The following is a 134,768-nucleotide window of genomic DNA, read 5'->3' as shown; positions in this document are numbered from 1 at the left end:
ATCTATTGAGCGGTTTATGTGAATGTGGATGAAAACACTAAAATGCAAACCCTCTTTGCATTTTGCTTTGATTCTGTCACAGAATGAGCAGTGTTGAAGTAGAAAATGAAAAAGCATTTTGGAGAATTGATTTTTAAATGTAGTTTTGAGTCATTTCATGCAGTTACATTATACAAATGACAAAGCATTTCTGTTAATCCATTTTAATTGTCAAATTAGACATTTCTAATTTAATTTTGCTACACATTTACCAGAGAACTTTATGAAAATGAAATGTCAAATACCATTTTCATTATGGTTTGAATTAAGTGACAGAATGAGCGATGTTGAAGAAGAAAATGAAAAAGCATTTCTGGTATTGACTTTTATTTGTAACTATGAGACAGGAATGCTTCCATAAAAACCTGCCAAATTGGATTTGTGTGAGAAACTTGGACGACCTCAGCACACTAACTTAGGGTGGGGCCACAGGTACTCCCCCCAAACACTGAGGGTCATTTTAGCAGTTCTCCACCTGCCTTGGCCCTGTCAGAATCTGACACTTCCACCCCTTCATGCCCTCCTTCATCTGCCCTCTCTGTTTACTCCCAGCGGCTCTTTCCTCTGATCTGGCCGTCGTCGTCAGAGCTCCAGGATGGCTGTGGCACGCCTGCAGCTGAGCCACCATGTCTCATGAACACTGGCCTGTGTTAGCATATTTTCATGGCTGCATAGAAGGGCTGGGATGAGAGTTCAACAAAACAGTGAATGCCTGAGCTTTCTGGCTGAATGCTCACCAATTGAAAGCGGTGGCTGTCTGCTCTCCCTTCCTCCCACCCTCTGTCAGGTTGAAAGGACCCACCTCAAAGGGCTTCTCCCATAATTTAGGCTTGTTTTTATCCTGAAGAAAAGAAATTGCTGTTGGGGGAAAAGAAATGTCTTTCTCTCCTGGGTGTGGAATTGGGTTTTGTTTAGTGTTTCAAATGCACACACCCATGAAGCTGAATGGTGACTGGAAGAGTTTTATACCAGTGACAGAGATGTGGTTTCAAGGCAACTTAGGAAAACCAAATTGAGTCTGAATGTTTGAGTCTTTGCTCCTGAGTTGGTTTGACTGTTTCTTAAATCTTAATTGTATTGGCTCTGCTAGTTCCATTAAAGATGACTGATAAAGTGCTAGAGGTTTTTCTGGGGTCTACGCTTACCTGTTACTCTGTACCTATCTGCATTGGAGGGCGGTTGTTCTCCTCGCCAAACGTCTTCCTGTTCAGCTCTAACATTCTTTGGAAACAACCTTTGGCACAGAGCGGATTCTTTTCTTCCCTCCTACAGTAGGTGGCAGGATTTACGCTTATGGCACAGGTGTGTTGAAAAATGCAGGGTGTTTTGAATTCCACTCTGTGTTGTAAAGCAGAATTTTGCTGGCATCTTGGACTGTGTTGTACACAGAGACATTTTGAGGGTGTTATTTAATGGGCGTCATAACTTTAGACGATTGCGCCTCGGCATGTTTAGTGAACAGAGCAGATCCAGACTGTGCCCTGTTCATCTGAAACCTTCATTTAAATGTTTTTAACTTGTCCTGTCCAACAGCTGAGCAGAGCTGAAGGCCTCTTGTGTTGGACAGATTTTACTGTTTATGAATCTTAAGATAAGATAAGACTTTTATTTATCCCACGATGGGGAAATTCTTTTGTCTGAAGCAGCAAGACAGAGTATATTTGTATAAACCCCTTTTGTCTTTGAGGCTAAGCTTTATTTATAATAATTATATTTATATGTTTTTCCTAGTTGGACCGGACGGAAAAGGAAAGGATGGGGAGAGAGAAAGTGGGATGTTAGAGATGATTATAGGGGGTTAAGATGGGGGAGATTGAGGGGGCGGGGGGGGCAGTCGATAATACAGAGTCGGAACATAAGAGTGTCATCAGTAAATTGCATAACTTGGTTCTCACATATACACACCAACAACAGTTTGGCTTGACTTGCCACTTTTAGGCATGTGGGGGAGTTTGACCCAATCAAAGTAAAGCGTGCTCTGCAGCCGGCCTTGTGTCCGAGCACACAACCGTGCCACACATGCAAAGCAGCAACACCCTGCAGACTGAAGGCAAACGTACTCCGGTACGGTACAGAAAGCCTGATACTCCTGTGGCTGTGAGGGTTTTTGTGTGTCACAACACATTTCCTCGTGTGTTTCTTTGAGTTTGTGTTTTTGTGTGTTTTTCTTTGTGTGACCCTGTTTGTGTTTGGGTGTGTTTGGTTTGTACTCCCACACTCAGGACTTTTCAGACAAAAGCGCAGTATCGTCTGAAGACTTGGGTAAAGGTGAGGAAGGCTGGGTGAAGCCAGGCTGGGCTGTGGACGGTTCTGACTTATCTCGTTTCCAGGACGTTAACCTTTTTTGGCGCGATGATGGGTTGGAAAAATCCTGCATTGCGTGATTTAGGTGTCTCCTGAAAACTGAACAGCGCTCTGGATTCCTCCCTGAAAGAGGCCAGAATGATAAAAGACTGTGGAGGAATGCTGGAACCTCACTGCCCCCCCTCCCCCCTCCCTGGTGTCTTTTTAAAGAAATGTGACTCCTCCTCCTCCTCTGTGGAGGAGAAAGCCATCTGAAGTTACCGCTCAGGCTTTGCCTTCCTTTAAAAGGAGTGTGTGTGTAGGAGAGCCCTTTGACTGATGTGTTGCTTTCTTTGCGTTAACACACATGTGAAACCACTGCTTTGTTGTCATGCAGATTGAATGCGTAACGCTATTCATCTACACACTGTTCATCCATATGCTCAGGGTTGTGTGAGTGGAATGGGAGCATGGAGGTGTTTTTGGTGGAATTCATCCAACTGAACTGAGTTGTTTAGTTTAAAAAAAAAATGGCGCCGCCGCACTAGTGGTAGTATTCTGCAATCACTCTAAACTGTCTTTATGAAAGATTTTCTCGCAACCTTTTTCTGTTTTTTTTGCAAAAAAGAATCAGCTGTCAGAAAGGGTTTTACTGTTGTATCTCCCTGCTGGTTGTGAGAACACATTTCTGTCTGTTGTGAGGTGTAACCCTGACGACGGGAAATTTGTTTGCTTTTGGGAACAGCAGATCTCAAAATCTCAGTAATGCCTGGAAATGTAGTGGGCTCAGCTTTATCACCTGTAAAGCACAAGTTCACGTTTGACAGAACAATGACTTCAGAAATGAAACGCATGAATAAAGGACAGTAGTTTCTGTGAAGCACCACATCCTCAACGTGTCCATGAATCTTGTGGTACCCTGGGCAATTCAAAATCAATATCTCCACGATCCTCAGAGGATGGAAAAAATGCATTCTCCCTCTTGACGATGGGAGGAACTGGAATTCCTGTTAAAATGTTTGAATTGTTGACTCACATTTTCCAGAGTAGAAGTCACACCAGTGTTTAAGGTGCAGGAGCCAAAAACCGCACAATAAAGAAGAAAAAAAACATATAGAAGTCGCTCCAGAGTATAAGTCAGGAGAAAAGTGCGACGCTTCTGAATGAATCCACCAGGCCGCCGTAATGCTCCGTAATGCTGCGTTCACACCAAACGCCATTCAGGCGTCAAACTGGCATCCACTGCCTCTGCAGACGCAGGTCAAATCTGATGCTCCAGGCTAATCAAGAAATGTGTTTATAAACTAGATACTTCTCTCAAGTGTGGGAGGAGCTACCGTCAAGGTTTTAGCCTCATGGCTACATGGAGGCATTGACTGTTCATCTCATATCTAACACATGGGTTACAGCTCAGGTTTCTTTGTTTGAAAAGCTCTACAAAAGCATCGGTAATCACAACATCATTCAGTCTTTTTTTAACTGCAATCTTTACCATCAATATGCTGGAGCTGTGTCTGAATTACGACGCTTTCAGCGGTATTTCCATGTCTCTGTAACTCACTTACACTCATAAGTGAGTTACATACTCACTTTCAGGCCCTCAAGGCCTGAAATTGCCCACCCCTGGTCTAAAGGGCTAAAGGGCAACCAGTTGTTGGTGGGAAAATAAATAAAATAAAACTAATATATGAGCCAATATTCATTTTGAAAAACATCAAATATAAGTCGCACCCCTGGCCAAAGTATGAAAAAAATGTGAACTTTACTCAAGAAATATGGTATTGGAATTTTTATACATCATTTCATCATTTTCATTTCAGCTAGATATAAGTAGCCAACAGAAATTCTATCAAGGAGCATCTGAGAATAGAGGAAACATCAGTCCAGATAATTCCAGCCAGACTGATGAAATGGACTGAAGGTTTTGTCGTGAACTACTATATTGAAAAAGTAGTGGAGAGCAAACCAGTCTGCAGGAAGTGCTTGGTGTCTGAGAAGAATGAAAACAAACAAACCCAAAAACATTGAAACAACCATAATAAGACAAAAAAGAAACGTCTATCAGTAGAAAAATCGGAAAATACGGAGGAGAACATGTAAACACAAACCAATACAAAATACTAATACATTTCTTATCATTTTTATGCTGATGATATTCTGCTTTATGTGTCTTTTAAACCGCAGGATGTTTTTAAAATCCAGATCTTACGCAGGTGTCTGGATTCAGTCAAGAGTTGGATGAATGATAATTTTCTCCAACTAAATGAAGCCAAAACTGAGGTTCTAGTCTGTGGTCCTGACAGTTTCCTCCCCCAGATATTCCAGTGGTTCAGTCCTCTTGCTTCCTCTATCAAGCTCTCTGTCAGGAACCTCGGGGTGACTCTATACCCGGTTTTATCCCTTGACTCTCATGATGGGTCACTCTTTTGCTCTTGTTTTTATCATCTTAAAAACATTGCCAAACTAAGTCCTAAGAAGAAGCAACAAATGAAAACTTGTGTGGCGTTCTGAGATGGAGATGCTCATCCCCGCTTTTATGTCATCTCGTCTTGATTACTGCTACTCCATCTTCACATGCTTGAGCAAAAAATCTCTAGAACGGCTCCAGGTTGTCCAGAACGCTGCTGCAAGGCTTTTAACCAATTCATCCAAGTTTTCACACGTCACCCCGTTCCAGTTGCACTGGCTCCCCATCCGCTACCGAGTGCATTTTAAAATCCTGGTTTTAACATCCAGAGCTCTTAATAACCAGGCACCGGTCTACATAAAAGACTTTGTGCAGCCGTCCACTCCCAGCAGGTCCCTGAGGTCATGTGACCAGGGTCTGCTGGTTGTTCAGAGAACCTGGTTAAAGACTAAAGGTGACAGAGTCTTTGCAGCAGTGGCTCCATCCCTCTGGAACTCCCTTCCTCTCAGCCTCAGATCTGCAGACTCAGTGTTTTCTTTTAAAAAGCAGCTAAAAACATCTTTTTAAAATAGCTTTTTCATAATTCTCCCTGTATTCTGTGTTTCACTGTGTTTTACCGTGTTCTTCCGTGTTTTACTGTGAAGCACTTTGTGATTTTCTACGTTGAAAGGTGCTATACAAATAAAGTTTATTATTATTATTATTAATAAAATCACTGGTACATCTGTTGTAAGCCAAGATAGATAGAAGTTAGCTACTGTAACAGCGACATGTGCATCCATGGGTTAGAAAGAGCAGACAAAGGAAAAGGCTTCAATGAGGAAAACCCCCCAGTTCATCCTCAAAACTGACCCCAGCCTGTTATCAACGGCTTGCGTGGCTTACATTGGGTTTCTGATTCTCCACTGTGGGAGCGTTCACGGCTGCCAGTGGAAACAGCTGACCGCCATCCGTGGGGGGAGTTGTGAGGATTCTGGCAGATTCCCCTTTATGTTGGATCATTGTGACGCTGTGCAGAGATTAGGAGCTGAAACTGTATTCATGTATTGGATGTGTTGTAGCCTTTAGGCTTCTGCTGATGCGGTGTGATGTGGTCTGCCATTCGCTTCTGTTGGCAATAGATTTTGTAGTGTTGGAGCATGCCAGTTTGCATGAAACTTTTTTTTTTATATTTCAGGTTTGCTTTGTAAACCTCCCAAATCCGGACATATTGCAGTTTATCAGGTGCCTTAGTGAGCAGAAATACGAAGCAGATGTTGGTGTTTTCTTTCATGAGTGTGGAGTTTTTGCTGAATTCCTGATCGCTGCTGGGTTTTGGGCCCTGCATGTGTCTCTGTGGGATCCTTCTGTTTTCTTGGCTGTTCATCCCAGCCGGCATGCTTCATTATGTCTTATCTGAGAATATCCATTTGTGAGCGTATGTGAACTGTCCTGGGACGGTTTGACTCCTCCCTGCGTGTCTGATGAGACCTTTGTTGCTTTTCTGTTGGCTTTCTTTCTGTCTTTTTGTCTCTCCCCCACTCCATGTCCATCATTAAATGAAGCATGCTCACCCTCTAAATGGAAACAGACGGGGCAAAAGAAAAATCACGCTCCTGTGCTCAATACTTCTTGAAAAAGCTGGCAAGGAGAAAGACTGGGTGCAGGAGGAGGAACGGGGAGAGAAGGGGAGTCTCTCTGTCCTTCTTTCACTCTGATAGCCATGTCCAATTTTGTCCCAGTGATAAATGAGTGGATTTTTTTGTTGAAGGGTCAGGAAACTCTGACTGCAGGCTGATCAAAGTGAACGCTTTATATTTTGCCAAGCTCCACCTCACTCTTTGAAAAGATATTCAAATGGATAAACATGACCTACTGTCACAATGTATTTGAAATGGAAATCTCTTTTTGATTGTGAGCGCATCTCGGAAACGTAGAGCATGTCATGTGGGAGTCTGGGATACATGGCCTGACCATTACATTCCCATACAAACACAACAAGAGCTGGATTGACACCGCCAGCTGTAAGTCAGACTTGTAAGTGAGAGATGGACTCCCCCAGGATTGCTCTGCTTTGAACTTTGATGGACAGGTTTCTGAGTGCAGCCAAACAGAGGGAGGGTTTGGATTGGTCCACTTCAGAATCCCATCTCTTCGTTCTCGTTCTTACAGGACCTAGTCGCTTTAGAGTCCTTGGTTCTTCCAGCTCCCCCTGGAGCAGTTTGAGGCAACTGTGGTTAAACCAGCAGCTCGGATCAGTCTGCTAGACCCCCTGGATTCCTCGGAGAACTGTTTGGACTTGTGGTGGCTCCAAGACTTATTCTAAGGAATTGGAAAAGTCCCCACAAGCCTCAATAAGAGGATTGGAATAAAGTCATGACAGAGACTTTTGAAAGTCTCATTGTTAAAATAAACAATGTCCAGATTAAAACAGGCCAAATATGGAGACGTTTTGTGTCATTTTTTACAACACATGACATGATTAGGTGGAAAAAGGTGAAATGATAAATGAAAGGGTGAAATGAGTGTCATCGGCAGGTGGACGGCTTTTAGCGTCCTCAGTGTGTTCACTAGGGGAAAGAGTGGTGTTTGAGACTGACCAAGAGCACAGCAGCAGCACTGATGAAGACTATAGCTGCTGTGGTTAAGACGGCCTGGAAATGAAGCTATGGATGGATGGTTCCATTGATGTATGGGTGGAAGGCTGGAAGATTGGGTGAGTGAATGGATAGACTGATATTATTTTAGTGGTTCAATTTGTTCCCCCTCTCGCTCCGTATTTAGTGAAACAATAAGAACAAATGGAAATCTAACTGTGCTGCAAAGTTTAGGAGATTAAGAACAACGTGTTTTCTTTCCCTTGGCATTCATCCCTTCTCATGTTATGTCTTTCCCTGGTTTCTTCGCGTTTGCCCGCTTTAGCTGTTGTTGCTGGCAAAAGTAAGCTGCTGTTAAAAAAGCAAAGCCTTCAGCAGTGGGCCGGTTTGCTGTCGAACCTCCAGCTGTCCACACGGTTCCTGCACATTACCCCTCTATTCTGTCCTCATCACATGAAAGCAAACCAATGCTGCCATCTATCTTAGCCAGTTGTGCACAGGCTGCATTCATGAGCAGGGGGAACCTCTGATGCCTTTGGTGTGTCGTGTTATCATCGCGTGGATCTGATCGATTTTCTTGTTTTATGGTGGTCGGGTCTAAAGTTCACCACGTTGTTTTCTGTGCTCTCGCTGATGATGTCTGCGTGTGCAGAAGTCCCTCTGGGATGGCAGCAAGCCACGCACAACCCTGCGCTCTCGTGCCCATTACTGTTGTGTGTCTAAAAGTAAGTACACCTATTTTAGTCAATGCTAGTCCAGTATTAGTTCCAGCAATAAGGGGGAGGACAAGCCAGAGGCAGCTTTCTCAATTATAGGTCTCAGTTTCGGTTTTGGAGACGTGCACACTCACATGCACACACGCTAGAACTGACACTGTTATGATCCATAGACATGCAGGGCATTTAGTTAGTCTAGTTTTGTACATTTATTTTAAGTTCATAAAACTTTTTTGTGGTTAGCGTTTTTGCCTCACAGCAAGGAGGTCCTGGTTCAAATCCTGGCTAGGACCTTTCTGTGTGGAGTTTGCACGTTCTCCCCGTGCATGCGTGGGTTTCCTCCAGGCACTCTGGCTTCCCCACCATCCATAAACATGCTTCATAGGTTGATTGACTACTCCAATTTGTCCGTAGGTGTCACCTTGAGTGTGTGTGATTGTATGGCCCTGTGACAAGCTGGTGACCTGCCCAGGACAAAACCGCGCCTTCGCCCCATTAGGTTAGGCTCTGGCCGCCCCATGACCCCAAAAGGGATGCAGCCAGTTAAGTGGATGGATAGATGGATTTTTTTTCTACCTAAAATCCTAAGGAAGGAAAAATCCCTTCCATAAATAAAAGAAGCAACAAATGAAAATTCAAAGCTGTCATGTCAGTCATCTTTATTATATAGAATTATATAGCATCATGACTTGTAGGTGGAAACATTGCTATCCTTTATATCCCATAGTCTTGATGATTATGGCCTATAGAACATGACAACCTAAAGTTTAGTGTCTAAAAAATGTGAACATTACTCTAGACAAATCAAACAGCATTATTTTTCAGCACATACGTCAGGCACTGTGGTCATTTCTGTTCAGCCTATCAGCTGAGGGCAACCTGGAGGGTTCTATGGTTTGTTAGTAGATGTCTGCATTGACCTTAGACTTCAGAAAACACAGTGAGCCAACACCAGGAGATGACACCAAACCAAACCAAACCAAACCATCACTGACTGGGAAAACTTCACTTGTGGGTTAGGTACCTTTCCACTCTACCTTTCTGGAAGCCTGATGTCCAAATGCCATTTTATCTGGAGAAAAGACTTGGAAACCACATCATCAACAGGTTGTTTCCTTTTCTCCTTAGCATTTCTGACATTTCTGAAGCTGTTTGTAGATCAGGAGTGGCTTGACATGAGGAACGTGACATCTGTAGTCCGTGACCTCTGTACGTGTGGCTCTTGACCCCCTGACTCCAGTATCTGTCACCATTTCTTGAATGAACAACAATCCTCCCAAAGCTGGAGGTATCCCTGTTGCTGTTGCACCTTTTTCTCCCACATTTTTTCCTTTCACTCAGCTTTCGTTCAGAGTACCTGGATGCAGCTTTCTGTGAGCTGCCAGCTAGTTTAACCACATTGTTTCCTCCTCTACCTCCTTGACAAAATGAAATGAACCATGATTCCAAATGTTTCAATGGGGTGATAAGCAGATGTAAGATACGTACAGTTTGGTAAAAATTAGATTTTGCTTTGAGCCGCTTTCTGTGGATTTATTTCCACACACACATAATGTTCTCCTGTTCAGTTTTTCTCCTCTTGTATCCTGGAAGAATAGCTCAGCTGGTCTGGGCTGGCATTGAAACATTGAAGTATTTGCATGTTAAAAATGGATAAAGTTTGGTTTGATATAAACCTGAATGAACTCCGCCCCAACTCCCCAAGTACTTAGTGTTCTTCATGAATCAACGAAATGTCTTTAATGCAACTCCAAAGCTGCAAGTCAGGATTGATCTGAGATGTTCAGTTGTTGAAACCAAATAACATGCTTCCTTATTTCATTCTCAAGTGTCCATTTTTGGTTTTTCTTCTTTGCTCAACAGTCTGGTTTATCAATGATGTGATGATATCACTAAAATCTGCCCACAAAAGCTCTAAAAGGTTGGTTACTTCATGCTGTCTCCATGTCCTCCTGTTTGTCTCAGGTGATCAATGTGGATGGCACGGGCAGAAAGACTCTGCTGGAGGACAAGCTGCCTCATATCTTTGGTTTCACTCTCCTGGGTGATTACATCTATTGGACTGACTGGCAGAGACGAAGCATTGAGAGGGTTCACAAAGTGACAGCTGTGAGAGAAATCATCATTGACCAGCTGCCAGACCTAATGGGGCTGAAGGCGACCAAAGTGACAGAAACCCACGGTAACGCTTATTTTTATACAGATAAATGTGAAAAAGTATTCAACAGGGAAAAGTAACGACCCGTGTCCAGGTACAAACGGCTGTGCGGTGGAAAACGGCGGCTGCAGCCACCTGTGTTTCTGGCGGCGGCGGGCAGTTAGCTGTGCCTGTCCAATGGGGATGGAGCTCCTCCCAGACCTTCAGACCTGCGTGGTACCGGAGGCCTTCTTGCTGTTCACCAACAGGTACCTACCAAACAAAATACTCCTCCACTCTTCTGAACATGCATTGAGTGTTGAGGATAACCGGCGTTTGGGTTCTTTCAAACAGCTCTCCTAAAGTCACAACACAGAAAAATGATCCTTCCTTCAGTTTCTCTCAGAAATGTATATGAACCGTCAATGCCAACAATTGTTAACCACCGCAGAGTTTAGGAGTTTCTGTTGCTGTCGGCCCGCAGCAAAACCAAACACCTGTTAACCCTTGAACACCAAAAAAAACTTTTGTTTGAAACATTTTGTTATTTGGTCTTTATTTTATTCTTTCATCTACCGTAACTTTTCAACCTTTTACACAATGAACGCTATTCCAACAGATTCTGATGGGGAGAAAAGCGGCTTAGTGCTGATGTGCCTCAGGGCAAACCAGCTGGATCAAAAAGTGTTGCAAAGCTTCTTTTCTCCGCATCGCATTCTGCTGGAACTACTTTAATTTTAGTTGAAGAGTTTGGATAATTCCAAGAGTTGGAGGCAAAACTCTGGAGTAAAGTGCTAAGCATGGCAGTGGAAGGTGATAATGTGGGCTTTATCTGCAGGAACTGTGGTAACAAACGTGTATTAATCCTCATTTGTCTATAAATCCCATTTTAAGCAGAAGGTAATAGACAAACACGAAAGGATCTTTGTTTCATCAGGACTTCAGACGTCAGCAGAGAAGACAAACAGGTTTTGGCCTCTTACAGATACACATATGTTTTTAGGAACACATTTGAGGTGAAGCTACAGCAATCCAGATGGATGTTTTTGTTTGAATGAAACCTTCAGATAGCATAAAGGATAGCAGACATAGCCTGCATGAACGTGTGGAGCTTCCATCCGTGTGGCTGTTGGAAGTGTTCAGGAAACAGATGGAATTGTGCAGCAGCTCCTTTTCCATTGCGGCAGCTGTTTTACCTTATCAGTTCATTAATGTTCATCAACACAGAGGCTTTATCCCATAGGAGGGCTCTTCTCTGTCTCATTTCTAGGCCTTGTTTCATAAAGACCACCAGTTACATCAGCTGAGACCTACAACTGATTTAACATCCCTATACAATACATATTTCTGACATTTTTTGTCTTTTCTATCCTCAATTATAAACTTCATCAAAAAAGAAAGTTTAAAGTTTAGCCATAAACACAGACATGATGTCTGTCCACTGAACTGACGCTGGGAGATGGTTCCTCAAAAGAGAAGCCCTTTGCTTCATTTTTGTTTTTTAATGTCACAAAAGACTATATTCACTTGACTGTCAGACCAGCAGGGATTGTAAGATGCTTTTGTTGTCCATTTTTGTCTTAGGGACAGCATCAGGAGCATTTCTTTGGGAACAAACAGCAATGATGTGGCCATTCCTCTGACAGGAATCAAGGAGGCCTCCGCTCTTGATTTCGATGTCTCTGAAAAGAGAATATATTGGACAGACATACAGGCCAAGGTGGGTCAGGCGAGTAAATGACTGATGGTGGTGATGAGCAGAAAGGTTTCCAAGATTATCTTCTGTCTCTCTCTGTCAGACGATCAGCAGGGCGTACATGAACGGCAGCTCTGTTGAACACGTCATTGAGTTTGGACTTGACTACCCAGAAGGCATGGCAGTTGACTGGATGGGTCATAACATCTACTGGGCAGACACTGGCACTAATCGCATCGAGGTGGCCCGCCTGGACGGCCAGTACCGGCAGGTTCTGGTCTGTAAAGATCTGGATAATCCACGGTCACTGGACAACCCACGCTCCCTGGCACTGGACCCAGCTAACGGGTGGGTCCTGAAGCTTTGTCCTCTGATTTTTTTCCTTCATGTTATAGTTATGCTAACTTTTCCACTCTCTCACTGTTGCTGCAACACAGAAATGTCCTCAACATTCTAATGTCCTCAACACTGACTGCATAGAACATACAATGCTTAATCTGGATGTTGTCTTTCATGTTATCCTGCCAACATTAGTTATCAACCAACAGCTGTAGCTTCTTTATCCTGACATCATTCATACCTAATAATCCAGGCGTGCCGAGCTCAAACACAGCGCTGCATTTTAAAACAATTGAACTAGTTAAAGTTGGACGGAATCAATGTTTAAGAACTTTGGCTTGGCGTTGTGTCGTGATTTCATCCTGAAATGACCAAAGCTAGCCAAGCAATAGACATCATGAGTCATGAAATGAAGCCAGAGCTTTCCTTTGTACTTTCAGATAAAAACTCCCACTAGACAGTAACAGGCATGAAAAACTGAAGAGTTTGTGTCAGAAAGAAAGAAAAAGGTCCACATGAAGTTTGTTATAAAGCTGAGTTTGTCTCTGGGAAACGTGCATTGAAGCTCAGATCTCTGCTCTGCTGGAAGCTCCCTTATCTGATCGACTTGGTGTCTCATTTTAGAAACAAGTTCTTCGCTGTGAGGCTCTGAGCTCAGGAGATCTTCAGCGCATTGGTCAGCTCTAGTAGTAATCAGATATTATTATGCAGGCCTCCAGTTTGACATGATATAATGACTCAAATCTACAGATTTATTGGTGTCATTTTGTGTGTGTGTGTGTGTGCTGAGAATTGAAGTTGTTGGAGTTGGGTGACCTGCACTCATCTGCTGATATGTTTGTGGTCACTTCATCATTTCTGAGTATTTATAAAAACGGTTTGATATGAATGAGCCTTGGAGGAACAAAGATGTGTTCTCCTCATCAGGTGACAGAACGGATTGATGATTGACAGCAGATGAGTGTGGAGGGGTTAAGCTGCAGTGTACAGTTACCATGCACCCAGATAATGCATAACAGATGTCCATGCACTCAAGCTGGGAAATGATGGACATGTGTAAAGTCCTTGTAGACTTTCTGCTCTGAAGCAGCTTTTTCTTCCTGCAGGTTCATGTACTGGACCGAGTGGGGGGGTCTTCCTCGCATAGCTAGAGCCTACATGGATGGCAGCATCATCACAACGTTGGTGGAAAAAGTGGGGCGTGCTAACGGGCTGACCATTGACTACGTTGACCATCGACTCTACTGGACCGACCTGGACACATACATGATCGAGAGCTCCAACATGCTGGGTTAGTTGTCAGTGATGGTGTTTCTACACCCACCTCACATCCACAGAGCACAGAGTGTGTGGGATGTTCCCTGAAAGTCCACTTTGGTACTGATGGCGGCTGCAGCGTAGCTTGGCTCGGCTGGTAAAGGCTCGTCTGTGTGTCTGCAGGCCTTCAGCGGGAGATCGTGGTGGACGACCTTCCCCACCCGTTCGGGCTGACTCAGTACAAGGATTTCATCTACTGGACGGACTTCAATTTGCGCACCATTGAGCGTGCAGACAAACGGGGGGGGCTGAACCGTACAGTGATTCTAAAGGTTTGGAACAGTGTGAGGAAGTGTGAGGAAGCCACGGCGGATGTCAGTGTTCATCACAGCAGTCTCTGCCTCCTCAGGGTCAGCTGGAGCTGATGATGGACATCCTGGTCTTCCACTCTTCCCGTCAGGACGGCACCAATGAGTGTTCCCTCAACAATGGCGACTGTGCCCACCTGTGCCTGGCCACGCCCACCGGTGCGCAGTGCCGCTGCACCTCCCACTACACTCTGAACCCTGACGGCCGGAACTGCAGCTGTGAGTAACGATTCTGTCAGAAGCAGGGTTGGAAGGACAGCTTCCATTTGAACGTTGTTGTCCTCCTTTTCACACAACTGGACGGCTGTTTGCAGCTTCACTGCTTCTCCATGTTGGATCAGATGAGTTCATTGTCTGATGAACTGAACAGCATTGATCTGCTGGGAGGGATGGCTGGAAAACGAGCTCAGTGGTGGGATTGTAGAGAAGAGCTGGACAGCAATGTGATCAGATTCCTGTCAAAAGCTAACATCACCTTTACTGCAGAGGAATTTATTTACAAGTACAAAAAAGGGAAGATGAATCATCTGGAAGGATGTTAAAACATTGTCAAGCATGTAGCGGTAAGGATGAGGCCCGATCTGAGGTGGAGCGTCTCCTGCCTGTGGACGGGTTTCCCCCTCAGCATCATCAGGTGTGCTGAGGGGGAACATGAAAAATAGGAAGAACTTAAACCACAAACTCTAGGTCTCCTGTCTTACAGATGTGTGTGCTTGTTCTCTTTAGGGGTGTAACAATTTATTTTACAATTTGATTCATATCATAATTTGTGGCCGAAAATACCATTCCTATTCGATTTTGGTTAGTTTTGAGTGATCAGATTCAATCTGATCCTCTAAAGTGGATCCAGATCATCTTCATCCAAACTTCCAGCAGTGAGACTCAGACAGAAATTCCTGCTACTGAACAGTGAAGTTTTCCAGATTCTTGGATTTCTTCCAGATCATCAAGTATAAATGAAATCTGTGTCCAAACAAGCAAGTAAACTAGAATGAATGTCAAATCCATTCACACGTTAGTTTCCTAAAGTTCACCACTGTTGTTTTTCCACATCCAAAGAATCCAGAGGGAACATTCTTAGAACATTCTAGACACTGGATGGTCACATGACTATATTCAAAGTCTGTCCACACATTGGACTGGAATGATGGTTGATCTGTTCTTGATGATGTCATCATGAGTGTTGTCTGCTGTGATGCACTCAGTTCTTTTAACGTTATATTAAATAAACCTGCCACGTCCCAATCAGAATACTATTTTCCATGATCTATATAATTGATGTATGTAATTTTGAAATGTTTTTCCAACGGTTTAAATCAGTTTGATTAACAACTTTCCTCAGACAAATCTACCTGGTTGGATTGTAGGAATAAAAATCAATTCATCGATTGCGTTAAATAATCGTTACACCCCCAGTGTATACCTTTGTATTCCCCAGCATGCATTGCATGAAGTTACGCTGACCGTAACTCCTGTTGTCTGCAGCTCCGTCCAGTTTCCTGCTGTTCACTCAGAAGAACAGCATCAGCAGGATGGTTCTGGGAGAGCAGAGTCCTGACATCATACTGCCCATTCACGTGGTGAAGGCCCGAGCAGTTCATTACGACCCGGTGGACCGACTTATCTACTGGCTTGACGGACGGCAGAACATACGGAGGGCCAGAGACGACGGAGCCATGGTAACCACGTCACAACCGGAGCTTGACATAACCATTTCATGCAACAGCTGCAGTTTTCTGACTGTGGAATGAATAGTAATTCGGTTTTATGATGAACAGGCCTAAAGCAGTCACCAAGCAGCTGTTTGATGGCAGCTTGGTCACGTCAAACCGAAACTGAACTCAGCAAAGATAGGAAAAAAGTGAGATGACACACAACGCATGCGAATTTCTTTTTGGCCATGCCAGTGGCAGTCATATCACGCTAAGTCGCGCTCAAAGTAGTCAGCAAAATCAAAGATAAGACAAAAGCGAGATTTGACACAACGCACGCAAAAAAATGTGTTTTTTTTTTTTTTTTTATACACTGTATTTTATCCCACGAAGGGAAACTCTTTCTCCGCATTTGACCCATCCCCTTGGGGAGCGGTGAGCTGCAGCCGAAACCGCGCTCGGGAGGCAGTAGCGTTAAGGGTCTTGCCTAAGGACCCTCACTGGGTGATGTTAACTGCTCGCCATTGATATGGTAATTGCCCCCAGTACCATTGCTCATTCCCCTCCGGGAATCGAACCCTGGTTTCCTGCATGGTAGCTTCCCACCTTACCAACCGAGCTACCCAGCCGCGTTTTTGCAAACGCAAAAAACGTTTTTGAAAACAAAAAAACGTTTTTGAAAGCAAAAAAGCAATTTTTGAGCAAAAAACTTAGAAAGTTTTGTGTTCAACTTAGAAAGTTTTGTGTACAACGTGGTGGCAGAAATATCACTCCATAATTATGGAGTTACCTGATTTAGCTCCACCCATTTTCTTAATCAGCTATATCCCTTTTGGAGTCACGGGGATGCTGGAGCCTGTCCCGGTAACTGTTGCACAAAGGCGGGGTCCACCCTGGACAGGTCCCCAGTTTATTTGCAGGTCCAAGCAATCACTCCCACACACTCCTACATGCACAGCAAGGTACAGGGCCTGGAGGGCCGGCCTCCTGCTGGTGTTCCAGAGAACCTGTCCCATCTGCAGTTGATTACCTGGATCAGGTGTGTTTAGCCAATAAGGAGCTTCAATGGCAGGTTGGTTGGAAACATGTCGGACACCGGCCCTCCAGGCCTGGATTTGGGCTTTAGAGTCACCAATAAACCTATGAAGCATGTTTGTGGACTGTGGCAGGAAGCCGGAGTGCCTGGAGAAAACCCACACATGCATGGTGAGAACATGCTAACTCCACACAGAACGGTCCAAGCCGGAATGGAACCAGGACAACCGGATTTAGCTGTAAATGCTAATTACATCTATATTTTTAATTCCCAATCTATTGATCATCACAAAGCTGTAACACTACTTCAGAGTCTCTCCTGGCCTTTAATATCTGACACCCAAAAATTGTCACTTTCCCAAAATATTATTCAAAAAGATTATGAAAGGAACTATCTTGCTGGGAAATTAGTGCTGGTTAGCAGTAAATGAAAGGGAGCCATGACCCCCCAAAGGCCCTGGAGGGTTCCACTGACTGGAAGATGAAACTCGGGAGGCAGGTTTGTGGCGGACCGCTCCCCTGCCGGGCCCTGACCCTCACACACCAACTGGAAATACTGTAAAAGAAAAAAACCTGAAAACCTCAAGGGGGTATTGACAGTAAATGTCAAACCAGCAGAAACAAGGGTCCAAGTGGAAGGAATCCTTCAGGATCCATGGGGAGGAGCCTAGATCCAGATTCAGAGACTGACGGACACCGAGAAGAAACTCCTCCTCCCAGACTGTTGGGCTGTACTGCCACCCAGTGTTCACAATAGGCGCTGCGTTTCAAACCATCGGCTGCTTTGGAGCATTCAGGCTTTAGACATCAGACCCTCCTCATCCAACACAGTGGTTACCCCCCTCCCCCCCAGCACCAACAGGAGTTTAACCTTCCCTTACTTCTGTTGGATGTTTTCAGAAATTCCTACTGTCATGTCTGCCAGCTTTTCACTCCTTGTAAACTAGTGAAGTTGAACAGAAATGCTGAACAGTTTACATGTTTTTCTCCATTGCTTTGGCTCATTTCTAGAAACAGATATTAAATTCTCAAAGCTCTTTGAGTCCAAACAGCTTGGATCAGCAGCAAAATGTTGTCTCTCCCAAAACAGGTAATTCCTGTTGCCAAAGCAAATCCCTGTCTCCTTCAAATAGACAGAGCCACCAAGATGACACTTTCCTCTCAATGACTTTGGCTTTTCTTTTATCAGAATGGACAATCTCCAACTCTTTGGTTGGTGATTCTTTAAAATGGCCCGTCTCCTGCAGATTGAACCCAGCCTCATCCACAAACACCAGGGCGTGGGGGTTTCAGCTACCTTATTGGTCTAGATGTAGTTTCACTTGACATTCAATGACAGCAAATACAGAAATGCAGCTAATGTTAAGTGACATTAGAGTTATTACAGTAATGTTTTCTTATTCACCGTTTAGTGTTTATGACGCTTTTTGAAAATTGAGTAAACGGTTTTTCTTGGTATGACTAAAACAGGTTTTGGAAGGTGAAACTATCTGAGGAATGACAGTCATTGGATAGGTGATTCATTCATTGAAAGAACTGTTCAGACTGTTAGATTTGAATTATTAGCAGACAGAGATTACTGTATTAACCATTAACTAGTAAGATGGGTGATACTCAGTCATGTGAGAAAGTTTGGGAACTCAAACTAATCTGGTTTGCCTAATTGTGGAGCCCAAAGTCTTGAACCAATTCTAATGCAAAAAGAGTCTTCAGGACTTCATCCTAGCTTGGTGTCATTGCTGTCCCCAGTCTTCAGTGATGGCAACCAGCACAGCTCAGCCAGTGGAGAACCAGCTTCACGACCTGAGCCTGGACCCCTACAGCCGCCATGTTTACTGGACCTGTGAGAACACCAACACCATCAACGTTCAGAGGATGGACGGCCACACAGTCGGTGTGGTGGTTAAAGACAACACAGACAAGCCAAGGGCCATTGTGGTCAACGCTGAGAGGGGGTGAGCTCTGTCGTTCTCACAACACGTCCTTCACTAGCCCACTGAGCCCACTCAAGACAGGAACATCTGGGTATTGTCTGTGTTTCTGCAGATACATGTACTTCACCACAGTGCAGGAGCGCTCCGCCAAGATCGAAGGAGCGAGTCTGGACGGGACCGAACGGGAGTCTCTGTTCACCACAGGTCTGATCCGACCTGTCGCTCTGGCACTAGACAACAAGCTGGGAAAACTGTTCTGGATCGATGCTGACCTCAAACGCATTGAGAGCAGTGACCTGACAGGTGAGAGCCACAGCTACTTCTTCATCTGCTCCTGATTCACAAGGATTTAAATAGATAAATACTCAGAAATGTCATATTAAGCTTAATTTTCTTCACATGACCATCATCAGAAAAATGCTACAAGAACATGTTAAAAACACCAAAACCAGCATTTTCATTTGAGTGCTACTTTAAGGGAAATTTGATCCCCATTACCTTTTTTTATACAGTGCGTTTCAAATTATTATGCAAATTGTACTTAAGTGTCAAAAAGATCAAATTCTTTGTTTCTCAACCAAACTGATGGATGATATTGTGCCTCTGGGCTCTTTGGATCACTGACATCCATCTCAGACACCTGTGGTCATTAGTTTTCCAGGTGAGTTCAATTAAAGGAAAAACTACTAAAGAAGGACGTTCCACATTATTAAGCAGACCAACATTTTCAAGCGGCATGGCAAGAAAAAGCATCTCTGCTGCTGAAAAGCATGAAATAGTTAAATACTTTGGACAATGTATGAAAACCTCAGATATTTCAGGAAAACTTGAGGTGATCATCGTAGCATGAAGAGAGCTGTGGCTGATTCAGAGACACGGGTTGGTGCAGATAAAGGCAGAATGAGGAAGGTTTCTGCCAGACAAATGCTTCAGATTAAGAGAGCAGCTGCTGAAAGAGCATTACAGAGCAGCAAGCACATGTTTGAAGCTGCTGGTGTCTCTGGAGTCCCACCAACATCAAGGTGTAGGATCCTCCTGAGGCCACATTGGGTTCTAAAATTTGATAGGAGGGTCGGTCCAGGAGCAGAGACGTGGAGTGAGAATGATATAACATGGAATTTAGATGAAAACATTTGAATTGAAAATTATATTCTAATTTAGTTAAAACTTTTGTTCCCATTTTAGATCTCTTTTTTATTGTGAAGCCCTTTGGTACCTTCAATGAGTTGTAAAGTTCTATATGAATAAAGTTTCATTCATTCATGATCCTTTTAATCAAATCACATTATTTATTAAATAAAGCAATGACCAAATAACACTATGATTTTCAAAGACAAAAATTCAGGAAAAATATACTGATACATTTAAAAAAAACCAAATAATGGATGCTCTCCCGTCATAGTCCTCGTAAAGACTTTGAGGGCTGCAGCTCATCACTCATCTAACAGTTTGCGCAGCTGCGCTGTGTCCTGCACGTCTGTTTCTCATCCAGTAAAAAGCACATTTCTACGTCTTCTGCTGCAGCTACGCACATATCTGTGTTACCTTTTCACCAGTACAGAGTTCCCTCGTTTATTGCAGGAGTTACGTTCCAAAAAATAACCGTGATCGGTGAAATCCACGGAGAAAGATTACACACGTTTATGGCAGTAAAACTCCTCACTGACTAAATACACTTTTCTCACACAGACATGAACATTTTCACACGTTTCTCTTATTTAAATTACCAAAGTTCATAGAAATTAGGTCCTGGATCTTAGAATGAAGATCTGATCGATCACAGATTTCTGTAGATCTGAAGAGCTCAGCGTTCCGCTATACAGAAGACAAGGTCTCCAGCCAATCAGAAACAGAACAGGGTGCACTGTTTAAAAAAAACAACTACTCTACGTTTGGATTTTGTCCATGATAGGTCGAGTTCCAGATTGTCCTTTGTAACAACATTTGTTATTTCACAACATGGCAGACTACGGTAACGAGAAAGCTTACCTCACCTGTGCGCTCTACAGGTGTTCCCACGCTCACATGCCATCCAGCTGGTGCAGACGTCTGAAGCCCAGAACATGCTGTCTCACTGTTCGTCTCTTTTCCCTGGTAGGAGCCAACCGTGTGGTCTTGCAGGACTCTAACATTCTGCAGCCGATGGGCCTGACGGTTCTGGGAGAACATCTGTACTGGATCGACCGGCAGCAGCAGATGATTGAACGGGTGGATAAACTGACAGGAGACAGACGGACGCGGGTTCAGGGCCGCATATCCTTCCTGACATCCATCCATGCTGTGGAGGAGATGGACCCCCGGGAGTTTGGTACAGGCCTTCAGGTCTCTGCAGCATCACGGACTGACAAGACTCTGAGTTCTCATGTGTTTTTACACCTTGTCTCCAGAGTTACACCCTTGTTCCCGGAACAACGGGGGCTGCTCTCACATCTGCATTGCAAAAGGTGATGGGACCCCCCGCTGCTCCTGCCCAATCCACCTGGTTCTGGCTTCAGACCTGCTGCGCTGTGGAGGTGAGCACCCTCATCTTTGGTGAAACCGTCTCATCACAGATGAGTCTTCCTCATAACAGTGAATGATTGACACCAACTATCTCCCCTAGAGCCCCCCACCTGCTCCCCAGAGCAGTTCACCTGCTCCACGGGGGACATCGACTGCATCCCTCTGGCGTGGCGCTGTGACGGCTTCCCCGAGTGTGAGGATGGCAGTGATGAAGACAACTGCCCCGTCTGCTCAGTGTCCCACTTCCAGTGTGATGAAGGCAGCTGCATCGACGCTCACAAACGCTGCGACGGAGAGCCGGACTGCGCCGACAAGTCGGACGAGCACGACTGTGAAGGTGAGCGGTCGCCTTCTGTCCACAGACAGCATGAAGCTCTGCAGAAGGGAGGAGGGTAGAGGTTGGTGCAGACGCTCTCAGTCTCCTGCTGGGTCATCCGCCAAAGCCTCTCAGTCTCCACCAGAGTGTGAGTGCCGTCTGCTCTGCAGCACCGCGTGGGCATCGGGGGCGGGACTTCTGCTGCAGCATGTCCAACATGGAGCAGGCCTCAGGGAACAGCTTGTTGTCTTCCAGTAAGCTGAAAGAGGGAAGTCTAGGCTTCACTGCTCAGACTGTTGCTCTCTCATCCTCATCCCAGACAAGCAAACGTTCATGTATGGGGGGAAAAAAACAACTGCTGTCTGCTGCTAAGCATGATCAATTTCTACCAGATAATTACTATTTGTTTAAGAAAGCAACAACAATATTAAGGATATTTTTATTAACCCTCATTTTTGATACTATTTTACCTCTTGGGAGCAAAAAGGACAGAGCAGAGATCAAAGTCTCACTCAAATCTTCTTTTGATCTATTTTCAAAGCCTTCCCACTAGATGATTTTACAGTTTTTAGCCCACATCAAAAAAACCTGTGACAATTTTTAGGACCTAGTTTCTGCAGAGCGGCAGTAGTTCGTCAGAAATTCACCTCTGAGTTGTGGGCGGGACCGTTGGCGTCCTTGACTTCCCGTCATCTACATGTTTACATTCTCTCCTGGTAGCTTACAGCCCCTCCCCTCCTCCAACCACCTCCCAGAAATGCTCTGCTGAGTCGTTCTAGTATTTCTCTTTATGAGATGCTAAAGCTAGCGGTAGCTCCCCTAGCGGTGTCACGATCACCGCATCACGCATGTTTGTTTGTTTTTTAAAGTTCTTTTCTTTTTTAAGTTCTGCATATGGTGCGTGATTGGAACTATAATAAACACATTAAACACATTCATCTTTGCTGATAATTTACTTTTCTTCTTCGGGAGTCAGACAAAATCCCAGGAAACAGGGATTTTAAAAAATCAGTGATGTCTGAAAAAGTACAAAACTAAGAAATGGTTCCTTTAATATGAATTAGTCTTAAACACTCATCATCATATTCATACAACAATCATTTCAAAACATTGATCATTATTTTTTGAGACATGAATCACATCTGATCAACAATGTTCAGTGGCTTGAAGATGGTAAAGCTACAGTCATCCAACCGTCTCATATGACTAATTATCACCTATTTATAGTTCTTAATAGTTAACTATTTTTCTAGTTGATAGCTGTACTATCTTTCAAGCTACTTAACAGAAGTGCTAAAATGATGAAAGAAGGTTAATGAAATCAAAACAGAGAGCAACCTGGATCTGTTCATTTTTGTGTGTTACTAAAGTATCAGAACCGGACTTTACATCCATCAGCAGACGCTCAAAATCAAATGACTTTGGGGCCAAAAAAGCCTGATTGGGACATCTCTACTCATTAGATTCCCCCTCTAATGATGAGACTCCTCCTCCTTTGGATGAGAGCCCGCCCCCTGACGAGACTCCTCCTTCTCCTCCTTTTAAGACCCCCTCCTCTACATAAGACCTGTTCTGTCCAAGCTCCTCCCTCTGACGTGTCTCTTCCTCTTTTGCAGTCATCTGCTCCCCTGGTGAGTTTCGATGTGGCGATAACCAGTGCATCACTAAGAAGCAGCGTTGTGACGGATACTCGGACTGTCCCGACGGCCTGGACGAGCTCGCCTGTGGTGAGGAGGATGAAGCGTGCAAAGATATCTGAGAGGATGGGGTGTTCCTCCTCTGACTCTGTGTTATCCTTCTCTTCCACGTACAGATCATGCCCCCCCTCCTTCAAGCTTCAACCATGACCCTAAGCCCATCATCCCCGTCATTGCAATTATGCTGCTCGTGTTTGTGATTGGGGGGGTTTATTTTGCCTGCCAGCGTGTGGAGTGGCGTTGCTATAAGGGTCCCAACGGGACTTTCCCTCGTGATTACATCGGCGGGACCCCTCATGTTCCCCTCAACTTCATTGCCCCCAGCAGCTCCCAACACGGCACTTTTCAAGGTGAGCTGAGGCGGCGAGATGCAGGTGTGATTGGGGGTCGCTGCCATGTGAGTGACACCTGGGGGTTTGCAGGTATCTCATGTGGGAAGTCCATAATGAGTTCGGTCAGCCTGATGGGCAGCAGCAGCAGCGGGGCCCCTCTGTACGACCGGAACCATGTGACCGGAGCGTCCTCCAGCAGCTCCTCCTCCACCAAAGGAGCCTACTACCCTCAGGTCTGACCTGCCGCAAACGGCCTCAACATAAGTCACCCCCCCTCCTCTCAGGTTACACAACCTGCTGATTTGTCCCGCAGATTCTGAACCCGCCTCCCTCTCCAGCCACTGACCGGTCCCTCTACAACACTGAGATCTACTCGTCCAACAGCCCATCCACCACCAGATCATACAGGTATCCGTGTCCCTCTGTCATTATCTAGTTGGCGTGTTCCCACCGGCGCGGTGTCTATGTTTATGCATGTTTATGGGCTTCTGCAGTTAAAACCCTCGCTGTCACGCATAGCTATGCATGTTTTTACAACTGTTTTTGAGCTCTGTGTAAAATGGTCATTGGACGTGGGTTAAAAGTTAAACCAGGTCAAGCTTTGACCAGTCAGGGACTTGGATTTGGTATTGGATGGCGTCCCCTTCAATTCACACAAGTGCCAACTGTGTAAAAACTGATCATGAAGGAGAAATGAACAATGGTGGTTTGTGCGCGTCCAGAATTCTATGAAACCAAACCTTTGATAAAAGGGATTCACCAGATCTCCCAGCCTCCTCCAGCTGTAGGTGGCAGACATGAGCTAGTAACCAGTAGAATGAGAAGAAGAAGCCCCTCCCTGCTTGTTCAGTGTGTGACCTAACATTAGAGCTGCAGCTTCGATGGCGAAGCTGAGCTTTTCACAACCTGAACTGCAGGAGATCCAGATGAGACCAGGATGAAGGTTTGCAGTGCTGTGAATGGAGGATTCCATCTTTTGTAGCCATGCAGACACTCTAAGCACCTTATTCAGGTTCATGGAGGCAGGATCCTCTGCAGACCCTGATGGATTTCTGAAGATTCTGGACACAGCTTCAGGCCTCAAATGTGCTCTATTCTGGTGATGTGTTTAGTTTTTGTCCCACCAAATATTGAAGCATGCGTGATGCCATAAATCTTTAAACGTGACATTCTAAGCTTAGAATGGTGTGATTAGAATTTGGCTGAGACAGTTTTTCTGGTAGAAACATCTATTCACCCGTTTAGAGAAACGAATCCATTAAGTGAGAACTCCTGATTGTGTTTATCTGTGCAAGTCCTCATGTGACTTCACACACACACACACACACACACACACACACACACCTACAGACACATACACACCTACAGACACACAAACTTACAGACACACACACACCTATACACAAACATCTACAGACACACACACACACACCTACAGACACACACCCTTACAGACACACACACCCACACACACACACACACACTTACACAAACACACAAACCAACAGACACACACACAGACACACACCTACAGACACATACACACACGCACACTTACAAATACACACACAAACCTACAGACACACACACACACCTACAAACACACAAACCTACAGACACACACACACACCTACACACACACACCTACAGACACACACATAAACCTACAGACACACACACACACAAACCAACAGACAGACACACACACACACCTACAGACACACACACACACCTACACACACACACCTACAGACACACACATAAACCTACAGACACAAACCTACAGACACACACACACACGTCTGCAGGTTGATACCACTTGACTTGTAGTAGAATTGAACGTGTCACCTTTTTTGCAGACCATATCACGCCATCCGTGGTGCTGCCCCGCCCACCACGCCCTGCAGCACGGACGTCTGTGACAGCGATTACACCCCCCACCACCTGGCAGCAGGACCGCCGCCCTCAGCGGGCCGCTGGAAGGCATCGGCCCACAGCGGCAAACACAACAAGTACTACATGGACCTGAACTCGGATTCGGACCCGTATCCCCCACCCCCCACGCCCCGCTCCCAGTACATGTCTGCAGAGGAAAGCTGCCCGCCCTCCCCCTCCACCGAACGCTCCTACTTCCACCTATGCCCCCCGCCCCCGTCCCCCTGTACCGACTCCTCATGACCCCTCTACAATCGGGGAACTCTCTGAGGAATAGAGGGAAGAGGCCCCTCCCCCCATCCATTTGACCACTTGTGCAAACGTGCAGCTTCACCTCGCCGCTTCATTCAACTGCTCTGGTTCTGGCCCCGCCTCCCATCATTCCAGGTGTTCTTAAGGTCTTGAGAGACGGAGTCCACCAAGGACAAGTGTCCACCAGTTCCTGCAGGACGTCCAGCCTCCACTGCTTTCTTCACGCCTCCACATTTTATTGGAAGCTATGAGAGACCCCCACCCCCACCCCAGACCTCAGCCCCGCCCCCAGACCTCACAGAAGTGGGGATCTGCTGATCGATTGGCTGTTGGACTAGGATGGAGAAAGAGCTCTATGCTTAGCAGCTCACTACCTGCAGCCTACAGGACCTCAGAGGGTGAAGCTCCTCCCCCTCCTCCTCCTCCGTCCTGTTTACCTAAACTACATTTGCTGCTACTCTGGGTTGCATAGACTGTGGTTCTGACTCCGCCTCCTCAAGCCCTGCTTGTGCTGTTGGGGGCAGATGGGGGCAGCTCTGACAGGGGGAGCAGAGCCGTGACCCATCATGGAAGCCCGTTACCCAAAAAGCCCCCCCCCCCATGAAAACGCACACAGACGTTCTTACGCTTGTGGTGGATGTGATGCTGGAAGAAACGTGACGGAGCCCCTGGTCCTGACGTTATGAAAGCCATAAAGACTGACTCACCTGTGAACATCACTGCCCTGGTCTGAAGAACCGCCCCCAAAGAGAAGGACGCACTTCCTCACCGCCGAGCCCCTGCTGTGTTTGTGGGTCAGGCGCTCAGCCTCGCACCTCTGGAGCGTCCAGCCCCACCAGAGGACTTCTGCAGCTTCAGTGGTTGAAAGGAAATCCACTCCTGTGTCTTCATTCCAACGGGATGATGGTTGGCTTTCAGGACACGCGTTGGTCCAACCCTGAGGGTTGAAGAGTCTGCCTGTCAGACAGATATGTGGTCCGTCTTCACGTCTAAACCTGCAGGGCTGGACGTTTGTACCACAGCACGGAGGCTGTGAGGGATTCTGAGCCTGCACATCACTGCCACCCTCTGGCTTTAAAAGAGCAGTGGAGATTTGAACATTTACTGAGACTTGATTTCCACTGATGCCTGTTTGAACCCTCTGAAAGTCTTCCTCCATGTTTGGTGGTCCTCAGCTGAAGCCCACATGAACCGCTGCACCACTGAAAGCCTGTTTGCTGTCTCAACTTTCTTAAAGTGACAGATTTTGTATCAAAAGCATTTTTATATAATAAAGGTTTTATTTTAAGGAAGGTTGAGTTACTTTTCATTTGTCAGGTAATGAACTCCAAAAGAAAAAACAACTAAAGGTTGGTGACGATGTAAGTATGGAATGTAATTCATAGTCTTGATCCTAATTCTGCTGTCCTATAAATCCACTCTGAGCTAAAGGGACATTTTTATGGTCAAAACGTGTTTTTCCATCTCAGATTCTGAGAGTTGATCCACTTCAAGCTGAGTTTGGTCTGTAAAGTTCATACAAACACAGACAGAATGAAAAAAAAAACATTCAGGAAATCGCACGGAATCATTTTTAAAGAGGATTTTGTACAGCGGTGCAGAAAGAAAGTATTTGGTCAACGACAAAGTTCACCTCGATGCTTTGACACATGCAGATATGCTCCAGTGTGACTTTTTCCCACGTTTGTGTGCATTCTTTCTGTTAGCAGATGAAGTTGAAGCTCAGACGGCCGTTTGATGGCGTCCCAGCAGGGTGACACCTAAATGTGAGCACGACAGCACACACCAGATCTTTCAGTCATTTGAAAATATGTCTGGGTTTCAGTTTGTACAGTTACTGACAACCTCCTCCAGGAGGCGCTGCAGGACCAGACAGGTGGGTGAGGTATCTTGGGGAAAAAGGGATCCTGATCAAAGAATTAAAGGGTTTCAGGTGTCACTATAGTGGCGAGGACCCCCCCCCCCCCACACACACACACACACACACGAGCAGGCGTTTGAGTCCAGCAGGACGTGGATGAGCTGCAGCCCATCCGTTCTTCCTGTAGCATCCCGGCCTGATGGTTTTTTAAGGATAAAGACTGTCCTAAAATCTCAATGCACAGATTTCCCTGAGCTGCAGAAACTAAATCCTATCACTTAGTGATTGTTGCATTTGATGGTAAACACGATGACTCATCCAGTGAAAACTCACTCTGGCAAAGTGACATGAAGTTACATTTAGCACATGAATCCGATTTTTTACATGAACAGATCTGATCATTGAGCCAGAACTTGTTTTACAGTCAGTCCATTATCTGAATATAAATCTGACAAACATACTTGGTAAAATGGAACTTTAGCAGAGTTTTCACTAGGCTGCACGGTGGTGCAGTGGTTAGCGCTCTCAGCTAGAGGTTCAAATCCCTGCTGGGTTTGTTCTGTGTGGACTTTGCAGGTTCTCCTCATGCATGAGTGGGTTTTCTTCCAGCGCTCTGGTTTCCTCCCACAGTCCAGAACATGCTCCGTAGGTCCTTGGATGTGAGTGTGTGGCCTTGAAGCAGACTGGTGACCTGTTGAAGGTGAACCCTGCCTTCCCCTAACAGTAGCTGACCCCTGACTGCAGGAAGGATTCAGCGGGCTCTGAAGATGGATGGATTCTCTGGGTTTTCTGTTGTAATATCTTTAGAAAAGGTGTTACTTCCTTTTTGAGTCATGGCAGCTGTCTAAAAGCAGAAATTCTCAGTTCAGTTTTCAGGTGTGAGGAGCTCGTCCTGCCTTTGGATGTAAAATGAAGGATCATTGCTTTTAATCCACACGTTCTGGGCGGAGCCTACAGGTTATTGTGATGCTGTAGGACCAGGCTTGGTGGCAGAAACTGCAACAACTAATGTAAGGCGGATGAAGCCATGAAGAGGAATAGCAGAGCTGATGACCTGACAAGGATGAGCAGCTGATAGAGTGAGGGCAGTTGTGAAGACAGCTGTGGATCATGATGAACCTGAAAATGTCTGTCTGACAAAGGGACACGTTCTGGCGGCTGGGTACCTGCTACCACGCAAGAAACCAGGGTTCGATTCCTGGAGGGGAATGAGCAATGGTACTGGGGCAATTACCATATCACTGGCGAGCTATTAACATCCCCCATGTTAAGACCCTGAACGCTACTGCCTCCCGAGCGCGGTTCGGTTCAAATGCGGAGAACAAGCTGTTGGTAGATCCTCTCACCCCCGCCCCAATACCACAACCACCCCCCACCAATGAACCATGTGTTGTTTGTGAAAAAGACACTCCTGTCTACCTCTTAACCCATGAGAAACGATTACAAACGTCATGGCTGTGCCTGAGCGTGTTTCTGGACTGTGGGAGGAAACAGACACATGCATGAGGAGAACATTCAAACTCCACACAGACAGAACACAGCCGGGATTCAAACCTGTGAGGCGAGGGTGCTAACCACTGCACCATGCAATCCCTTACTGCAACCATCATGCATTTATTAATATAAAATGTCCGACAAACCTTTGTTGAGTTACTGTGCTTGAGTCAGCATGGGATCGGGCCTGGCCAAGCCTGTTGCTCCGCCTTCAAATGTAGGTAAAGGTGCTTCAGATCCAGAGTGTGAAAGGATATCAAGCCTGCTCCTCCACATTCACCATCCTGCCATCTGGAGCTGCTGCTTAGCTGACTCAGGTGTTCATTGAGAATGTGGAAACACTTGAGGCAGCCAATCAGCGATGCAGGTCAGGTGGGAAAGGCTTCTGCCCGACCCTGATCCTCCTCAAAGACCTGAAGGTTCCAGGGTTCTCAGGAAACACAATGCACTCTACAATCGAGGTAAATAAGACTGTTCCTCTCAACATTCACATGAGCACCACACTGACCTCCACCTCAAACCTCAGCTGGGTTCATCTCCACCCGGTGTTTGACATGACAGAGTAGCATAGAATAGTGTGGAGCGGCCAACACCTTCATACTGGCATTAGCAGCTAGCTTTCAGCTTCATTTCTACTCTCCCCTCTGAGCTGCAGCATTTTACATCCGTTCAAAAGCACAAAAAACAGTTTGTTTTCACACACTAACTTTATTGATTTGTGTAACGCCTTTCATTTTGGTTAAAAACACAAAGCGCTTAACATAAAAGCAGATAAAATAATCATAAAAAATGAAAATGATGTAAAACAGAAAACACAGGACAATCACACACCGATGGGACCCCTCCCTCAGCAGATTCCTCCCTCCACCCACCCAGTTCCCCCAGTAGAACCCTGAACAAAAACAAAGCATGCAGCATAAAGAAAAGGTCCGGCTTGGTTCTTGAACGGTTTAATAGGGATCCATTCATTCCAAGGCCCAGCCGGACCACAGGGGTCATTACCACAGCGCAGCCTAGGGCCCACTCCATGGCTATTAGACCACAGAGCGGGACCCCAGCCGGCCCAATGAGAATGGGCACCGCAGCAACAGCACCCCCTACAGACGGAGATGGTAGTGCCCCAGAACAATGGATCCCCAAGAGGAAACACTGGATTATGAGACATCAGAATAAAACCATATTAGTAATTAAAAAAATACGCAAAAAGATTAAAACATAACCTTAGATATCATAAGTACAATAACAATAAAAAAAGTAGAATATTAAAAACATACAGATAATAATGATAGTCCATCCATCCATCCATCCATCCATCCATCCATCCATCCATCCATCCATCTTCCTCCGCTTATCCGTGTCGCAGCAGACTGAGCAGAGATGCCCAGACTTCCCTCGCCCCAGCCACTTCCTCCAGCTTATCTGGGGGACCCCAAGGCGTTCCCAGGCCAACCGACAGACATAGTCTCTTCAACGTGTCCGGGGCCTCCGCCCAGTGGGACATGCCCGGAATACCTCCCCAGGGAGGCGTCCGGGAGGCATCCAGACTAGATGCCCGACGCACCTCAACTGGGTCCTCAGGATGTGGAGGAGAAGCGGTTCTACTCCGAGCTCTCCACGGGTGACCGAGCTTCTCCCCCTATCTCTAAGGGAGCGCCCAGCCACCTAATGGAGGAAGCTCATTTCAGCTGCTTGTATTCTGGACCTCGTTCTTTGGGTCATGACCCAGAGCTCATGACCATAGGTGAGTGTTGGAACGAAGATTGACCGGTAAATTGAGACAGCTATCTGTTGTTGTGGATTGGAGAAAAAGGCAGAGATGTTTACAGCACGTGGACTCTCACAGCTGATGAAAGAAAGGTACTGAGAACTTACTTTAATAGATTTGAAGAATCCGTCACGCCCATAGCAAACCCAATCTTTGCACGCTATAAATTCCATGAGAAGATACAGGGAGAATGTGAAAGTTTTGATCAGTTTTTAACGGATTTGAGGCTCCTGGTCAAAGACTGTAATTATCAAAACAGTGATGAGATGATCACAGACAGAATTGTGATTGCAACCAACTCACCACGAGTTGAGGAAAAACTACTGTGTCAAGGCCCCAACCTGACTCTAGAAAAAGCAATCGACATCGTAATTTCGCATGAGCTGTCTCAGAAATAACTAAAAGCAATGGCAGGTGCCAAAACATTTCCTCCCAGTCTGCTCATGCAATAAACCAAAAATCACATACGCCATGCTCGTCCCACCACAGATTCAAAAGTCATAATAGCAACGTGGCGGCTCCAAACAAAGAATGTGGAGCATGTGGAAGACAATACAGCCGCATTGAGGACTGTCCAGCAAAGGGACGCCAGTGCAACAATTGTAAGAAGTTTAACCACTTCGCTTTGATGTGCAGAACGCAAAGACAGCCTAAAAACACTAAATACAAGCCCAGAAAGGTGCATACTGTCATGGATGATGAGCAGCAACCAGAAGTGTTTGTCGATTCTGTTTCTGCATGTTCCAAAGACACAGACAAAGAACAGGCCTACGCTGAAATAGAGCTAGGAAAACAGAGGCACAGATTGAGCTTTAGAGTGGACACTGGTGCTCAGGCTAACAACATATCAGCCAAGATATTTCACCAGATGTTCGAGAGTGTCGCTCTACGCCCAGCAGACAGCAAGCTCACTGCATTTGGTGGGCTTTCACTGAAAACAAAAGGAGTCTGCAGGCTGATATGCAGACACAAAGAAAAGATCATTCCTCTGCATCGTGCCGCTGAGTTCTGCAATAGTTGAATGAGTTCTGAGTTCTGCAATAGTTTAGTTTGAAAGCGACTTTTTTGGTAAAGTAGAGAGCTGGGCATTACGAAAAACTAAACGACAGAAAATAAAAGCATCAGCACCTCTGTGCTGGCAAGAGAGAGGAACGGGCGGACTCTGGGAATGTTTTTAAGATGATAAAATTCTGTTTTCACAACGTTTCTGATGTGAGGCATAAAGCTCAGCTCAGAGTCAAAAAGAACGCCCAGATCTCTCACACATTGAGAAGATTTAAAATTCCTAAGTTTGGGTAAAATCATCTCTCTCTTGTCTTCAGGACCATTGAACAGAACTTCAGTTTTGTCCTGGTTGAGCTGTAAGAAGTTTTCTGCCATCCACAACTTTATATCTGGTGTTAAGGGGAGGCGTCTGCCAGTTAGAGGTAAATCCCTGAAGTCCAGGTCTGTCATGTGACTGACAGGCAGCAGCAGAAGATGGGCAGATGAACCCACCACGGGTTCACAACTTGACCTCACCTGAACCAGACGCTGTGTAACCCTTGTTCTATCCTAGGCACTTTAACGTTGGGAGTTGGGTCATCTAGACCCACTAGACAGTGCTCTGAACCTTTTTTCTTCAATGATTTGTGATCTTCACTGGTGTCCATGGATTACATGAAATCTTTCCACCTTCATCCACCTTTGTCATGGTAGGGAGAACACGTCAATGTAAGGGTGAGGTCATCTAAGATAACACAAGGGTTAAGCATTTACAGTTTTCTTTGTTCTGCTTGGAACGATATTTTAAAAATCTGAGTTTTATCTAAGTTGATTTAGGCTGTAATTCTGTTGGTTAAATTCAAATCCAGTGCAGCATCATTTTTCTATGAAAAAAACAGAAAAACATCAGAGACAACAGGAACGCCACTTTAATGCATTCACTCTCCAAAACGTTTCCGCTTTTCTCAGGTACATGCCTCTTATAAAACGGGGGTGTGTGTGTCTGTGTGTGTTTGTATAAGTGTCTGTGTGTGTTTGTGTCTGTGTGTGGGTGTGTGTGTGTGTCTGTGTGTGTTTGTGTCTGTGTGTGTCTGTGTGTGTTGTTTGTGTGTGTCTGTGTGTGTTTGTGTCTGTGTGTGTCTGTGTGTGTTTGTGTCTGTGTGTTGTTTGTGTGTGTGTGTGTGTCTGTGTGTGTGTGTGTGTGTGTGTGTCTGTGTGTGTTGTTTGTGTGTGTGTGTGTGTGTTTGTGTCTGTGTGTCGGTGTGGGTCTGTGTGTGTGTATTTGTGTCTGTGTGGGTATGTGTGTTTGTGTCTGTGTGTGTGTGTGGGTCTGTGTGTTTGTGTCTGTGTGTCTGTGTGGGTCTGTTTGTGGTTGTGTCTGTGTGTGTGTTTGTTTCTGTGTGTTCGTGTCTGTGTGTGTGTGTGTGTGTGTGTGTGTGTGGGTCTGTGTGTTTGTTTCTGTGTGTGTGTCTGTGTGTGTGTGTGTGTGTGTGGGTGTGGGTGTGGGTGTGTGGGTTGGCGTGTGTGTGTGTGGGTTGGCGTGTGTGTGTGTGTGTTTGTGTCTGTGTGTCGGTGTGGGTCTGTGTGTGTGTATTTGTGTCTGTGTGGGTATGTGTGTTTGTGTCTGTGTGTGTGTGTGGGTCTGTGTGTTTGTGTCTGTGTGTCTGTGTGGGTCTGTTTGTGGTTGTGTCTGTGTGTGTGTTTGTTTCTGTGTGTTCGTGTCTGTGTGTGTGTGTGTGTGGGTCTGTGTGTTTGTTTCTGTGTGTGTGTCTGTGTGTGTGTGTGTGTGTCTGTGTGTGTGTGTGTGTGTGTGGGTGTGGGTGTGTGGGTTGGCGTGTGTGTGTGTCTGTGTGTGTTGGTTGGCGTGTGTGTGTGTGTGTGTGTGGATGGGGGGGGGGGGGGGGGGGTCCTGGTCTTCCAGTCACGTTTTCAACACGTTTTTCAAAGTCTGGACTTCTTTGCACTCCTTTCTAAACTGGCTTCCTTCCTGGCTTGACAGACAGGAAAATGGCTGACTGGTTGATGAGCTCGTGCACTTGTGTAATTCTCACATGCCGTCCATGAAGACAGGAAACTTCCCCCAACCACAAGCTTTGAGCTCAGCCTGGATGTTGCATCACTGGTGTCTGTACTGTGCTGCACGTCTCACCACTGCTTAGGATGTTACTGAAAGTGCAGAAAATCAGAGGTGACTCAATTCAAGTCAGCTGCTGAGGCTTCATCAAAGCCAGAGTCAGGCTGAAAGGAAACCAGTCGACTTTGGTCAGAAGGTTTTAGTTCGCAAAGAATTCAGACTTCAATCCAGTTCATCTTACCTGGTTATGTAACAGAAATGAAGGTAAAGGTGCTTCAGAATCAGAGTTTGAAAGGATTTCAGCTGACAAGGCAAACATGTTGACACAGAGTGATGAAAGTTTCACCCTCCCTCTTTTCAGGGAGGGCATGAGTCACATGCACACACCCCAGCAGCGCACATGCTCAGCTGCTGCCAGACAGCAATCGCCTACAGCTGTCAACATGTCAGTGGCGCTGGGGGGCAACATTTTGGTGACTGGGACCAGCAGAGGGATCGGTCTGGAGCTGGTCAGACAGCTGGCTGAGAAAACGGGGGGAGGCGCTCACATCTACGCCTGCTGCCGGGACCCGGAAGGAGCCGGAGGCCAGGTACCACACTTCATTCACTCCCTACATCCCAGCAGCAGCAGCAGCAGCAGCAGCAGCAGCAGCAGCAGCAGCAGCAGCAGCAGCAGCAGCAGCACACCTGTCCGGCCTCAAACTCCACCTGTTTTACGCTCAGCTTTACTGTTGTCCCACGAATGTTCACATTAACCCTGAAAAAACAGACAAAGGTTAACAGCTGAGTAGGCTCTGTGAGGACCGTCCTGATCTTTTGAGAAGCTGTTGTCTACATTGGGGGGGTGCCGTGCCGTGAGTGAAACTGCAGCTCTGTGCTGCAGATGAAACTGAGAGCAGACTCCAACTGTCCCCTCGCCTCTGAAAATGACTGAAGGTCATCAAGGACAAAACATTCACCCATTCCAGATAAATAGCATGCAAAGATAGTTGTGTTTGTTGGGATTCCTGCATGAACACTAAGGTGTGCAGCTGACTAAGCACCCCCCCCCCTCCACTGTTTCTCCCCAGGCTCTGAGGCAGCTTTCTGCTCTGCACCCAGGAAAGATCAGCATCATCAAACTTGGTAAATGCGTTTCTGCACAGCATAACCTCACACGTCACTCTGCACCTGCATGAGTGAAAAAAGCAGAGCTCAAGAGTTCTTGACCTTTCTGAAGTTTCAGGTGGTACATCTCTGTTTGAGATGAGTCTTTTTGCTTAAAGATGATAGAGCGAAGTGTTCCTGGGGGTTGACATGGAGGGCCGGTCTGATATGTCATTTCAGTGCTCCGTGTTGGCTCTTGACGTTTCTGCTGACTGTCATCAGGCTGAGGCGCTTATGCAGTTCAGGTTCCACCGCCAACAGTTTCACTTCTGTGGGACTTTGAGCCTTAACCTGCAAGCAGCGTTCAAACACGGATAGGTTCAGTTACAACAGCATGATGGGGGAGTTTCGCCTTTGACCTTCAATGCAAAGATCCCAACACGTCAAGACAGCAGAGTGCATTAACATACCTGAGCATATCTAATCTCAGGCAGAAGCAGCCCTGCATTCACCACACTTGTTCAACCACACAGAAATACCACAGTCATGCTTGACAAGCATTTCTTCATGCATCCTGCAACTAGTTTGACCAGAAAGAACAGTTGCACAATCGTCAGTTTGCAGAAAAAGATGAATGTAGGACTTTTAGTAGAAAGCAGCTGGAATCTACAGACCAGAGTCTTCATTGCTTCACAGATGTTACAGTAAAGCAGGTTTACAAAGGCCAAAAAAACATGAAAATCTGAGTGAAAGCAGCAGCTGGAACAGCTTCATGTTACATCCACATGCATCCCATTTGCTAAACAAATAAATCTATAAAAACAGCACTTCATGAATTATTACAGTGAGTCAGACCTGAGCACAGAGAGAAAATCAGTGTGGGTAGATAAGCTCGAAGTTGACCTTTACACATTTCTTTTCATTGTCAGACTGTCAGTGAGCAATCTGAAACTGGAAGGTTCAGCTTCACTTCACTCTGGACAACCTGATTTCCACACTTACTGTTTGGGAAAGCCCCCACTTTTATCAAATCAGCAGTAAGGAAAAAAGTTTTTATTATTAGTTAATTACTTTGAACTTATGACTAAATCATGAGTTTATTAGGTTTTGCAAAATGCCCTAATTAAAGACTAACATTCATAGTTCCCTCAAGAATCGGGTACATGCATCCCCCCCGCACCCACAGGATCAGAGCTGCTGCTCTTGTCATGGTGCCTCTGTCAGTTCTCCTCCCCCTCCCTGCTCTGCTCTGCTCCTGACTCACCAGCTGTGACTATTCATCTCATCAAACCAGCTGTACTTCTTAAGGAGACCCAGATCCAGCATTCATCGCCAGTTCGTTAACCCTGCTGGAATCTCATGCCACGAGAGTCACCTGAGTCTTACACCACCTCGAGCAGCAGCTGTCCTCCTGTTTACACTGAAGCCTCCCTCCCTTCAAGATCTTCAGCCTCACCGCTACTCAAAAACTCCAGCCACGCCACTCATCAAAATCTCCAACCACGCCAACTCCGGTTCGTCACAGAACCGCATCTGGACCTCCGGCCTCACAAAGACCTCCTGGGTCCGTCTCGTGTTCGTGTCATGACAGCTCTGAGCTGAACTCTGAAAACATGCTGGGAGGTCCCCCCCACCCTTCAGGTTGGGAGTTATATCCTGGAGGACATGGATTCTGTGAAACCATCAAGATCGTCCCATTTGGACACTTCTGACCACAGAAACATGTTGAAGGTCTACAGGACCCTGCTGGACCATGGTCAAAGATGGCTTCTGTTGGAATCATGCAGCTTTGGCTTCATCTCCACACAAGGACAGAATTGACCCACAGAGGTTCCTTGGAAGTATTTGATGAGTGAAGCTGAGTCCTCTGAGGGCCTGAAGACAGAGAGGATCCAACAAGCTCATCTGAACCAGGTCCAGACTGTCAGAGTATGATGGACATCGAGAGCCTTCAGCTGCTCGTCTCTGATAGAACAGTCTTGATGGTGCAACAGTCACGGTAAGACAGTTCATGTAATCGATGGAACATCTCGATAACCTCGATGGCAAAAGGAGAAACAGACTGAATGTTTCCTCACCAAACGTCTAACTGCACCAAATCCAACGACAAGATCTCACTGGAGCTGGATATCAGTGGGATATATGAAAATCAGTGGGACTTTAGACTTTATCCATGTGAGTCCAGAGTCTCCAAACATGGTTTCTGGAGACAAAAGCATGAACGGTACATACCTGCCCTCCCTCCACTTACACCACAACAGCACTCCCTGAAGAAGAGCGGAGGCCTGCTCCATTGGTCAAACACTGCAGCTCCGACGGACGTCCTGATACTGGAAACATGACTGAGACAAACCAGCAATCCTCAAGGTGCTTCACAGCACCTGCGCTATTAGCTCTTCTCTTTTTCTTTTCCACAACTTTACAAAGAATTAAAACTGTTGTTAACTATTTCCATGAGGACTATTGCAGTACTAAGCGTAGAACCAGGGAACTTGAGGTGGGGAATTTCAAGAAAGTACTGCACAGTTGACCTCTAGTAACCTTCAGCATAAATGCTTGTATGGATTTATGGAAAACTGGTGTGAGCACCATCATGTTTTCCTCTGGTTGTGTCGGAATTCTTTCACTACTCAGTCAGGGTGGTGTCCAAATCTACAATTTCAAAATCCCTGGAATTTCCTAGAGGTCTCTGCAAAAGTCGGTGTGCATGGACGCTCACTAAATTGGTGAATATAGACCACAAGGCATTGCGTTTAACCAGTTTCTCATTTGTAGAATGTATTTCTATTTTTATAAATCCTCCATGTTATCATCATCATCTGGACACAGAGGGTCTTTTTACCAGGTTTTGACCTCGGCAAATGGGTGACATCATAGTAACTGTTTACATAAACAGTAGTGAACATGTGTCTGAAGTCCCTGGGGTTGAGGGGTAGTGAATGTTGTACTAATGCCGTCTGCTGCTCCTCCTGCAGACGTGGCAGATGAGCGCAGCATCTCAGCTGCTGTTGAGGCTGTGAAGGAGCAGATTGGGGCCTCGGGGCTGAACCTCCTCATCAACAATGCTGCCATCAACAAGCCAGCCTCACCTGCATCCCTGCTGACCAGCGGGAAAAAGGACATGATGGAGGTGTTCGAGACCAACGTGGTTGGACCCTTTCTCCTCACAAAGGTTGGCTCGCCTCAGCTCTGTCTCTGGCTCCACTGTGATGTCAGCAGGTGTGCCAGGGAAAAGTAGATTCAGTTTTATTGCAACAAAAAAGTCATGCAGTCCAATGAAGAGTCAGAAGGATAAATATGACACAGACAAGACTTTCCTAAAGCCTCCAGTGTAACCCGTGCAGCCTGACAGTAACTCCGGTGATGATGTCACGAGCAGAGATGACAGGTAAGACAGGTTAGCTATCAGTGGGTGAAAGGGGCAAAAAAGGAACGACAATCTGTGTGACCCAGTGAGCTTCACTCACAACACAGTAACGGCAGACTATCATGAGCAATTATAAGTACAGCTTTGGTTTCTAGAAATGTGAGATACGGAGATACTTCTCAAAAGTAAGATGTTCGAAATCACACCCTGTTGTCAGGTTATGGGCCACACCCCCTTTCTGCACTTCTATTGCATTCAGTTGTTGCCCAACCAGGAGGGAGATCTCCAGCCATGTTGTGGCCATCATGTCTCACTGATGATGTTTCCACTCTCACAGGGCCGTGAAAGCCGCTCAGCTGAGTGTCCACTAGCCAATAAGCATCAGAAGACGTGCAGATTCTCAAATCTGTGACTTAAATCCAAACTTTCCAGGAGAATCTGGACATGAATGCCGAGCCAAGAAGCTCTGTTGCTCCAAACGTTCAATTTAACCATTCGGGTCACGATGTCATAAAGTCTCACTCCGACAATCTTTCCTGTATTTTCAAAGTCTTCCCAGTGGTCTTTTAATTATGATGATGGCATTTTCAGCCATAAAAAAACTTGTGTTGTTTTCTAGGACATAGTTTCTGCAGAGCAGCAGTAGGCATCAATGGTTCGCCCTTTCCGCTCCCCGCTGATGAAAGCTCTCTGTCTACACTCTGTCCAGTTAGCTTACAGCCCAAAGCTAACATTAGTGGTGCAGAAAAATGGTGAGCATTTTAGGAGCGATTCAGCTCTGCAGTTCTGAACCAGATTCCAGCTCAGACGAGGAAAAACAAGACGTCCGTGGATCCGGAGCGAGAATCTTGTGGTTTATCGACTGTAGCACCTACGTCACAGCTGCAAGCTTTTCCCAACAGCACATTTTCATCTGTTCCTGATTCACAACGATTTAAACAAAGAAAATTACTTAGAGATGCAGTTTTAATGGGTGGATGGATGGATGAATGGATTAACAGATGGATGGATGTGTGGATGGACGGATGGATGGATTAAAGGCCTTGGTTGAGGTTGAATCATTTGTGAATTGGTGGTTAAATCTGTGTGTCAGATGTTCACCTTGAATCATGAAGGATCCACAGTTTCTAAATGACCCCAAAGGGTTCCCATACTTTACTTGAAACTGCCTTTTGGTGTCTTGGATGGAGGTTCTTACATTTCATCATTTCTCTGTGTCTGCAGGCTCCGTTTTCACTTGAATGAACTGTTTCCCTGAGTTAATTTCCTTTGCTGTTTAGGAGTCTTCTTTTTTCTGTGCTGGAGTCGATCATTAAAAGGACAAAAGGTCTCACACATCAAACACATACTGTCTCTCCTGTGTTTTCAGATGTTTCTTCCACTCCTGCAGAGGGCAGCAAAGAGCTGTTCGGGCGATAAGGATGGAGGTAAGTCACTCAGACTGTTTGATCCTCAGGAGAAGTTATAACAGTAATAGGAGCTGTAAAGAACAAACACTGGAAAGGAAAGGAAAACACTCACAAAAAGAAATGTAAAAGTACAACAATAGAAACCAACAGTATTAACACTAACAGGACTACATACATAAAGTACACACATTTACTCACACACATACTTACATTCAATACGTATGTAAAACATAAATAACTATGCAATATCATGTTTATGGTCACGTATGACTTGTTTGGTCTACTCATAGAGTCTACTCCTGGGCTTCCCTGCAGTCTTCATTCTCCTGAAATCCACTCAGTTCCCTTGTCTTTCCCACATTTTGGAGCAGACGTCTTGCAGTGGAGTCATAACAACTGGACCTAAAGTATTCTTCTTTGTAATGTTTTGTGGCTTTATCAGTCACTAGGATGACCCAATATCACTTAGATGATTGAGAACCTCCACTGATACATTTTGGAGCAGGTGGTTGGCCAAGGACCACTCCACAAGGTTTGTAGTCAGTGTCCTGTGTTCTGACAATCTGAAACAGCCCTGACTGGCGGTCAGAATGCTTCTTCTGTGGTTCGTTTCATAGTCGTCCTGGAGGTCTGACCCTGACCCTGACCCTATCCTTAAACCTGACCCTGACTCTAACCCAGAGGACCAGTAAGGCCAGAGACCAAAAGTAATGGTCTCTGCACTGGAGAACAGGATAGTGGTGCTGTGAGCTGTGACAAACGTAACAAAGAACGGCATGATGTCAACTGTGGGACAACAAATTGCAATTCCCTTTGCTGCAATGGCCTCAGCTCTGCAGCACAAAAGACAAAATGAATAAACTGAAGGTTTCATTGTTCCAAGAGAACTGGGAGCGAATAACCCTAAACTGCCATGAATAGTCAATAAACATGCATAGTCACTGTTTGGTGACTTAGGAGAGCCATCAGACAAAAGGAATAAACGCCGCCCCCTACCAAGCCTGCATATGTGTTTGCTGTGCCTGGGCCTGACAGGACAAAGGGGTTAAGAACAGATCCAGGAACAGCGAGCTATCAAGCCGCTGAGCAACAGTCGGTACAAAACAGCCCAAGTGCAGCAGGTCCTTGGTGTCACAGTCAAAGCTTGGAGGCTTATTTACGTGTTGGTGGGTGCTGAGATATTGAACTGTCAGGGCTTGTTAGTAAGATGGGATTTAGACCTTTGCTGGGTTATAAACCCTGAGGTGTTGGATGAATGGCCATCAAGATGCAGAATATGTTAAGAAATACGTTCAGCTCGTCTGTTCTTCCTGAAATGAGCCGTTGTCTGAGAGAGGGTATACAGACTCCCATGAACAAACAGAGTGAATGTCCCTGGTTGGATAACAAGGTATCATCCCAACAGGCCCAAAGTTCCAGGTCCGACACACCGATCTGTTCCTTCACAGGAAAGTGAAAAACGGCAGTCCTACCACTTCTGCTGTTAAGCCCCGCCTCTGTCCCCATCTGCTTGCAGCATCTCAAAGCTGGGGATTGAGGCACCATGCGCCAGAAAGTCTGTGAGCAGCCATGTCTTCCTAAAGCACATCACACTCCTTCTGGGCCTTTGACTTTATTTTTCAGAGGCCAGACACTCCCCATGATGTCCGACGGGGCTGCTGGTCCAAATACCCTCTTCCACTCTTTCCCCTTCCCCCAGCCCTGCATTTCATCCTCTGGGATTTCAGGCTTTACTCCAGGCTGTACTGAGAGAGGGTTACAGGGCTTACATGGACACCTCACAGTGAAATCCCAGCTGGGATTTTTCTTTGTGGAATTTGCATCTTCTCTCTGTGCATGCGTGGGTTTCCCTCACCCCACAGTTCAAAAACATGCTTCATAGAGGAACTGATTTCTCTGAATTGCCCCTAGATGTGACTGTGTATGGTTGTGTGGCCCTGCAAGAGACTGGCAACCTGTCCAGGGTGTATATCACCTCTGCCCAAGATAATGAATAGATGGGACTGAGGGTCTGGACAGTGTAAGAAGCTGTGGTGGACAAAAAGATCTAATAGAAGACAGAAATGCACATAAAGCCTGGTGACGGTTTCTTAGTCAATGTGTACTATAAAAGAACAAAAATAAAAAAGACCAACACAAGAATAAGCAAAGAAAAATTTGAGATATTGGGACAACCTGCCATTCTTCCAGAAGGTTAATACACAAAAAGGTAAAGTCTTCTTTGTTTGTATTTTTTCAGAAAAAAATCACCTTTATTGGAGTAGATTCATTTATTTAGCTCATTTATGAATCATCAGTTTACAATCAAAGTCATCTCAAGGCGCCTCTCAAAAGGAAAACTTTATCAACCCAGCCTATAGATCCATGATAGATGTAGATCAACTCAACAGATCTGGAGGCTCACAGTTTGAATCCCTGTCTTACACGCGCTCTTCATTTCTGCTGGACTCCTGTTGGACATCCAACTTTCTTCCATAGTTCATAAACAAACATGACAAGCTGGTGAAGGTAGTTTGAATCTAGAAGTCCATGTTTTTCATGATGGCGATGGACACTTGTTCAGGTGAATTGTAGTCTCCACCCACACCCTTGACTTGTGTTTGCTTGTTGGGTGGATGTTGGTGGAGAATTGTTGGATAGCAATAAAAGACTGATCCTTTTCAATGATTCCCACACAACCGCCACTAAAATGGTTCAAAACATTAGACTCATCCATATCAAGCTTTTTATGGAACAATAAACCTGCAAGAATTAGTCTAAAAACTTTAAAATCTGCAAAAAGCTGTGGAGGATTAGAATTACCTAATTTCCACAAATACTTTCTTGCAAATAGATTACAATACATCTTAAAATGGTTAAAAAATAATCCAGAAACCAACTCATGGTTAGACTTGGAACAGGCGTTATGTGGAAAGATCAACCTGTCAGATCTTCCATTTATTAGCCAAACAGTTAAAAAACAGGATTGTTTCAAAACTATTAATATAAACGCCACTTTAACAGCCTGGTGGGAATTTCTCAAAATATCAAAATCATCAATTCAACCGTGCAAAATGACACCCATCTGGAACAACCCAGACATCCTCATAAACAAAAAAATTATCCACTTCCCAGCTTGGCAAGCAGGGGGCATAAAACAACTAGAGCACGTAATTATTGATAGAAGATTCATAACTCCCCAGGAACTTCAAGACAAACATGGAATAAATAACTTCTTGGAATATCAGCAACTTAAATCAAGTATTACTAAAAAATTTAAATATAGAGACAACGATTTAAAGCTACCAGATGTAGTTACCACTCTGATCAATTTCTCAATGAATAAAACTCTCTCCAAAATATACAAACTTTTATGTAATTTAGATAATAACATTTCACTTCCGACAACAAAATGGGATGCGGATTTGAGCATCAGCACAGATGAAAGCTTTTGGTCAGAACTTTGTCTAAACACCTTTAAACTGACAAAAAGTCCAAATCTGCAGCTAATCCATTTTAAAACCCTTCACAGAATTTACTACACTGGACAGAGGATGTTCAAGATGGGTCTCAGCAACTCAGACATTTGTCAGCACTGTGACAGTAATCTACCCGACAATTACATGCATGCACTGTGGTTCTGCACTCCTGTCCAGGCTCTCTGGCAGCAGGTATGTGCGGATTTATCAGTCTGGCTTAAGGTTTCAATCACAGCTTCACCGTCACTTTGTGTGCTTGGTGACATGAGTGCCATCGATGTAGAAGGAGGATTAGGCTCTATCATTTTCATAACTCTTTGCATTGCTAAAAAAACTATTTTAACAAATTGGAAAAGCAAGAAAAATATAAATATAAGTCAACACAGAAATCTGCTGCTTGATCAGATCAGCTTGGAAAAAATGTCAGCCCAAGGTTCAAGTAACTTTGAAAGAATTCGGTCTCTCTGGTCTCCCATAGCTAACTCCATGACTTAGGGGATGGGGGGGCCTGGTCGTCGCTGCTCCTTGCCCTTCTGCCGTGGGCTGGGGTGGGGGCCGGGGCCTCCGGTGCCTGGCGGGGGGTGGTGGGGGCTCCGTTGGTCGGGGGGTCGGGTCCGGCGCCGGGGTGGGGCGGGCTGGGGCGCTGCGTGGTCCTCTGGGCTTGGGTGTGGGGGTGCGTGGGGGGGGGGGGGGGGGTGTTCTGGCTTGGCTTGGGGGGGTGGTCCCTTTGCCTGTGCTGGGGGGGGTTGGCGGGGGGCGCTGCTCGGGGGGGGGGCCCAGCGGCACTGGATGGGCTTCCCATCTACGCCTGGGGCTGGGATCAGCCCTTCCCTGGCTCTGGGGCGGGACGGGACAACCCTCTTGGGGCCCCCGGGCGCTCTGGGTGTCGTCCGCTTCGGCTGCGGGGTCTGGGGTGGGGTGGGGTGGGGGGTCTTGTCGGCCCTGTCCTGTGGGGGGGCATCCTGGGGGAGGGGGGGGGGCCACTATTGGTACGGGGCAGGGGGGGTTGACAGGTCGGGGTCTCCGCTGAGGCCATCGGCGGTTTCCCCGGCCGGTTGGCTGCCTCGGTCCCGTCGAGGCCTGACCAGAGCTCTTCTAGGGCCGGCGTTTGGGGGTGGGGGCCTGGGCTTGCTCCGGGGGGGGCCGGCGCTTTCTGGCTCCTCTCCCTCTGTGTGGGGTGGGTGGTGCTGGGCCTGGGGTGTCGGCGCCTCCGGGGGTGGGGCCCCTGGGCTGGGTGGGCCTGGCCCCCTTGCTGGGGGGGGGGGCGGGGGACAGCTGTTTGACCACCGGGGGACAGTCTACCAGCTGTCCCCAACTTACCCCCTTCCTCATATAACCTCATAATAGGGTGAGGGGGTGGGGGGATTAGCCTGCGATGAGCCTTGGGGGGGGGGGGTTTACTAGGCAGTGGCCCCCCCTCCTATGGTTGCCGTATGGAGTGGTCCCCCCCTCTTTCGGTTTTATTTGCACCTTAGACATGTAGGGCCCTTGGTAGGGGGGGTGCTTGGACATCACTGCCAGCAAGCAGCAGATGTCCTCCTAGCACCCTACCCGCCAATTTTAACCGCACCTTAGACATTTAGGGCCCCTTGGTGGGGAGGGTGAGGGGACATCACTGTGAGTAATCAGGAGATGTCCCCTTAGTGCCCTACCCGCCAATTTTAACTGCACCCCCCTTAGTACACACACCCCTCCCCCCTCAATATATACATCCCAACATAAACACACACACATGCACACACACACCCTCTTAAACACACATATACGCACACACATTTTGCAAGGAAGGTGGGACCTAGGACCATCTGTCCCCTGCCTCTTCCCTGGTGGGGGGTACGGGCCCCTTTGCGGCGGCGGCCGTGTCCCCGGGGTGCCGGCTTCCTGGGCCCGGCGGTGCTCTCTCCGCGCGGTGGGGGGGTTCACATTACATCTGAGCCGGGGGTGTTGGTGTCCCTGGGGGGTGGGTTCTGGTCCTTGCTCCTGAGCGCTGGGCCCCGCCTAACTTCCAACTGTGGCCGAGCCTGGTCGGGCCATATTTACAACACCCCTTGTGGGCCCTCTTTTTTCCCCGGGGTTCCCCCCTCCTGGGCGGGGGCGGCGGGCCCCTGCCTTGCTCCTCCCTGGACCAACCGTGGGCCGGGCGGATGGCTGCCTGGAGTGCGGGGCGGGTCTCCCTTGGGGGGTCCTGGCTCGTACCTGGGGTTGGGGCGGGGGGATGCCCGGAACTCCTGGGTGGTGGTGGGGTGCTCGTCTGGGGCTGTGGGCGTCCCTCTCCGGTGGGGCCCTGCGTTGGGCTCTCCCGGCGCGGCGGGGGGGCTGTTCTCCTGGTTGGGCTGGGGCGGCCCTCTCTTTCCCTCTGTGCCTCCCTGCTCTCTGGCTCTGGGGGGCCTTGCGGCGGTCCTGCTGGCCCAGGCCTGGGTGGCGGGCTTGGTCGCCCGGGCGGCGGTTGTTCCCTGCCGGTTTCCGTGTGGCGTGGGGGGGATTCCGGCTGCCGCTGCTGCTGCGGTGGGGGTCTTGGGGTGGGGATGGCTGGGCGCTCTCCTTCCTTCTTTACACATTCCACCATCCATATTAGAAGAACATGAGCACTCACCTGAGCACGGGTGTTGGCTCACCTTTGCACTGGCGGTTTGCGTGACTGAATGACTGAAATGTTTCACACTAGTTGGTTTTAAGGCATAAGTATGCGTGTGAGCACTATCTGTTTTGTGTACATGTCGACAGATGGACATTTTTGCAACTAGCAGGTGTGTTTGACACTTGGGTGTGTGTGTGGACAGGCTCCGCCCTTTTTGTACTGCATTTGAGCCTTACCATGGTGATTAACAACCAGTAAACTTGTTGCTCTATGCTGCTTCATGGTCTTATCCCCCTTCCCCTCCTACTATCACCCTCCTTCCCCCCCTCTTTCTAACGTCCCTCTCTCTTCTTCCCCTCTTTCCTTTTCCGTCCGGTCCAACACCAAAGATCTTCAAACATGTTTGAAATTAATAAAGTTTGGCCTCAATTACAAAAGGGGTTTATTCAGACATACCTTTGGTTTGTCTGAAGATTAATAACCCCTCTTGTTAAAGTAAAATATGTCCAACACAAGAGGCCCTCAGCTCTCATCTGTTTGCCCAGCTGTTGGACAGGACAAGGTAAAAAAAAAAAAAAAAAAATAAAAAAATAAAAAAAAAAAAAAAATAAAAGACTGATCCGTGAAGGTTCTGGAGTGTCTTGTCTGTACTTTGTAATCATAGAATGGATGGCGACTCCTGTTTTTGTGTCCTTTAGTCATTTGTAGTGGAAGTCCTTGATGAAGGGATTTCTAGGAGAACTCAAGAGAAAGCACCACTCAAGAGTGACACAGAACAAAAACAAGCTTAGTGAGAAACCTGCAATATTGTCAAATACTCCACATCCACTGCCAAAGCACAGAAACGTAGGTGTAACTGTGCAAAATGAACCCCGTGTTCATCTCTGTTCATGCAGACGTTCACACATCATAATCGAGCCCACAGACCCAGAAGTTTCAGGCTGAAGCAGTTGAGCTATCCTGAGTGATCCTCATGAAAGTCATTGTTGTAATGTCAGTCTGTCTGTGTGTCTGTGTGTTAGGTATGTCCTGCAGGAGGTCAGCAGTCATCAACGTGTCCACCCTCCTGTCATCCATAGAGAAATGTCCGGAAACATTCGCAATGGCACCAATGTATCCCTATAGGATCAGTAAGGTAGAAAAACCCTACAATTATCTGTTTTACACTCAAACTCAAAGTTGTCTTGTGTTAGTAATTTGTGCTATCCTAGGCACTTTACCATTGGGAGTTGGGTCATATAGACCCACTAGACAGTGCTCTGAACCTTTTTTCTTCAATGATTTGTGATCTTCACTGGTGTCCATGGATTACATGAAATCTTTCCACCTTTATCCATCTTTGTCATGGTAGGGAGAACACGTCAATGTACGGGTGGGGGGGTCATAGGATAGCACAAGGGTTAAAAACTGTCACTAACTAATTTTTTTTTTTTTTACTGACTCTTCAAATAAACCGCTCATTCTGTGGAAATGTTTCCAAATAACTTGTGAAAAAGTTCCTGATCCCAAACTGAAGGAATATAAAGCACAAAGTCAAGAACATACTTGTCCATCTGACAAAGCCTTCTGACTTCCTGACCCATCGAATGGACCAAAAAAAAGGCTCCAAACACAGGTTTTCATTCTTCATTCTACTGTCAAAGTTACCAGCAGCATTTTTTTCTCAGTAAAAATATATTCCTAAAATATTGCATGGAAAAAAAGTCTATTTTCTAGTGGACAAGAACTTGCTGCAATGACCCAAATCTTCTGCATGCAGAAAAAGCATGTGGAGTTTAGGTGGAGATTTGACAACATGGGACTCTGCCTCGGTCTGCATGCTGACTTTCACTTTATGAAGTCTGGATTTAGATTTGCCTAAAAACCGTTGATCCACTGCAGAGTCAGAAGAGAACACATGAAAGCAGCAGTTTGTGAACAGAGCTGCAGTAGAACCACTGCTGCTTGAGCTTAGGGATCTGTGAGGACTAACTGGCTTGATGCTTGATTACTGCAGCTTCTGTTCCACATTCCAGTGCTTGTCTGTGGTCTGTCATAAATGCAGAAACTCACACCCACATCAGACTTTCATAACACACAGACCTGCAAACAGACAGGAGACACTGGGGGTTTTCAGCAGAATCCTGGCTAGGTTTTTGGCAAATTCAACTTTATCTGATTTTTGTTCATATTTACACAAGAAAAGAGTTTATGAACAAACCTAAACTCCACAACTGTCTGGCAGAAAATGAACTGCATCCACTGCTGCATTGTTAGAAATTGTGGGGATTTGCAAAGTCACACTCAGAAACCCTGGTTTTGATCTTAAAAACACGAACAATCCTCCCATATGTATTTTTAGTACAGAAAATCCTGATCATGCATGTCTCTGATAGGAGCTCATTAACCCTTTCAGTGTTTTGGAGTTTTGTTCGTCACATTTTGCAGTCATGCAGGCGCTGTGACCATTGGATTCTGAATTGGGTTTTCTGTGCGTCGCCAGGCAGCGTTGAACATGCTGACCTGCTGCCAGGCTGAGAACTTCAGAGCAGACGACATCCTGGTGGCGGCCGTGCACCCCGGCTGGGTCCGCACCCACATGGGAGGAGAAGAGGTGAGGAGGATGTGGGTGCTGCATGGTGGTGCAGTGGTTGGCACTCTCTCCTCATAGTGAGAAGTTTCCGGTTCAAATCCCACCTGGGCTGCTTCTGTGTGGAGCTTGCAGGTTCTCCTCATGCATGCATGTGTGGGCTTCCACTTTGGTTTCCTCCCACAGTCCAAAAACATGCTTCATTGGTTACTTGATGATTCTAAAATCCTCTCTAGATGTGTTTATGGCTCTGACACAGACTGATGACCTGTTCAGGGTGTTTCCCACCTTCAACCCACACCTGTTGGGTTGACTTCAGTTAGATGAGTTCTTCAGGGAAGCATTTAGTGCTTCTGCTGGATGGTTCTTCTTCCCCTGGACATTTGTGTGAAAACCACTCAAACAAAAGAAAAATTGGACCTTGGGAGGAGGATTTCAGGCAGGCAGCTCAGCAGTGCGTTTACCTGTTTACTCCTCCCTGTGGGTGGCTCAGCCCAATTAACTCACCTGTTCAGTGTCCTGCGTTAAGAACCAGGTATGTGGTCTACGCCCTCTGTTGTCCATTTCCGCGAGCGCTGCGTTCGTCACCCCTCCCTCCTCCAACCTGTGAGCTCCATTAGGGGTAGTTTGATCCCCAAAGCTTTTATGGGAGATCTTGTTTTATGCCAAACTAAAAGAAATATGGAAAATACATCTTCTTTACTGCATGAGCTCCCTTCCTGAAATTCTCCCAAGGTTGTTCATTTTTAGTTGTTGTATTAGAAGGATTGATGTTGTTGCATGCCCCCCCTTCCCCCCAGGCCCCTCTGACCACTGAGGACAGCGTGCTCGGCATTATCCGTGTGTTATCAACTCTCAGCAGCAAACACAGCGGAAGGCTCCTGGACTGGGAGGGTAACAGCATCCCCTGGTAGCTGTCTCCATGGAAACCACACCAACAGTGTCGCGCAAATAAAGTGATGCTTTTGCTGGTGAATGTGTTTCTCTGAAATAAAATAAGTTATCCAAAATTCCTGGAAACCCTTGATGAGACTGGACCACGGACATTTGCAGACCTCCTCCATGTTTCATTATAGGAGAGTTACGATGCATGAACGATGTGCACACTTCCACTTCTGCACAGAATTCACCACATTGAAGCAGTGATTGCTGTGAGAACATCACACCACGTTCACATCGTCCTTCAGAAATGCACAACTTTTACAGAAACTCCTGAGTAATTACTGTAACTTTGCATGCTTTTTTTTGACAAACTGCGTGTCAGAGTTTGACTCCACATGTGTGACCATCATAGACTCCATGCCTGAGGAATATTTGACATTAACTGGTTGATCTTTTCTGAGCTGCTTTAGATGTAAATTATTGTAGCTGGACTCACACCTGGGGTGCTGTACACTGCACCACAGCCCAGATGTTAGGCTCAACCTTCAGAAAGACGAGTTTAAAACATCACATGAGAGAAACGTCCCCCTGTTGCAGATCATCAAGAGCAGAGGAGCTTAAGGTGGATGTGTTTGGACATTTAACCCTTGTGCTATCCAAGGCACGTTAACGTTGGGAGTAGGGTCATCTGGACCCCATAAGACAGCACAAGGGTTACGTTAGCTTCGGTGTCCTGATCCTTTGGTTTTCAATCATCATGTCAGACATGCTGGAATCTGCTCAGTTTCCCCATGCAGTGTTCGAGTTCCAGGACTCCAGAGGAAGAGTCATGTTCCAAACACGACTGTGATCATGAGGATCTATCAGCGTAAATCACAACAAGAGCCAAAACCACAACTCCACAAATGAAACTCTTGGAGTTTTAATAACTTAATCTCCAGATTTTTTATCTGGATAAGTTTGGTTCAAGATGATGAGAACCAAAAGGCAGATTATGTGATGTAAAAGACACTTTTCTGATTTTTCAGCGGGAGTGTGGGTTAAGGGTGGTCCTGACACATCTTTTAAATCAGAGGGGATGGTTTTTCCCGCACATCTGTGTCATTCTATTGACCTTCTTCACACAAATCTGTGAGCCAGAGTCCACTTCCTCTAAAAGCCAGGTGGGCTCCACTTAGGTGTAAAAGTTCACAAGAACTCTGGCAAACTCTAAAGCCCCTGAAAAGTGTAAACAAGCAAGTCAATTCCAGAAAGAAAGAAAGAAAGGATGGAAGGAGAGAAGTGATCTGGATCCAAAACACAATCGTGAATCTGCAAGAATTTCACACATTTCTCCTGTGTGGACTTCCTGTGACGTCATTTCCGGGTGAGCTATTCCCAGTGCTAGCTGTGTGACTGCTGTCCTCTTGTTTGGCATTAGCCTTACTACTATTGCTTACTCTAAGGGTTATCTGGGTTAATATTCACATCTAGTACCTTTTATTAGCAAATTCACCACTGTTAAACCGCTTGCTGTTCACTTTTCTCATTTTGCTAAATAAACCACTTCTCTTTACTTAAACACCGCTAGCCTTAGCTTAGCTTATGGCCACCACCACTCCTTCCGCCTCTCCTCCTCTCTCCTGCCCCATGTGCCATATGTTTAGTGATGATCCTGCCTCCTTTAGTGAAGATAGGGGTAGGTGTGTTAAGTGTAGTCTTGTGTTAGACTTGGAGGCCAGGCTGGAGCAGTTAGAAGCGCGGCTCCGCACAGTGGAAGCTAAGCCGGCTAGCCAGGTCGTTACTCGTAGCGCGGGCCGCGCTACCAGGGCTAACTTAGCTAGCACCCCAGCGCCCTCCCAACAGCCGGGAGACAGTCAGGGGTTTGTACCGGTTGGGAGGAAACATAGTGCTAAACGCAAAAACTTAGAGCACCCGAGACTCCACGTTAGTAATAGGTTCTCCCCCCTCGGCGACACACCCGCTGAACACTCAACTCTGGTTATTGGCTCTTCTGAAGTTAGAAACGTGGAGCTCCCAGCGGCTACTGTCAGGTGTTATCCGGGGGCCAGAGTTGGTGACATCGAGGGGAACCTTAGGATGTTAGCTCAGAGTAAGTCCAGGTTCCGTCGAGTCGTGATTCACGCAGGCGGTAATGATGCCCGACGGAGACAGTCAGAGGTGGTTAAGTTAAACGTAACTTCGGTGTGTAAACTGGCTAAGACGATGTCCGACACTGTAATTTTCTCTGGTCCCCTGCCAAACTTAGTCAATAATGAAATGTACAGCCGCTTTTCATCATTTAACCGCTGGCTTTCTAGATGGTGCCCAGAAAACGGCGTTGGTTTTGTGGATAACTGGAGCGCGTTTTGGGGGAAGCCCGGTCTCATGCGGAGAGACGGCGTCCATCCCACCCGGGACGGTGCCGCTCTTCTTTCTAGAAACATTTCTGCTAGCCTTAGTCTGTTAACCTGACAATCCAGAGACGAGACCCGGGCGCAGAGCAGCAGTGTAAAACGCTCCTCTGAGCCTCCCTTAGGGTTAGTGCCGGTGCAAAACCCATGCAGGGAAAGTCAAGCAGGTCCTAGCTTTAGCTTATGTGCTGAAAGACAAATGAAAGGAGCGCGTCATAGAAACCTTACAGTGACAGACAGCAGTTCTCACAAGCAGAATTATGATGTCATTAAATGCGGTTTATTAAACATTCGATCCATTTCCTCCAAGTCCCTCTTAGTCAACGAGTTAATTACTGATAACAATCTTAGTCTTTTAGCCTTAACAGAAACTTGGCTCCATCAGGATGACTATGTTAGATTAAATGAAGCAACCCCCCCCACTTATGCTAACTATCAGAAATCCAGGATTTCAGGGAAAGGAGGTGGTTTGGCAGTAATATCACAGTCTAGCTTACTTCTCAGCCCTAAAGTTAAAAATGCTTATAATTCATTTGAAAGCATCATATTGTCTTTAAGTCACCCAAACAGGAAAACTCCAAAACCTGTTTTACTCATAATTATTTATCGCCCCCCCGGCCCATATTCAGAATTTTTAACTGAGTTTTCCGACTTCCTATCGACTATTGTCTTAGATTCTGATCAAATTATAATATTAGGGGATTTTAATATTCATGTTGATGACCCCAGTGACTGCCTAGGAACGGCTTTTGCAGCTTTATTAGATGATGTTGGTTTCACCCAAAGTGTGAATGAACCCACTCACTGTCATAAGCACACCCTGGACCTTGTTCTAACCCATGGGATAGAGATCAGCCAGCTGAGTGTCCTTCCTCTTAACCCCATCATTTCTGATCACTTTCTGATTACCTTCCAGCTTACACTGGAACATCCTTCTGCCCCAGTGAATAAGAAACAGCTTAGAAGAACCTTAACTGACCGTTCTGTGTCTGAGTTTAAACACACAGTTCAGCCAGTACTTAGTGATATTCTGAGAAAATACTCTGACACCAGCTCCCATAGTATCAGTCCTAATATAAATGACCACTTTGTTAATGATGCCTTACAAGCCCTCAGGAGTACACTCGATGTTGTTGCCCCCTTGAAACCTAAGTTCGTCAGACAAAACCGAGTAGCACCGTGGTTTAACGCTGAAACTCGTTCTCTTAAACGAGAAACCCGTAAGTTGGAAAGAGATTGGCGCCGCTCCGGTTCAGAGCAGTCTCTGGATATCTGGAAACATAGCCTATTAAATTATAAAAAAGCTCTGCGTAGAGCTAGAAGCCAGTACTATTCAACCTTAATATCAGAGAATGGAAACAATCCAAGATTTCTTTTTAGCACTATAGCTAAATTAACTCGCAGTCAGAGCTCAGTAGAACCACATGTTCCTGTTTCTCTCAGCTCCGATGATTTTCTTACATTTTTCGATAGTAAAATCTCAAATATTAGACATAAGTTAAATCAAGTTATTCCTACTATCAGCCCAGAACAGGCTGAAGTGGTAGAAATGGAGGCATCCATAGAAACCTCTGTAACATTAGACTGCTTCACTGCTGTGGATCAAGCGGAAATAACATCAATTATTACGTCCTCCAAATCCTCAACGTGTCTGTTAGACCCAATTCCCACTAGACTTTTTAAAGAAACTTTTCCCCTAATTAATGATCCCATATTAACAATGATAAATGCCTCTCTGGAAACGGGTTACGTGCCACAGTCTTTTAAATATGCAGTTGTTAAACCTCTTCTGAAAAAGCCCAGTTTGGATCCTAGCATCTTGGCCAGCTATAGACCGATATCAAACCTGCCCTTTATTTCTAAAATCCTAGAAAGAGTTGTAGTTAAGCAGCTTTACTGCCACCTACAGGACAACAGCCACTTTGAAGACTTTCAGTCGGGGTTTAGACCTCACCACAGTACGGAAACTGCACTAGTTAGAGTCTCTAATGACTTGTTATTGGCCTCAGAAAAGGGACTACTTTCTATTCTGGTCCTGTTGGACCTCAGTGCTGCCTTTGACACTATCGACCACGGTATTTTACTCCATAGATTAGAGCAGGACATAGGGATCAGAGGATCTGCTCTCCAGTGGTTTAAATCCTATCTGTCTGATAGGTATCAGTTCGTTAATGTAAATGGCCATTCCTCTCAGTGCACTCGAGTCAACTATGGAGTCCCACAGGGCTCAGTCTTGGGACCGATCCTGTTTACGCTTTATATGTTACCCCTAGGAAACATAATCAGGAAACACAGCATTAATTTTCATTGTTATGCCGACGATACGCAGTTGTATTTATCCACGAAGCCTGACCAGAATGACCAGATAGAGAAACTGAACGCCTGCATCAGTGACATCAAGACCTGGATGACAATTAATTACCTCCTCTTGAACCCAGAAAAAACTGAGGTCATTATACTAGGTCCTAAAAACCTCAGAGATGCTCTGTCTGCTCAGATAGTCTCCCTGGATGGTATAAGTATAGCCCCCAATTCCACAGTTAGAAACCTTGGGGTTTTACTTGACCAGGATTTATCATTTAAGGCTCACATATCTCAGGCATGTAGAACTGCCTTTTTTCACCTGCGGAATATTGCTAAGATCAGAAATATACTTTCTAAGAGTGATGCTGAAAAACTCATCCATGCATTTGTTACGTCGAGGCTGGATTACTGTAACTCCTTGTTAGCAGCGTGTCCTAAGAGTTCCTTAAGAAGTCTCCAGCTTGTTCAGAACGCAGCAGCTAGATTGTTAGCTGGAACCAGCAGAAGAGATCACATCACTCCTGTGTTAGTTTCGCTCCATTGGCTCCCAGTTGATTCTAGAATTAAGTTCAAGATCCTCCTGTTAACCTATAAGGCCTTACATGGAATGGCCCCGTCCTATATTAAGGACCTCATAGTCCCTTACCAACCAATCAGAACACTTCGCTCGCAAAATGCAGGACTGCTTGTGGTTCCTAGAATTAGTAAAAGTACGGTTGGAGGTAGAGCGTTTAGCCACCAAGCCCCTGTCTTATGGAATAAACTCCCAGCTCATGTAAGAGAGGCCGACTCAGTTTCTACATTCAAAGCTAGACTGAAAACATTCCTCTTTGGACAGGCTTATTGTCAGACTAGTTAGTATTCAGAGATTATTTAACTTAATGTTAGTTTGTTTAAATTAAACTTAATAATAACTATTTCTTTTAAAAGGCTGCTAGAAGTTGAAGCTGGGGTAACTATGGTACACTGGGGTTCTGTCCTCTTTCCTTTTTTACTTCTACCCTTCCTCTCCTCTATTCTTGATCATAATTTATCATTTAGTTCTCCATGCCTCTGTTTGGTGCAGTGCGATTCATGTATTGTCCCTCTTTTCCTCTCCCCTCCTGGGGAGTGGGAGTGCTTCCAGACTCCAGTTGGCTCATCCGTGCTCCAGTTCCTGACCGTTTACCTCGCCTTTGCTCCTGCTCCTACACCTGGCTGTGGATCCTGCCTCTGGCTCATCTCTGGCTCGTCTCTGCTCTGTACCTGACCGAGTACCTCGTCTCTGCTCCTGCTCCTACACCTGGCTGTGGTTCCTGTCTCCGTCTCGACTCGCGCCTTTGACTGTCCCGATAACCACGGCTGGATGAAGCTCGTCTGCTGGACTTTTATATATGTAGTTGTAGATTTAGATAAGTTAATTCTTCTCTAAGATTTCTGGTAAATCGCCTGTCCGTCCTGGGGGAGGATCCCTCCTTCATGTGGGCACCCCTGAGGTTTCTTCGTTTTTTCCGGAATCCGGTTTTTTTGGGAGTTTTTCCTTACCGCGAAGGAGGGTCTAAGGGCAGGGATGCCAGTATAGCTTAGTCAGTTTGTTAGTTCATTTTAGTATTTTCCTATTGAACTCTTTGTATTCGTGATCCTTTTGATTTCATGTTTTACTTCGAAGCCCATCGAGACGACTGTTGTTGTGATTTTGGGCTATACAAATAAAATTGAATTGAATTGAATTGAATTGAATTTCAAGAAACCTGTGTGGGTAAACATGGAGCTCTGGGGAGTTCCAGGTGCTTTTTAATTACACCCATCTGAAAATGAGAACACAAACCATAGTAGAGGGAGGAGAACACGTGGATCCCATCATCTGAAGATATTATGATTACAAAGAGATCAGAAACTGCACCGTTCCGGATGGGGAGAGTGTAGTCAGACAGCAGAGAACGGTGGTGTGAGGATGAGTTGTGGTGAGGAAGATGAGGAGGTGAATTGAAAAAGAAAGAGGGCTGAAAGGCTTTTAGGGAGGGGGTTGAAACAGACTTTAGGAAGAGACATCTGCAGCTAAAGAAATCACAGAGACTGGAAGGAACTTGGTGTTCCATCTAGAAGGTTCTCCTTTCAGGGGTGGTGTTTGTTCCTCTGTTGAAATTGCATCCGGTTCATGTTGCTAATAAACCACATCTGTCTTGACTTTATGATCCCCAGTGTGTGTGATTGCCTGGTATACATCCGTGTTGTCACTTTCTAATTTCCTTCTTGTCTCATGGTTTGTTCATGTGTAATTTACAGCCTGGTCTCCTGCACTCTGGGTCCTTCACCTCCAGTTCCAGACCACTGCAGCAGCAGGAGCACATTTCAATACATAGAATAAATCTATTCCTGCTTTGGGAGTTGGGTCATCTAGACCCACTAGACAGTGCGCTGAACCTTTTTTCTTCAATGATTTGTGATCATCACTGGTGTCCATGGATTACATGAAATCTTTCTTTGTTCTGCTTGGAACGATATTTTAAAAATCTGAGTTTTATCTAAGTTGATTTAGGCTGTAATTCTGTTGGTTAAATTCAAATCCAGTGCAGCATCATTTTTATATGAAAAAAACAGAAAAACATCAGAGACATCAGGAACGCCACTTTAATGCATTCACTCTCCAAAACGTTTCCGCTTTTCTCCGGTACATGCCTCTTGTAAAACGTCATAGCTCGTTTGTTTTTCCTTGTTCCCGCCTGCTGCTGCAGGGGCTGAGCCACGGGTGGAATCCGTCGTCATGGCAGCGTGGGGTCATCGAGGAGAGGTTAGAGGATTGTGTGCTCCAGTGGGTTTTTTGGAAAGTGTGGATACATCATGTTCTTACGTACAATCTGGAATTTGAGACATTCCTAATAATATTGACACAAGGATCAGAAGTCAGAGTCTTAATTACAGTATAACAATAACAGGAGTTGATACAGTCTAAAACCTGGAGTCAAGTCCTCTTCTCACCTTAAAAACCAGGAACAAAAACATCTAGTTATATTTACCGTCAGCTGTTTGTCTCAGGCAACATTTACAATGATTACTATACAACCTTTAGCCCCGCCCACTGAAGATTAACTGTTCCGTTAGGGGGGCCAGAGTGACAAACAGTCAGGGGAGGGGGGATTACCCCAGTGATGGATGAATGACAAGGGCAGCCTTTTTCCCACAAAGGGTCCCAGACCTGCAGGGTTAAAGGTCACATGAAGGGTGGGGGCCCCACAGCTTTACTGCCCCCCCAGAAGAGGAGAGTGCAAGGTCTCCTGCTGCTCATCATCAACACTCCATGCCACTGACCTCAAGAAGGAAGCTGACCGGGTTGTGGGGCTGCAGCGCCCCCACCCGGGTCTTTACATGAGCAGGAGCTGACCCAGCACCATCCTGAAGTGCTGTGTGCACCCCGCCAGCTCCCGCACCTTCTCTGTCATGTCCTTGGCCGCTCCGGGCGCCGGGTACTGGAGCGCCGCTGTCTTGGTGCTGATCACAATGTCTTTGAGTTTCTCACAGAGGGTGTTGCTGCTCTGGCCCACCCGGGCCCTCACCTCGGGGCAGCGAGCCTGCCGCGACAGCGTGTCCCCGATGAAGACCAGCTTGTGGGCGCTGAGGATGACGAACTTGCTGTGAGCGACAAAGATCTTGGGCGGCTGGTTGGAGTTGATGGCGGTGAAGAAGGCATCTATGGCGTTGGTTACCGTGGTGATGTTCTGCTCACACTGCTCCTGGTAGAAGAGGAGGAGCTGTCGGTCGCCGTGGCAAAGCTTGGAGGAGGGGGGGTCTCCGGCACCACTCTTGCCAAGATGGTTGGCCAGAGAATGATGAGTGGGCGGGGCCCAGCCTGTCATGTCGTTGTTTATTGGCTGACAGACTTCCTGCTCAAGTTGTTCAAACTTTTTAATCTTAAAGAAAAAGAGAGAAAATGTTAAAACAGATGAAGATAAACAATAACAGCAAATGCTGTTTTTGGCTATTTTTCTAAACTTCTTTCTAATTTCCTCATAAATTCTGGTTGTAGTTCTGAGTCCAAAAGGAAATAATTTAGATTTCTGTTGAAGCCTAAGAAGAGCAGCATTGGAGACATCAGAGATGCTGTTTGATGGCCCAAACAAAAAAAAAAATCTTTAGCTTTTCTGACTCCTGCTGTCTTTTTTTTTTAGACCAACCTGAGTCTTTAATAATGAGCCACTGAGCTCTGATTGGACTGTAAGGAGTCCAAAGGCCTTGTTCTTACAGGCTGCCACGCAGCAAAAGTTAAAGAAAGGAGGCAGAAATTAGTGTATGAAGGTAAACAGCTGTGGGATGAATCTGATGATGCTGTGAAGCTTTGAATGGAGGAATGTACGATTCTCCACACATGAAGCAGTAAAACACAAATCTGTATTGTGCAGCTGCAGATGCTCTCTGAACGTGCTCCTGCGTTCTCCTCTGCTCGCCCCTCCACTTCCTGACTGGACAATCAAGCTCCTTCAGCTGTTTGCAGATTCATGTCATTTCACAGAAACCTTCATGAATATGTAGACATTATAGAAAGAAGATGAGCTTCGGTGAGTGATTAAAAAGTGTTTAAAGTGGGGCAAAAAAGTATTTGTTCAGCCACAAATTGTGCAAGTTCTCCCACTTAAGAATATATGAGGCCTGTAATTTTCATCATAGGAAAACCTCATCTACAAAGGGCAAAATGAGAAAAAATCTAGAAAATCACATTGTCTGATTTTCAAAGAATTTATTTGTAATTTATGGTGGAAAATAAGTATTTGGTCGATGACAAAGGTTCAACTCAATACTTTATTTAACCTTTGTTGACGCTGACAGCAGTCAAACATTTTCTGTAAGTCTTCACAAGGTTTTCACAAACTGTTGCTGATGTTTTGGTCCATTCCTCCATGCAGATCTCCTCTAGAGCAGTGATGTTTTGGTCCATTCCTCCATGCAGATCTCCTCTACAGCAGTGATGTTTTGGCCCATTCCTCCATGCAGATCTCCTCTAGAGCAGTGATGTTTTGGTCCATTCCTCCATGCAGATCTCCTCTAGAGCAGTGCTGTTTTGGTCCATTCCTCCATGCAGATCTCCTCTAGAGCAGTGATGTTTTGGCCCATTCCTCCATGCAGATCTCCTCTACAGCAGTTATGTTTTGGTCCATTCCTCCATGCAGATCTCCTCTAGAGCAGTGATGTTTTGGCCCATTCCTCCATGCAGATCTCCTCTACAGCAGTGATGTTTTGGTCCATTCCTCCATGCAGATCTCCTCTAGAGCAGTGATGTTTGGGCCCATTCCTCCATGCAGATCTCCTCTACAGCAGTGATGTTTTGGTCCATTCCTCCATGCAGATCTCCTCTAGAGCAGTGATGTTTTGGCCCATTCCTCCATGCAGATCTCCTCTACAGCAGTTATGTTTTGGTCCATTCCTCCATGCAGATCTCCTCTAGAGCAGTGATGTTTTGGCCCATTCCTCCATGCAGATCTCCTCTACAGCAGTGATGTTTTGGTCCATTCCTCCATGCAGATCTCCTCTACAGCAGTGATGTTTGGGCCCATTCCTCCATGCAGATCTCCTCTACAGCAGTGATGTTTTGGTCCATTCCTCAATGCAGATCTCCTCTAGAGCAGTGATGTTTTGGCCCATTCCTCCATGCAGATCTCCTCTACAGCAGTGATGTTTGGGCCCATTCCTCCATGCAGATCTCCTCTACAGCAGTGATGTTTTGGTCCATTCCTCCATGCAGATCTCCTCTAGAGCAGTGATGTTTTGGCCCATTCCTCCATGCAGATCTCCTCTACTTCAGTGATGTTTTGGCCCATTCCTCCATGCAGATCTCCTCTACTTCAGTGATGTTTTGGCCCATTCCTCCATGCAGATCTCCTCTACAGCAGTGATGTTTTGGTCCATTCCTCCATGCAGATCTCCTCTAGAGCAGTGATGTTTTGGCCCATTCCTCCATGCAGATCTCCTCTACAGCAGTGATGTTTTGGTCCATTCCTCCATGCAGATCTCCTCTAGAGCAGTGATGTTTGGGCCCATTCCTCCATGCAGATCTCCTCTACAGCAGTGATGTTTTGGTCCATTCCTCCATGCAGATCTCCTCTAGAGCAGTGATGTTTGGGCCCATTCCTCCATGCAGATCTCCTCTACAGCAGTGATGTTTTGGTCCATTCCTCCATGCAGATCTCCTCTAGAGCAGTGATGTTTTGGCCCATTCCTCCATGCAGATCTCCTCTACAGCAGTTATGTTTTGGTCCATTCCTCCATGCAGATCTCCTCTAGAGCAGTGATGTTTTGGCCCATTCCTCCATGCAGATCTCCTCTACAGCAGTTATGTTTTGGTCCATTCCTCCATGCAGATCTCCTCTAGAGCAGTGATGTTTGGGCCCATTCCTCCATGCAGATCTCCTCTACAGCAGTGATGTTTTGGTCCATTCCTCAATGCAGATCTCCTCTAGAGCAGTGATGTTTTGGTCCATTCCTCCATGCAGATCTCCTCTAGAGCAGTGATGTTTTGGCCCATTCCTCCATGCAGATCTCCTCTACTTCAGTGATGTTTTGGCCCATTCCTCCATGCAGATCTCCTCTACTTCAGTGATGTTTTGGCCCATTCCTCCATGCAGATCTCCTCTACAGCAGTGATGTTTTGGTCCATTCCTCCATGCAGATCTCCTCTAGAGCAGTGATGTTTTGGCCCATTCCTCCATGCAGATCTCCTCTAGAGCAGTGATGTTTTGGCCCATTCCTCCATGCAGATCTCCTCTAGAGCAGTGATGTTTTGGCCCATTCCTCCATGCAGATCTCCTCTACTTCAGTGATGTTTTGGCCCATTCCTCCATGCAGATCTCCTCTACAGCAGTGATGTTTTGGTCCATTCCTCCATGCAGATCTCCTCTAGAGCAGTGATGCTTTGGCCCATTCCTCCATGCAGATCTCCTCTCCAGCAGTGATGTTTTGGTCCATTCCTCCATGCAGATCTCCTCTAGAGCAGTAATGTTTTGGTCCATTCCTCCATGCAGATCTCCTCTAGAGCAGTGATGTTTTGGTCCATTCCTCCATGCAGATCTCCTCTAGAGCAGTGATGTTTTGGCCCATTCCTCCATGCAGATCTCCTCTACTTCAGTGATGTTTTGGCCCATTCCTCCATGCAGATCTCCTCTACTTCAGTGATGTTTTGGCCCGTTCCTCCATGCAGATCTCCTCTACTTCAGTGATGTTTTGGCCCGTTCCTCCATGCAGATCTCCTCTACAGCAGTGATGTTTTGGTCCATTCCTCAATGCAGATCTCCTCTAGAGCAGTGATGTTTTGGTCCATTCCTCCATGCAGATCTCCTCTAGAGCAGTGATGTTTTGGCCCATTCCTCCATGCAGATCTCCTCTACTTCAGTGATGTTTTGGCCCATTCCTCCATGCAGATCTCCTCTACTTCAGTGATGTTTTGGCCCATTCCTCCATGCAGATCTCCTCTACAGCAGTGATGTTTTGGTCCATTCCTCCATGCAGATCTCCTCTAGAGCAGTGATGTTTTGGCCCATTCCTCCATGCAGATCTCCTCTAGAGCAGTGATGTTTTGGCCCATTCCTCCATGCAGATCTCCTCTAGAGCAGTGATGTTTTGGCCCATTCCTCCATGCAGATCTCCTCTACTTCAGTGATGTTTTGGCCCATTCCTCCATGCAGATCTCCTCTACAGCAGTGATGTTTTGGTCCATTCCTCCATGCAGATCTCCTCTAGAGCAGTGATGCTTTGGCCCATTCCTCCATGCAGATCTCCTCTCCAGCAGTGATGTTTTGGTCCATTCCTCCATGCAGATCTCCTCTAGAGCAGTAATGTTTTGGTCCATTCCTCCATGCAGATCTCCTCTAGAGCAGTGATGTTTTGGTCCATTCCTCCATGCAGATCTCCTCTAGAGCAGTGATGTTTTGGCCCATTCCTCCATGCAGATCTCCTCTACTTCAGTGATGTTTTGGCCCATTCCTCCATGCAGATCTCCTCTACTTCAGTGATGTTTTGGCCCGTTCCTCCATGCAGATCTCCTCTACTTCAGTGATGTTTTGGCCCGTTCCTCCATGCAGATCTCCTCTACTTCAGTGATGTTTTGGCCCATTCCTCCATGCAGATCTCCTCTACTTCAGTGATGTTTTGGCCCATTCCTCCATGCAGATCTCCTTTACTTCAGTGATGTTTTGGACCATTCCTCCATGTAGAGGTAGGTGGTGTAGTGTGTTACTGATGTTAACCTTTGTTACTTTGGTCCCAGCTCTCTGCAGGTCATTCACTATGTCCCCCGTGGGGTTTTGGGATCTTTGCTCACTGTTCTTGTGATCATTTTGACCCCACAGGGTGAGATCTTGGGGGAATCCCCAGATGGAGGGAGATTCTCAGTGGTCTTATATGTCTTCCATTTCCTAATTATTGCTCCCACAGGTGATTTCTTCACATCAAGCTGCTTATCTGTTGCAGATTCAGTCTTCCAGCCTGCTGCAGGTCAACAATTTTGGTTTCTGGGGTCCTTAGACAGCTCTTTGGTCTCCATAGTGGAGTTTGGACTGTGACTGTTTACTAATAAATTCATTAAAAATCAGACAATGTGATTTTCTGGATTTTTTTTTCTCATTTTGTTTCTCATCGTTGAGGTATTCAACGATGAGAAACAAAATGATGATGAAAATTACAGGCCATAAATCTTTTTAAGTGGGAGAACTTGCACAATTAGTGGCTGAATAAATACTTTTTAGCCCCTCTGTGTAGTTTTCTACCAGAATATGTGTTTAGAGGCAGATACAGTTCTTGACATGAGGCCTTTGGTTCTGTGACAGCAGACTGAGCCCATGATGGGATCTCAGCCTGCAGCTGTAACAGAGAACAGGGGACTGAATGTTGCAGCTTGGATCAGTGATGCAGGCATTCCACTGTCATGTGAAAACATCCAGAATAACTAACCAAGTGACACTGATGGAGACCCTCAAAGGAGGAGGACTGCCTACCTGCTGCTGCTCCAGATGGGATTTGTTGTTTCTGATGATGTTGTCTTTTTCCAGCAGCTGTCTTTGGTTCTTCTCAAACTCCTCCTTTCCCTTTGAGATCAACACAGACTCGTCAAACACTTGGGGGGTATTCCAGAAGTCATGTTTAAACTAGCCTGACTTTAACCCTGAACTCTGGCTGAAATCCGCCTGAACTTGTTTACTCTGGGTATGTCGGTTCCAAAAGACCAGATATGATTTAGCGTAATTACGCTCCACTTGGTAACCCTGGGTTAATGCACGTGCACAGAAGGTACATAAAGACATTCTCAATGGATCACAGATTTCCGGAGTCACCATGGAACCGGGTGGTGAAAAAAAGAGAATGCTATACTTCAGTGAGATGGAGTCTGAGGTTTTAATGACGGCGTATGAAGATTATACGACCATCAAAAAGTAATACGGCTGCATCATCAGCAAAAGAAAGAGTTTCTGCTTGGAGAAAAAGAACGGACAAAGTAAACGCAAGAGTTTCTGATCTTATTTTCATTGTGACGCATATATATATATAACTCATCCAACTTAAATGAATTACTTCAAATGGTAACAAGTAATTGAGTTAAATTTATTCAACCTAATTTCTTACGTCTATCCAACTCAATATTTTTTTACAACTCAAATTTACATATTTAACTAACTAAACGTCATATTACTCCAATTCAATTAAATGTTTTTCCATCTTCATTTATTGTTCATCTTGAACTCTCATATGTCTAAGTTTGAGGCCGCAGATATACTCATTTTTATCACAATAAGATGAATGAAACAAAATGGATTCACACCATGCAACACATTGTCATTTACCATTTCTCAGACTTTAACATTACTCCACTGAGTGGTGTTAAAAAAACTCATCCTCCTCTTCCTCCCTCTCACTCATGGTGCAGAAAGAATTAAACATAACAGGACAAATAACTACACAAAACACAGTAAAACAGCTAAACAACTAAACACATTTGGTCAAAAACCCACACTTAAACCCAAATCTGTCCAGACAGGCAAAGGGAATGGTATCCCACAATTCCTTGCGGTGCTGATCTAACTGCAGCACCAAAGTTACACCTACTTAATTGAATTAATTTGAATGAAACTAAAATAACTGTCTGATAACTACATGTTATTTTTAAACTGACTTAACAAAAAAAAAAAGATTTATCTTAACTGAAGCAAATAATTAAGTTAGATCAAAGTAAAAAGTTTATCTTTCCAACATCCATATGTGGTCTAATCACCCTCTCACGGTGGAAAAGTATTATCTGAGCTTCTTCATCCACTTCATCATCTTCAAATGGACACGCCATGCTGCTTTACCTCTCTGAAAACAAACTAACCTTCAACTAAACCTGCTCCAGACCAGGTTATGTTTATAGCATGAGTTGCTATGGCAACCTGACATACCCTGAAACAAACCTCCATTTCTGGAACCGAAAGCTGAGGTTATTCACTTCTTTAGCCTCAAACTTACCGTGGGAGCTAGTATAACCTGCTTTCTGGAATATCCCCCTGAAAACACCTTCACAGTTGTTAGGAAAACAGCCTTAAGCTTCTGTCTCCCTCTAGCGATCAGACTGTGGAACTACAAGCCTGTTTGTTTGTTTTTTTATTTTGAGTGAATGTTTCTCTGGGCTGAATTGACACAAACTGACATTTACATGAACTCTTTCATCTGTTTCATTCATAGCTGTTTTTACAAAAATGGGATTTCTCAGACAAAGACATGACGAACAAGCACAGGTAGAAATGTGATGTAAATAATAGAAATAAAATTGATTAAATGAATCATAAGTAATTAAAAAAACATTTTAACATAAATAAATCGTTTGACATTTCTCCTCTACCTTTGGTAAAACCTTCTTTAAGGTCAGACGTCATTAGAAGCAGCAAAGCTGAGGCCCAGTTCAATGTTTAGAGCACTTTACAAATCATACAACACACGTGTTTGTATGTGTGTGCAGGCATGTATGCATACATGTGTGTTTGTCTAGTTCCTGTGCATGCACATGTGTGTGCGTTTTTGAGTGCATTAGGTTTGTACCTGCAGATGCACATAGTCGTAGTCCTCCATCCAGCCTTCCTCTGTGCTCCCGTACGGCCGCTCCACGCCCGCCTCTTCCTCTGCAGCTGTAAACTTTGGCGGGGAGGGGAGGGGCCGTGACTGAATGTGGACTTTCTCCCCCCCCTGGTAGCTTCCACTTCCTGATCCGGTCATTTCCCCTGGGATTGGAGGAAGGGGCAGCTGTTGCTGCTGCCGGTTTGTCCTTTTAAACAGCAGGGAGGCGTTTCCGTGCAGAAAAGAGGCGAGCTGCTTGGCGTCGTCAGGAATGCCTCTTGCCGTCATGATGAGCCGATCAAGGTCGTCCCCACCTGGAGGTGGTGTTGAGAGCTCTGTATGTGACCAGAAGATGGCCTCTAGGCTCTGACTGTGCCTGACCAAACTCTGGAAGACCTCCTCCATCTTCCCCACCTGACGGCTCAGTTTGGTCTGCAGGGAGCGATCCGTGGCCTGGGCAGCATTCGCCACCGCGCCCCGGGCAAACTCCAAGAAGTCTCGCACAGCGGTGCGCACACGGTCAGCCGCCTGATGGATGGCGGGAAGGTTCCCCTCCAGGTGAGCCGGACTTCTCCAGTTTCCTGTGATGAAGGACATCATGAGAGAAACGCTGGACTCCACAGCTTGCTGCAGACGGGACAGCCGCTCCATGGCCTGGTCCAGGTCCAGGATGAGAGGCTTCCCTGGAGCCGAGGAGTCCCGGACAGGGACGATGTCCAGGGAGGAGGACGAGTGGTTGCTGCGCGTGCTGCCGGTGCTGGAGGCAGACAGACGCTTGAAAGACACGCTCTGCTCATCGCCGCTGGTCTGGGCGTCACGGACGACCTGTAACACACAGCAGCGCCGAGGTCAAAGATGGGATCTGATTCTGACCAACAGGTGGGGAAGCAGGCTGTGAAATGAGACCTCACAAGGGAGTAGGATTATACAGGTCCAGGCCTAACCCCGCATCCATAACCCCCCCCACAGCCCCCCCATAAATGTTGATGCTGCAGCTGCTGTTTGGGGCTTCATCTACTAGAAGTCTGCATTAAAGACATGTCCAAATGTAACAGAGTCAACAAACATAAGGTGTTGATGTACTAACTGGATTGGGTTTGTAAACCATGGTCCGAGTAACTCCATTCTGATTGGATGTTGGGTGTTCTCCTTAAAAAGTTGTTCTGTTCTCAGGCCCTGAATGTTCTATATTATCGTGTTGGTAAAAAAACAGCAACAGAAACTTGGAACGACAATTTCTGCCTGTCTTACTCACTTCAATACAGAGTTGATAGATAATTTTATGATAAAATAATGAAATAGTTTGTTGAAAACATTTGTTGATCTATGTTCATAGTGGATATTTCTTCAATCAAAGTGATCTAGGAAAATACTGGAGGACGTTGATTCTTTGAGACAAACTTTAGCTTCATCGTCTGGACAAAAACAAACAAAGACGTGAACTTTCCCTCCAAAATTGATGCTTTGGATGATTTCACATGACGTTTAGCATATACATGGTTAGTCCTCACACACCACCTGCAGCAGAGCCAGAGGCAGATTCTGTAGCTGTTGCCGTGGCAACACGTCGCACTGCATCTTAAATACTCTGTTTCTTATGACAAGACAAAAGAACTAGTACTTGATTTAATATTTCTTTCTTTCGTAAGTGACCATGTTTAAGTGGGACAATGTCCTTCAAGATGTCTGTTATCAGAAATGCATGGACAAGGCAGAAGCAGCCGTTGGACAGTTCACGCCTCCATGTTGGTCATTGGTCTCCTGGACACCTCGTCGGGCAACCTCCCAAACATTTTCCCCATTTACCACCAATGAATGTGCAACACAGGCGATTCTAGCAGAACGCACAACCACTAGGAGCAGATTGGCTCCACGAAAAAGAGTTTGAGGAGAACACAAAAGCAGGAGACGTGGTGAGAGACGCTTAACCCTTGTGCTATCCTAGGCACTTTAACATTGGGAGTGGGGTCATCTAGACCCACTAGACAGTGCTCTGAACCTTTTTTCTTCAATGATTTGTGATCTTCACTGGTGTCCATGGATTACATGAAATCTTTCCACCTTTATCCACCTTTGTCATGGTAGGGGGAACACGTCAATGCAAGGGTGGGGTCATCTAAGATAACACAAGGGTTAAATCAACGTCACAGGAAAACTGTGAACATGACGCAGAGAGAGACGAGTTAAGGGATGATCTGATCCCACTGCAACCACACAAATGTGTTCAAGGAACCTTCAGATTCCGTCTGCACTACAATCTATCCACGACTGTACCCACAGACTTCTGAGAAGACTCCACTCTATCCCCCACCTCCCTTTTTTTAAGCCTAGCCCTGCCCTAAACCCTAAGCTTAACCCTAACCAGAAGATAAGGAGCGTATGGTGCACTGGGGTTCTGTCCTCTACCCTCATCTACTGAAGGTCCTGTTCCTGGTGAAAGTGTTTTAGTTTTGTCCTGATGAACCATTTCAGCGACAGAAGAATCCAGAATTCCCTGTTTCAGTGCTCCCTTTGGGCTGAAGGGGGCGCTCTGAGCCCGTTTGAACCTTCTGTGAACATTAAACCCCCCACCCCACAGCCTCCTGAAGAGCCCTACCTGTGGTGGGACATCATAGATGTACTGCTCCCCCCTGTCCCCTCCTCGGTCCTCTCGTTCTCGTGGGAAGTCGTAGACGTCCTGGAGGGGGTGACCTCCTGAGCGCAGGGTGCTTGGGATGTCATAGATGTCCTGGAGGGGCTGGCCCCCCGCAGCCCGGTCTCTTTGAAGATGCTTGTCAGTCAGAATAGGAGGTGGGACGTCATACACATCCTCTGGGATGGGGGGCTCATCGTCATCGCTCACGCTGTGCGGGTATTGGACAGAAGCAAGGGGGGCCTTGGGTTTTAGTTTGGCAAAGTGGGGGGGGACGTCGTAGGTCTCCTCTCTGATGAGGTGACCGTCCGGACCATCTTTACTGACTGAGGGGGGGAAGTCATAAACCTGGCGGACAGAGAGGGGCAGAGAGGTTTACACCTGGGGGTTCGGTTTAAAAAACACAAAATAAACACAACACTAACCTGACACCATGCATGTGTGTGTGTGTATGTGTCTGGGTCACAACACAAAAGACACAAAAGGGTCTGAATATATTTTACAAACACCAGGGTTGGACCCATCTGATCTTCACTTCATAGATTTGACACCAGGGGGGTCCAGTCCTGGGGAGGGTCAGCTTTTTTGCTTTTCTGGTATTTTCAATCAAAAACATGAAAATGTTTGTGGTTCTATAACAGCAAACAGATGGACGGCTTACCGTCTGTTGTGGGTTCTTGTCTGGTTCTGGGGGGGTGTCATATATTTCCTGACAGCTGGAGGGTCCCTTCACCACCATGGGGGGCGTATCATACACCTGGAGACATGAGCAATGTGTATCAGTCTTGGGCGTTCATTAATCAATCTGCTCATGTTCACTTTTGAGATCTAGGAAGGCCTGTTAAGCAGACCAACCAGATGCTGATGCATGCTGGGTTCTCTAGACATTCTACCGTTTGCAGCTGTAACTCTATCCTCTAACCCTTGATCTCTTTCAGGCTCTCTGGGTTGCTGGAGCCTAACCTAGCTAATGTGTAAAGGCAGGATACACACAGAACAGGCCACCAGTCCATTACAGGGACACACAAACACAATTTCAGAGTCACCTATGAAGCATGCTTCAGGACTGTAGGAGGAACCTGGAGTGCCCAGAGAAAGCCCACATATGCCAAAGGAGAACATGCAAGCTGCAGGCAGTGCTACGAACAGCTAAGATACTGCAGGACCTCTGGTAGAGGACCCCAGCTTGAAGGTGAAACCACCCGCGGAAGGATCGTGAGATGGACCTGGCTGCAAGATGTTCTCACCTGGGTGTTGTACTGCTGCCGGGTGGGGGGCACGTCGTAAATATCCTGCTGGGATGGAGGCGGGTGACGGGGTAGAGTGTCGTACTCGTCTTGCTCCGGCTTCACCGCGTCGTACACGTACACCTGTCCGACCCGGGTGGGGACCACCACCTGTGTTCAGAGCAGAGAGAAGTCGGTGAGAGGCGGGACACGCTCCGTTCCAGCCATGTCTGTAGTCCAGAAAAACTCTGGATGCTTTTGAGTTACCATGGCAACCTGCAGGAGTCATGACTGAGACAGAGTGGAGGGTTTTGTCTACAGAGCCTATTACGGCATGTAATTATTAGACCTTGTTCAGACTGGGGGAGTTGAGCCTCAGCATCTGACACCCAGAGGCAGTAAAAACACAGGAGAGTCCAGGGATGGTCGTCGTGGGAACCAGGCTGCCCTATTGTGTGCTTGTTTAAACCCCGTCTGAGCGCAGAGACAACCATCCACAGCCGGACCGCTCCTCTTTCATCCGACTAAAGAAAACAAGAACGTCCTTCTGCCGTTCTGGGCCTATTTCAGCCCGTCCAACAAAAGAGGGCATCAGACTCAGTCAGTTTTTATTTCTGCATCACCCGCAGGCCGGACGCTCCCCCATCTCCCTGCACAGCCACAAGAGACAAGAAAAGTGCAGGGGAGAGAGGGAGTGAAGGTCATCTGCTAAACAATGACTTCAGTTTGACGCAATCAAAAAGAAAAGGCTCCAGCTCGTGCACACAGCGCTCGTGCACACAGCGCTCGTGCACACAGCGCTCGTGCACACAGCTTTGTGGGTGTGTTGAGGGGGAGAATCTGCCCTGGATTCAGGTCCTCTGACCTGGCTTGTTCTGTCATGGAGCCTCTGAACGACTCTAGAAATGCGAGCGCTCGTCTTTGATTTTTTGGGTCAGAGGAGCTGAAGTGAACAAATGACCTCCGGACAGAATGGCATTCAGGCTGAGCTCCGCTGACGTCCACAGCTCCAGAAACACACATTCTGTTTTCAACTCAGAACTACTGGCATCCATCTGCTCAAACAGCTTGTTCTGTCGGTGTCGTGAAGTGATGCTTGGAGGATCCATATTGGAAGCAGACTTTTATTCTTTTCATTAGAGATGCTCGTGTGCATCGGTACGATCTTGGCAGAAATCTGCTATTGGTGTTTAAAATATGAGCAAATCTGACTTCAGCAAATGTCCACCTTGTGACATTTTCTACACAAACTGAAACATGAATTAAAACAGGCACAGAAATAGACCTAAATATGACTGAACTGAAGCTAGACAGAGCAGAGAGCAGACACAGGGCCTCCAAAGAACAGACTCCTGCATGAAAACAGCTGTGACTTGAACCGGGTCATGGCTCTGCAGAAGGTCTTAACATCAACTCTAACCAACTAAAAACCAACACATGACAGAAGTAAAGGCCCCGGCCTCACCCTGCACTCTTTAAGGATCTGTCCCTTCATTCTTCGGCTGCTTCAGTGCCACCGTTCTTCATGCGTGGAGCCATTTCAATCACCCAAACACAGAATGATCAGGATTTTTTTCCTCATACATCCATCCTCAGACATCCTCAATGAGGGTCAGTTTAGGGAGCCTCAGTCTGGCTTTCCCATCATGCCACAGAGCGGAGCTTTTTTCATTCATCTCAACCCTTGTGCTATCTTAGATGACCCCACCCTTACATTGACGTGTTCTCCCTACCATGATAAAGGTGGATAAAGGTGGAAAGACTTCATGTAATCCATGGACACCAATGAAGATCACAAATCATTGAAGAAAAAAGGTTCAGTGCACTGTCTAGCGGGTCTAGACCAGTGTTTTTCAACCTTTTTTGAGCCACGGCACACTTTAACATTGACAAAAATACCGCGGCACACCAGCATCCAAAAAAAAAAAAAAAAAAGCAGAAATTCATGGTCTGTATTGATCGACAGCCCCCCCCCGCCCGCAATCTCACGTGCATTTTTGTGATAATTGTGGCCGGAAAAGCAGGAGGTTACGGCTGTTTTTTCTAAGAGATGAAATGAAAGTTAAATTAAGAAACTGTTTGTTCGTTGTGCTTTCAAGACGTTTCACAATTCTGCAACTCATGCGCTGGGACACTGGCCCTTTAAGCCAATGCATCACGGGAGATGTAGTGTGAAAACTGCCGCAAAAGGGCAGACAGACTCGCGTCTCTGAGCTTCATTGTTTTGTTCTCTTGTTCCACGGTCTGACACCGGACTCTGTGGAAAGCTAAACCGCTAAAGACGAGCTTTAGCTGGTACTTTTGTTAGAACTGAGCGACTTTATCAGCAGAATTAAGAACAAGGAAGTGAAGACTTTAAGCACTTCTGATTGGTCAGACTGATGACATGTGATTAAGACTTCAAGAATGATTGGCGGAGACAGTTAAAGGGGCGGGACTTTTCCGCAAACTGTCATATCTGCAGGTAAATCGCGGTACAGTCATTCTTATCAAAATTTCTTTAATAGAATTAAATAAACACAAAGAAAAAGTAATTTTAAGATCTTTTATATTCCTAACTACTCAGTGTTTTATCAGGGCCTGTTTGGATGAACACAGAGCTGATTTCCTGGAGATGAAAAATGTTTTTAGATCAGTTAATGAGGGCAATTTCCCACGGCACACATGACCATCTCCCACGGCACACTAGTGTGCCGCGGCACACTGGTTGAAAAACACTGGTCTAGATGACCCAACTCGCAATGGTAAAGTGCCTAGGATAGCACAAGGGTTAAAACACCAGAAACTGTTCTTGCAGTGGTAAAGCAGACTCCTGGTGAAGCTCTGATGTTTTTCACAGATTTTGTGAGAACACAGCCTGACCCCGGCATCAAACAATTGCTTCCAATGTTTGAAGCGGTCGCTGTTTTGATGGCTGATGATGAGTTTTGCTGTCATGTGGTAACGCAGGTCTGCAGAGCAGCAAGCAGACCAAACTCCTGCTTTTCTGCTGCTTCCCATGATGCCGTTGGGCTGGATGTTTCTGTCTGTGACTTTGACAGGAGCACAGAGAGAGACAGCTCTCATCTCTGGTTTCACCACAGGCAACGCCCTGGAAACGTCCAGACCTTTTATTACCAAACTACAGGAAAGTCAACTATTTTATCACAGGGGAATTCATGTCATGGTTTTTAACTGATGGGGAGAAAATGGATCAAATGTGGTGTTGAAGGAAAAGAGAGGGTAAAAATAGACAGTGGGTAATTACAGTTGGGTGGGGTGAGCTGGACAAGCTGAACTCCTTCAGATCTTCCTGAGCGTACTCATTCTGCTCTCTGCTGCTTGACTTTTCTGCTGATTGTCCAGCGAGAAACAATCAGGCTGTAAAGACTCCTGCTCTGCAAATACATCTGACCACCATGAAATCAATACACCGAATGAACATGTCATCCAGAGGAGAGGAGGAGACCGAGCAGATGTGAAAAGCTGGTGTGAAGGCCAACTAAGCATCTACTAATGTCTCACAGTTTTCACATTTAAATCTTTGGCTGGTTGAATATGGAAGCGATTCTGTAGCATAATTAAAAATAAAAGTCAAAACCAGAAATGCTTTTTCATTTTTAAAATGAAGCTAAAATGTTTGACTCAAAATTAAAATGAAAAACCAATCCTTCTAAATGCTTTTTCATTTTCTTCTTCAACACCGCTTATTCTGTCACCTAATCTAAAATTATAAGGAAAATGGTATTTGTCATTTCATTTTCAAAAAGTTCTCTGGTAAATTTGTAGCAAAATTAATATAAAAATGTCTAATTTGACAATTAAAATGGATTATCAGAAATGCTTTTTCATTTTCAAAATGTAACTGCATCAAATGACTCAAAATTAAAATGAAAAATCAATCCTTCAAAATGCTTTTTCATTTTCTACTTAAAAAACCGCTTATTCTGTGTCATAATTAAAATGAAAATGCAAAGAGGGGATTGCATTTTCATTTTAACATCCACCCTGCGAACAGTGTCGCATAATTCAATTCCACTTAGCATTTCCAGAGGGGAGGCGGGGCGATGACGTCATTTCTATCTCTGTGTGTCCGGCTGCTAACAGACACATGCTAGCAGCAGTGCAGCTTTGTGTTAGCGGCAGAGGAGAGGGCTTTGTGATGGTTGTGAACTCCTGATGATTGTGCACAGCTTCTCAGACTACGTAGCAGCATTTCCGAACCGCTGAGTGCGTGTTGGTCCAACCAACAAACGTTTAGCATGGTTAAATCTGCTATAGCTGTTGATGGGGCTCCTTCTGTCCTCGAACATCAAAATCAGCGCGAAGCTGCAGGAGACTATCTTCTAACTGTGTTTTTATTACTGTCATGATTATCATTAAGGGCCTTAAGGTCCTAAATGCTGCTACATAGTCCTGAGAAGCTGTGTACAATCATCAGGAGTTCACAACCATCACAAAGCCCTCTTCTCTGCCGCCAACACAAAGCTCCTAGCCTGGCTGCACTGCTCCTAGCATGAGTCTGTTAGCAGCCGGACACACGGAGACAGCACTGACGTCATCGCCCCGCCTCCCCGCTGGAAATGCTAAGTCAAATTGAATTATGCGACAATGTTTGCAGGGTGGATATTGAAATGAAAATGCAATCCCCTCTTTACATTTTCATTTTAATTATGACACAGAATAAGCGGTTTTAAGTAGAAATGAAAAAGCCTCTTGAAGGATTGATTTTTCATTTTTATTTTGAGTCAACAAATTCAGCTTTATTTTGAAAATGAAAAAGCATTTCTGGTATTGACTTTTATTTTTAATTATGCTCCAGAATCGCTTCCATAGTTGAAGGACCCAAACTAAACGCTCCACATTTACTCAGTTACATTCACTCAAGTACGATTTTTAAAAGTTTTTTTGGAACCAAACTTTAGACTTTTGCTTAAGTAGATTTATGGTGAAAACCCATCACTATTGGTCAGCTACACAACAGCTCTGCTGCTTTTCGATGCTTGAAGTGAGACTGGTTTAACACTAACTTAGGTCTTAGTCACATACACATACTAGTTGTTGTTCGCCTTTTGGCATATACCTTTAGAGGTCGCCACAGCAAATCAGCTTTCACTGAGTCAGACATTAGGCGTGACAGACAGTTTAACACCAGATGCTCTTCCTGACGAAACCCTGTCTTTCATCCGGGCTGGGGACTGGCACAGGGAGACCCAGACTGGATGAAGCTCATTTCCCTCCCTGGGAAACAAACTTGTTTACTTGTTTATGCACCCGTTGTTAAAATAATCCTGCACTCTGTGGTACAAGCACCAAATTTGGCATGGATGTACGATAGGATCCCCTCTTTCAGCATGTTAGCCATGAGAAAATTCAAGAATTTAAAATATCTATAATATGAACGACCTTGGGAGACTTTCAGGCAGGCAGCTCAGCAGTGCGTTTACCTGTTTACTCCTCCCGCCAATTAACTCACCTGTTCCGTGACTTACTTAAGAACCAGGTATGCGCTCTACACCCTCTGTCATCCATTTCCGCGAGCGCTGCGTTTGTTGCCCCTCCGTCCTCCCCGGCTTACACCTGTGAGCTCCGTTAGGGGTAGTTCTATGGAAGATCTTGTTTTATTGTATCTGAACGGAGCCTGATGCCAAACTAAACGAAAATGGAAAATAAAGCATTCTCTACTGCATGAGTTGTCTGACTGAAATACATAAAATAGTATTCTGTAGGTTCCCCTGAAGTCTAAAGACAGCATTTTGTGCATGAACAGCCCATATTGTTGAGACTGGGGCAAAAAGACATAAATAATTTTGTGAGTTTATGGCCATTGTACTTACAATTTTTTTTCATGGCTAACATTTTCAGAAAGAGAGAGGGGATCCTAAGGTATATCCATGCCAAATTTTGTGCTAGTACCACAAAATGCACGATTCGTCTGAAATATCAACCTAACCGGCTCCGCCACACAGGGGCTGACCGTGTGCTGCAGGTTTTTGGCTGTCCGGGTCCGTGGTGGGTCGTAGAGAGGAGTGGTCGCATCATAAGGGGAGTGCAGGTGTGTCTTGAAGTTCCTTTGAGGCTTGTACGGCCACCTCAAGGAACCTCAATGGAGCGTAAAAAATGTTCTAAGTGTATTGTGAAGTTTTTTGAAGGATAATGTAAAGAACACACACCTATGACATACAAGTGATGCTGTCGTACGGCTTCTTTTGGCCGCACTCTGGTCATTAGGTAAGGTGTGACCGTCCTTACTGACCGTGCACGAATGCTGCGTGCACAGGGTGAGCAGGCGATACTTAAGTGTCGGTAGGACGTCCACACAATCGACACTCTGATTGAGTCATGTCCTCATTTCTGACAGTCAGTCTGCGTGAAAGGAGTGCGCACGTATCACGTAGACAGCACTAACGGGCTTCTTGCACAGTGCGCAGGGTATGGTGGGGTTAAAACTCAGAGTGCTCTATTATCTTGGCCTTGCCCACACTTTTGGTCCTGTAATTGCATCTACAGTGGGAATGAAAGGAACTGCAGCTCTGCTAAGATCTGTCCACATTTAGATGGAGTCATACACATGATGTACTGCTTTATGCTGGATCATGACTGAAATCTGATAGGAAAAGAGAACAAGGCTAAAACTTTTTTGAAAGGAACTCAACAAAGTTAAAAAAGTATATCAAATGTCTGACACAGAATGTCTTCAGGAGCTGCTGAATGGTAAATCTGAGGCAGTTTTCGGGTTACCATTAGTCCATTACTGCAACTTGTTTACATGATCAAATCCTTTCTGAAATGTTTTAAACGTGTTTGTGCATTTTCGCAAGCTGACACACAACAGTTGCACTGTTGTAATTGATGTTTTGAGCGTGGGAGTTAGCAGAAACCAACATGATCATTATCTGACAGAAGAAAAGCAGAGACTGGCAGCAGAGAGTCTTTGGCAGATCATTCCCTGCAGGTATGGAGCCGTCTAAATGAAAAGACGACTAGTGAAGACAGAGTGGCTGCAGATACTGCAGAGGAGCTTAGTTTACAGTTGGGTGCCTGACGACACATTTCTCCAGTCCGTTCCAGTTTGCTATCAAAAATAGGGATTGTAGCTGGTACTCAGCATGCTGAGTGTGCATCTTTTCTGAAAAACAAAATACGATCTGAACCGCAAGCTTCTGTGCAAAAAGAAATGAGCCTGCAGCTTTCTTTAGAGAGGTGCAGGACACAACACACACACCTGCAGCTAAGCTGCTTCTTTTCATTCTGTTTTTTTCTATTAGCTTTTGGAAAACAGGAAGACTCACCAAGATGATTCCTCGTGGTTTGGTTTGCCAAACTTGTGCTATCCTAGGCACTTTAACATTGGGAGTTGGGTCATCTAGACCCACTAGACAGTGCTCTGAACCTTTTTTCTTCAATGATTTGTGATCGTTACTGGTGTCCATGGATTACATGAAATCTTTCCACCTTTATCCACCTTTGTCATGGTAGGAATAACACATTAATGTAAGGGTGGGGTCATAGGATAGCACAAGCTTAACAAACTGCAAAGACCCACAACAAAATATTTTATTCACCACAAACACACGAACACACACACATTTTAACACACATGAGCAACCATGGACACACAACCCATCTCCAGCTGGCATGGTGACATGCACACATCCATCCAACCCTGACATTGCAACTGAATTATTAACAATCCTAGGATTCTCCAGCAGGCTGCGGTTTACCCCCCCCCCCCCCCCCCCCGCACGCTTGCAGACTTAACCTCACCTCCACGCACATAATGACACCAGTGTTTGTCCCCTTCCCCCTGAACTTCCAGAAACCGTGTGGAACGACCAATGGTCCTCGACCTGCAGAATCTCAGAAAAACCTGCAGCTAGCTCTGCATCTTTATGTGATGGGATTAAAACCAAAGAGGGATGTTGACTGTTGGAGCCTGTGGACATGTTTATAGCACTGGCAAATATGAAGCTTTCTGACTGAAAGTCTGTCCGATCTGCTTCAACATTTCAGTCACGTGGAGCTTTTTTGTCTTTTTGACACACAAGACAATGTCTTGTGACAGTTTTCAGTTTTACGTGATGACGTGCACGCTGTCATGAAGGGATAAACAGCTGTCCAAGACGGCAGCTCACGCTGGTTTTCTCCCGCAGAATGGAAAACGCAGGTCAGTTTTGTATTCTGGGGCATACAACACAGTTCTTTCTATGTGACTTTTACTCCCAGTCATGGACTGCCTGTACAATCCAGTTGAGATAATGCAGGCCCATTGTAATGACCTGTACCTAATAAGAGACATTTTTTTTGTTTAACAAGAACTACCAGTTTTTGCTCTGCAGAAAGAAACACACAAACCAACAATGTCCGGAAGTGTGCATGCCTGCCTGAAAAACACCCAGAAGCCGAGTTGGGAACAGCGTTATCAAACGTTTGGCTCTAAAGTGCCACCTCTCTGTTTTCCTTTGAGCTCTTTCATGGAAATAAAACTTCAGCTCAAACTTTCCACCTCATTTCCTGATTTCCTTCCTTCTCTACTTTTTCTTACCTTGCCAATGGGTTTGTTGCTGCCGTCCCAGTTTCTTTTCTCCAAGGAGGGGGGTACTTGGTACACATCCTGTCCACCTGCAGGTGGAGCAGTTCCTTGGCCTGGCCCTGGGCCAACAGATGGGGGAACCTGGTAGATATCCTGTCCAGGCGCCTGAAACTGCCTGTGGCCTACAGGCGTTGTCTTACTGGGGGGTCCTGGTTGGGCCTGGGGAGAGGGTCCGCTTGGACCAGAAGGAACCTGATACACACCTTGGGAGCTTGGCTTTGGACCATGAGAGGGAGGCATCATGTAAACAGAGTCAGGGCTGGACTGTGCAGGACTGGGAGTGGAGTAGGCTGGGTGCATGGATGTGTACTGGACCGTTGGAATGGACTTGGTTGCAAACCCCACAGATGCCGCAGGTGGTTTAAGAGATGGTTTGGGATAGGCGCTCTTAGTGGGAAAAGGTCGCAGTACCTGAGAGGTGGGATCTGGAGTGGAAGGAGAGGCCTGCTGCTGCTTATTGTCATACATGCCAACAAGGATCTTGAGGCGATTTCCAGGGACGATGCCTTGGCGTCCATGGAGAGAGCAGAGCCACCAACCATCCAGCCCCTGAGTGTCTCGCTCCAGCACTGTCATGATGTCGCCTTTGCGGAAGGACAGCTCGTCCGGAGACTCGGCCACATTGTCGTACAAGGCCTTGGCCAAAACGTTCTGTGAGAGAAAGACAAACAGACTCTTCTTTAGTGCTTAACCAACAAGTCACCTGCCCACAGCTTACCATCAAACAATGGCTTTGAATGATCTAACCAAAGTTCACTTCAAAAGGCTGGTCAAAGGACTGCAGTTGGTAAAAAGAAACCCATTATGATTAACAACAAAAAATGGATAGCAACAACTAACATGCTTTACACCACAGTGACACACACACTCATGCATTCACACAAAGCCATCTTTTCATGGACACACACAGCATGTACCGGCGACTCTACACAGCCAATGGGGTTTAGTGTCTTTAGTGTCAGGAAGAATGAATGCGATTTAAAACCACACGGGTTTAAAGACGGATCACTACGCATCGTAGGCTCTGAACTGCTCCAACAACAGACTCAGGAAGCCCCCCCAAAGACTCATCAGATTTTTATATATTTGAGTGGAAAAGGAGAAACACTGTGAGAAGACTGGTGCCTTTTTTGGTCCAGTTGTCCTGTCTTCAGTCATGCTTTGAGCTCATTTGTCATTTGTTTTCCTCCAGGTTTAAACTTAATTGTGTGCAGCTCCATCAGTTCAGTTAATTCCCCTCAATATTTAAATCCACGGTTTCAGTTGTAACCTGACAGATCCATTTGTCTCTGCTGGTTTTTCTACAACATGCTAAAGTTTGAAGCAGTTTACTTCATGTTCTATTATTCTGTATAAATTCACGTTTATTTCCTTCATGGTCACCATCCCTCACGGAAGGACAGATCTGATCTTTTTCTTCATTTTTGATTTATTTTGATTTCTTTATCGGCTGTGTGGCCTTTGATCGTTAACTGTTGCTGTGTTCTAACATAATTATTGCATTGCATAGAAGCAGTAGTGAAACACTTTTATAAAAACACAGTGTTGGAATTAAAGACTGTCTGACATCCTTTGGTCCACTATGACTGATGAAGACTCCAAACTTACTCTGAAGGGCCTCAGCACATACTGGCTTCACAGAGTGTCACAGACGCACACAGCTGCCATAGGCGGCGTGTCACTTCACCACATTATGAATCATTTTTCAAATCAGCCTCATCCCGAGTGGATAAGCAAGCAGCCAATGAGAGGACAGAGTACAAGGACACGGATCTGCTGCAAGTGTTTGATCAGGCCGAGCAGGTTAATAATTCCACTAGCACCTATTCATGTTTTATCAGAAGCCTCAGCTGGATTTCTCCACATCTTAGAACTTTGATTTCCACACATGATGGAAGACTGAGCACACGCTGAACCATACTGAGGCTTCCTCTTCTTTACAGTGGATTCATGTCCACACAGGAGAGCAAACAGAGACACCTCCAGCTTCTTTGAAAGGGAGCTAATATTTGCAGTTCACGTCTGACCTCGGCCCTCCCTCTCTGTGTCAGAGTCCCACCCCACTTATCAGCGACTGGTACAGGCTGTACTGGCCGCCAGCCAGCTCCTCTCACAGACACCCGTTGCATAAAACGCTGCGCCGCAAAGGAGGCCAAGGAGCAGGCCTCCAAATGTGTGGCTGAAAGCTCCTAATGCCTGTTCAGGACTTTAGTGGTGAATGGGAGAAAAGACAAACAGCCACAGCGGGACTCTGACCCTCAAACTAACAAGGTGGTTGCAGAGTTCTTGAGAAGGAATGTTTTTCAAATTAGACAGACTAAACCAGAGGGCTAGCTTTCTACAAACAGCGTCTGAGCGAGCTTGTGCCAAAGTCCTCCTCTTCACTTCAAAAAACAGGAAGTGCAGTGAGGATGATTCACTGGCTGAGCTCACGCGGCATGACGCTTCGGTCCTGGAATCACCTGGAAGGATTTGCCCTCTGTGTGTGTGCCCACATCTGAATTCCACTTTTGTTGAATCATGCTGGACCCTCCTTTAAGACCAAGTTTAGAAATGTTCTAAGCTTCTACCAAAGGAGGCCTGCTTTGCTAGAATTGTTTGGAAAGGTACCCTGCATAAAGAGGACTTCCCTTCACATTTAAAGTTGTGTCTGTAGCTTTCATTGCAGTTAATGTTATAGGTAAGGTTTACATAAAAAATCAAAACATTGGAGCATTAGAAGATCTGTTGAGAATCTGAACCTGCAGGAAATAACTCTGACCTTTCCATGTTCTCATGTGCTCACAGCATGGTTTTGTTCTGGTCACTTCTTAACATTCTGAGATGATCAATGATTATTGACCCCATCAGCATCTTTAACCCTTATGCTATCCTAGGCACTTTAACATTGGGAGTTGGGTCATCTAGACCAGTGTTTTTTAACCAGTGTGCCGCGGCACACTAGTGTGCCGTGGGAGATGGTCAAGTGTGCCATGGGAAATTGCCCTCATTAACTGAAAAATTAAACATTTCCCATCTCCAGGATTTCAGCTCTGTGTTCATCCAAACAGGCCCTGATAAAACACTGAGGAGTTAGGAATATAAAAGATCGTAAAATACTTTTTCTTTGCGTTTATTTTATTTTATTAAAGACATTTTGATAAGAATGACGTACCGCGATTCAGCTGCAGCTCCGGCTGTATTTTGGAAAAGTCCCGCCCCTTTAACTGTCTCCACCAATCATTCTTGGGGAGCTTAATCACATGTCATCAGTCTGACCAATCAGAAGTGCTTAAAGTCTTCACTTCCTTGTCCCGATTTAGCTCGTAAAGTCGCTCAGTTCTTACAAAAATACCAGCTAAAGCTCGTCTTTATCGGTGTAGCTTCCCACAGAATCCGATGTCAGACCGTGGAACAAGTGAACAAAACAAGGAAGCTCAGAAGTGCTTAAAGTCTTCACTTCCTTGTCCCGATTTAGCTCGTAAAGTCTCTCAGTTCTAACAAAAATACCAGCTAAAGCTCGTCTTTAGCGGTGTAGCTTTCCACAGAATCCGGTATCAGACCGTGGAACAAGTGAACAAAACAATGAAGCTCCGAAATCCGATCTCCGCCGGCCGTTTAATGCACTACATCTCCCATGATGCATTGGGTTGTGAGAGTGACAGCGCTCAAGGAGATCTGTTGTTAAACGTCTTGAAATCAACGAACACAAATCAAACTGTTTTTAAATCGTCTAACTTAACTTTTATTGCATCTTTTAGAAAAAAACAGCTGCAGTTTCCAGCTTTTTCTGCAACAATTATCTAAAAAATGCATGTGAGATTGTGGAGGGAGGGGCTGTAGATCAATACAGACTATGAGTTTCTCCGTTTTTTTTTGTTTTTTTTTTAAATATTTGGATCCTGGTGTGCCGCGGGATTTTTTTTAAGGTTAAAGTGTGCCGTGGCTCAGAAAAGGTTGAAAAACACTGATCTAGACCCACTAGACAGTGCTCTGAACCTTTTTTCTTCAATGATTTGTGATCTTCACTGGTGTCCATGGATTACATGAAATCTTTCCACCTTTATCCATCTTTGTCATGGTAGAGAGAACACGTCAATGGAAGGGTGTGGGTCATCTAAGATAGCACAAGGGTTAAATGTGTCTGTCTGCTGCTCAGAGTCCATCAGCGGCCCAGGAAGCCGCAAACCGGCTTCCAGACAAACACCCACAATCCCCAGCTTCATGAAGATGAGCGACAGCAGTCCATGGCTGTCTCCATGGGCAAACAGCAGCAGCTGCACACACTGACCCCCCCACCTTGCAGATTGAAGTCTAGCCTTAAGAAGTGCTGATCTAAACACAACAGTCAGGTGGATTTTTCAGGTTTGCTTCTTCCTACTCCCTCTCACACATAAAAAAATTCATAAACATTTATTTAACCATCATTATGGATTCCAGCTATTAAATATAATAGTATACAGTACAAAAACATGTATGCATAAATGCAAATATGTCTATGATTAGGAGGAATTATAATGTCAGAAACATGGCATCCTTTATTTTAATGTATTCTTTAAACAATTTTGAATCAATGTCCTCAGTTATTTTGATATATTTATGCATTTTTATCTTCATTTTCTTTTTTCCTTTGCTTTTTCTGGTAAAAATGACTACAAATAAACCAAATCAATCAAATAAGGCAACTCTAGGAAAGGGTTTGATGCATTAAATCCTGAGAATGCATCTTCTTACTGCATATTTGGAAATCTGATTTATCTGTAATGATGGCTGGTTCTGATGAAGAGCTTCCATGTCAATATTTGCTCCCAAAGGATTCTATTTTCCCCTGTTGTACAGATGAAGGAGCCTGGGATGCTCAGCGAGGGGGAGTAATGTGAGCAGCTGGTGGAGCGGGCCCATCCTGGACAGGTCACTCATGTGTGTGTGTGTGTGCACGTGTGAGTGCACATGTGTGACAGTGTCCTAATGGCTTTTGTCTGTTGCCCTCTGCTTGACCTCTGGAGGACAAACACTAGCTTTGGCCACAGGAGCGCTTTATGTGTTCAGAACAATGTGAAACAAAGAAAACCTTACTAAAGTTTTGAAAATTGGCAGCTTTTCAACATTTTCAGAATGTAAAAAACATCTAACAATCAAGAAAAAATTGACAGAAGCACCTCACCCCCCCCCAAACCCTTTTCTCATTCTCTTATTTTTTCCCTGTTAAAAAAAGTGTTGCCATGTTAATATGTTGAAAAAGTTTCAAAACAAAGAGTTTAACACAATCTTTTTTATCTGAGCTATCAATGATGATTGGTTTACAGAACCCTTACATTGGGTATAGAAGGCATTCAGACCCAGTTAAAACTTCCAGTCCTTGTATTATTACAGCCATTTGCAAAAATCAGAAAAGTTCATTTGATCTCTCAATAATGTACACTGAGTAAACCATCTTGACAGAAAACAAGAGGGGAAGAAAAAACGAAAAATGACATGGTCGTAAGTATTCAGACCCTTTGCTGGGACTCACATGATGAAATCACACAATCTCCACTTTTTATGATCCTCCTTGAGATGATTCTACTTCTTCCCTGGAGTCCAGCTGTGTTTAATGAAGTTGGCACACCTGTCCATAGAAGTCCTAGCAGCTAACAGTGCATCTAAGATCAGTGAGAATCAGGAGGTAAAGGGAACTGCCTGAGGAGCTTGGAGACTGAATTGTGGCAAAGCACATATCTTTCCAAGGTCAAAAAATATTTTTTCTGCAGTTCTCAAGGGTGCTAAGAGCACAGTAACCTCCAGAATCATTCAATGAAAGAAGGATGGGATGACAAGAACTCTTCCAAGACCGGGCTGTCTAGCCTAACTGAGCAATCGTAGGAGAAGAGCCTTGGTGAGAAGAAGAACCCAAAGATCACTGTGGCTGAGATCCGCAGGTGCAGGAGGAAGTTCAGAGAAGGTTTTACTAAGTCAACATCCATCCTTGCAGATCTATATCAGTCACATGGTCAGGGCTTTATGGCAGAATAGCTGGACAGAAGCCTCAGTTCATAACATCTGGGTAAAGGTTGGCGCCGGAGTTTGGCAGCAGCGGGCCAACCAGGAGGAGACTGAAATGTTCTGAAATTCAAGGAGGATTTGAATGGCAGTGATCTCATCATTAAATTCTGAAAGAAAAGAAAAGAAACCTAAAAGCTTATATGAACTGCTTTCTCTGACACAGTCAAACTGGACAAACCCAGTTGGATGAGTTGGTGGTTGATACATTTCATACATTGAAATCAAATTCTCTTTGAAAAAGCATAAAGTCTTTTGGGGTTTTTTTTTGTCCTATGAATACCTCTTTTTAAAGAAAAAGAAGATTGAACATTGCATTTAATTCACCAGCATTTCTATAGAGATCATCATCAGTGAGTATAAATGGGAGAATGAGACTGTAAAGCGCTTTGGGCCTTAAAGCAAGGTAGTAAACAGTGAAACATGATGGTGGCAGTATCATGCTTTAGGTTATTTTTTCAGCATCAGGGACATGTACAGAGGTATCTTGAGAGAAAACCTCTTCCAGAGTGATCAGGACCTCAGACAGAAGGTTCACCGTCCAATAAAACAATGACCCACAGCGCTCCACTAAGATAACAAAGGAGTGACTTCAGAACAAATCTGTGACTGTTCTAGACTGGTCCAGCCAGATCCCTGATCTATACCCAATTGAACATGTATGGAGAGACCTAAAAATGGCTGAACACCAACATTCACCATGTAATATGCAAGAAAGAAAGGCAGAGGATCCCCAAATCCAGGTGTGATAAACTTGTTGCATAATTTCCAAGAAGACTCATGGCTGTAGCAGCTAAAACGGAAGCTTCTACTCAATACTTAGACCATGTGACTTTTCAGTTTTTCTTTCTTGTTAATAGGCAGGAATTTCTACCTCTCTGATTTTTTCTATCAAGATAGTTCACTCAGTTTGGAGCCCCTAAAGTAATATAGAAGAAAAAAGATAGAACTGGAGAAATTCTGGTGAGCACCAGAAAGTAGGTCATGGACCAAAAAAACTCGTGTGCAGTACACTAGTTGATCAAAGCAAGTGAATCTCCAAAGCTGAAACAAACCCCATGACTTTAGAACTGGCTTTAGGCGATAACACAAAGGTGACGCCAGACAAGAAAAGCTGCAAGGTAACATAAAACTCAATAACTCATGTAATGATGACAGGGTGTGTCTTTATTGTGTAAATTCTGGGCTCCTTGTTCTGAACTGTGACGTCGTTCGTGGAAATTCTGAGGTCCTTGAACTCCTCACGGATGTCACTGCAGAACAGACAACAGGTGGGCACCTGGCATCAATCGGTTTTAATGAGAGACCAGGACGAGAAAGGAGGATAGAGAGGAGACCAGGACAGGGTTACCCGCCTCCCGGATCCATACTGCACCAGGAGAGGAGTGCGCGCAGTCTGAACCGGGAGAGGATGAAGAGGGGAATGACCCGTCCCCCGGAGAGAATGCGACACAGCGTCTGCTGTAATAAAGTCCTGGCAGGTTGGGCGGAACCAAGAGTGAGCCTCATTGCAGGACAACAACTGAGGATGCAGGGGGCGCCGCTGGATGACAACCGTCGTGGACAATGGCGACTGAATTGACTTAATTTCGTTGGAACCAGAAGCAAGGCATTTTTTTATGGGTGATGTCACACTCCCTCAGTCCAGTTCTCTATTATAGTCAATGGTCTAAAGGCGGAAAAGTCCTCACAGCACACTTTCTACACTGTTCTCAGACATGAACATTTTCATTCTTGTTTAAACTCTTAAAGTTCAAACCTTCCCAGAAAAATAAGTTAAGGACTATAAAATGAAAACAAAGATCTGATTACAATCATAGATTTATCCTCACAGTCAAACTGCATGTATAGAGAGACGGTACAGAGGAGATTGATTGATATGGACAACAGCCAATCAGAATGCAGTCAATGCCCTGCATAAAGACAAAGAAGGAAAAACTGCACTGAAAAAAATGTGAAAACGAAACGAAAAGTGAAGCGCAATATAGCGAGGGGACATGACAACTAACTCTGAAAAGTGGTCCTGTGCACAAATGACCACTTACTTTCTTCTGAGCAACAGATACTTTTTCATGCGCCTGAGAAACCAGTACTCTTTGCTTTCACTTGGATGTCCCTTCACGGGCTCCGTAAGTCAGCGCACATGACTGAGAATTGAAATGAACTTTCCTAATTTTGGCAAAAGGCTACAATGATGCAAAGAGTGAAAAATGTAACACTGTGACCACTGAATACTTTCCGTAGCCACTGTATGTTGAGCCAGTCCACCACTGAATCCCTCACAGGGAACGAACGCTTTAATGGAAAGTGAACATGAGTTTGGAATGACAGCAGCGAAGAAAATGGAACGCCAAACTGGCCGCATCCCATCGTATCTTCCTGTCAAACCTCTGCTGGCCAGGACCAGATTTTCTGTTTGGGAAAATCCCAGAACTATAGAAAGAAAGCAACATCCTTCTTCAAATGTCACAAATAGTGTCAATAAATCAATAAAGGTATAAATATCATATCTACCTTTGACAAATCAGTGTCCGATCTGCTCCAATTTACGTCACAGCAGAAATGAACAGGCACTTTTTTTACCTTCTTGTTTAAATTTACTTTAAGAGGTACATTTTTTTTGCCAACTCTATTTATTTTTCATTGGAGATGAAAGCAAATGTGCAAAACAATGTTTTTAGTGGCTTTAGACCAGTAGACCACAGGACTGAAAAACACATCCACAAAGTGTAAACTAACAGAGTGTTCTCATTTCCTAAATGTTTAAGACAATCCTAATTTTTGTGAAGACTACAGTTTCTGAAGACCCTGATAAAGCCTGATTGGTTTCTTGTTTCAACCTTAAAACGTACACATTATGTCTCCCTTATGTTGGCGTGATTACTGGAAACACGACCATAACCTTCACATAACGTTGCTTTCACAGAGATGTAGAGCAGCCCACTGATCAAACTAAAGAACCGCTTGGCGATGGAATGCAGAAGCACTGGAAAAGACGTCGCTGGAACTCTGTTGGGTGGAAAAACCCTCGAGTTCCAGCAGAACTTCTTACCTGATCGCACTGCATGCCAAAGAAATGTTAGCAGACCCCTGCAGCTAACATGATCAGTTGTTTCAGCGCAGAGAATACTGACGAACCAAATTATGCCCGACGTTTGTTGCGGCTTCTAGGTTGTTCAGAAGCAAAAGCCCTCTGTATCTGGCTTCATCGTTTCTTCCCCCACTGCTCCTGCCTGTCTTGACATGTCAGTTCTTAAGAAACAGTATCGTGCGCACATTTAATATGCAGACAGAAACCTCTACCCACGGCATTTACCTGGAGCTGCAATGGTCATTCTCTTCGCCTGAACAGAAATCAGTTCAGCATTTTTGCACCAACACCATTTCATGTTAAATGAAAAACTCTGTACAGCGTTTTCAACTCAGACTGTCACAAACTGAGAACGAAAAGACTTCAGTAGAAAAAGCATCATGTAGTTTATGAAGAAAGTGAGGGAAAATGTTTGTAAAAGAAAAAAAGCATCTGGGTTTTCCCTGAAGGATTAGCTTACTTGAAGTCTTCATGTTCGTTCTTTTCTTCTTTATGTTTATCAGCTGCTAAATATTCATGTCTCATGGAATTGTTAGGAAAGCCCATACATTTTCCAGGTGAACCTACATGTGTTGGACCTGAAGCAGGTGTGTTGCAACGCTACGCCGCACCAAACACTTCAAAATCAGGGTTTTATTTGCAGCGCCAGCTATTTAGTTATGTTTTGGCAAGGGATGATTCCTGCAGAAAAATTCCTGCTGTAGGCCGTGACTAACAGGAGTAACAACAGCAGGGATTATGTAGCCTGGAGCATAGGGCAGACTGCTGTGGGAGGGGCCTGGTGTTGCTCAACCTGCTTTGGTAAAAACTCACAAATAGCTGCCTGAGGGATGAAAAAATACAGTGGATGACTGGTTCAAAGCACCTCGCCCTTCTGCACAGCAGGGAGAATCAAACCATCAGAAGCACACAAAGCTGGTTTTCAGTCCAATAAAAACTGGATTAGCTATCCTGCCTTCAGCCTGCTGCTCCTGCTCTGTTTGCCCTTCGTGTAGCTGCTTTAAAGCCCCTAGTGGTGGTTTCTGTGCGAGAAAAGGTTCCTATTTACAGGACAAGTTTTAAGGTTTGAAGGATCAAAACAAAGAGAAATGATTATGTGGCGTTCATGAGATGCTCCACAGAGCAGGCAGTGTTTATGAGCTTTCCTAACCTACACTTACAAAGGCAGCAGAGGCCTGAGCTTAAGCCTGCTCACACACTTCTTTGACGGGCGTGGATGAGTGTGTGGTGCGGAGCTGCTATACTGTCAGCTCTAAGCACACCCATGATCCACAAAGATGTCTTCTTCACCCTGTAATCCATCCCTGAACAAAGCAGAAGTTACCCGCAGTTCTTCGGTGATGCTCTGTGTCCTCAGCAGAGCTGTGAAAACAAAGCCCCCCCCCGGACCACTCTCAGTAATCCAAGGAAGCTGCAGCTGAGCCGTCACTGTGACTCATGGGTTGTTGTTTGTGAGTTCACTGTACTGAGACCATAGGCAATCATAGGCACACACGAGCTCTACCTGAGGAGGAGGAGGAGGAGCATGTGGGATAACAAAAAGAGAGTTCATTTTAGCCTCATTTGGCTTCAAGTGTGAACGCTCCTCTGAGCTCTGGTCTAGACCAAACAAGCAAATCTTGGTCCAGGATCTGCAGGATGCTCCACTTGCATGTTCATGCTTGAAAATGAGAGCAAAGCACGATGTGTTCACACTACACTCAGACATGGAGTAGAAATGCTGCCGCTGCGCATGCCTCAAAGCATTGTGGGAATCAACAGTAACAGGGCAAAATCACAATTCAGACTTGCTTAATCCCTGTCAGGGTCATGGAGTTGCTAGAGCCTATCCCAGCAACTGTTGGGCAAAGGTGGGCTTCACCCTGGCTGGTTTCCAGTCCATTGCAGGACCACACAACCACACACACTCACAACTAAGGACAATTTGGAGTGAGCAGTACGGGTGTGACGATAACCGCACTACCGCACTTTCTTTTTGAAAGTTTTTTTTTTTAAGTTCTGCATATAGTGAGTTATTGGAACTATAATAAACACATTAAACACATTTATCTTTGCTGATGATTTACTTTTCTGCTAGTCCTGTGTTCAGACTTCAAGGGCTTCTGGGGGAAACCTTTTATTACTGTTCTCCTTCACTCCCTCTTCTCACACACACACTTGTGCGGTTTCAGCAACACACACATATCCTCATTGATTCTACAACAGAAGTTTCCGCCTCACAAGGAAATTCGACAAATTTACTGCGTTTAATCATTAATTTCCATTGTATTCATTTCCATTACAAGCTGCGTGCGTTCTTGAGTGCGCGACACGGCCGCCCGCCGCGGGTGATTTTCTTTTTTTATTGTTCATCACTACGGTGATCAAAAATCCCACACCGTCACAGCTCCACTGAGCAGTTGACCTAAGAAATGTGTTTTTGGACTGTAGAGGAAACCGGAGTGCCCTGAGAAAACCCAGACATGAATGAGGAGAGCTCCACACATAACGGTCTCATCCAGGACTCGAACCAGGGCCCAGGGGCTAGCTCTCCCCCTGAGATTCAGACAGTTCAGTCCAAACTTCTGAAATGTCGGAAGTGGATCCATTCCCAACATTGAAGCTGAAAACAGACATTTCTCTCAAATAGGAAATGGGAGGAGAAGCGGTCATGACGGAGTGGATAAGGCCTCGTCTTTGTCCACTTGTCTTTGTGCCGCAGACAGACCAGCTCTGAATGCAAAGTGGCTGCAGTCATGTCTCCAGCAGACTCCACACATGCAGCATGTTCTGTCACTTTTTGCCTTCAGAATGATCTCTGTTCTCATTCAAACTATAACCCAAAGAGTCTTATTCTATGGCTAAAATTTGGAAGACGGCGGGCGGTCGTGGTGCAGGGGTAGGGCGGTCGAGCCATGATTGTACAATTGCAGGCTCAATTCCCACTTTGCACGCCCATGAGTCGATGTGTCCTTGGGCCAGACACTGAACCCCACCTTGCCTCTGGTGGGAGGTTGGCGTCAGTGCTTGTCAGCGGAGCAGCCACCAGTGTGTGAATGTGTGTGTGAATGTGTGTCTGAATGGGTCTGTGACTGTAAAGTGCCTTGGGCCTCGTAGGTAGAAAGTGATATATAAGTCTACGCCATTTTGACATGTGTAGTTTATCCTTATTTTATATTTTCTCTCCATAGAAGCAAATGTGGTATTCTTTTATGGAGCTTCCTTGTGGTCTGGATGGTTTCATGGACACGGCGAGAAACTGTTTCAACACTTTAAACTTCTGTTACAGGTATTTTTCACATCATCCCCCATCAGACGCTCTAAAGTCACAACAACACCCAGGGTCTGTGACCGCGGCGCCGACCAGCATTTCTCAACAGTAACCAATGTCAAGAGTAACACCGACCTGCATCTGCAGATGCGGCTGCAAGAACTCCAAAGCTGAGATTACAGACAGTGTGTGTGAAAGCTGCTCCATCCAGTTGTCACAAACACATGCAGACACTTTTACAACCATAAGCAGCAGAAGAAGACAGTTTTTCAATCCCCCCCCCAGACAGAGATGAAGGTCAGCTTCATATAAAAAATCAGCAAGACGCAACATTGGCTTTATTGTTTTTATCCCTGCAACCCTTGCGATGTTTTCGTTGGTCCCATAGACACCCCCCATGCACACCCCTAAGGCATGTTTTTGGCTGTGGAATCTGTTTCCTGTCCCACTAACAGATGAACCAGCAGCAGAACTGAAAACAGCATCTCTAGGGTGGGACATGCTGTTTGGGGAAGGTCTAGATCTCCTGAATCTGAGTTGTGTCTCCATAAAGCCTCAAAGTCCGTCTGCGGATGTGCAGTTGTGTGTGTGTGTGTGGACACATTGAGGGGGAAACACTAAAGAAGGAGGTGTGTGTCCTGCAGGAGATGGAGGGGAATTCCTGCTATTAGAGGGCGTCGTTGAGTCACAGTGTGAGTCAGGATTAGAAACATGCTGAGTCTTCGGGGTCCCTGCACGTTCATTCACAAAGAGGAGGCCCGCTATGACCGCCCAACATTAAAAAAGAGGACGAACACACCGGAAAAGGGCTGATGCTCTTTCCACAAACAATGAGACTAAAGAAGTGTTGGAACAAGCACAAAATAATCAAGCAACAAGAAACACTCCTTTGTTTTTTGATAGAAGGAACAGACTAACAGACTAAAAGACTAACTCATAATATCAATCCGATGCTGTTTACTGTCATATTTGTCCTCAGGAGGCTTCATCTGTTTTAGATTCATAGGAAGAGAGATCCAGATTTGATCTGAAGTTCCTGCAGATCCTCACTGCACCACGTTTACCCAGCAGACATTTCATTATACCTGCTTCTTCAGATTCCCACTTTGGCTGTTTTTTCCTCTGTCTAACAGAGTTGACAGCACCTCCTCTGTTTGGTTCTCTTCTTCTCATTGGTTTGTAAAGAGCCCATCTGAATTCACACTGAAGTGAACCGCATCAGGGTTCACTTGAAAGTGAACAGAGACCCTCAAGAGGAGCAAAGTTCTCTGCTAAATGAATGACTGTCAGTTTGAAGTTGCACTAATATTCATTAAAGGGGTTTAGATGCCATTAAAATATTTTAAGATGTGTTTTCAAACATTAAAATTAGTAAACTCACAGTCATGTTTAGAACAAACATGACTGTGAAATCCCATTGGCTTCTGATTCCAGAAATTGTGCTGTATGGTCTAAGTGTTGTCTAAATCAGTGGCCGCCAACCTTTTTAACGCCACGGACCGCTATGACGTCAGACCCCGTTTTCACAGAACGATCTTTATGATGTGGCGGATGATTATTGTAGCAACGCTATGATGAAGGAGGAACAGAGACGTGATAAGACGAACTCTGAGCTTTTATTTTGACGTGCATGTCATGGTACATGGCACAGGTGTCATCCTCCTCTCCCTTCCTACACTCATGGAGCAAAAATGAAGCACTGTCTATTAAATGTAGCTTTATTTTTTGGGGAGTCAAAGGCTCCTGGGAAACTTTCCACAGACGTTTGTTTTTTACTCATTTTGCTAGCTCCTGGGTTTTATTTAGCGCTAACCTTGTGACCAAGAAGAACACCATTGACATAGATGGATGGAACAGAAAATCGGGCAATTTTTCAAAATAAAACATCTTTCAGATTCCAAAATAAAACGGAAGTCATGTTTGTTTTTTATTCTGTCTGTGCGGCCTGGTACCAAATGACTCACAGACCGGTACCGGCCCGTGGGTTGGGGACCGCTGGTCTAATTGACCTGAAAGTCCAACAGAGCTTCCACAGGACAAACCTGACAGAATCACCTGAGAACATTCATAGGCACCGGTCCCTGCCTCAAAACAATTCATGTTTGATCCAACTGCTTGAAAACGATTTGTGATTATTTCTACCAGCAGTTCATGAACGGAACACTTTGACGCTGTGGTTTGATTGATGTTGACTCTCCGTGAAGAACGGGCCTGACAGGCTCCATGTTTACCCTGTCCACAGCTGCATTCAGTTTGTTGGTGGCAGAGCTTCATGACTCATACTCGTTACAAAACTGATGCAACGATTGCAGCTCAATCTCAAAAAACTGATCCTGTCGGGTCAGTGGCATAGTGGAAGAGTGGCTGCCCCAAAACTGGGGGATTAAAGGATTGATTTCATGGTTGAGTCCCACCAAAGAGTCAACAAATGGGATACAATGACCCCCCAGTTTGACTCTCAGCATGAGAGGTTGAAGTGAAGGATGAAAACACCAAAAAGTGCAGGACTGCTGCCTCTCAAGGAGGGGTCACAAACAGATTCTGTGATGCCAGCATTCTTTTAGAAACCACTTGTGTGTTCCAGCAGGAAAGAACTTTAGGCAGAGTAACACTCAAAGATGACTTGAAATGTCACAAAGGGTCTAAAAGTTTACTACATGACGTCTTTGATTTTGTGCAGCAAAAAAAGTGACGATAGAAAAAATCCAAGAAGGTCTTCAAATCGCAGCAGGAGGCAGTATGCACCCTTTTCAATGGTTTACAAATAGAAAGAAGGGCTTGTGGACATGGTGAAAATTAGTCTAGTACAGCTAAAAGTGTACATTACATCAATGCTGAGCTGCTTTGGGCAACTTATTGTGACAAAAAGGGTTATAACTGGCATCTGTGCTTTGGAGAGTAGTGCCCCCAGATCATTTAGCAGACCACAATCCACTGAACTAACTTCTGGAATATCCATTGACTGTACCAAAGAACTGGACTGAGTGACTGGCAGTTCAAACAGGAAGTACCTGCTGGCTCCAAGAAGCTAAAATCCCATAGATGTCTCTAGAGAAATAAACAGCTGTTACTCAGTCATTCCATTGTTCAAAAGAACCGTTCTGAATCTGATACCTTTTATCAACGTGTTCTTGAAAATCCTCCTTTTTTTCATGCAATCTTTTTAGATGCCTCGATAAAAGTAGGTGGTGTCCCATCAAATGTTTACAGCCTTTGATTGACAGATTCTCCTTAGCCCGTTGTCAGTGGTAGGGGTGTGGACTTCCATCAAGCTCACTCCTGATAGAGTGGGTTGCCATAGAGCGGTAGCCATAGAGACATTGATTCAGATCAACTTGGATGAATTGCTGCTCACTGACGTCCTCCGGCTCCAACATGGTGGCGTTAAAATCGCGAAAAAATGGCCATCAAATTAACTTTATTTGGTTGGAGCCCAAAGTGAGTCATTTTCTCTCAGTCAGTTCTCAGATAGGAATATCCCTGCAAACAGGATCAAACACAGCAGCCTAAAGCAGACTGAGGTGTCAATGTGACACAGTGCAAGCGTCTGCTGTAAGGTTAGTCCATAGACCAGCTGAGCTCCGGACTCTGACGGCAGCAACGCTTCCTTCTTCTTTTTCAGGTAGTTGTATGTGACTGTACCTCAATTTGTTCAGCTGAATTGAAGCTAAGCTAAAACACTCAGGAAAATCTCATTAGAAGACTTTAGAACTCAGCTGTCATGCTGGTTGATGACTGCAGATCAGCCCCCTCACCATGTTTGGTCACGTGTCCTCAGATGTTGCATTAAATCTTTTCTAAACTTTGCTTTGGGTGTAAGGTCAAACAACTCTAACCAAAGACCCTGCCAATTTATACCAATATATCCTAAGCTTGTAACAGAGTCAATATATCACTCTTATTTAAAGGTCTTTGTGTATGACACCTTTCACATGATGTACTGCATCTGTATCTCAACAAGTTGTTTTTACCAAAGCAAATTCCTTTCCTCTTGGTCAATTACCAAACACTTTTTCACCACTCAACTTTGTCAAGTCAACAATATATTTGACAGTGTAACCCCCCCCCCCCCCCCAGCTTTAGTGTTCCTTTACCGATAAGGTTCTGTGGGTATGGTTAAAAAATGGATAGCTCAAAGGTTAAGCGCAGGGCTGGCACGTGGCAAATCAGGGTTCGATTCCCAGGGTGTGCAATGACCTTCATCAAGTGTGGGTCCAAGGGGCAAGACACTTCACACTACTAACTATGTAGCCACAATGGGGGCTCAGGGGTTGTGTGAGGAACAGCATCTGGTGGAAAAACTCCACCAAGCCATCTGTGTGAATCAGTGAAAGCTGATTTGCTGTGGCGACCCCTGAAGGAATGAGGTGAACATGACATGTATTTCCATCACTGCTTAAATGTTCTTTCTGAATTTAGCAAATGGCTGCTGGAGTCAAAGACCAGAGAAAAAAAAATCTGCCTACATCGGATTCCCACAGGCCTCATAGAGCTCTGTCACAATCACCACAAGATGCTTCTTCTGAGATCTTGTTGTTTGGATGCAGAGCTGCTGAAAGTGGTTCAATGTGATGCGCTGCCAACTAGTGGTTGGAGGTTTAAGTGGAACACAAAAGCAAGACTGTTTCTTCTACAAACTGCACGCCATCAAACGTAGTAGAAAACAACATTTTTAGATTGATGCTTGATGCTTTTTGTGTAGCACCATGAGACAGATTTGATTGTGAACTGGGACTTTATATCTTATCTGACCGAAACTGATTGATAGAAGTAACTAAAAGTGTGCAGAACCGTCATCTAAAATGTCCTAAAGAACTTTGGGATTCAGTAACGCCACAGAATTCTCTCACAGATCCATGCTGAACCCACACAGACACTCCTCAGTGGTATGAAGGGAATCCTCTTCATCTATTTAAAGCCAGCTGTGTTTGCTGTTAACTGACCCCACTTCTAAAGACCGCGGCCATGACAGAGAGGAGCATCAGTGATCTCACTGTGCAGAGGCCTGTTTGCCTCCGAGACGCCTAACTTTGTGTCTCAGCACAAGAGCTGGCGTGTAAACAGCCGAGCGCAGCAGCTCTGTCTGAGCCGCATCTCACTGGAATGTTGTTCATATTAATTACACGCCGATTACTGGCATGTAATTACTCACAGCAATCTACTGCGCCTGCCACATTCCTGGCTGTGGTTACGCAGACAGACAGGGCGACAGAGGGAAATGCAGCTGCAACAAAAGCGGGGAAGCTCTGCTCCTCCGCTCAGCCTCTTCCCTCCCTGTCAGACCCAATCTCTTCTCCAGAGACCCACTCTGCCCTCCTTCTCTCCTGCTCCCCTCATGCAGAGGCATTTTCCTTTCTGCAACGCGTTTGCCTCTCTGTCCTTTGGCCTTAAAACGTCTAGTTCTCCCCACTTTCATGACTCAGCAGCCCAAAGACAGAGAAGTATTTCCTCTCCCCTCCTCTCTTTCCTTTCTTAGCCGTTCTAGAGCCCAAAACCACCGATGTAGAGCCTCTCAGGAGTTTCATGGGTCTGGATGGACGAGTGTCTGTCCCGATGATCTGGAGCCAAACCGTCTCAAATAAAAAGCCCAAACAGAGCACACGTCTGTCATGGTTCAGAGTCATTCCTCTTTCCTTTCCTCTTTTTTTCCAACACACATTTTCCATTTTCACAGCATTTGGTGACTTCACTGTTGGAAAAATGGGAGGGATTTTAGGCAACTTTGAACCTTTTGTCACAGCGCATTCCTTTACAGGACAGCAGCATTTCCTCTGTGCACGCACACACACGCGCACACACACACACACACACTCACTCCCTGCTGAGAGCCAACAAAAGGTAGAGAAAAATGTTAACTCCAGTTTTTCTCTCCTCCCCCCTCACAGTCTCTTTCTCCCCCACCCTGGTTCAGGCACAGCTGAGCCACAACAGGTCCAGCTCAAACTCCCAGAGAAGAACAGCAGAGTTGAGGAAAGAACGCACTCACCAGATAGTTCATGTTGTCTGGCAGCAGAGGGCTGGATGGGGTCTATCTGGGTCGGGACCTTTGCTCGGTCCCTCTGAGACACTTTGCCAACAAGATCCTGGAAGGACACCAGACCCCCACAGACCCCAGAACTCCTCAAAGTCTCCTCCTTCACCCTCCTCCTCCTCCGTGTGCCCTTCACTCCCCCTTCCTTTCCTCCTCTTGCCCCTGCCCCTGTCGTGTTGGGTCTTGCTTTCAGCAGTCAAGCAGATCCTGACACATTCTGCCACTTCCTGATCTTCAACAAGAATGAGACGGCAGCTTGGCCCACTTCTCCCCCGCTCGCCCCGTCTTTCTCCCCGACCGCTCTAACCCTCCTGCCTGAGGAAAGGAGGGAGGGGCGTGTAATCCGACACGTCACTTCCTGTTGCATCCTGGTATTCCGTGCATCCCGTCTTCCCATTGGAGCCCTCCCTTTGTCCAAACATCCTTCTCTGTCTCCCCCCGGTGGCCCATCACTGTCCAGGGCTGCCAGAATGGAGCTCAGCTCTTTCTCTGTGGAGAAGCTGCACAAACAGACGGCTCACTGATCCAAAACTATCTCTTATAAAGTGCTCCCATTAGGCAAATGTATTATTGCAGATCCAATTTGCAGTTTCATAGTCAATGAAAATGCAGCGTTCAAGAGGTAGAGGTGTGGAAAGAGGTGAGAAAACACAATAAGATCACCTCTTGATTATTTTTCAATGTTTAAGACAATTACATGGTTTCCCTTTTCAAAGGCTAAACTCAAAAGAGCTTCCTGCTGAGGAGTTCCATTTCAAAATAACAGACACCACTTTGATTGTAGGCCTTACATTAAAATTAGGAAGTTATAAATGTTACTTTTTATTACTTTGCCACAGAGAGAGCTTTCTTTATGGTTCTGATGCTAGCTGCTGTTTGTCCTTTAAGGGGTCTATATATTGCTAAATCTATTTTTTTAAAACGATTTCAGTGTAATATAATGAGTTTTTCTCTAAAAAACCTGCTCTCTGATCACCAGCCCCTCTCAATCCACAAAAACGAACGGGGTCCCACATTGTGATGTCACAAAGTGAGAACCGCCCCATCCAGGAAGAGTTTGCACGCCCCCCCCCCAGCTAATACAAACACCAATTTCTCAGTGGAGCTAGTGGTCGTAGGCTAAAATGCTTTCCTTTATAAGCACAGTAAGGACATCCGTCTTTGTAAAAGTTTGAATTTCGTTTGTTGTTTCGTGGGTGAACTGCAGACATGCTGCTGATGATGTCATGAAATGGGTGGTACCCACAAGGAATAAAAGGTGGAGCCTCAGAGATCGAGTCGTCTTAAAAAAAAAACTATTTTATAAAAACTTTGTTCTTTGGTGTGCCAAAGGTGATATATTGTCACATATATAGATATAGTTCACTCTGGAAAGCTTGAGAATAGCAAGATATGGGCCCTTTAACCTGCACAGACTGTTTAGTGGAGCAGACGTGGAGCAACTGTCTGCTACAGCTGATGCGAGGGCTGGAAATGCAGTCAGAGGTGTTTTTTTATCCCTTCTGAATCCACAGATCTGTCCAGGAGCAGCGTAGTTACACTGACAAAATGCTGGTCTCTCCTTTCATATACTCTCAGGCTGCATTAGGTGATTTCCTGAACTCTGAAATCACTTCAGAAACGTTTGCTTTGTGGTCCTGAATGAGAGGCTGCAGTTTTTTCCTGATTGAGTGTTTAATGAAAAAAAAATCCTCCAGATGCGTCAGCTCCTCCAGACGAACACTAAAAACACATTGAAAATGTAGTTATACTGAGGGTTTACCTGGATATCTGATAATGTCCTCTATGAGTTGATTTGTTGACAGATCATACAACAAAGAAGCTTAAATCAAATAAAAACAAAAAATCTATTCTAAAGGTTTTTTTAATTGTAACTGTTACTCATTCTATGCATTCTGAATGTGTACAACCACATGCATTCTGTTACTGCAGGATGCTGAAAACAATTCATGGAGCGGTGCAATTCTCCAAAGAAAAGATGTAAAGTATGGTAGTTGTCTGAGTTGGGCCGTGTGAATGTTGGGGGTCCGCTAAGTGATCTCTGTTCCGGATGTCAGTGAACGCACAAGGAAGAGACACTTGTTGGCCTTGGATTCTGTCATTTAATCAGCTGTTGGGGGTTCAGAATTTTAGGGTTTAGTTATTGGAAAAATGAAGGAACTAGTGTGGGGTGTGTGGGGGGAGGAGGCTGGTGTGTGTTTAGGGCAGGGGTGTCCAATTCCAGGCCGGATTCCTACATGTTTTCCAACCAACCTGCCATTGACGCTCCTTATTGGCTAAACGCACCTGATCCAGGTAATCAGCAGCAGATAAGACAGGATTCCCGGAAAACCAGCAGGAATCCGGCCGTCGAGGCCTGGAGTTTGACAGCCCTGGTTTAGGGAATTCTTTTCTTTCTTTTCTTTTTCAAAGCTTTTGGTGTAAGCTGTGCACCATTGGTTACAGTAACTACAAAATAAAGAAGCCTAAAACAGATAACATCTCTGTGTCTCTGTGTGGAAAACAGACACCATGGTACACAGAATTCTATACTTTGTGCTTGTCATGGTAGGGAGAACACGTCAATGTAAGGGTGGGGTCATCTAAGATAGCACAAGGGTTAAGTAACCTATTCTAAGCTATTTATATGGTAACTGATACTCATCATTTGTATTCTAAATGTGTGCTACCATGTGTGTATTTAACATTTACACATAGCACGTTCCAAATTATGCAAGTTGTATTTTTTGAAATTCTCAATGCAAATGACAGTCAGCATCATTTTCAAGTTACTAACCATTAGAGTAAATATTAAATGTCATTGAACAAACCTCCTAAATACAACAGTTTCTTTCAATAAAAACCTTCAAAGTCACTGTTCCACATTATTACAACAGAGTTCCACAACATTTGACAGATTCTAGAGAAGTGAAAATGGTCTTTGTTGAATGTGCTGCATTAGGAGGTCATATTGACAGAAATCTAAAGCTATACCAATCAAAAACATCTCAATGGGTCAAGTTCCATTTGAACATAAGAGCCTTTATCTTGGAGCAGCTTCACAATTCTTGCATCCATTGAACTTGGGAGTTTTTGGAGAGTTTCTGCTTGAAGTTCTTTTAGGATGTCAGCATATTCTCCTAGAGCTGCTGTTTGGATGGGAATTCAGTTGTGGCATTTTTCTGATGGAAAAAATAATAAGAAAATTAAGCCTAAAACTGCATTTCTGAGAATTTCTTTGTCCAAACCGTAAGTCAGGAGCAGATGAAAAGGCCTGTAGCTGTGACGCAGCTGCTAGTGGGGGGACCACAAGCCCAATGCTCCATCCAGTTGCAGACAATTAGATTCATATTAATCTGAGTTTTCCTGGTCTGAGCTGGCCTCTAGCTCAAACCGTCGGGCTGGATAGCTCCAATATTGCTCACCATTTTTTTTTCTGCACCGCTAAAGTTAGGTTGGGGGTGTGCGGGGCTGTAAGCTAGCCAACAGCCCCGCCCACAACTCAGAGGTGAATTCCTGCTGCTCTGCAGAAACTATGTCCTGGAAAACAACTGTTTTTTTAATACCTACAACAGCATAATCCTAATTAAAACACCACTGGGAATGCTTTGAAAATGGGAAATGTTGGATCGATGCAGAGTGCACACTGCCACCTACAGTATGGGAGGGGAAATCGTGTCTCTGTGGTCAGGGCGGGAACATCACGGATCATGTGAGCATTGGGCAGAGAGAATCAGCAAACTTCCAATCAAAACAGACCAAACTTGCTGCATCAGGATCAGTGTGGATTTCTGGGAGTATTTAAGCCTTTAGGGAACAATCCCAGCAGAAAAACCAGAGGTCACTTTCCTGAGGAGTTTGCTTTATTGAAGCTTACCTGAACCAATCAAGAGATCTTCGGACCACATGAGAACGAGGCTTTATGTTCACTTGCAGATGAATTCTGATTTGGTTTACCACAGTGCCCCCGTCCCGCCACAAACATCATAACAATTCTTTCATTATGTGTCATCCCTACAGCTCATGCACCAACCATCCAGAAGCACATACCTCACACCCACTCCCATGACCCCAGGCGCCCCGGTCTCTGACAACAGCATCACTCAGACTGACCTGCACATGGCAAAAGGGTGCCACCCACAAGCCTCAGCAACAAGAAGCCTTTCAGCGCTGATGGGTAAGTCAATGAGTCTGAATATGGAAATGTCCACTAAAGGCCACATGAAGAACCAGCAGAACCATCTTTCTCCGTCTCACTGAGTCGTTTTTTTTATTCTTCTTCCAAAACTCCAGTGACTTTGGCAGAAAGCAAATCTAAATAAAGCCCCAGTAAATTGATCTGAACTGGGCTGAAATCTAAACAACTGGTTACTGGTTTTTGTTGAGGTTTCTCCTATTCACACCAGGTTTCAGCTGCCAATCAATTCAGTCACTTTTTGTGAGGTGATCCCCCTCAGTGTCTTTACGAGCGTACTTTTGGTTTGTTGTGAGATCCTTATTTCTTCTGTTTCAAGTTTGCGTGTTTGTCACATCTTGATTCAATAAGTTCATGTTTCTGCTCTCCTGCATTTGGGTTCTCCATCGCCACTTTTCTAGTCAGAGTCCAGTGTAAGAAAGGAAATCCCAACAAATGTAGATCTAAAAAATTACCAGCATGCCCTGCTCAACGGCACCCAGTCAACAGGACTGTCCAAGTGTGGAAGCTGCTTGCTGAGAGGAGGCATGACCAGTATGTTTCTTCAGACTGACACTCCTCTGCTCAACACATAAGGTTTATGCAAGTAACATACTGTGTATTGAACTTCATTTAACTAATAATGAAAATGAGGGAAGTAATGATTGACTAATAATTAGTTTTGATCAGGTTTTAAAACTTCACTCAAACTGGTTGTGTGCATTTGAAATGTATCTTTGTGAGTTCTTCTTGCTCCTCCTTTTAAGACAAGGAAGAAAGACCACAAAGAGGCAAGACTATTTGGAACAATGCGTCAGTAATGTAAAGATCTGTACTGATGTAAGCAGTCAACTAGGGATCCCTGACCCACAAACTAATAATCTGGTCAGATGATCTCTGGCGTCGCCCACACGACTCTGAGTTACAAAAATGTCTGAAGTCTGAAGTGGGACGGACACACTGAATACCCAACCCAACTATGGGCCGAAAACTGACGGTTTGCAAAGTGACAGTACTTTGGAGACCACCTATGGATCCACTCCCCTTCCATCAGAAACAAAGGCCAAAATACGTAGTGCACAAGTACATGTCATGAAAATAAAAATAAGCAATACACAACAAATAGAATTAGGAAACCAGACTGTGCATGTGCTTATTTTTGCAGTAAAGAGTGATTCTTTTAATATAGTAAATTATCTCTGTGGTAACCAACCTCCAACTTATTTACTTTTCAATTTTACAGAAGAAAGAAATCCTTTGTCCTGCTACCTTACTTTTTCCAATAACCAAAGATCTCCATACAATAGCATTATTACGCTCGACCTGCCGCTGAATTTCATCCTGAAATTCCCTTGCTGTGCTGCTGAGGAAGCTCTGGTCATATTGTCTAGACCTGAAGTAGAAAAAAACAAAATCTGTCACATCATCATCACGTCATATACTGTATGTACAAACTGAATGACAAAAAAGAAGCAGCAGCAGCAGAGGAGCAGCAGCAGAGCAGCAGCAGCTCGCCTTTGCACAAATAGTATGGCTGACATAATGATCTGCTTGACATGTGTGTTTGTATGTGTGCGTGTGTGCTGTAGTTGTATTGTCTACAAGTTGACATGTTTGTGTGTGAAGATCTTTGGAGCCAACAGGCATGTTAGTATGATTTGAGTTTGCTTTGTGATTCACCCCCTCCTAATTTTTTTATTTCCTTAACCTTCTCTCCTTTCTTTTGTACCGTTAACTCTATCTTTCCACTCTCTTCTTTTTTTCACTGGTCCAACATAAAATGTATACAAACATAATTCATATGAGTAAAGTCACCCAAAGCGCTTACAGTGTGTCCATTATTCATTCACTCCTCATTCATACTTGTTGATGGTAAGTTGTAGCCTCAGCAGCCCTGGGGCAGACGGACAGAGACATGGCTGCCATTTCGTGCCTACGGCCCCTCTGACCATCACCGGGACATTCATACACATTCACACACCAGTGGAGCCACACTGGAGGCAGGGAGGGGGAAGTGTCTTGCCCAAGGACACAACGACAGTTGGCTGGGGGGAGTGGGGATTGAACCGCTGACCCTTTGAACATTGGACAACCTGCTCAAGCGCCTGAGCCACTGCCACCCAGGTAGTAAAGTGCTAAACAGGTGCACGCCATTGACCTTCTATGAGTGCAGCAGAAATGATTGGGATGGATGATCAGATGTCTGAACCTCCCTTAAGGGATCTGCTGAATCCAGAAGCAGTTGGAGTTTCCTCTTCAGGCTCTGAACACAAACTCAGGTGAAGCCAGGCCAGCAGCAAACACACACATCCACCAAAGAGGAGGAAAAGTGGGATACGTGGGAACGTTCTCTGGAGGCTGCGCTGTCTTTTTATAGGCCGTTCAAAGTAGAGTAGGTTAATTAGAACCCAGTCCTGCAGCGCGGCCGTTTGTGAGAGGCGGGAACAAACCTTCACCTCTTTTCAGCTGTAGGTTGACGCTTTTCACAGATCAGACTCCAAATGCTGCCATAGCCAGATCTGAAAACTGAGCACCACATGCAACAGTCATTACAGACCTTACAGTCCCTCAAGTCCAAATAAGAAGAAGTCAATCAGAAACAAGGAGCTGCGTTTCCAGAAGAAAAATGCAGGTTTGAATGTTGTATCGCTGAATGAAAACAAAACTTAAAGGGTAATATTTGGCAAAAAACAAAACAAAACAAAGAAATGATAAAAGTTGACCATAAATAAAGTGAAAACAGAACAATGAAAAAAATGGCAAATGACAGGGGAGATTGTTGAAAAAGTAATCAGAGTTTGAAGTCCATTTGTTAAAAAAACTGTAAATTGCATAATCACAAGACTACAATATGTTGTAGTCCAAAGCCTTGTGAGCATTTTAACATTTTAATGGTGTCTCTAGCTTAAGGAAAGCTAAAATAAGAAGCTTTGAAACAGGGTGGACATGGTGAAAATGTCAGAAGCCTTTCCCATTGAAACCCATTATAAAGATTAAATTACCACAAAGTTTAAAGGTTTATTTTCAAAAACTAAAACATGTTTTAAAAATCTGAAAGAATTGGAATCAGTTTAGAGTCTTGTGAATAATTTGAAGTTTGAATGGTGTCTGTAGCTAAAAGTATGTTGAAGTTATAATGGTTGAAAGAAGCAAAGGTTTTCAAGGATTCCCCATGTATTTCAATGGAGGCAAAAATCCTTGAGATCCTGGAATATCCTGAAAAGTCCCAGGATTTGAAGAACCAAAAGTCACAGCTGGAAAAAGCTGAAAGAGCTGAACATTTGAATAGTTGAATGGTTAAAATAGCTGAAACATTGTAGAAAGAGTTAAGCGGCAAAACGTGGTGGAAGATACAAGAATAAAGAAAGAAAAACAGGAAAAAAATGGCTGAATACTTTATAACATTGAACCAGTGAATACAAAAAAAAAGTGATTACATTTAAACAATATTTCACAGTTGTTTCTAATGGATATTTGAGTAGTTTGCATAAATATGAAGAAAAGGTCAAAGGTGATGCTACAGCAGGTCAAGGAAACGACTCTTTCTTCTATCGGACCTGCAGAGCCACCACAAAGCCTGCAGTACCCCCCCCCCCCCCCCCACACACACACACACATGGTGTTGTATGCCTCATGTCCCAGAGCCCCCCCTCTGTCTGGCCAAAGGAATGCAGCGTTTCCTGTGTTGTGCTCGCTGCTCGTACACTTCTCCCATCAGGAAGTCATCTTCTGAATCCAGCAGACCCTAACCCGTCAAACTCCGCTCACATCCACCGTTCTGCTCCACGCAGGAAGGACAGAAACTCCAACGATCAGTCATCCTCATGATCCACTTCATGTGGACCTTTCCCACAGTGTCAGACACGCCAAAACAACCAAAGCAACACAAATGTGTGAGGAAACCATTCAAACAACAATAACATTGAACAGGAACAAACAGTTCAATAAATACCATAGTAATGGGACAAACCCACAAGAAACCCATGCATAGAGTGGGCAGAGCGACCCCCCAGTGCAGAGCCTCTGGGTTTTACAAAGATCAGAGATAGGGGTGGGGGGGGTTACACTTAACAGAAAATCTCTTCAGACCATTTAAAAAACAAACAGGAAGTTGGCAAACCAAAAGCTGCAGTTATGTGTTCCTGCTTCCTGTGGAAGACCAGCGCAGGGACCCACTGTGCATGTGAGCGTGCACGTTGACTGGCTCCAGAGGGCAGAGCATTACAGGAGTTCAGATGAAACAATGTTTTTTTATCAGAGGAATGAACTTGATGCCTCTGGCATTCAGACCTCAAATCCTCTTCAGTGACGTCCAGCTTTGAGAAGGTCCAGGTCCATCAGGGAGGGTTTGAACCAGACACCACAAGTCTCTACAGGTCCCCCCTCATTAATGTTTGTGTTTTAAAGAGGAGAACAGCAGGTGTCTGCAGGAGGGCGTCTGTCAGGAGGGCGTCAGAGCATCCTTCTAGTGAACGGCTGAGTCCGTTTGTTGCTCGGTCAGGGGTTCAGTTTTTAATCCCAAACATTGGACACGTTGAGTAAATAACAAGCAGGAAGAAACAGCCCTCATAAGATTCATAAAAATGAAATAAAGTCAAAAATACATTTGACTTTAAAAATGAATGGCCCCCTCACTGATAACGGCTGAGAGGGACCCCTCAGGGATGATGCTTGAGCCCCTCACCGTTCACAACATCTATCCACCCTTAAGCCCAAACAGTCAGACAAAACGAAGAGCATTAATTTCTATAGGAAAGACGGGACATAAAACAGCATTTTTTGCAGACGACATGCTGAAAATATACAGCCAGCTATTGGCTTATCATCTTAATATGACCAAAACCCAGACCCAGACTACATACTGCTCTCCAAGTACTGTTCTCATTTGAATGGGATGCACAAATAATGTAATATTTAGAAATAATAATCTCAGAGAATTTGAGGGATTTGCTTTGGCTCAATGTAGATAAGGTAACCGATCAATACAGAAAGTTATGACATTTCAAATTGTATAACATTTACATTTCACTAAAATACATAGCCTGCTGGTGCGCCCAAATATTGAAGCCTGTTGGAAACAGACTGAGTTGAATTGAGGACATTCTCCACCTCAAACGCATTAGGGTAAAAAAACTAACTGAATTCAGATCTGAGAGCTGAATGGAGGAAAACTCTAATTTGGAAAAGAGTTGTCAGAAAGTTTAAACTAGAAAATGGATATCAAATTTTTAATTTGGCCTTCTTTCTCAAAATGACACCGTGGTAAAGCAGATGCAGTTTTCTTTCTTTGGAATAAGAATAGTTTGACAGATCTGTGAGTAAAAGTAATAAAAAAGGATTTCAACCTTAAAAAAGGGACTTTCTTAGGTATCTCCATCTGCGGCCTTTCTTCAATACAGAAGTCAAACAAGGCATTGCATCCAGAGGTATAGAGTTTATAGATTCTTACAAACATTTACTGAACAAGATTCCCTCTAAATTTTAAAAGGGGCTACAGAAACATAATGTTTAAAACACTTTGGCTTTCAAACTAAAGGGGATCAAAGGCTAAATATTGAGCTGCCGGAGAGTGACTGGCTTTGATTTTGTGAGACAAAACTAGGAGACGTTAGGAATTTGGATGGCATTTTTTTTAACAACACCACAAATTGTAAAAAAAAAAAAATTGCAAGGTAACCAGCAATATTGCTGGAGGGAGCGTGAACATGCTATTACCAATCTCCCTCACATTTTTTCTGGTACTTTACAAAATTACCAACATATTGGGCCAACATTAAACAACTATGGATGATATTATGGGTTATGTCCTTCCTGAAGACCCCCAAATCTTTCTATTGGGACTATTACCTGGAAATGTGGTTGAAAAGAGGACCAATACCTTTTAGAATATTAATAAAATGGCTGAAATGTGGTCCTTCTAAGTGGCACCAGTGGTTTCAAGTTATGGAAGAAATGGATTATATGGAAAAAAAAGACTTTTTCTCTATGAATAGAAGAAAATTCATTTTCAAAACTTGGACAAAATGAAATGCCTTTAGACTAAGTGAGGCACTAACAGCATTCGCATCATGTTTGTTCCTACACGTGTACAGTTCTCCTCTCCTTTCTCTTTGTTTTGTCTCATTATGTTTTGTGTATTTTGAAAATAAACATTTATTAAAATACATATTTACTGTTTGATAGATAAACCCAAATCTCCATGGAGGGCACAGTAAGGGAGCAAGCAGGAATAATGTGGAGCAGCTCTTGTGTTGCTTCAGCGTGTAGTTCAGAGTTTTCTCTGAGAATTAATGATGGGAAAAACTTTTAGGGCTGAATAAAGTTGTTTCTTTGACGAGAGTGGGCAGAAACACGAGTCCCATCTGTGTTGGATCGTGAGGAAGAGAACATCTCAGATAATTTAGAGTAAAAAAATATTCTGGATTGACGTTTGGCTGTCTTGAACACCTACATCAGTTATGCAAGTGTAATAAAGTTTTATAAATAATCCGATGTGTTCAAACACCACCTCCCCATCAGACAGTTAATCCACAGGTGGTGTGTGGGTGCAGCTCCAGTTAGAGCAGTGTTCACAGATACTGATGACAGAGAAGAAGAACTGAAGAGTGTGTATATCTGTCTGTACATCTGTGTGTGCGTCTGTGTGTGCATGTTGTATACTTGTGAGCATCTGTGTGTGTATTTCTACATCTTTGTGTGTGCAGCTCTGTGTGCATCTTTGTGTATGCCCATGTGTGCATATGTGTGTGTCTTTGTGTATCTTTTAGAAACTAGAACTATCATCTGAGTGGGAACATTTGTTTGACTTTTTTCAGTTCCATCATGGATGGAGGGATGGATGTGTGGATGGATGGATGGATGGATGGATAGATGGGTGGATGGATGGATGGATGGATGGATGGATAGATGGATGGATGGGTGGGTGAACAGACGGATGGATGGATGGATGGATGGATGGATGGATGGATGGATGGATGTGTGGATGGATGGATGTGTGGGTGGATGGATGTGTGGGTGGATGGATGGATGGATGGATAGATGGGTGGATGGATGGATGGATGGATGGATGGATGGATGGATGGATGGATGGATGTGTGGATGGATAGATGGATGGATGGATGGATGGATGGATGGATGGATGTGTGGGTGGATAGATGGATGGATGGATGGATGGATGGATGGATGTGTGGGTGGATGGATGGATGGATGGATAGATGGGTGGATGGATGGATGGATGGATGGATGGATGGATAGATGGATGGATGGGTGGGTGAACAGACGGATGGATGGATGGATGGATGGATGTGTGGATGGATGGATGTGTGGGTGGATGGATGGATGTGTGGGTGGATGGATGTGTGGGTGGATGGATGGATGGATGGATAGATGGATGGATGGATGGATGGATGGATGGATGGATGGATGGATGGATGGATGAGTGGCTGGACTGCTGGGCCCTCTCTCCTCCTTTGATCCAGACACATTTTTCAGGATTTTAGAACGTTCTGGGTTTGTGCTGCTTCTTGATGACCTTTCTTGCTATTCTAGTCCAGCAGTATCCTTTTTAGGGTCCCGGGGCTTCTGGAGTCTATCCAGCCCACTGTAGGCAGAAGGAGGGTAACACTCTGGACAGGTGCCAGTCTGTGGCAGGGCACACAATCACTCCCACATGCATACCTAGGGACACATTAGAATAAGTAATGAACCCATGAAGCATGTTTTGGACTGTGGGAGGAAGCTGGAGTCCCCGGAGAAAACCCTTGCATGCACGGGGAGAACATGCAATCACCACACAGAACGGTCCCAGTCTGGACTTGACCCGGGGAGTTCTTGCTGTGACCGTGCAATCCTCACCAAAACTTGTGGCGCTAAAATAAAGTAAGCCTGCAGGTTCCTGGCTTCACCTCAGCTGGCAGAGATCTGAGGAGCTGAGAGGCTAATCATTCAGGCTTTTTTTACTGCGGCGTGGAAATTCTTCACAGCATCCAAAAACTCTCAGTGGCAAAAATACCTCACGCAAGAACAAGCTTCAGTTAAATTTAGAGAGGTTGTAATAGTTCTCTAAAAATAGCACATGGTCAGATTATTGTAGCAACAGAGACTCAGAGGAAGGAAGTGCACAGTACAGAGCACTGACTGTGGTCTACGTCCATCAGAGTCAAAAGATGCTCCTTTCTGCTCACTGTGGGTAAAATGACCAGCAGTGTTGGATAGAAATGAGTAAGATTTAGGGATTTTAACTTGAGTTGCAGAAACATCGTCCTCTCAGAGTCACGTTTTTCTGCCGTAATCCCACTATCCTTCCTCAGTTACCCCTAACTACATTTGACTTTGTCCCCATCTTTTCACACTTTGACTGCATCAGATTAGATTAGATATTTGAATATGTTTTAGAATTTAGTTTAAAAGCTAAAACAATTAAACATTGTAGAATAGCATAATAGAAAAGAAAATTCATAAATGCTTTTCTGACTAAACGGGGCAGCTGTGGCACAGTGGTCGACCAATGATCGGGATATCGAAGGATTCGGATCTTGCCTTGCCATATGAAGTTAACCTCATATTGATTGCCCCTGTCCCAAAGTGCCCTTGGGTAAGACACTGAACTCCGCATTGCTCATAGGTTTATGCCAGTGCTCAGCAGCAGAGCCACCATCAGTGTGAATGTGACTGTAAAGCACGTTGGGCCTTCTAAGAAGGTATAAATTGCTTTATAAGTAAATGCCCTTTACTGTTAACCATTTAAACTGGTTTCTTTCACCCCTTGTGAGCCAGCTGCCACCCAGGTTTCTTGGTTTCATTAATGCACCCACTTTCTAAACCTGCTTCATTCCCAGTTGGAGTCACGAGGCTGCTGGAGCCTATCCAGCAACTGAAGCAAGAAGGTGGGGTAAACCCTGGACAGATTGCCAGTCCATTTGAGATTTCATTATATTTTAAAGTGGGAGGAGTTGTGCTGGACGATGCTCTGGGTGGACGGGTCCACTACTCCTTCCACTATCAGTCTGGTGTTTCACTGTTTTTCTGAACACCGGAAACAAAGACATAATCCCAACAGCAACTGCTTCCCTTTTTACTTTATTATGTGCAGTTTAAGAATTTTCCCAAACTTTGTTTCCTAATTTATTGAGCTCTATAGATCAAAACAGTATAATTAGCGATGGGAGATATATCAGATGTATCAGTGCCAGCAAGTACAGAGTGTTTGTACAGCATGAGGAAGGTTGTGTATTTCTAATACAGGAGGAAATCTAAACTTTGTGTTATTCCAGACACTTAAATTCGTTTTTAGCAAATAAATATCGGCCACGTTTATAGGGGAAATATCGGTATTGGCAGTAAAAAATGATATCGGCCCATCCCTAAGTCTGATCTTTACATTGTTGTTTTTCAGAAGTTCCATATTTACTTCTACTTGGTTAATCATTTTGGGATTTACTTTTCTCATCTGTTATAATAACAACACTTTGAAGTTATACTACTTGTTCTTGAGTACAATACTAGGCTCCTTTACTCGCCTCTGATAACAAGCATCCACACCAGAACATGGAACCTGGAGGAATGTAACTCCAACAAACAATCAGGGAATTCATGCTCTGCAGCGTTGGAAATTAGGGGGAAAAAATGGTTGTCTGGCAAGTAATATTTGGTTGTCCTTCGATGCCAATATTCAACAGCAACGAAAACCTACTCAGATGTCAGTTCTTACATCTTTATTTCTTTTATACATCTAATATAAACTGCCTCTTATGATGGACATTTAAAACACTCTTTAAATATTAAAAACAAGCATTTTACTACATATTGAAGCATCTGGTTACACAATGTATTGCCATGTAAATCAAATACTGTTACGGTCAAATGAAGATACTTTATCTTACCCTATAATATATCAGAAAATTGATTACATTAACCAACACTGTAACCTAATGAGTATAATAAAATTTAGAACACTTGTATGGACTGGGACTAGTACAGCATTCCAAATATTAAGTAACATTTATATGTGATGAAAAGTTAGAATATGATATAACATCTATGTCAAATGAACACGTGTGTAAATGATACCATGTTTACATTGTTCGCTGCAGTAGCAGAACGTAACTAATATCGCTGATCTTTTAAACAAGACATGCAGGTGCAATGTTGTCATTTTGCGATGTCTTCGGGCGTACTCGGTTCATTCGGAAGTACCGTGACATCGTTCGTGTACACTCGGTTTCATCTTAAAAAGTCGGACGTCGGTTTCCCAAAAACTTTGAAAAATAGTCGAAAAATACCAAAATGTTGAATAAAAGACCAGGTTGTCACACGGACAACCATCAGGTTCATTTTTGGTTATTCTTCCGTGAAATCTGGTTCTCTCGGACAACAGGATAACCGCTTATTTCGAACGCTGCTCTGCATTCTAGTAACCAACAGCTCAGAGCAAACTCCAACAGCGGCCTAAAGCCTCAGGATGCAGGACAAGGTGACATTTTATGCAAAAGCTGCAGAAGGAAGACCTCCCCAACAACCCTGAACAGGAAGAAACCGGATCAAGAGTCCAGGTTTTCCTTCAACCCTTTTTAAAACAAAGTGAATTTCTATGAAGTGTTGGTTCATGTTGCTCCTTAAACTAAACAGTTATGAATAGCAAACTGCTTTCTGCCAACACCACCCCTGCAGTGACACTGTTTGCCTGTTTATGACCTGGATCACTGCTAAATGAAATGTTCGCTCAATGTGTCGTCATGCAGGAGCGGCTGGCTGTAAGAAGAACCACAAAGCTCTATCTTTAAAGTGATGTTGGGGGTGGGGGGTGTTCCCCTCCACTGTGAGCAACACTCTCCTTTCACAAACCATCTACAAGAAATAATGTCAGCGAGAGTCTTGATGTCACACCACGGCAGGATGAAGGCCTTAACTCAAACCATTATTGAGTCAAAGGTCGCAGACAGATTCAGATTTCCCAGACTCAACAATTGAAAGGAGGTCATCCAACAATCCTGATTGTGTGCAGATCTGGTCTCTTCAGAAGTTGCATATGTGAGCTCAGATGTTACAGCTCTACATGCACAAACACACAGCTCAAAGACTGCACTGTGAGGCTGCTGTGCAGCTGCAGGAGTCAGCAGAAAATCCGTGCGTAAAGCATGAGTCAGCAGAACCTCACAGCTGTCTCTGCTGTCCTGCTGCTCTGCACAGCCGAGCACGCAAAAGGACGCTGGGATTCAACCCGGAGACCTTCCTCCTGACAGGAGCTTTTGTTTTTTGAGCACCAGAAACACAGAACATGTCCAGAAACAAAGGCAAATGTCAGAAATTATTCAACTGTTGTTTTTCTCTCAAAGGGAGACGACTCACAGAACATGGGCTGTTTCTGCTGACACCAGCTAATCGCATTGGTTGGTTTTAGTTATTGAATCCACAAAAATGATTATTAAACGTTAATATCATGTTGTAGATTATGGTTTGGATAGTGAAACAAACAATATTGTCTTCTGTTTTCTTTAAACAAATTACTTTTTACATTCAAATGTGCAATTCAATACTTTTCGATAATTTTTTTTAAAAATTTGCAGTAAAGCGATACAATTAATAACAGACAATAATGCAACAAGTCACATTTAAAAACTGATAGTTTTCCATGAATAGATAGAAATAACAATTTCTGTGTAGAAGAAAACAGGTGATCACTTTTTGTATCCAGCACACATGTACATGCAGAACAAGGACACACAGATAAAGACAAAGACAACACAAAAACACACACTTTGTTTGATGAACACCCACACACACACACACTAAAATGGCAGCTTTAGTTTAATCAGTCCAATCACATCAGGCCTTTTCCTCCTGACAAAGGCCATCCCTCATGTTTGCAGGAGGGGCTGGACGGGTGGGACTAAACGAAAGAGAGTGAAGGGTCTTAAACGATAGCAGGAAAGCCAAGCGGGGAAATGGAGAGACAGACGGTTCCTGACAAGAAGATAAATGTGCAGAGAAGATGCTCAGCTTCTGTCCAGGGCTGCACCTCCCTCTGAGTTGACAGCACATTGACGAATAGACCCCCACCAGGACATGATCATTATGGGCCCCCTCAGGTGTCAATTGTAGTAGATCTGCCATGTCTAATTTCCCACCAGCACAACAACTGCTCTAACACCAGGTTCATGCTGCTGGTTGGAAGCAGAACAGCAGCTGATTGTTTATGTAGATGATGGACAGGTTGGTAATATTAGAATGAACCAAGTGATTGACAGAGAAGTTACCACTGTGCTAGTCGAACCCCTGAAAATACTATATCAACAGAGGTGAGGGGGATTTCAGCTACCTGTGGGAGGGGCCAAGTCACAGGCTGCATCATTGAGCAGTTAATCACGATTAAGCACAGACATGTTAGCGCGTTGTTATTTTTTTATCGCGTTAATCTCATTTTCACGTGGGGCGGCTGCTTCTGTAAAGTCCTTTCATGTCTGATAATGAACACCTCAAAGAGGATTATCCCGCTTATACCAAGGTCAGACATGAGAATATCTATATTAGATCAATTATCAGAACTTCAATTCTGTTATATTTTTAAAATTAAATCATTTTTCACAAAAGTGAAGAATGATGAGGGGTATTGTCTCGGTGACGACCACAGCGCCTGCAGTGACCTCGCTCTGACCTCGCTCTGGCCTCTCTAAGGGAAGTGATCGTCATGAAAAGTTAAACAAAGCCCCATTTCAGACAGAAGGTTGAGTTTTTGACGCCTGTTTTTGTCCAGATGATAAAGCAAAAGTTTGTTCTAAAGTCTAAATTGTTCAATTCCTCCGGTGTTTCACCTCCTTGTGTCTCGTTTCCTCTTTCTTATGTTCTCTTCTCTGTTTCTCTTCTGCTTCATCTCAGTCTTCAAAACGGTCAAATTCACCAAACAGGTTTAAGGAAACTATCAAATCTCTCAAGTCTCTTTTTTGTTATGCTGATGTGATCAACTGTGGTCGAGCAGGTCGTTCAATGATCTAAAGGTCGGCGGTTTGATCCCCTCTCAGCTGTCGTGTTGGACAAAAAGCCCCTCCCTGCCTCCAGTGTGGCATTAATGTGAGGGTCAGAGGGACCGTAGGCGGGAACTGGCAGCCACGCCTCTGTCCTCGCCAAGCACGAATGAGGAGTGAATGAATAACGGACACATTGTAAGAATTTTGAGCGTCTGGAAAAGGACAGATGAATCTAATCCATATATATAAAATAGCCTCTGTCAACATGTGTTATCAATAATTACTTTGTGTTCAAGATTGTTTTAGATTGCTCCGTTTTCTTCCTTGTAGCACTGTTAGATGTTTATCTTCTTTACGTGTTCATCCGCCAACATTAAAACACTTAAAAAGAACCAAACTGCTAAGAACTTGTACACTATGATCCTTACTAAAGACTGCATAAGCCAGGCTTCTGTCTGATACCTTTTTAAAAATAAAACATTTTCTTGATAATCTTATTTATTGGCGACAGTAGTTGCCATAGAAGTGAACAGAAGAAAATCCAAAGTGACTCAAGACAACGGGCTAAAAAACCTTCCTCTGTACTGCAGTGGGACCAAACAAAGGAGTGAGACTCCATGATGAATGCCGCTCCTCAACAAGCAGATTTACAATGTATTGTTGATGGACAGAGAGACAGATATGGCCCTCACTGGTGATCATTCAGTCTTATGTGTTTGATGGAACACAGACTGAGCTGTGTGCAGAGCAGCAGGTGGTCTCTGAAGCAGAAGATCCCAGATCAACTCCCAGCCCTGATGGAGCAATGAACTAGCTGCTCTTCAGCACAGCTTTAACGCTGCCAATACTCACAAAAACACTCAAGCAAGAACACTTCCACAGCTTCCAAAGCAAAACATTCCTGCCTTTGCTTTGACATTTCTCACTAGTGACACTTTCTAACAGTGTTGAACAAGGAATTCCATCTATTTTTATTCATTTAACCTTCATTAACCCAGGAAATGTCCCATTGAGATTAAGAATCTCAAATTGAGTCTAATTTGTAAGTGGCTTAGGATAAAACAGAGAAACAGAAAAAAAAGTTTTTGTTTTTTCTGAATTTGCTTTTTTATTTTTCCTTAGTTGCTAAACTCTGATGTCGACTGCAAATCCAGCAGTTTGGACTGTCTTATCCTGAGGATTTCTGTTCTCAATCAGAAAACACATGGCTGTCCGGAGCACAGAGCTGCAAGAGTTTACTAATAACACAACACAACCCAACTGACACTGAACAAAGACCTTCATCTATTCATGGAGAATCCTGCTGGAGTCATGGACTTCTGGTTTGTGTGAAAGAAAACTCTGCAGAAATGACGCATGGTGTCTGCTGCTTTAGATCATGTTCTGAAATTCAAAAAACATGGTTACCATTGTGTAAATGATGTAAGGGTTAATGGCCGACGAAGTGTGCGGTTACTACTTTTTAACGCACGCCGTGGAAGCCCACTTGCTTCCGCGAAGTGCGTTAAAAAGTAGTAACCGCACACTTCGAAGGCCATTAACCCGCTTATACCATGGTCACTTACAAAAGCAATACATATTAACCAGGTTTTAGTCCTTAATTCTTGTTTTTTTTTCGATTTGGATCACTTTTCTCATAAACAGCGTACTATATGTTACGTGATGCGGCGCATCGCGCCGCATCACGTAACATATAGTCCGCGTCGCGCAGCACCACCGCTGCAGTCAAGATTCGGCGATATATATATGCTGATCGTCCCGATGGGTTGAATAAACATCAATTCAGAGGGAAAGTTAATCGCTTACCGCTTGTTTTTGCCCAGATGATGAAGCAAAAGGTTGTTTTACAGAAGCCGGCGCAGTGATACAAATCATTTAAGCTAGCCGACCGGAACTTCTTTTTTCACCGTGCGGTTATCAGGTTTTAACGCATACCCAGCAGCCAATCAGAATCGAGTATTCAACCGGACCATGGTATAATTATAAATAATACAGATTGGAAAACTACGACGGAGTATTAGGGCCCCCCAAAAAAATAAAGTAAAATTACGAGTTTTTATCTCGTGAATTTAGGAGATAAAAACTCGTAAATTTATGAGAAAAACTCGTAAATTTACGATATTAAGTGGAAGTGAGCATGCAGAGCAGCAGGTGAACGCCGCGCAGCAGCAGAGCAGACCGACTAAACTCAGTTGAACAGGTGAGCTGAATGAGCTTGAACGTTTCAAATATCTGGAAGCTCATTTGTTTGATTTACAATTTCAGTCATCTTTGCTGTTTAATGATATAACGGGACGTTTACTTCCGCATTGGTGTTCGGATCTGATGACAGGTTCATGACGTAAGGTGACAGATGAACTTGAGGGTTTGTGAATGAAAAGGAGAATAAAAGCTGCAGCGTTCCTCTGCACCCAAACGTGTCTCTGAGCTCCTTATTTTACATATGAAACTCCGCTTTACTGACACTGAACCTCGGAAAGCCGCCTCTACTGACAATAATCTGATTTGAGTCGCCAAAGGTTCAGAATCTCTTTGTTTTAAACCTATAATAATCCGAAAATAAAGTTTCACAAAAGGCTCCACATCTTTCATCTTCAAGCGATGCTCCGATGAACGGACAACTTCGGTGTTTTCTCCTTGTTAATCTATGACTTTTTTCTCGTAAATTTCGAGATAAAATCTCGTAAATCTACGAGAGAAAAATCTCGTAAATTTATGAGATAAAATGTCGTAATTTTACTTTTTTTTTTGGTGGCCCTAAAACTCCGTCATAGAAAACAGATAACAATATATCAAAAAAGTCAAATGTGTTACAAACGTGAGAGCAAACAATCATCTGAACAGATAATGAATGTTGGTGAGAACATCATGTTAAATGCAGTTAAGAGAGCACAGATGCATTTGTTATTCCTTTCACTAGTGCAGAGCAGACTATGCATAGATTACACAGCAGGATGACCCCTGGCTCACTGGAGACGCTAGCAAGTTGTTTATCCACAAGAGAAACACACACATGAACGCCAGCGAGGCAAACAGCCCCACAGCGCACACGCTAACAGCCCAGCTGCATTCCATGCAACATTCAATATTCATGAAACGCTCAGCCGCCTCTTTGCACACACAGCTGCTCTCTGCCTGCAGCGCTCCATGGTCAATGTGGGCTGATGCCAGTGCAGCAGGTTCAGGGGATTTTTGCAGCATCACCTGAAAACCTGCAGCAGCGTCACGTCAGGGCCGCAGAAAAAGAAGGAAACAAGAGGCGCCCACACCTCCAAGCAGACTCCTGTCAACAAACACTCAAAGGATTTAGGCGATCTCACTTTACTGCACACTGAACTAGTCCAGAGCTTCACTTTGACTCACGTTGTGTGACCCGACCGACCAACACCTCACTGAAAACGCTGAGGGTAACCTTTGTATTCAAAAGAAAACAAACTGGAGAAAATAAAACTTTCAGAATCTAATTTACTGTTTTTAATGGTAAAATCACAGGTAACTAAGAGTGGGGGTGCAATGTTTATTTGTATCCACAATATTAAAGTCGGGACTTGTTCTTCTTATATGTATTTGCTGTGATGATGGACAGACTGACAGATGAGGTCAGACCAGAATCTCTGGGGACTGTGATGTTTGCAGATGACACTGTGATCTGTATTGAGAGCAGAGAGCAGGTGGAGGAACATCTAGAGAGGTGGAGGTTTCTCTGGAAAGGAGAGGAATGAAGGTCAGTAAAACAGAGAATCTGTGTGTAAATGAGAGGAACGGTGAGGTTACTGGGAGCAGAGGTGGAGAAGGTGGAGGACGTCCAGAACAACAGAGAGAGTAGGAAAGAGGTGGAGAGGCGTGGTCAAGCAGGTTGGAACAGGTGGAGGAGGGTTTCAGGTGTGATGTGTGACTAAAGATGAAAGGAAAGGTGTAGAAGACGGTGGTGAGAGCAGCCATGTTGTTGGTTTAGAGCTGGAGGAAGCAGAGATGAAGATGTTGAGGTTCTCTGTGGGACCAGAATGGATCAGGAATGAATCCATCAGAGGAACAGATCATGGTAGATGTTCTGGAGATCAATGCAGGAAAGCAGATGGAGACGGTTTGGACAGGAGGAACAGTGATGATTCTGGGGAAAGGATGCTGAGGTTGAAGGAAAGAAGACTAGAGGAAGACCAAAGAGGAGGTTCATAAATAGAGAGGACGACGACATGAGGGTGGGTGGTGTGAAGAAGGAGGATGCAGTGGAGAAGGTTAGATGGAGGCAGAATCTTCATCATGGAGGACAGGAGGACATGGTTGAATGATCCGCCAGCATTCGTCACAGAACCAGTGTTGTGATGTTTTAAATGCTTTGGGTGAAAACTATGCAAAATAATTAAGAAGTAAACATTAGAGGAAAAGTGACAACGGTTGCTAGGCAACGGCAGGGGGAAGGAAGGCAGGAGAAGGCATTAAGGTCACATGGAAATGCATGAAAACATTGTGCTGTAGTTGCAAACAACATCCATGTTTACTGACAGAGGTGAGGTGCATGTAGGAGAGCTGCAGACCTGCATCTGCACACATTAGTCACAGATTCAGGACTTCAACCACAATCATTAGAGGGCTTTGGCTTCACTGGTTTCTGTTCAGACACACAGTATCACTGCAGGACATCTGAGGTGTCCTCACACCTGATGCATGTGCCTGAGGAGCTGTGTGTGTGTGTGTGTGGGGGGGGAGGGCAGTTGTACAGGTGCCATGAGCCCTGACAGACACTGCAGGCACACACTGAATGAACACATCGGATGTCTGTCTGTAAATGTGTGTCAGCATGGCTTTTGTCATGTCCACCAATCTGTGCACCGTCAACCCATCACTGAGACACAAGGTGGAAACGCTGTTGCCCGTGGCAACCGTAGCAGATAGCACTGGGATGCAATAAGAAGCCAGACGGGGTGTGTTTGAGTCTGTAAGCATCCATCCTTTTTTCCATGCATCATCCAAACCATGGGGGAGGGGGGCAGTCTATCACAACTGCAATGAATGCGTGAAACTTTCATTCTTGCCAGTCTTCTTCAGTGTCTGAATGATGGAGTCCATCATCGTCATCATCATCAACATCATCACCATCATCCATGAGGACACACAGGAGGCGATGCCCCCCCCCCAGACTCAGACTGGTTCTGCTGGAAGGTTCACCCAAACAGGGACATGGCAGCTCAGCTCCATTTGGCCTTGACATGACCTCGGCTGTCAGTCCATGCGTTTCACAAAGAGCAGAGTTGAAGTGAATTCATGGTCTCATCATTTACATCATGTAAACATTTTTTCACACTTTGACACTTAATTGTCAATTTTGTTCAATTTAACACATCAGTGCAATTATGAAACACCTATTACACTTTCCTGCCGGTTTGTTTACTTCTGCTAGAATTTTCATCTCAAAAATGATTTTTCAGATAAATTAAACTGCGAATTTGAGCCCGTTTCCAGCCATTTTGGTGAGATTACTATATCAAAAGCAGGCTAAGGTGCAGCAGCACGTGCACGTGGACATGCGCAGATAGAGGGAGCAGTTTTCACTGAGAATAATCACAGATGACAGTTTCGATCCTTTCACGCACGAATCACGCACTGTCAAGCATTGAATGCTGCAAGCGTGTGCGCCGCAGCAGCTGCCTGCTGGCAGGAGCCGCGCGCACGGACACGGCCTTGTCGCACGCGCCGCTGTTCCGCAGCCTCCTGTCACATCCCGGTTCATGGATGTGAACCGGCGCGGTGAGGCGCTGCACGGTGACGGGTGACTCACAGAGACAGACATGTTTCCGGGCCTCCGCTGAATCGAACGCAGGTCTCGCTGTCCGGCCGTCAGTCCTCCCCGGCCCGCTCCATGATGCTCCGCGGCGGGAGGCTGCGCTCGAGCGTCGCCGGATCCGTGCGCAGCGGCGGCGGACGTTTGCGGCAAAGCGACCCTCCGACTGACCGTAGAGCCGGTTCAGCTGCCGGTGCCGCCCTGGTTGTTCCTACTGGAGTGTAATGATTGAAACGGCGATAAGAATCCGGTAAATGAAGAGGAATTCCGCTCTGCAGCTTTAGAGGGGCTGTGTTGCCTTTGCGGACACCGGGAAAGAGCTGGGATGGTCCACATCTGCCTTAAAGGGGCCGTGAGACTTCAGCACTGGAACACCCCCCACCCCCCACCCCAGTGTATTCTGAAAGCTCACCTCGTCATCTTTTGCTATTACAACAATTATCCAGAAACTTGCAGGACACCCAACACAGTTATAGAAATGGCTATGGTGGAAATGGTTATTTGATAGTTATTTATCCTGTTGTGTTTAATTCTTTCAGCACCATGAGGGCGAGGATGATGAGATTATTTAACAGTATGGAATAAGAACTGAAGATACAGTCAGAGTCATGATAATTAATTGCATGGTATATATTGTAAATCCACACTGTATCATTTATTTTATTGTTATAAAAATGAAAATATCTGCAGCCTCAAACTTAGACATATGAGGGTTCAAGAAGTACAATAAATTAAGATGGAAAAACTTAAAATGAATTGGAGTAAAATGACATTTAGTTAGATAAATATTTAGATTTGAGTTGCCTAAACAATTATTGAGTTGGATAGACATAAGAAATTAGGTTGAATAAATTTAACTCAATTACTTGTTAGCTCGTGCTGGTTTGCGGCGCCTTCCGTCCGTGAAACCAGGGTTCGACTCCGGGCTGCTCCCTGTTCCCTTCTCTACCCCTGTGCCGGTTCCAAGCCCGGTTTGAGAAGGTTGCGTCAGGAAGGGCATCCGGCGTAAAACATTGCCAAGTTTACCATGCGACTTGTTCGCTGTGGCGACCCCTGATGGGAAAAGCCGAAAGAGGAAGAAGACTTGTTACCAATAGAATTAATTCATTAATTAATTAAGTTTTATAAATTGTATATATATATATATATATATATATATATATATATATATATATACACAATTTACATACACTGACCAAAAATATAAACGCCACACTTTTGTTATTGCTCCCATTTTTTATGGTATGAACTCAAAGATGTGAAACATTTTCCACATACACAAAATAACAAGTTCTCTGAAATAATCTGTCTAAATCTGTGATAGTGACACTTCTCACAACGTCTCACAGCCATTGAAGAAGAGTGGACCAACATTCCACAGGCCACAATAGACAACCTGATCAACTCTCTGCGAAGGAGATGTGTCGCACTTCATGAGGCAAATGGTGGTCACACCAGATACTGACTGGTTGTCTGAGTCCCCTGACCCCCTCAATAAAACAAAACTGAAGATTTCAAAGTGGCCTTTTCTTGTGGCCAGTCTAAGGCACACCTGTGCAATAATCATGCTGTCTAATCAGCATTTTGATAGGGCACACCTGCGAGGTGTGATGGATTGTCTTGGCAAAGGAGAAGTGCTCACTATCACAGATTTAGACAGATTTGTGAACAATATTTCAGAGAACTGGTTATTTTGTGTATGTGGAAAATGTTTCACATCTTTGAGTTCATACCATAAAAAATGGGAGCAATGACAAAAGTGTTGCGTTTATATTTTTGGTCAGTGTATGTATATACATATATATTTACGTATATATACATATACACACACACACACACATATATATATATAGATAGATAGATAGATAGATAGATAGATAGATAGATAGATAGATAGATAGATAGATAGATAGATAGATAGATAGATAGATAGATAGATATAGATATATCACCGTGGTTCATCACCGCGGTGATGAAAAAGCCGACACCGTCACAGCTCTACTCGTGCGTTTACTTTGTCCGTTCTTTTTCTCCAAGCAGAAACTCTTTCTTTTACTGATGCAGCAGTGTTACTTTTTTGATGGACGTATAATCTTCATACGCCGTCATTTAAATCTCAGACTCCGTTTCACTGAAGTATAGGGCTTTCTTTTTTCTCCACGCGTTTCCATGGTGACTCCGGAAGTCGTCGATCCATTGAGAATGTCTTTATGTACATGACGTGCACATGCATTAACCCAGGGTTACCAAGTCGATGGTAATTAAGCCAACTCATATCCGGTCTTTTGGAACCGACATACCCAGAGTAAACAAGTTCAGGCAGATTTCAGCGGTTAAACTGAAAGATACTGTTCTCTGAAGGATAAAGACGCCTTTAAAACCAAAGGAAAGTAAAAAACATGGAAGGTTTTAGGAGAGGGTTCCATTTTCTCTAAATTCATTTTCATGTTTTTCTTCAAATTTGGTCAAAATCTAAGAATATGACTTTTTGCTGGAAGTCAGAGGTCCAGAGAAGATGAAAGCTGAATCGAGCTCTAGTCCTCTGGCCTGTCTTTATGTTGTGGTGTTCCGGTGTTCTCTCGGGTTGGTAGGGAGAAACCCGTCAAAATAAATGTGATGGGATGAGAAAACCATCCTCTTTAACCATTAACTACAAAGAACAAGAGGGAGTTCTCAAACAAAACATTGGCTTGCTGCTGCTGAAGTATAACTCACACCAGTGTGGAGCCTAAACCACCAACAGATCTCAGGGATTGGCAGACAGCTGGGAGAACTTTGGGTCAGAACCAAGAGGGCTGACGTTGCATTTAGCTGCTATACAGCAGATGGAAGCAGCGTCCTGATGAATCCAACTTTATCCAAGATTAAACAGTCTCAGTTAAAGTAGGTGCATGCTGGCTCCCATGTCCAACAGTGTCTAGACCAGTGTTTTTCCACCTTTTTTGCGCAAAGGCACACTTTCTCCTTGAGAAAAATCCTGCGGCACACCAGCATCCAAAAATTAAAAAAGGAGAAACTCTAGTCTGTATTGATGTACAGTCCCTCCACAATCTCACATGCATTTTTGTGATAATTGTGGCAGAAAAAGCTGGAAGTTGCAGCTGTTTTTTCTAAAAGATGTAATAAAAGTTAAGTTAGATTTTAGTAATAATTTTCAACTAAATTATTTGACATTTTACCCTGGTAGTTGTTTTTCCCTTCAGTTTATTAACATGGAATTTTATGTATTCTCACAAAAAACCAAATATATTCTTTCTAAATATTAATTTATTTATTTTTTTAGACGTTGGTGCAAAGGCAACTGTAATTTTTGAACAATATGATGACAATATGTTTGATAAAATTTACACAAAAAGACGAACATATGTTTTGTTTTCTGTAGCTACACAAAAAATGAACATGTTGAAGTTTTATTAGTTTTTCTTTTCTCTTAATCAAAGATGAAGTCTTTGAAAACTTTAACAAAAATGTTTTATTTCTTCTTAGATGATTAGATTGTTTCAATTTAGTTTAATTGTGTCTGTTGGCCACTTCACCATAATCTGTTTCTTAAGTGTTGTTATTACTTCTACTTAAATGTATCATATAAAATAATCCAGACATTCTTAGAAAAGTGTTTCAGTTAAAAAGATGACTTGGACCAAACTCCGGGATGTTTGATGAGATGCTGTCTTTAACCCAATGCATCATGGGAGATGTAGTGCTAACTTCCACAGATGGCAGACAGACTAGCGTCTCTGAGCTTCATTGATGTGTTCACTTGTTCCACGGTCTGACACCAGATTCTGTGGAAAGCTTCACCACTAAAGACGAGCTTTAGCTGGTATTTTTGTTAGAACTGAGAGACTTTAATCAGAACCAGGAAGTGAAGACTTTATCCACTTCTGATTGGTCAGACTAAAGACGTGTGATTAAGACTCCAAGAATGATTGGTGGAGACAGTTAAAGGGGCGGGACTTTTCAGAAAACGTCTGAAGCTACTGCTACATCGCAGTACCGTCATTCTTATCAAAATGTCTTTAATTTAATCAAATAAACACAAAGAAAAAAGTATTTTATGATCTTTTATATTCCTAACTACTCAGTGTTTTATCAGGACCTGGATGAACACAGAGCTGATATCCTGGAGATGGGAAGTGTTTTTAGATCAGTGAATGGGTCATTTCCCATGGTACACCTGAACATTTATCACGGCACCCTAGTGTGCGCCGCGGCACACTGGTTGAAAAATACTGACGCAGACTTCCAACAAGCTCGCTCCTGATTGGTGACAGTAGCAGCCACTGAGGTGTTGATTCAGACCAAATTACTGCTTAATGACATCGACTGGTTCCAACATGGCGGTGTCCATATGGTGAAAAAAATGGTGGCTGAACTGACTACATGTGATTGGAGCGGGAAGTAAACTATTTTCTATAGGTGACATCACACGCACTCAGTCCAGTTCTCTGCTGCAATGTTAAACTCTGCAGTGTAGCGCCCCCTGCAGTCTGACTGCTGCATCACACGGTCTGTTCTTCAGAGCTATTGTACAGTCACAGATTCTGTTGTTGTGAAAGGTGAAGAACAGGAAGTTCAGAGAACAATTCAAAGTCTCTGAACACAACAAAGTTCTGTTTTCATCTAACATCCTTCAGGAAAATAAAAGAATGTTTCTGTAACAAAGAGCAGACTGAACACATCAAAGCCAAATTTAATATTTACACGGAAAACAAGAAGAAACTAAACCTTACAGTGACTAAGGTTAAACCAAAAGGACTCCAGGTCTTCCTTCTGCCTCCATCAGCAGCCAAACTTGTGCTCCCATTGAACAGTTCAGGTGTGGAACTGCTTGGACTGTGATTCCGGGATGAGAGGTTCAGGTGGGGTCACATGACCACATCACAAAGCTGTGGGGCGCCGTGAAAACAGCAGACTGCTCAACCACATCACCTGTAGGTTAGTCAATAAAAAATGGAGCCCAGGTTAGCAGAACCAGGAGTCCGGGAGAGGAGAGCCAGCCCAACGATCCACAAAGAACGTCTCTGTGCAAACATCTTTTCAGGAGAGAAGAACCTGAAAGAGATGCCACTGCCCGACTCCTCCATCAAAGCTTTCTTCAGAGGAATCGGGGAGAAAAACAAATGTGTGTGGTTCAGGTGAGACTTGATGCACAAACTCCTTCCATCCCAAACTTAGATTTCAAAAGCATCGTTGAAAAGATGAAAGTCTTGAATTGTTCCTTCACTCTTCCTGCTGAAGCGACTCCTTTTCTGTCCATGGTCCGATGGAGAGCACTTCTCCAAGCATGGTGACGTTCCAGCTCCCATCAGTGCAGGAAGAGGCCTGTGTGTGTGTGTGGGGGGGGGGGGGGTTTAGGTCAGAGATCCGTGGTGCAGATAACCAGCAGCTCTGGAGAAAATCTGAAACTCTCACTGGTTCTCACCCCAGAGCAGTGGCGACCCCTCCCTACACAACCACAGCCCATTCCCACAGCCCTGTCATTACAGGGGGGGGGCAGTGTACATGAGGCCCCAACATCTGGGTCTGTGTCTGCTTGTATTTGTGTATCTGTTGGTGTGTATTCCTGTGTGATTGTATGTTTCTGTGAATCTGTGTGTGTTTCTCTGTTGTGTGTGTGTGTGTGTGTATCTGTGTGTGTGTATCACTGCTTCATGTTGCTCAGTCTCACAGCTTTCTCCAACTCAAACTGGCGATGGTCAACACGCTCCAAGAAGTTTTTCCGCTCCACAAACCTGAACACACAAAGAAAAAATCAGACCTCCTTCTACCAAAGTTGACCCCCCCTCCCCCCATTCCAGGGAGCAGTTCCACAGCTTGCCCTGCATATCTATTCAAATCAAACTTTATTTACAAAGAATGAGTTCAGACATCTGTCATACCATAATGATTCCTGCAACCGTAGTTTGTTTCTGATCCTTTCTAATCAGTTTTTCAATCCATATCCTAAATTGATTTGATACGTTTTGTTATAGACTGTTCCTGTTTGCTGCATGTCAGGCGTTTGAGGCTTTAGGTGGAGGAGCAGCACACCTCTGCTGGGAAGTTCAGAGTCTTTTTGTTCATCCAGGTCTGAGCCTTCTGCTTGTTACGTAGCATCGTGTGGATTCCTTACCCCTCCTTGCCTCTGTTGTGGATAGCCAGCTCCTCTGTGATGCCCTCCTCTGACTTGAAAGCATCCCAGTCCATCTTGGACTTCTCCAGCGTGCTCATTTTTGGTTTCTTTCCTCCAAGGCGACTGAGGATGCCGCCCATGCCTGACGGACGTTTGGTGCTGTAGGGGGAGAGCGTAAAGCAACAACACGGGTCAAATCCTTCACAGTTCCAGTTCGTCACACTAACACCAGATCCTGCTGCAGGGCTGACCCCAACAAAAAGGTCTTTAATCAAACACTTGTGAGCACGACTGTCCGAGTTCATTACTTCTGCAGTCTTCCTCAGACAAAGTCGGGGTTGGAATAAGAACTGGCCCTCACATGGGAAACAAGCTTCTGATCTTCAGCAAACAACATTTGAGGGAGTTCAACTAAACGCCGGCAGAGGTCGAGGCCAGAGCATGTCAATCATCAGCTCTCAGCAGGTACAACACCCCCATCGGAGCAGCCTCCCTCAAGGAGATCCAACAGCAGTTCAGGCTGTCTGCAGCTGCAGGGACACAACAAGGAGCCAACAGAAGCTGAGGACTACAACGAATGGGAGTGTTGTTGCACACAAAAACTCGACTGAGGTGAAAAAGCAGGCAGGGGACCTTCTGGGGCAAGGAGGAGGAGCTGCAGAGCTGCAGCTCATCAGCAGGAGTGAGGAGGAGCTGCAGCATGTCATCCTAGTGCTGTGCATCATCAGACTGCAGCCCAGCATACAGACTCCACACTGACCTCCTCAGAAGTGGATGAATTCTCTTTTTCCTCATCTTTAATCTTAACACGTCACATCCCTTCGATTCGATTCTAGCTTTGTTGCCGTGGTAACACAACAGCAGGGAGCGGCAGAACCATGTGAGTCTGCAGCAAACAGTCTTCAGCATCTTTGAAGATAAATGAGCTCTGAGGACTCTTTCCTGGGGAGCGGTCTGCTCTGAGAGCACACTGATGGGATACGGAGGAAATGGGTTTGGACACACTAAACTTCCTGTCTTCTGTAAAATGACTTCCTGCTTCCTGCCTGCATCTCTGTCTCTGTGAAGGAAGGCGTGCAAAAGCCCATATCATGGTTTGTTGTTATAGAAACAGAAGAAACTTAAGTCTTTATGTCAGATTGCAAAGAACTGCAACTCAATAGAAATTCAATTTAGATTTGTTTGTTTTTGTGTTTCTAGAATTGATTCCACTTAGGCCGGCACAATAAATCCCAAATTTATCGTTATCGCAATATCAAGTGGTGCAATACGCATCTCACAAAAGACGTTGAAAATTACGATAAATGGTCAACTTTAAATGTGCTAAAACAATCTTAGGTCAGCTTGAAATATTTAAGAAATCAAATAAATCCATTTATGCATTTGACCAAACAGATGGAGTCCTTTACATCATTGACCAATCAGATGGAGTCCTTTTATGTTAGATGATTGCCTCCTTCGTAGACGAGGGCCATTTGGAGTATAATTGAAGTTATGTTGACTCTCATTTAAATTAAACTGTTGCAGTGAAATAGAGATGATGTATTTAGTTGTTTTGCTGTTGTTCTTTTTTCTCAAGTTATATCGTCATCACAATCTTGATCACTAATATATCGCATATTGCGAGTTTTCCTCACATCGTGCAGCCCTAATCCCACTTGTGGCATAGATCAGTCTACTGATCCAGAGCAGCAGGGGGCGCCTTTTGGAGGTCAACGCCATGAAGTTTGCCAGAACAGGAGAAAGGGTCATCAAATGTGAGGAAGGAGTCCAAATATCTGTCTACAGTTTTACACCAAATCGTCCGTAAATTCATCAGACTGTGGTCAAATCCTCTCAGCTACATGAAATGAACACAATCAAGGCAGAATAAAACAGAGGAGATCCAGGAAGGAGTCTGCAGGAGGATGAAGGTATGAGTGGTAACGTTTCCCACACTGCACCTGTAAGCAGCAGGAGAAGAAGCCCCTCCTAGCTGGTCCAGTGTGAACACCATGGGCTTTGTGCACGTTTAGTGTGAATGAATGCACCCCACATGCAGTGTGAACACGGCTAAAGACTGACAAAGATCCAAACCAGGGGTGGTCATTATGGATGTGATGACAGATCGCGGGCCATCAAAGATAGAAAGAAATAAAGAAATAAAACAGTATCAAATCAAATATCTGTCTGACAGTTGTCACCCTCTCTGTGGAATACGTCTTTTGATTGACATTCAGAGCGGCCAATCAAACTTCTTCTGAAACATGTCACTGTTGTGTTTAACTACACTAAGCGCACTTCCTTTTTTGTGCCTCCCGGCTGGCTCCGCTGTGTGCCGGGTCCATGGCGGCGGAGCACTCCGGCCCTCAGGAGCCTGAGCGTCCTCGATTGGAATGAAGCGAGACTGAGACCCCCGTCTCACCCAACCGTCCTGCCACGGCGCCTCCTGTCCGCGGTTCCCGCCCGACAGATTCCAGTCCACCCAGGCAGCAGTGCTGTCCAGAGCCCCGTCCTGTCGGCTCAGTCGTGGTTACGCCAGCGGCGCTTTAGAAATGTTACCCCCCCATGACACGGTTCACAGCAGAGCAATCGTTGCTGCTTTCTGTTTTCATAAAACACCTTATCAGTACTACAAAAATAACATTCATACACACGACACAGCTATCTCCTCACAAAGAGTTGTGTATTCTTATTGTGTAGTTTTTGCGATATTACTGCAGCAGCACATAAACACAGTATTTTTGTCAAATCTGAAGTTGAATAAAGTGACTTTGGTGGATAATTCCAGGCCATCACTAGTAGCTACAGTTCTATACGCCGTGCTCCACAGCTTACTTGAAGAAACTGCATCATCAGTCAACATGATGTCTGGAACGCCACTTCTCCTGTGAACATCTGAGCTCTCCTCGCCGCCTCACCTTGGTACCAATAACGGCACATTTCAGAGCACAAATACAGTCAATCTGATTCTGGTGTTGAGGAGAGCATGAGCACTGCTACGGCTGGTTGGGCCTCCAGGTGGAGGTATGTGGTGGAGACGTCTGCCCTGCATGAGCGCCGCATTTAACGCTTGGGGTGGAGCTCCCTGCAGATGTGTGCTGGAATTGCACACTGCTGCACGCCAATCCGTCCAGCATCAACAGTGGCGAGGACACATGCTCCTCTCCACAATCCCTGGACATTTGAACCAGCTGTGCTGCCTCCATCAGTACAACAATGATAAAAGATCTATTTTTTGGTGTGCACCTTCATTTAGCTGCAGTCAGAATCCTCTCAATGCACTCTGGTATCTGGAAGACCTCTGAAACACACGACTGCAGGTTTTTGTATTTACCTGGCTCCAGGGAGAGGCGACTCGCTAACTGGGGGCTTGTCCGGGTTTCCAGCATCCTCCTCCTCAGCTTTCTGGGTCTTCAGGTAAGTCTTGGCTTCCCTGGAGTCTGCTGACACTTCTTTGCTCACCCTGACAGAGACACAGATCCACAGACCTTCAGCAGAGCAGCGTGAAGCAAATGCCCGGTTGAAGCACCAACACATGGCGCAGTCTGCGGCAGGCAACATCCTTCATGACTACACAAAGGCAATCTCTGACAGATGAAGACGGAATGAGTCAGATGTAGTGGATTTGGGGTTTGCTGCTGTGGCATCATTGAGTGAGCAGCCCCATCTAGTGTTCAGAGGTAGACGCGTCAGGAGAGGACACATGATGTTCAGAAACGCACCGGACTTCTTCTCCAGCAAAGTCGAACACTTTGGTGATGACCACTTTATCGGCCTGGGATGTTTTCGTTTGTGCAGTGGAAGCCTGAGGCTGCAGGCCTGAAGACGGAGTCTGAGAACAGAAAAGAACAAATAAAGACCCACTCTGCGCTGCTGGGAGGGGAGGATCTACTCTGTGACAGTGCAAGGAATGCTTTTCAAACCCTGCAGAAACATGACGCTGCAGTTTGTTGTAGGTTCAGAGCTTTAGCTGCTGGTCCATCATGCCTGCTCTGCAGGTCAGGCAGCAGCTCTCTTACATCACCAGCAGAAATACCTCCTGTTTTCTGGGGGGACACTCTTCTGCGGGGGCTTTGTCCCGGGATCCAACGTCAGACAGGAAACTGGCCCAAAGATCATCAGATTTTTTCTTCTGCGTGGCCTCATCTTCATCACCTCCCTGTGGTGGATCAGCCCGTTCTTTGCCGTCCTCCTCGGACTTCCTGCGCTTCCTGCTTTAAGTGATCAAAACTCTTCTTTAATTTCCATGACAGGCACAAATAACACACCATTATCATCAGGGCTTTTTTAGCTCATCAGATTCATCCAAATCTGATCCAAATATTTTCCAAAGTCGTTACAAAACAAAGGATGCCTCAAAGAAACAAAAGTTGATGTTTGGAACCAGTAACTGTGCAGTTTCCCACGTGTGCAGGTCATACGCCATGCAGGTACGGTAAACAGCAGCAGGTATGAAGAGGCAGCTGCGGCAGGAAAGCCGCCAGGAGCTTTTTAGACATTTATGAGCTTTTAGTGTGGACTTTAGAGCCAATTCATAACCCAATGATGACAATAAAGCATAAAAACTAAGGAGAAAAGAAGGAAATCCAAACATTTTTCTGTCTCTCCTGCAATCATTTCCCATCTTCTCACCTCATATGAACATCCTTCCTCCTCTTCTTCTTCCTGCCAGGATGTGGAACGCTATCCTCCTGATGTAGAGGGTCCTCCTTCTCGCACTCGTTCATGTCGTCCTCACTGAGGTTATCATCTGCAACAGCAGCAGGAACCAGCGTCAGGATGGAGAGACGGAGCGACCCGAGGGGTCTTCACCCCACACAGTCCAGCAGCTTCCAGCCCCGCGCCCCCCCAGGAGAAGTCAACGCTGAGAAGGAATGTTTCTCACAAAGATCATCGACTGTATTGGAGAACTGGACCGAGTGAGTGGGACTTTAATTCTGGCTCCAACCAAATAAAGTCCATTCAGCCGCCATTTTTTTTGCAATACCGTTGCCACCATGGTGGAGCCAGACAACATCAATGAGCCATCGTTTCCATGACAACCTTGTAAGTCAGGAGGGAGCTTGTTCAGGAGAATCTGTCAATCAGAAGTTTTGAATGTTTGACGTGAGACCACCTGATTTTATTAAGGCATCTGATTGGTCAGTTTATAACATGAAACTTGCAATAGAGAAAAACTAGCATAAAAAAAATGAGGATTATATAAAAAAAAGTGTAAAAAAAGGTATTAGATCAAAAATGGTTCTTCTGACCAATAGAATGACTTAGTAACAGCGATTTATTTTCTGTAGACGTCTGTGGGATTCTGGCTTCTGAAAGTCACTTCCTGTTTGGAATGGGAGGGGGGCGGGGTCACCCAGTCCAGTCCCTTGTACTGTCAATGGCAAAAACTGTTCAGTTTTATAGAAAACTACAGCTGGAAAACCCAAGAAAATAAGCAGATCAGTACCAATCAGTAACAACTAGGCCGCACAATAAATCGCAAATTTATCGTTATTGTTATTATGTCCACCTGTGCAATACGCATGTCGCAAAAGATGGTGAAAATTGCGAAAAATGGTTACTTTAAATGTGCTAAAACAATCTTACGGCAGCTTGAAGTATTTAATGAATAAAATAAATCCATTTATGCATTTGACCAATCAGATGGATCCGTTCCCGTTGTTGACCAATCAGATGGAGCCCTTTTCTGTTAGATGTTTGCCTCCTATGCAGACGAGGGTCATTCGGAGTGTAATTTTTCAACAGTTGCAGTGAAACGGAAATGATGTTTTTGGTTGTTTTGCTATTTGTTAAAGTTAAATCGTCATCGCAGTTTTGATGACTAATATCGCAAATGGCGAGTTTTCCTCATATTGTGCAGTCGTAGTTACAAATGTGGAATGTTCAGCATCTCCTCCACTCTTTGAAATGTGATCAGATGAAAACAACACAACAAGATGGGTCAGTGTGTGTCACGGTGCTTTAAATGAGCTGCTTCAAGTGCCATCAGAAAGACGACAGCTGAGGTCTGAGCGGCCATCACTGAGCACGCTGCCATCAGCTTTACATTTCCCAGAACGCTGCACTCATCACACTTGCACATTTACTCTGGGAAGCCTTAATATCAGTGGGGAGACTCCGAATGAAAAGAGCTTCTGGTGTGAAGGACTCTGCTTCACGGTTCCAGTGGTCTCCACAGAGGTCCATGGAGGCTGGAGGATCTAGTTTCAGGGAAAGTCAGTGCAGAGCTGGCATCTCTGCAGACGCTGTCAGCCTGGATTTGTCGTCATAGGGTTTTTTCAGACTAAACACTTTGACTAGACAACGGGCTGCAGACAGCAGAACAGGTCTCAGACACGCTTCACTGCTGGGAGCCCAGACGAGCCTTCACCACCGGGCCGAACAGCGGATCCTGATCCCTGATCTCAACGGGATCTAGGAGATTCTGTCGGTGTGGTTTGAACTCTTGACAATATTCACAGGATTACAGAATGTCAGCCCTGAATCACCCATAAACCCCTTGATAGTGTTTTTCTGAAAATATAGAAAAGACGTTTGACGATTTTAGTCACTGAGATCCAGCAGGAAGCCAGTCCTTTAGTATTTGTCAAACATCATTTTTATTCATTCTTCTACTTGAGCTTTGTGGCGGGAAGTTTCCTTTAGGATAAAGTTCAGTCTATTATAAAATAAAATAAACAAACCGTGCAGGATAATGTCTACTTTACTCATTTCCACTGAGACTCCTGCTAGATGGATGGATGCTTCATAACAACAAACCTGATGGACCAAAGATGGTAGAGAAGAAGAGAGGAGGATGCCTCACCCGACGGGACATAGTCCTCATCCTCGTGGGACTGGTACCCGTCCGAGTCGTAGTCGGAGTAACTCATGGTTGGGAGGAAGCGTCTGAAGACGGAGAACTCCAAAGAACCGGGTCAAAACCTGCGGCTCGGAACCTCGAAGCCGTTTGTCTGTCGCTCTGCGGCGGAACTTCCGGTCCTCCTCTTCCTCTCCGGAGGTGAACAGCAGTTAAGGCCACAGGTTTTTCACACTGCCACCTGCCGGCAGACCGTGGAACATGTCCATCTGTCTTTGGATCGTTCTAGGCCTCAGAAACTGTTTGACAATTTAGCCTTTGGACTCAAACCTGGTGAATAACATTCAAAAATCAAAGAACGAGAAACCAGCTAATAACCTGGATTTATTCACGCTTCATTCAACCACACGGGGTGACTGTAACTCCCTTTCCAACAGTTTCACCAGTGAGACTCAGACAGAAATTCCTGCTACTGAACAGTAAAGTTTTCCAGATTCTTGGATTTCTTCCAGATCATTAAGTGGAAATGAAATCTGTGTCCAAACAAACAAGTAAACTAGAATGAATGTCAAATCCATTCACATGTTAGTTTCCTAAAGTTCAGTCCACTGTTGTTTTTCCACATCCAAATAATCCAGAGGGAACATTCTTAGAACATTCTAGCACACTGTATGGACACATGACTTTATTCAAAGTCTGTCCACACATTGGAGTGGAATGATGGACTGATCTGTTCTTGATGATGTCATCATATTTTTTCTACAGATAACCAGTTTAATGTGGTTTCATTAATACAAGTAGTGCTTGGGGGACAGAGGAGCTTCTTTGTCTCCTTAACAGGAATAACTGCAGGGAAGAAATTAAAAACAAAACCAAAACAATTATGAAGATTAATAAAGTTAATAGATAAAAGGGAGTCAACATGATTCATTCCTATGCAATGTTTTCCATGTATTTATTTTTTGTAATGCTCTAAAAATACTGTTTGGATTGGGATTGACTAAAAGAAAATGGAACCCGATAAATTGTTAATTTTCATCCAAAGCCTTTTTAAAACCTCTGTTTATTTTTCAATTTCTCAGTTTGAAATTAATAAATAAAAAGAACAGACAAAAAAGAAGAAGTAGCAAGTCTGGGAGAGACACAAACCTTACTTTTTGTAGGTGACCAAATTAGCATTTTATTAAGGAATTTATGAAGTTTTTCATTTAAAATCCTACAATGTGTTTTCCTGGATTCTTTTTTCTACATTCTGTCCCTAATAGTTGCAGTGTATCTATAATGAACATTACAGGCCTCTCTCATCTTTCTTTCTAAGAGGGAGGACTTGCATAGTTGATGTTTGTCTGAATTCTTTTTTGTCCCCTTGTGAAGGTTCACAATGAGTCAAATGACAAAGCTGGAGTTTTTTGTAAGATCTTTTAATATTATTATTTGCTGTGTTTGATGAAAAAGTACAAAACTGAATAGTTTCAAAACTAAAGTAATTTGGGCCCAACTGAAAAAAATAACTAAATGGAACAAACAAGTGGGACTGAACTGATCTCAGCCCCTGCACTGACACACCGGGGAAGCTTCATAGAGAGGGACAAACCATACTGGACACATGAGGGAGGGACCAACAAACTAATCAAACATTCCAACTAATCCATCTAAGGTTACAAAACAGTAAAACAAACAACATTTATATAATATAAAAGCAGTCTTCAACAAAAAAGTGGACTTAATAATTCCCTTTAAATAAGCAAAAATAAAGGCCACACAGAGAGTTGGCGACCCCTGCAGTTCCCCGTGGAACGTCCCAATCTCCTCTGCTGGTTATGGAGGGTCAACTCAGAAACAAACAAAGGGGAATAAACTACTTTTTCTCACTTGAAACAAATTAATCAAATGTGTGCAGCCATTGTTAATTTATTTTAGGAAGCAAAGTAAAAGTGAATTTGAAGAAAAATTAAAGAAATACTAACACCTCTGTGGTGGTTTGAGGTTCAACCACCACACGCTCCCCCTCCTCCAGACTTTCCCGATGGCAGCGGGAAAGACAGTCAAGCAACGATGTTTTCTTTGCCAGGGATGTGGATGACTTCAAAGTCTAACGGCTGGATCGCCTGTTGGTGTCCTTCATGCTTTGCAGCCATTTCAGTGCTTTATGGTCTGTCTCTATGGTGAAGGATCTTCCTAAAAGGTATTATTTAAAGGAGTCTAAGGCCCATTTCACCGGCAGACACTCCTTCTCAATGGTAGAATAGCGGGGTGCAGTTTGCGACTGATGAAAGCAACAGGGTGGCGATCTTTAGGAGGTCCTTGGAGCAGTACCAGCAGCACCAAGCCCTCTGTCTGAAGCATCAGTTTGCAGTATGAAAGGTTGTTGAAAGTCAGGACACTTCAGAACAGGATGTCCACTTAAGGCTTGTTGAATGTCTCTGATTTCTCTGTCCATCACTTACTTGTCGTGTCAGTGAGTGAAGCTGCTGTAGTTGAAACATTTGTGATACCAGCCGGTCATGCCAAGGAAAGACCTTAATTGTTTCTTAGTTTGAGGCAATAAGGGCAGGACTGGATGGCCTCCACTTTTTCAACTTGTGGCTTTACCTCTCCGTTCCCAATGAGGTAGCCCAGGTACTGGATCTCCTTCCTTGCCACGTCACACTTTGCTGGATTAATGGTCAAACCTGCAGTGTGGAGACACTCCAAAACAATTTTCAGGTGTTCCAGATGTTCTTCCCAGCTGTTGCTGTACACCACAATGTCGTCAAGGTATGCAGATGTAAACTGTGACAGACAATGCCTTGTCCATTAATCTTTGAAACGTGGCTGGAGCTCCTTGTAATCCAAATGGCATGACAGTAAAATGATATAGGCCCCGTGGGGTTCTGAAGGCAGTCAGCTCCCTGGACCAGGCTGTTAACGGGACCTGTCAATATCCTTTGGAGAGATCAATCGTTGTCAGATATTTTGCCTTACCAAGGTGGTCAATGAGTGAGTTCATCAATTCCTGGTGTAGGGTATGAATCAAACTTAGAAACAGAGTTTAGATAACGAAAGTCTATGCAAAACTTTATTGTTTCATCCTTCTTTGGGACAAGAACAATTGGATTGCACCACTAACTCTGAGAAGCTTCAATGATGCCTAGGGACAGCATCAGGTCAATTTCCTTTAGCAGGGGACCAAGTAACCGTTCTAGAATCCTGTAACTTAGGCGTTTGACCACAGCATTCTCTATGGCTGATGGAGTGGGCAGATATTGTTCTTCTACTTCCTCACCAGCTATGCTCCTTATAAAGGTCACTGTGTATTTTCCCTCTGCTCCAGGGATGCTTTGCTTCAGCAGATTGACATGCAGGACACGACTGCTGTGGCTGTGATCTGGAACAGAGACTTTGTAAGTGGTGGGACCCAATTTTTGAATAA

At 44.8% G+C, this 134,768-nt stretch overlaps 4 protein-coding genes and 1 long non-coding RNA gene across 8 annotated transcripts in view; 2 read left to right on the top strand and 3 right to left on the bottom strand.

Moving 5' to 3' along the window:
• The window catches only part of lrp5 (LDL receptor related protein 5), a 51,992-nt gene extending 25,227 nt beyond the window's left edge, over positions 1-26,765 (top strand). Inside the window, exons 12-29 of the mRNA XM_023955524.1 lie at positions 9,987-10,203; positions 10,274-10,427; positions 11,743-11,878; positions 11,958-12,202; positions 13,300-13,484; positions 13,634-13,782; positions 13,860-14,037; positions 15,304-15,497; positions 18,255-18,460; positions 18,552-18,742; positions 20,538-20,747; positions 20,827-20,952; positions 21,042-21,278; positions 22,874-22,984; positions 23,071-23,304; positions 23,377-23,519; positions 23,600-23,694; positions 25,146-26,765. Coding sequence (XP_023811292.1) covers positions 9,987-10,203; positions 10,274-10,427; positions 11,743-11,878; positions 11,958-12,202; positions 13,300-13,484; positions 13,634-13,782; positions 13,860-14,037; positions 15,304-15,497; positions 18,255-18,460; positions 18,552-18,742; positions 20,538-20,747; positions 20,827-20,952; positions 21,042-21,278; positions 22,874-22,984; positions 23,071-23,304; positions 23,377-23,519; positions 23,600-23,694; positions 25,146-25,464 — 3,330 coding nt within the window. The 3' untranslated portion in view covers positions 25,465-26,765. The remainder of the gene's footprint in view (positions 1-9,986; positions 10,204-10,273; positions 10,428-11,742; positions 11,879-11,957; positions 12,203-13,299; positions 13,485-13,633; positions 13,783-13,859; positions 14,038-15,303; positions 15,498-18,254; positions 18,461-18,551; positions 18,743-20,537; positions 20,748-20,826; positions 20,953-21,041; positions 21,279-22,873; positions 22,985-23,070; positions 23,305-23,376; positions 23,520-23,599; positions 23,695-25,145) is intronic.
• Positions 26,766-26,865: 100 nt separating this feature from the next.
• Positions 26,866-29,492, bottom strand: LOC105353629. The gene is made up of 3 exons (XR_908358.3): positions 28,975-29,492; positions 27,107-27,233; positions 26,866-26,978 (listed from the first exon to the last, which is right to left on the bottom strand). It is a non-coding gene; the product is annotated as an uncharacterized LOC105353629 (long non-coding RNA).
• A 4,537-nt stretch (positions 29,493-34,029) lies between these two features.
• Positions 34,030-49,128, top strand: LOC101167433 (C-factor). Its single transcript, XM_023955523.1, has 7 exons — positions 34,030-34,241; positions 34,722-34,776; positions 37,713-37,909; positions 39,474-39,531; positions 46,572-46,684; positions 48,032-48,142; positions 48,919-49,128. Exons 1-7 carry the CDS (start codon positions 34,095-34,097, stop codon positions 49,030-49,032), a joined length of 795 nt encoding a protein of 264 aa, XP_023811291.1. The 5' UTR covers positions 34,030-34,094; the 3' UTR covers positions 49,033-49,128.
• Positions 49,129-56,284: 7,156 nt separating this feature from the next.
• On the bottom strand, positions 56,285-118,782 carry bcar1 (BCAR1, Cas family scaffolding protein). 3 transcript variants are annotated; one of them, XM_011472837.3, is made up of 8 exons: positions 118,455-118,782; positions 77,126-77,824; positions 68,623-68,772; positions 68,037-68,132; positions 67,340-67,723; positions 64,729-65,568; positions 62,655-62,744; positions 56,285-57,584 (listed from the first exon to the last, which is right to left on the bottom strand). In XM_011472837.3, exons 1-8 carry the CDS (start codon positions 118,464-118,466, stop codon positions 57,039-57,041), a joined length of 2,817 nt encoding a protein of 938 aa, XP_011471139.1. In that variant the 5' UTR covers positions 118,467-118,782; the 3' UTR covers positions 56,285-57,038. The 3 variants fall into 3 exon arrangements, with proteins under 3 accessions (XP_011471139.1, XP_011471138.1, XP_011471136.1); XM_011472836.3 differs by lacking the exon at positions 118,455-118,782 and adding an exon at positions 95,519-95,881; XM_011472834.3 differs by lacking the exon at positions 118,455-118,782 and adding an exon at positions 86,244-86,371.
• Positions 118,783-123,127: 4,345 nt separating this feature from the next.
• Positions 123,128-131,546, bottom strand: cfdp1 (craniofacial development protein 1). 2 transcript variants are annotated; one of them, XM_011472838.3, is made up of 7 exons: positions 131,363-131,546; positions 129,187-129,304; positions 128,591-128,768; positions 128,277-128,386; positions 127,889-128,017; positions 124,573-124,731; positions 123,128-124,192 (listed from the first exon to the last, which is right to left on the bottom strand). In XM_011472838.3, the coding sequence occupies exons 1-7, from the start codon at positions 131,427-131,429 to the stop codon at positions 124,102-124,104; spliced, it is 852 nt and encodes a 283-aa protein (XP_011471140.1). In that variant the 5' UTR covers positions 131,430-131,546; the 3' UTR covers positions 123,128-124,101. The 2 variants fall into 2 exon arrangements, with proteins under 2 accessions (XP_011471140.1, XP_004086256.1); XM_004086208.4 differs by having other exon boundaries at positions 128,591-128,765.
• Positions 131,547-134,768: the final 3,222 nt, after the last annotated feature.

Source organism: Oryzias latipes, chromosome 6, assembly GCF_002234675.1.
Source record: "Oryzias latipes chromosome 6, ASM223467v1".
In the NCBI taxonomy this organism is placed as follows: domain Eukaryota; kingdom Metazoa; phylum Chordata; class Actinopteri; order Beloniformes; family Adrianichthyidae; genus Oryzias; species Oryzias latipes.
This window is presented reverse-complemented; position numbering and strand designations above follow the sequence as displayed.

What these genes read in the sequence shown, in the direction of transcription:
- bcar1 (XM_011472834.3), bottom strand. An exon ending in GCAACAAACCCATTGGCAAG is followed by an intron (nt 68,773 to 77,125) that starts GTAAGAAAAAGT and finishes CTCTGAACACAG; the next exon opens with GTGGTGGTCCCCACCCGGGT. An exon ending in CCCATCTGGAGCAGCAGCAG is followed by an intron (nt 57,585 to 62,654) that starts GTAGGCAGTCCT and finishes TTTTTCTTTAAG; the next exon opens with ATTAAAAAGTTTGAACAACT.
- LOC101167433 (XM_023955523.1), top strand. Translation starts at nt 34,095, where the DNA reads ATGTCAGTGGCGCTGGGGGGCAACATTTTGGTGACTGGGACCAGCAGA. An exon ending in CGGAAGGAGCCGGAGGCCAG is followed by an intron (nt 34,242 to 34,721) that starts GTACCACACTTC and finishes GTTTCTCCCCAG; the next exon opens with GCTCTGAGGCAGCTTTCTGC. An exon ending in GACCCTTTCTCCTCACAAAG is followed by an intron (nt 37,910 to 39,473) that starts GTTGGCTCGCCT and finishes CTGTGTTTTCAG; the next exon opens with ATGTTTCTTCCACTCCTGCA.
- cfdp1 (XM_011472838.3), bottom strand. Translation starts at nt 131,429, where the DNA reads ATGAGTTACTCCGACTACGACTCGGACGGGTACCAGTCCCACGAGGAT. An exon ending in TGAGGACTATGTCCCGTCGG is followed by an intron (nt 129,305 to 131,362) that starts GTGAGGCATCCT and finishes CTGCTGTTGCAG; the next exon opens with ATGATAACCTCAGTGAGGAC. An exon ending in CACAACAGAGGCAAGGAGGG is followed by an intron (nt 124,193 to 124,572) that starts GTAAGGAATCCA and finishes TTGTGTGTTCAG; the next exon opens with GTTTGTGGAGCGGAAAAACT.